At 49.8% G+C, this 144,179-nt stretch overlaps 2 protein-coding genes across 3 annotated transcripts in view; both read left to right on the forward strand.

The window, feature by feature from the left end:
- podxl2 (podocalyxin-like 2) overlaps positions 1 to 9,714 on the forward strand; it is a 77,384-nt gene extending 67,670 nt beyond the window's left edge. The window contains exon 9 of the mRNA XM_072473043.1: positions 1,272 to 9,714. Within this exon, the coding sequence (XP_072329144.1) occupies positions 1,272 to 1,478 (207 nt within the window). The 3' untranslated portion in view covers positions 1,479 to 9,714. The remainder of the gene's footprint in view (positions 1 to 1,271) is intronic.
- Positions 9,715 to 30,924: 21,210 nt separating this feature from the next.
- abtb1 (ankyrin repeat and BTB (POZ) domain containing 1) lies at positions 30,925 to 119,283 on the forward strand. Of its 2 annotated transcripts, XM_072473045.1 has the most exons (11): positions 30,925 to 31,397; positions 53,896 to 53,958; positions 59,496 to 59,551; positions 92,632 to 92,791; positions 96,115 to 96,160; positions 97,745 to 97,861; positions 98,804 to 98,919; positions 100,421 to 100,519; positions 108,782 to 108,949; positions 113,401 to 113,601; positions 118,479 to 119,283. In XM_072473045.1, the coding sequence occupies exons 4-11, from the start codon at positions 92,738 to 92,740 to the stop codon at positions 118,683 to 118,685; spliced, it is 1,008 nt and encodes a 335-aa protein (XP_072329146.1). In that variant the 5' UTR covers positions 30,925 to 31,397; positions 53,896 to 53,958; positions 59,496 to 59,551; positions 92,632 to 92,737; the 3' UTR covers positions 118,686 to 119,283. The 2 variants fall into 2 exon arrangements, with proteins under 2 accessions (XP_072329146.1, XP_072329145.1); XM_072473044.1 differs by lacking the exons at positions 30,925 to 31,397; positions 53,896 to 53,958 and adding an exon at positions 63,301 to 63,445 and having other exon boundaries at positions 59,502 to 59,551.
- Positions 119,284 to 144,179: the final 24,896 nt, after the last annotated feature.

A 144,179-nucleotide genomic window follows, 5' to 3' on the forward strand; every position in this document is an offset into this window, starting at 1 on the left:
GACATTGTGAGATGGTGAAAGACACTAGATAAGCACCAGGGGCAGGAGCAGGGTGGTGGTGGGGGCATAATATATGTCAGGTGGCTTGATCAACCCCATCCCCCCCCAAGATGCTCGCCTGCCTTAAGGCCCGTTGTGACCTTTAAGTGCCCAATTATTGCCCACTCAAAGTCCCCACTCCACTGCCACTGTCCCAGTGTGCTGGGCAGTTGTAGGCGGACGACGGTGGGGAGGCCGTTTTTTTCCCCAACTGATTTGGTGAAAAGGTGGATCAGATTCCAGGCAATGACTGGCCTGCTCCCTGGTCCTATTTTGTATGTATGTTAAGGTGGGAAGGAAGGGGGTACACCTTTGTGTGGGGTGCCTGTGTGCATTGGGGGCACCCCTCCTTAAAATGTTACCCTCCCTTTGTGTCTCCCCACCTGGCCTCCAAACCACATCTCCCCCCCCCCCCCCCCCCACACACACACACACACACACACACAACCCCCCTGTCCCGAAGGTGACCGATCCCTCCCCACCCCAAGGGCGGGATTTTGCGGCTTTCCCATTGGCAGGGAACCCCGCCCCCACGACAGCTTCCCCGATGGCAGGATGGGTGAGCTATGCTGAAAATCCCGAATTGGGCTCCGGGATCCGTTGACGTTCATGTACTTCAGAAATTTCACCAGGAGGAGCCGGGAGTGCAGGAGGCGAAAGAGGCCGGAATTCTGGCCTTTGCGTCCCTGGTAGCCCGGCGAAGGATTCTCCTTCAGTGGAAAGATGCGAAGCCCCCAAGCGTGGAATCCTGGATCAGCGATTTGGCAGGGTTCATTAAATTGGAGAGGGCGAAATTCGCCTTGAGAGGGTCGGTACAAGGGTTCTTTAGGCGGTGGCAACCGTTCTTAGACTTTCTGTCAGAACGATAGACATTGGTCAATGGCAGCAGCAGCTCGGGGCGGGGGGGGGGTTTACTTTATTTTTGTTTATGTTATTTACACTGGAGGGTCTGAGGGGGTGTATACACCTGTTGTGTTAAGTCGGGGTGTTAATGTTAATTGATTATTTATGTATGGGGGGGGAGGGGGAGGGGTTTGGGGGGTTGCTTTTTTAGATTGTATTTTGTACTTAACCCTGTTGGGTTCTTTTTTCTTTCTCATCTTGTTATTGATATTTTATGAAAACCTTAAATAAAAATTATTCTTTCAAAAAAAAAAGAAACTTTCACCATTAATTTTGAATGCTTCGAATTTCATTCTCACCATGTCGATTGTTTAATTTCTTCCCACCAGTCCCGTGGCGAGGAACTCCATTTTGTCGAGAATGGTTGCCACGACAACCCAACCTTGGACATAACTATAGACAGCACGTCGGAGATGCAGGAGAAGAAGCCCAGCGTGAACGGTGACGCAATGGAATGTTCCGGAGGCTGGAATGCACTCATCACCAAAGGATCAAAGGATGAGCCTGACAGCTTTGAGGAAGACACCCATCTTTAAGAGCCTTCACCACTTCGGATTTAGTATAGAGGATACATTTTTTTGATGGACCCCTGTACTTTGCACAGAGGCATCATTGCTGAATGATCTAATGCTACAATATCCCTTTGCTTTGTGGCACCATCAGTCCGTGGTTCAACAAAACAAAACACAAAAAGCACCACATATGCACTGAGAGTGGGCCAGTGGAATTTGTACATCTCGAGTAGAACCATCTGAAAATAAAGGTCGGTGGCTCACCTAGTAACTGCTCACCTTCCATGTGGGAATGAGCCGGCAAAGTAATTCACAGACATTATTCCTTCATTTTTGCAGACCAGGTTTGATTCTATTCCATTGCTGAGATCTAAGGCTCCTCGGCATAACATTATGGGCAATTCTTTGCGGGGTGCAGGGTACAGAATTGCTGGTTGTACGTCACTATCCTGAACAAAGGCTGCAAGGAGGTCTGGAACTCGCTACAATCGATGAAGCGTCAGTGGGTGGTGGGACGACTTTACTATTGTTGACGTTAAGAGATGTTGGGCTGGGTTTTCCCATTGTAACCCGTCAAGGCGGATGAGTTTTCAGTGGCTTGACAAATTGGTGGACTTGAGTCATTGTTGGACAGTGTTCAAAGCGGTTTAGTCTGCTTCTTGATGAAGTGCCCAACCATGGGAGCGTTTGCAGCTGACAGTGCATTCTTACAATGGGAATTCATCCCATTCTCCATTTCTCGCTTTGGCAAACCGCAATGCTCGCCACATAAGAACGAAAAAGAAACTACAAAGTCACAGTAGCAGTTTCCCCAGGAGCATTGTGTGATTATTAAGTGCATACTTACTTGAGTTGGGTTTAAGGTCCCTCTTTGTCTTTTTAACAGAGTTAGCGTAACTGAGAGACTTGCAACACTGGTGGGAGAGGATCTGTACAAAAGCCAGTGAACATCACTTAGTGGCTTGAAATAACAATGCACCATAGCTCATTAAAGTTCAGCTTTTATGGAGGAAGTGACTACCATGTGTGGTCTGAAATACGAATGTGGCTGACAGAGTGGGATGGATGGATGGCATTGCGTGGAGCAACAGACTGGACATGGATTTATGGACAACTGCTCACCCTCATTCCACTCTTAGCTGAACCACTGTGAGGGAGGAAAATCCAGAGCAGAAACTAGATATTCGACCCCAGGTTGGGGCTGGGGCTGGTTTAGCACACTGGGCTAAATCGCTGGCTTTTAAAGCAGACCAAGGCAGGCCAGCAGCACGGTTCAAGTCCCGTACCAGCCTCCCCGAACAGGCGCCGGAATGTGGCAACTAGGGGCTTTTCACCATAAGCGATTTTCATTCATTCATTTCATTCATTAGAGAAAGAATCATCGCGTATCTGCTCCAGTAAATCTTTTTTTAAAAACGTATTAATTCACTGGGTGGGCAGCACGGTAGCATTGTGGATAGCACAATTGCTTCGCAGCTCCAGGGTCCCAGGTTCGATTCCGGCTTGGGTCACTGTCTGTGCGGAGTCTGCACATCCTCCCCGTGTGTGCGTGGGTTTCCTCCGGGTGCTCCGGCTTCCTCCCACAGTCCAAAGATGTGCAGGTTAGGTGGATTGGCCATGATAAATTGCCCTTAGTGTCCAAAATTGCCCTTAGTGTTGGGTGGGGTTACTGGGTTATGGGGATAGGAGGGAGGTGTTGACCTTGGGTAGGGTGCTCTTTCAAAGAGCCGGTGCAGACTCGATGGGCCGAATGGCCTCCTTCTGCACTGTAAATTCGATGAAATCTATGAAAGTGTCACTGGCTAGGCCAGCATTTCTTGGCCATCCCCGATCGCCCTCGTGAAGGTGATGGGGGAGTCGCTGCAGTCCATATGGTGTAGGTACACCCAGTGTGCTGTTAGGGAGGTGGGTGGTGCCAGGGTCTTGACCCAGCGACAGTGAAGGAACGCTAATATATTCCCAAGTCATGGTGATGTGTGGCTTGGAGGGGGACCTACAGGTGTCTGCTGCCCTTGTCCTTCTAGGTGGTAGAGGTGACGGGTTTGGAAGGTGCTGCCAAAGCAGATTTGGTGAGTTGCTGCAGTCCATCTTGTAGATAGTACACACGGCTGCCACTGTGCGTCGGTGGTTGAGGGAGTGAATATTTAAGGGGGCGGATGGGGTGCCAAGCAAACGGAGCTGCTTTGTCCTGGATGGTGTTGAGCTTCTTGAGTGTTATTGGAATTGCACTCGCCCAGGCAAGTGGAGAGTATTCCATCACACTCCTGACTTGTGCCTTGTAGGTGGTGGTCACGTTTTGAGGGGTTTCACCCTGCAGGATTCGTATTCCTGATTTCACACTAGCAAAGAGAGATGAATGGGAGAAGGTTGGGCCTAACCCTCTTGGCTACAGACTGTGTGTCAGGTGGGGCGAGGTGTGATCCTATTTGGTACAGTGGTAGAACATGGCAATAAAAAATAGCAGTATTACCCTTTCCAAAAAAACAAATCTTGCAAAATTGCATATCACAGTCAATCCATTGTCTACTATGCACAGTCCTGCTGCTTGCTAAATGGGGTTTGACTTATAAAACTGTGCATGTTTGCTCCATCTATTAATAGTAGTGATTTGTAGTCAAGGTATTGCATTGAGAACAGAGACCAATTTTCTTTATTGAGTTGAAACTTGGAGGTCTGCATCACTGGGCTTCTTAAGCTGGTCATCAGTCATTCAATTGGACTGTTTTCCAGTAACTTTGCCATGTCTGTGTAATTCGCATGAACTGGATTCTTCCAGATCTGCTTAACCGAGGATGAATGGTCAATGGAAGCTCTTGGGTACTGTTGAATTTGGCTGGTTGCCAATTTGGAGCAATGATGGTCAAACTGAGATGGTCAAAAGTTCTCCAAAGCTCCCCACCACCCTTGCCCCATATCTGGGCCCAGTTTTAACCCATTCAAAACCCACCCATTTGTCCAGAGGTTTTTTTTAAATTTTAGAGTACCCAATTTACATTTTCCAATTAAGGGGCAATTTAGCGTGGCCAATCCACCTACCCTGCACATCTTTGGGTTGTGGGGGCGAAACCCACGCAAACACGGGGAGAATGTGCAAACTCCACACGGACAGTGACCCAGAGCCGGGATCGAACCTGGGACCTCAGCGCCGTGAGGCACAGGGCTAACCCACTGCGCCACCGTGCTGCCCCTTCATTTGTCCAGAGTTAAAATCAGATCCATTGAGATAGGTTGATTGCTATATCAAATCCATTCAACATTGTATCATGTGATTGCAAGGATGTTAGAGGGCGAACTTGATGTGCCTTGGTCTTTTTTCTTGTCGAGCGATGGTCATTTCAGTTGAAATTAACTTACCCGTTAAAAATATGGGCACAGGATCTTTAACAGAAGTGTAAACGTACGACAACAACTTTCATTTGTATAGAACCTTCGGCAATATCAAACCATCCCAAAGTGCTTCACAGGGGACAGATTCAAACAGAATTTGACACTGAGCTATATAAAGATATAACTGGGACCTTCTTCACAGGGTGAGGTTTCAAGGGTTTCTTTAAGGGAAGAGGGAGAGCAGTGTAAGGGACTAGGCTGGGACTTCCAGAGGTCAGGGCCCACTGAGTGGATCACATGATCAGCAGTGGTGGAGCGCTGGAAATTGGGTATGTCCAAGAAGCCAGAATTGGAGGAACCCAGGGATCTCGGAGAGGGTCGAGGAGCTGAAGGACATTATGGGGGGGAAGGGGGAGGCTATGGAGGCATTTGAAAACGAGAGGTGAAGTGCTTCACACACACAAACACTGTGGGCGGGATTCTCCACTCCCGCGCCGAAGTGGCCGCGCCGTCGTGAACGCCGTCGAGGTTCACGACGGCGCGGAACAGCCCCGATCCCGGCCGATTCAGGCCGTGACAATGGACTAGGATCGGGGCCGCGTCATCTACACGCGCCAGGCCTTGTCGCCCGTGTAAAGGCGGTGCCACATAGATGACGCGGCCAGCGCCGTATAACTGGTGTAATCCGCGCATGCGTGGTTGCCGTCCGCCCCGCAAGAAGATGGCGGACGGACCTTGCGGGGCCGCGGAAGGAAGGAGGTCCTCCTTCAGAGAGGCGGCCCGACGATCGGTGGGCACCGATCGCGGGCCACCCCACATTTGAGGTACCCCCCGGTGCAGGATCCCCCCTCGCCCCCCCACAGGCCGCCCCCCCAGCGTTCACGCACCGCTCACCACGGCAGCGACCAGGTGTGGACGGCGCCGGGGGGAATCCGCCGTTTTGGCCTGGCCGCTCGGCCCACCTGGGCCTCAGAATAACGGGGGTGCCGGAGAATCGCCATTTTGTGTGTCTCCGGCGATTCTCCGGCCTGCGGCCCGCAGAATTCGACTGGGCCGTTCCCGCCGCTTGGGAGAATCGCGGGATGGCGTCGGACCGGTGTCCCGGGAAATTCTGGTGGCCCAGGCGATTCTCCCAACCGGCGCGGGAGCGGAGAATCTCGCCCATCGTGTGCCGTTTACTCTCTGTGTGTAATTTGAATTTTTGGTGATGCTTTAAAATGCAATGTCTATTGGTCGAATGTTGTAGACCTTTCCCAATATTTTCTTCTCATTGACTGCAAAGGAGTACTTTGGATTGGATTGGATTTGTTTATTGTCACATGTACCGAGGTACAGTGAAAAGTATTTTTCTGCGAGCTGCTCAACAAATCATTAAGTACATGAGAAGAAAAGGGAATAAAAGAAAATACATAATAGGGCAACACAACATATACAATGTAACTACATAAGCACTGGATGCATACAGGGTGTAGTGTTAATGAGGTCAGTCCATAAGAGGCTCAATTTAGGAGTCTGGTGATAGCAGGGAAGAAGCTGTTTTTGAGTCTGTTCGTGCGTGTTCCCAGACTTCTGTATCTCCTGCCCGATGGAAGAAGTTGGAAGAGTGAGTAAGCCGGGTGGGAGGGATCTTTGATTATGCTGCCCGCTTTCCCCAGGCAGCGGGAGGTGTAGATGGAGTCAATGGATGGGAGGCAGGTTCGTGTGATTGACTGGGCGGTGTTCACGACTCTCTGAAGTTTCTTGCGGTCCTGGGCCGAGCAGTTGCCATACCAGGCTGTGATGCAGCCTGATAGGATGCTTTCTATGGTGCATCTGTGAAAGTTGGTAAGAGTCAATGTGGACATGCTGGAATTTCCTTAGTTTCCTCAGGAAGTATAGGCGCTGTTGTGCCTTCTTGGTGGTAGCGTTGACGTGGGTGGACCAGGACAGATTTTTGGAGATGTGCACCCCTAGGAATTTGAAACTGCTAACCATCTCCACCTCGGCCCCGTTGATGCTGACAGGGGTGTGTACAGTACTTTGCTTCCTGAAGTCAATTACCAGCTCTTTAGTTTTGCTGGCATTGAGGGAGAGATTGTTGTCACTACACCACTCCACTAGGTTCTCTATCTCCCTCCTGTATTCGGACTCATCGTTATTCGAGATCCGGCCCACTATGGTCGTATCGTCAGCAAACTTGTAGATGGAGTTGGGACCAAGTTTTGTACGCAGTTGTGTGTGTACAGGGAGTAGAGTAGGGGACTAAGTACGCAGCCTTGCGGGGCCCCGGTGTTGAGGACTATTGTGGAGGAGGTATTGTTGTTCATTCTTACTGATTGTGGTCTGTTGGTCAGAAAATCGAGGATCCAGTTGCAGAGTGGGGAGCCAAGTCCTAGGTTTTGGAGCTTTGATATGAGCTTGGCTGGGATTATGGTGTTGAAGGCTTTTGAAGTGTAGTCACTGTTCGAATGAGATACTTCATATTGTGAAAAACAAGGAAAGGCAACATAAAATAAAGGGTCCGATTCTGAAGTGGGCGCAAGGACAGAGAGAGGGTCCTGGGGGTATATGTGCACAAATTGTTCAAGGTGGCAGGACCGATTGACAAAGTAGCCAAAAGATGTTCTGATCTCCGTGGAGACCAACAGACCAAAATAACCAAATTTACCAAACAACCTCAACAAGAAAGCCAACTGACAAGACTTCACTCTTTATAGTTTTTACTTCAATCAAACAAAACTCAACATAAAGTGAACATGAATTAACAGGCGCAATAAATTACACATTAATTAGCAGATGCGAGAAAGATAGACCTCATAGATTTACCAGCAGTCCACTCAGCATTTGTGGCACCAATTTCAGCCGCAAAGTCCTTCAAAGCTCTGTTCATCCTCAGGTAGAATTCCAATTCCTCGTCTTCAAGGATTTCTCATCTGACATCAACCAAAGTTCCAATAAATTGGTGCACCTCTCTCGAAGCACCTCAGCTCTGCTCACTATGGTCGTGATGCCATGGATCCACCAGAATTCCCTTGATCTGACCCCTCAGTGACTGCCCTGTGCTCTGTACGGCTGGTTCTGATCAATTAGTTCCTTTCAAATAACAGAAACATCAATCTTGGCCTGAATTCTCTGGCCATTGGGCTTCCCCTTTACCCGCAGTGCACCACCACCCGCCGGTTTCCCCATGGCATGGGGTGGCATCAATGGGAAATTCCATTGACAAGCGGCAGGAAGAGAGAATCCCGCTGCCAGGTAACAGCGCGTTGCCGAGAAAAACACGGCTGGGGGAGCGGGAAATCCCACCCATTTCCCCTCCCCCCCCCCTTTATTTCTGCCCTCAGGCCCAGCCTACATTTTCACCTTTTTTGAACTGCCCCCACCCCCTCCCCCTCTCTTCAATCTGGTCACATGAGTCGTTTTCGTTTTCCAATTAAGGGTCAATTTAGCGCGGCCAATCCACCTACCCTGCACATCTTTGGGTTGTGGGGGCGGGACCCACGCAGACACGGGGAGAATGGGCACACGGACAGTGACCCGGGGCCGGGATCGAACCCGAGTCCTCGGCGGCGTGAGGCAGCAGTGCTAACCACTGCGCCACCGTGCTGCCCTCCACGTGAGTCAGTTTCCACTCCTCACCCTGGCTCACTGGGCCATTTTCTGCACCCTTTCTTGCAGGTGAACACGTGGGTGTCTATGAAGACCCCGACAGGGTCAGCCTCGCTGGCCTCCAGGACGGCTGGGTTCTAGAAACACAGGTTGGTCTCAAAGTCCCGGGCTACACCCCCCCCCCCCCCCCCCACCCTCATTGCCACGGTGCGGGGCCAGCAGCACTGCAACTTTTTCACTGTTCATGGTCTGGGGATCTCTTGATGACTCCCCATCAAAGAGGGTGTCCTATACGGGGGCACAGAGAATAAAAGCGAGGACCTTTACAAAATACTGGTTTGACCTCCATTTGGCCAATTCGGGGCACCGCATTTTGGGAAGGATGTAAAGACTTTAGAGCAGGTGCAGAAAAGATTGACAGGAACGGTTCCAGATTTAAGGGACTTCAGTTGAGTGGAAAGATTAACAAAGGAGCGGTTGTTTATCGCAAAGAAGATTCAGAAGAGATTTGATAGAGGTGTTCAAAATCATGAGGCCTCTAGACTGCGTATCATAGAATCAACAGTGCAAATGGAGGCTATTTGGCCCATCGAGTCTGCACCAGCCCTTGGAAAGAGCACCCTAGCTACGCCCCCACCCCCACCCCCACCCTATCCGAGTAACCTAACCCAACGTTTTTGGACACTAAGGGCAATTTATCATGGCCAATCCACCTAATCTGCACATCTTTGGACTGTGGGAGGAAACCGGAGCACCCGGAGGAAACCCACGCAGATACGGGGAGAACGTGCAGACTCCGCACAGACAGTGACCCAAGCCGGGAATCGAACCTGGGACCCTGGAGCTGTGAAGTAACTGTGCTAACCATTATGCTACCGTGCCCCCCCCCCCTAGACAAAGAGAATTAGAGAGGACGCTGATTTCAGGTGAATGGTATTGGAGCTAAAGGCTACATGTGGGAAAACATTTTTACTTAGCGAGTGGTTAGGACCTGGAATGCGCTGCCTGGGAGTGATCCAATTGTGTCTTTCATACGCGAAAAGGATTAAAGGCTATAGGGAAAGGGCAGGGGGTGTGGGAGCGGGTAAATTGCTTTCGCAAGGAGCCAGCATGAAATCGACGGGCTGAATGGCCTCTGTGCTGCGACCATTCTATGATTCAAGATAACCCAAATGCAGCAGCCAATTTCTGCTCTGCAAACTCCCACAAACAGCAGCCAGGTAATATTCAGATCATCTGTTTGTGTTGGTTTACAATATCGGCAAAAGTTATAATGGCCCTCACTGTGAATAACATTGTAAACATGGAAGGTAAAATAAAATGTTAAAGATTTGCTGCTCAGAAACTACGACTTGGACATTTTATTCTAAATAATAATTAGAGTATATTTTACTTCATGGATTCCATTTGTTTAGAAATTGTAATATTAGGTTCAGGAGGAAGCCATTCAGCCCATCCAACCTGTCCCGCCATTCAGTACTATCATGGCTGATTGGACACTTCAGTGCCTTTTACTGCCCCATAACTCTTTACGTTATTGTTAATCAGAAATCTACCAATCTCTGCTTTAAACATACTCAATGACTGAGCTTCCACTGCCCCCTGGGGAAGTGGATTCCAAAGATTCACAACTCTCTGTGTGAAGAAATTTCTCCTCACCTCGGTCCTTAATCCCATCTCCCTTATTTTGAAATTGTGCCCCTTGGCCTAGACTCCCCCACCAAGGGAAACAGCTTGCCTGCATCCACCCTGTCGATTCCTTTAAGTATTTTTTTAGGTTTCAACGAGATCACCTCTCATTCTTCGAAATTCCAGAGAATATTGGCCCAGTTTGCCCAATCTCTCTTCGTTAGGTAGTCCCGCCATCCCCGGAACAAGTCTGGTGAACCTTTGTCGCACTCTCTCTATGGCAATAATATCCTTTCTGAGGTAAAGGGACCAGAATTGCACACAGTGCTCCAGGTGCGGTCTAACCGAGCTCCTTTACAATTGAAACAAGACCTCACTGCTCCTGGACTCAGATCCTCTTGTGATAAAGGCTAACATTCCATTAGCCTTCCCAATAACTTGCTGCACCTGTATGTTAGCCTTCAGTGACTTATGGACAAGGACAGTCTTTGTGCATCTACACTTTCTTTTTTTTTTTTAAATAATATTTTATTGAAAATTTTTGGTCAACCAACACAGTACATTGTGCATCCTTTACACAACATTGTAACAATACAGATAATAATGACCTTTTTAAATTTAAACAAAAACAACAACAAATAAATAAATATTAAATAACAAAAAATAAATAAAAGCTAGCCCTAATTGGCAACTGCCTTGTCTCAGGCCACCCCCCCCACCCCACCCCCATCCCTCCGCCCCCCCCCCCCCCCAAGTCCTGGGCCGCTGCTGCTGCCTTCTTTGTTCTCCCCTATCTATCTTTCCGCAAGATATTCGACGAACGGTTGCCACCGCCTAGTAAACCCTTGAGCCGACCCCCTTAGGACGAACTTAATCCGCTCCAACTTTATGAACCCCGCCATATCATTTATCCAGGTCTCCACCCCCGGGGGCTTGGCTTCTTTCCACATTAGCAATATTCTGCGCCGGGCTACTAGGGACGCAAAGGCCAAAACATCGGCCTCTCTCGCTTCCTGCACTCCCGGCTCTTGTGCAACCCCAAATATAGCCAACCCCCAGCTTGGTTCGACCCGGACTCCTACTACTTTCGAAAGCACCTTTGTCACCCCCATCCAAAACCCCTGTAGTGCCGGGCATGACCAAAACATATGGGTATGATTCGCTGGGCTTCTCGAGCACCTCGCACACCTATCCTCCACCCCAAAAAATTTACTGAGCCGTGTTCCAGTCATATGTGCCCTGTGTAATACCTTAACCTGAATCAGGCTTAGCCTGGCGCACGAGGACGACGAGTTTACCCTGTTTAGGGCATCTGCCCACATCCCCTCCTCAATCTCCTCCCCTAGCTCTTCTTCCCATTTCCCTTTTAGTTCGTCCATCATAGTCTCCCCTTCGTCTCTCATTTCCCTATATATATCCGACACCTTACCGTCCCCCACCCATTTCTTTGAGATGACTCTGTCCTGCACCTCTTGTGTCGGGAGCTGCGGGAATTCCCTCACCTGTTGCCTCGCAAAAGCCCTCAATTGCATGTACCTGAATGCATTCCCTTGGGGCAACCCATATTTCTCGGTCAGCGCTCCCAGACTCGCAAACTTCCCATCCACAAATAGATCTTTCAATTGCGTTATACCTGCTCTTTGCCACATTCCATATCCCCCATCCATTCCCCCCGGGGCAAACCTATGGTTGTTTCTTATCGGGGACCCCCCCAGTGCTCCGGTCTTTCCCCTATGTCGTCTCCACTGTCCCCAAATCTTCAGTGTAGCTACCACCACCGGACTCGTGGTATAGTTCCTTGGTGAGAACGGCAATGGGGCTGTCACCATAGCCTGCAGGCTGGTCCCCCTACAGGATGCCCTCTCTAATCTCTTCCACGCCGCTCCTTCCTCCTCTCCCATCCACTTACTCACCATTGAAATATTAGCGGCCCAATAATACTCACTTAGGCTCGGTAGTGCCAGCCCCCCCCTATCCCTACTACGCTGTAAAAATCCCTTCCTCACTCTCGGAGTCTTCCCGGCCCAAACAAAACCCATGATACTCTTTTCTATCCTTTTGAAAAAAGCCTTCGTGATCACCACCGGGAGACACTGAAACACAAAGAGGAATCTCGGGAGGACCACCATCTTAACCGCCTGCACCCTCCCTGCCATTGACAATGCTACCATATCCCATCTCTTGAAATCTTCCTCCATCTGTTCCACCAACCGCGTCAAATTTAGCCTGTGCAATGTGCCCCAGTTCTTAGCTATCTGGATCCCCAGGTAACAAAAGTCTCTTGTTACCTTCCTCAACGGTAGGTCTTCTATTTCCCTACTCTGCTCCCCTGGATGCGCCACAAACAGCTCACTCTTCCCCATGTTCAATTTATACCCTGAAAAATCCCCAAACTCCCCAAGTATCCGCATTATTTCTGGCATCCCCTCCGCTGGATCCGCCACATATAGTAGCAGATCATCCGCATATAAAGATACCTGGTGTTCTTCTCCTCCCCTAAGTATTCCCCTCCATCCCTTGGAACCTCTCAGCGCTATCGCCAGGGGCTCAATCGCCAGTGCAAACAGTAATGGGGACAGAGGACATCCCTGCCTTGTCCCTCTATGGAGCCGAAAATATGCCGATCCCCGTCCATTTGTGACCACACTCGCCACTGGGGCCCTATACAACAGCTGCACCCATCTAACATACCCCTCTCCGAACCCAAATCTCCTCAACACCTCCCACAGATAATCCCACTCCACTCTATCAAATGCTTTCTCGGCATCCATCGCCACTACTATCTCCGTTTCACCCTCTGGTGGGGCCATCATCATTACCCCTAACAACCTCCGTATGTTCGTGTTCAGCTGTCTCCCCTTCACAAACCCAGTTTGGTCCTCATGAACCACCCCCGGGACACATTCCTCTATTCTCATTGCCATTACCTTGGCCAAGACCTTGGCATCTACATTGAGGAGGGAGATTGGTCTGTAGGACCCGCATTGTAGCGGATCCTTTTCCTTCTTTAAAAGAAGCGATATCGTTGCTTCTGACATAGTCGGGGGCAGTTGTCCCCTTTCCTTTGCCTCGTTAAAGGTCCTCGTCAGTAGCGGGGCGAGCAAGTCCAAATATTTTCTGTAAAATTCAACTGGGAATCTGTCCGGTCCCGGAGCCTTTCCCGTCTGCATGTTCCTAATTCCTTTCACCACTTCTTCTACCGTGATCTGTGCTCCCAATCCCATCCTTTCCTGCTCTTTCACCTTGGGAATTTCCAGCCGATCCAAAAACTCCATCATTCTCTCCCTCCCATCCGGGGGTTGAGCTTCATACAATTTTTTATAAAATGTCTTAAACACTTCATTCACTCTCTCCGCTCCCCGCTCCGTCTCTCCATCTTCGTCTCTCACCCCCCCTATTTCCCTCGCTGCTCCCCTTTTCCTCAATTGGTGTGCCAGCAATCTGCTCGCCTTCTCTCCATATTCATACTGTACACCCTGCGCCTTCCTCCATTGTGCCTCTGCAGTGCCTGTGGTCAGCAAGTCAAATTCCACATGCAGCCTTTGCCTTTCCCTGTACAGTCCCTCCTCCGGTGCTTCCGCATACTGTCTGTCCACCCTCAAAAGTTCTTGCAACAACCGCTCCCGTTCCTTACTCTCCTGCTTCCCTTTATGTGTCCTTATTGATATCAGCTCCCCCCTAACCACCGCCTTCAATGCCTCCCAGACCACTCCCACCTGAACCTCCCCATTGTCATTGAGTTCCAAGTACTTTTCAATGCATCCCCTCACCCTTAAGCACACCCCCTCATCCGCCATTAGTCCCATGTCCATTCTCCAGGGTGGACGCCCTCTTGTTTCCTCCCCTATCTCCAAGTCTACCCAGTGTGGGGCATGATCCGAAATGGCTATAGCCGTATATTCCGTTCCCCTCACCCTCGGGATCAATGCCCTACCCAACGCAAAAAAGTCTATGCGTGAATAGACTTTATGGACATAGGAGAAAAACGAGAACTCCTTACTCCTAGGTCTACTGAATCTCCACGGGTCCACCCCTCCCATCTGCTCCATAAAATCCTTAAGCACCTTGGCTGCTGCCGGCCTCCTACCAGTCCTGGACTTCGACCTATCCAGCCTTGGTTCCAACACCGTGTTAAAGTCTCCCCCCATTATCAGCTTTCCGGTCTCTAGGTCTGGGATGCGTCCTAGCATTCGCCTCATAAAATTGGCATCGTCCCAATTCGGGGCATACACGTTTACCAACACCACCATCTCTCCCTGTAATTTGCCACTCACCATCACGTATCTGCCCCCGTTATCCGCCACTATAGTCTTTGCCTCGAACATTACCCGCTTCCCCACTAATATAGCCACCCCCCTGTTTTTCGCATCCAGCCCCGAATGGAACACCTGCCCTACCCATCCTTTGCGCAACCTAACCTGATCTATCAGTTTCAGGTGCGTTTCCTGTAACATGACCACATCTGCTTTAAGTTTCTTAAGGTGTGCGAGTACTCGTGCCCTCTTTATCGGCCCGTTAAGCCCCCTCACGTTCCACGTGATCAGCCGAGTTGGGGGGCTTCCCACCCCCCCTTGCCGGTTAGCCATCATCTTTTTCCAACTTCTCGCCCAGTTCCCACGCAGCTGTATTTCTCCCAGACGGTGCCCCCCCGCCCATCCTTTCCCGTACCCACTCCCCCCTTTCCCCAGCAGCAGCAACCCAGTAATTCCCCCCTCCCCCCCCCCCCCCGCTAGACCCCCCGCTAGCGTAATTACTCCCCCCATGTTGCTCCCAGAAGTCAGCAAACTCTGGCTGACCTCGGCTTCCCCCCGTGATCACGGCTCGCCCCGTGCGGCGCCCCCTCCTTCCTGCTTCTCTATTCCCGCCATAATTATCATAGCGCGGGAACCAAGCCTCTCCCTCGGCCCCGCCTCCCATGGCCAACGCCCCATCTCCTCTCCCTCCCCACCTCCGCCCATCACCACCTGTGGGAGAAAGAAAAGTTCCCATACCACAGGATTAATCATACAATCCCTCTTCGCCCCCCCCCACTCGTCCCACCACTTTGTCCAAACGTTCATTTTCGTAGTCCAATCATTCCAATTTTTCTTCTACAATAAAAGTCCACGCTTCATCCGCCGTCTCAAAGTAGTGGTGCCTCCCTTGATATGTGACCCACAGTCTTGCCGGTTGCAGCATTCCAAACTTTATCTTTTTTTTGTGAAGTACCGCTTTGGCCCGATTAAAGCTCGCCCTCCTTCTCGCCACCTCCGCACTCCAATCTTGATAGACGCGGATCACCGCGTTCTCCCATTTACTACACCGAGTTTTCTTCGCCCATCTAAGGACCATTTCTCTATCCTTAAAACGGAGAAATCTCACCACTATGGCTCTGGGAGCTTCTCCTGCTCTCGATCCTCGCACCATAACTCGGTATGCTCCCTCCACCTCCAACGGACCCGTCGGGGCCTCCACTCCCATTAACGAGTGCAGCATCGTGCTCACATATGCCCCGACGTCCGCCCCCTCCACACCTTCAGGAAGGCCAAGAATCCTCAAGTTGTTCCTCCTTGCGTTATTTTCCAGTGCCTCCAACCTCTCCACAGATCGTTTCTGGTGTGCCTCCTGTATCTCCGACTTCACCACCAGGCCCTGTATATCGTTTTCATTCTCTGCTGCTTTCGCCTTCACGACCCGAAGCTCCTGCTCCTGGGTCTTTTGTTCCTCTTTCAGCCCTTCAATCGCCTGTAATATCGGGGCCAACAACTCTTTCTTCATTTCCTTTTTTATCTCCTCCACGCAGCGTTTCAAAAACTCTTGTTGTTCAGGGCCCCATATGAAACTGCCACCTTCCGACGCCATCTTGGTTTCTGCTTGCCTTCCTTGCCGTTGTTCCAAAGGATCCGCTGCAATCCGGCCACTTTCCTCTCCTTTTTCCATCCGTGTCCAGGGGGAACACCCTTCTGGTTTACCGCACGGTGTTTTCAGCCGTTAAAATTGCCGTTGGGGCTCCTATCAAGAGCCCAAAAGTCCGTTTCACAGGGAGCTGCCGAAACGTGCGACTCAGCTGGTCATCGCCGCACCCGGAAGTCTGCATCTACACTTTCTAATCTCGCACCATTTAGGAAATGCTCTGTACATCTCTTCCTTCCACCAAAGTGGATTACCTCACATTTTCCCACATTATATTCCATCTGCCATGTTCTTGCCCACTCACTAAGTCTGCCCAAATCCTCCTGTAGCCTTTTTACATCTTCCTCACAACACACATTCCTGCCGAGCTTTGTATCATCCGCAAACTTGTAAATATTACATTTGGTCCCCCATCCAAATCATTGATATATATTGTAAACAGCTAGGGCCCAAGTACTGATCCTTGCCATACCCCACTAGCCACAGTCTGTCACACGGGATCAGGGGTGAGCTGGCAAGATGGATACAGAACTGGCTAGGTTATAGAAGGCAGAGAGTAGCAATGGAAGGGTGCTTTCCTGGTTGGAGGGCTGTGACTAGTGGTGTTCCACAAGGATCAGTGCTGGGACCTTTGCTGTTCGTAGTATATATGAATGATTTGGAGGAAAATGTAACTGGTCTGATTAGTAAGTTAGCGGACGACACAAAGGTTGGTGGAATTGCGGATAGCCATGAAGACTGTCAGAGGATACAGCAGGATTTAGATCGTTTGGAGTCTTGGGCGGCGAGATGGCAGATGGAGTTTAATCCAGACAAATGTGAGGTAATGCATTTTCGAAGGTCTAATACAGGTAGGGAATATACAGTGAATGGTAGAACCCTCAAGAGTATTGACAGTCAGAAATAAATATGTGTACAGGTCCACAGGTCACTGAAAGGGGCAACACAGGTAGTCAGGAAGGCATATGGCATGCTTGCCTTCAATGGCCGAGGCATTCAGTATAAATATTGGCAAGTCATGTTGCAGCTGTATAGAACCTTAGTTAGGCCACACTTGGAGTATAGTGTTCAATTCTGGTCGCCACACTACCAGAAGGAAGTGGTTCTTCCAGCTCCGCTCCTCCCTCTCTGAGGATCACCGGGAAGATCTCCCACTTTAAGGGGCATCTTGACATATACATGAATAGGATGGGATTAGAGGGATAGGGACCCCGGAAGTGCAGAAGATTTTTGTTTAGACGGGCAGCATGTTCGGCACAGGCTTGGAGGGCCGAAGGGCCTGTTCCTGTGCTGTACTTTTCTTTGTTCTTTGTTCTTGTCAACGTGAGAATGACCCGTTTAGTCCTACTCTCTGTTTCCTACCTGTTGGCCAATCCTCAATCCAGGACAGTATGTTGCCTCCTGTCCCATGTGTTGTTACTTTGCTAATTAACCTCCTGTGGGGAACTTTATCAAAAAGTCGGTCTTGCCTTTCTGTACCATTCTGTTGGGCATGCAGTAGTTTCTCTGACACTATGACAGTTTGGCTTCACGCATTAAATATAAATCCCACTGTTACTCCTTACTGAACATGCAATACACAAACAGGAACCTGCTCCCTGGCTTTGTCCGTCCCTGAAATTCCCACCAGCGGCAAGAAAGGATAACATTAGACCAAAAACCAGGAAAAGCAAATCATTCTCTGTATTGCCAGCTGCGAAACTGTGGGTGGTACTCCTGCCTTTGAGCTTCAGGTCCTGCTCCAGAGAATCAAATACAAACTCCAGGCTGCCGCTCCCAGCTGTAGTGGTGAGGGAATGCTGCATTGCTAGAGGTTTCTGTCTTTCAAATAAGATGTTAAATTGATGGCCTGTCTGCCCACTCACGGATGGGTGTACAAGATTACATTGCAGGCTGAAGAATAGCGAAGGAGTTCTTTCTGGAGTCATTTTTCTTTTCTATTATAAATTTAGATTTTATTTTATTTCCAATTAAGGGGCAATTTAGCATGGCCAATTCCCCTATCTGGCACATCCTTTTGGGTTGTGGGGGTGAGACCCACGCAGACACTGGGAGAATAAGCACCTGGAGTCAATTTTTAATAATTATTTCATGGGATGTGGGCATTGCTGGAAATATGGGCGGCAAGGTAGCTCAGTGGCGAGCACTGTTGCTCCACAGTGCCAGGTTCGATTCCCGGCTTGGGTCACTGTCTGTGCGGAGTCTGCACGTTCTCCCCGTGTCTGTGTGGGTTTCCTCCGGGCGCTCCGGTTTCCTCCCACAAGTCCCGAAAGACGTGCTGTTAGGTGAATTGGACATTCTGAAATCTCCCTGTGTACCCGAACAGGCGCCGGTATATGGCGACTAGGGGATTTTCACAGTAACCTTGTTGCAGTGTTAATGTGAGCCTGCCTACTTCTGACAATAATAAAGACGATTATTATTATTTGTGACCCGTCCCCAATTGCCCTCGAGAAAGTAATAATGAGCCACCTTCTTGAAGTCCATGTGGTGCATTCGGCGAAGTTAGGGCCATTATTAACCTTCTGGTCAACATTATTAAAACAGATTGTAGGGTCATTTTTCTAAATGATCTTCTGTGTGCCAATTGGCAGTCGTGTTATTGATTACAACAATGACTTATTTTTCTGTGATAAGCCTCACGAGTGCCATGGGCGCTCACTAATAAATCTCCCTGTGGAGCTTGTCGAGTATGGGTTTCCTTGGTAGTAGGTGGAGGCCCGCCCAGCTGGGACCTGTTAACTGAGCCCTTTGAATGCCGGCCCTAACCTGGACTGGCACTGTTGGTCATCCCAGGTTGGGACCCTATCCCTGTAGCCCCACTAGCAGCTTTACTTTTGTATTGAAAATAAACAACGCTGGCCTTCCTGCTCGCGTCTCCTGGATTATCACAGCTTCAAAAATATTTCATTACTTGGGAGGTACCTTGGGTCAGTTTGTCGTGCCAGGCGCTATAGAAATGCTAACTTTCATTCACTTGGGTCCCTGCACTGGATTTCTATGCACAGAGTCCAGCTGGAACATGCACATTGGGTGACAGTGCAATCAGTGTCTTAGCAACAGCCATTGCCTAACCCATGATGAATTGACTCTCGGACACGATACTGGAAGTACCCAGCACCTGGATAATCATTCTCCGTCATGACTGAATGCGTTCCACTTTATCTATCTCAAAATGTTAAGGTGCTACTAACTGATAACGCGCCGCAACCTTCATTTGTACACAGGGTTTGATAGCCTCTTGTATCATCCTGAGGAATAAATACTGATGTTCCATCTCATTAATATTGCCTCGTGTTCAATCTTGTGATTTGATCACAGGAGCTCACTCTCCGTTGGCACCCGACATGACACCGGGGGAAGAAATACTCCCCTCCCTCTGCACCCTTGATAAAATCAGGTGGACTGCGTTTCGAGCTAGCCCTCAACCTTTGGGACGTGACGACATTGATAAACTGTTCAAGCTTCGCCCTCACAACCTTTAGCTATCTTCCTTCGTCAGAAAAGCGCGGCTGCCTTGGAACTGATTCCAGCCAATCCACGCGTTGCTCGGTGAGACTGGATGATAATGAATGCCAGTGATGTCACATCCAGCCACTCAATAAGCAGCCAACTGATGCGATATAAATCCAAGGATCTGACAGCAAACCCAGCAGTTTCACACTGAACAGGTCCAAAGGGTTTAACACAAAATTAATCCAAGAACTTCATACTAATTAAATCCAAGGCTTTTACATTATGTACATCTGGAAGCTTTACACTATTTAAACCCAAGGCTTTTATATGTAAGGTTTTACATCAGAAGAACTCACAGTGTACAAAATTAAGAGTTCTATTTAAATCCAAAGGCTTGGGCAATCATCTGCAGCTGGAGCGTCAGGAGGTTAAGGTGAAGGTGCAAATAACATTTTGGTATATTTCCTCTGCATACTCAAATCCACATTGAGGCTAGTTAGCAAACTGGTTTCTCAGGAATTCTCTCCAGTACTGTTCAAGGTGGAATGGAATCAGAGATGTTCTGCTCACAGTTTAACTGTTCGTTTTCTTCACTCCATCTGTGTCTCACATTTCAACCAATGTCTTCATTTGTGGTGACAGCAACTGTACTTCGAAGTAATTTGTTGCCGATGAAACATTTGAGAACATTTTCAGAGATAGCTGCGTAGACTGATGGAATTGGTCCAGAAGGAGGCCTTTCAGCCCATCGAGTCCATGCCCGCTCTCTGTAGAGCAATCCAGTCAGCTCCATTTTCCCGCTCTCTCCTCGTAGCCCCCCCCCCCCCCCACAAGTTTATTTCCCTCAAATACCCATCCGATTTCCTTTTCAAATCGTTCACCGTCTCTGCTTCCATCACTGATGTCGGGGGTCGGTTGGCTCAGTTAGCTGAACAGCTGGGTTGTGATGCGGAGCGACGGCAATGGCGCGGGTTCAATTCCTGTGCTGGCTGAGGTTATCCATGAGGGCCCCCCCCCCGTCTCGATGGTGAACTTGCCCCTCGTCTGAGGTGTGGTGACCCTCAGGTTAAATCGCCACCAGTCAGCGCTCTCTCTCTAAAAGGGGAGAGCAGCCGATGGTCCTCGGGAGCTGTGGTGATTTTCATTTCAGGTATCGAGTTCCCACAGGCTGTGTAAAGAAGGTTTTCCTCACATCCCCGAGGATAAAATGCTGTAAATTCCTCTCTTAACCATTGCAGCTGGAAAAAGAAAGAAAAGGTTGTTATGGAGAGAAAAAAAAGAGAACGGACGTTCATTTCTTTTTTAATATAAATTTAGAGTACCCAATTCATTTTTTTCATTAAGGGGCAATTTAGCGTGGCCAATCCACCTACCCTGCACATTTTTGGGTTGTGGGGGAGAATGTGCAAACTCCACATGGACAGTGACCCAGAGCTGGGTTTGAACCTGGGACCTCGGCGCCATGAGGTGGCAGTGCTACTAACCACTGCGCCACCGTGCTGCCCCTCCGTTCAATTCTGTAGCACCTTTCACAACCTCAGAAGCCCCAAAGAAGGTGATGAAGTACTTTTGGACCGTTGTGATGTAGGGAATGCATCAGCCAATTTGTGCACAGAAAGCTCCCACAACTGCAATCACAATGACCGGAACTTTTTTTTAGTGATGTAACGACCACCTTTATAATTGTCACAATTAGGCTTACATTAACACTGCAATGAAGTTACTGTGAAAATCCCCTCGTCACCACACTCCGGCTCCTGTTCGGGGACACGGAGGGAGAATTCAGAATGTCCAATTCACCTAACAGCACGTCTTTCGGGACTTGTGGGAGGAAACCGGAGCACCCGGAGGAAACCCACGCAGACACTGGGAGAACATGCAGACTCCGCACAAACAGTGACCCAAACCGGGAATCGAACCTGGGACCCTGGCACTGTGAAGCAACAGTGCTAACCACCGTGATGGATAAATATTGACCAGGAGATTATGGAAATAGTGCCGTGTGACCCGCCTAAGAGGGCAGACATTTGGGTGGGATTCTCTGACCCCCCCCCGCCGGGTCAGCGTGAATCCCGCCCCGCCGCTCCGACGCCGGCTGACGTATTCTCCGGCGCCAGTTTTCAGACGGGGGCGCGGTTCACACCATGCCGGTCGGGGGCCATTGGCAGCGGCCGCCCCGGCAATTCTCTGGGCCCTGATGGGCCAAGCGGCCATCGGTTTCTGGCGTGAAATGGACATGGTCCCACATGGCAGTACCTGGCTGGCACGGTCCTTTGGGGGTGGGGGGGGGGGGCGCAGGGGACCCGGCCCAGGGGGGGGGGGCACAGTGGCCTGGCCCACGATCAGGGCCCACAGATCTGTGGGCGGGCCTGTGCCGTGGGGGCACTGCTTCCTTCCATGTCGGCCTTTGTAGGGCTCCACCATGGCCGGCGTAGAGAAGACACCCCCCTGCGCATGCGCCAGAATATGCCGGCGGTTCTGCGCATGTGCTAACTCGTGCCGGCCCTTCGGTGCTGGTTGGAGCGGCGCCAGTCCCTCCTCTGGAAAAATAGGTCTGTCAGAAGAGTTCTGATGAAAAGTCATTCAACTTGGAACATTTAAAAAAATATATTTATTAAGAAATTTTCATAATAATCAAAATAACCCGAAACAATGAGACAGAAATCTCACGGTGCCAAGACCCATGTTCGATCCTGGCCCCGGGTCACTGTCCGTGTGGAGTTTGCACATTCTCCCCGTGTCTGTGTGGGTTTCACGCCCACATCCCAAAGATGTGCAGGGTAGGTGGATTGGCCTCGCTAAATTGCCCTTGATTGGAAAATATAATTTGGTAAACTAAATTTAATAAAAATAAAATAAATTTAACGAAACAATCAATCATAAAAATACGATAGCAGAGAAAATACATTCAATAAAAGCCCAAAACACAGACAACACCTCACAGTACAGAAGGAGGCCATTTGGCCCATCGAGTCTGCACCGGCCCTTGGAAAGAGCACCCCACTCTAGCCCATCCCCGTAACCCAGTAACCCCACCGAACCTTTTGGACTGCAGGGTAATTTATCATGACCAATCCATCTAACCCACACATCTTTGCTTTGTGGGAGGGAACCGGAAACCCGGAAGAAACCCACACAGACACGGGGAGAACGTGCAGACTCCACACAGACAGTCACCTGAGGCCAGAATTGAACCCGGGACCCTGGAGCTGTGAGGCAGCAGTGCTAACCACTCTGCCACCTAATTAACTTAAATACGGAAACTAACCTAAACCCCCTGACAGCTGACGGTGACTAATTCCTCAAAAAACGAATTGCCACCTTAGACAGGATCCCTCCACCCGCCCCCTGATGGTGAACCTGACTTTCACCAAATGCAGCAATGACATTAGGTCACCCAGCCAAGCAGAGGCACGTGGCAGAGTGCGAGACCTCCACATAAGCCATATTCACCTCTGAGGTATCAACAAGGCAAAGGCGAGGCTATCCGTCTTCACCCCAGACTGAGCCACCAGCCAATCCGACATCCCGATTATGGCCACCAGTGGACACAGATCCAAATGGACGCGGAATATCTCCAACGTGGTGTTAAAGAAAGAGGCCGAGAAGCCTATCAACTTGAGACAGGACCAGAACAGATGTAAATGATTAGCCGGCCCACGAGAACAGCGCTCACACTTATCCTCCAGCCCAGGGAAGAACACACTCGTCCTAACTCTGGTCAGGTGCATCCTGTGCAAAACCTTCAACTGAATCAGGCTCAGCCGAGCACATGAAGATGTGGAGTTGACCCTGTGAAGGGCCTCACTCCACACATACCAGTAAGAATGGGACCCAATTCACCCTCCCATTTCTCCCCCCTGCACAACTGAAAGGATATGAATGAAATAGACCCCCCCCCCCCCCCCCCCCCCGGTCAGGCCTAGCCTGAGACAGAATCATTTTCCTCAGGGAAGAAGGTGGCACCAAAGGAAAGAAAGGAAAAGTTTTATCTGAAAAATAGGGTACTTGGAAATACCTAAAAAGACTGGAATTGGACATTGGAATTCCTCAGCCAACTCTCCTCCTTGAACAGGTCCCCCAAACCCTCCGGACCCGTCACCTCCCAAGATTTAAATGCCGAGTCCAAACCAGAAGTTAGGAAAAGATGATTATTACCTATGGGGCTAGCGAAGACAGGGAAAGGAGCACGGAATGCTGTCTAAACTGACAAATATAAATTTCTTTACCCGCCAGTCTGGCCTCAATAAAAGTCGAGATGGATTTGCAGGTACAGCATTAGTTATTTTATTTGATTTGCAAGTCTGATTCATTTCACACAGGCACAGGACACAGAACTAGTCTCCTATACCCCTGGAAAATGAATGAAGAAGGAGACAAAGGGATTTCTGCAAATACATTCAAATGGCATCAAGTTTCACATACACGATTCCCATAGGTCATCCTATACCCCTCCTGACCTGGCCATACATCCTGATTGGCTCACTTCTCATCCCTTCCTCTGGCTCCCTATTACCCAGCATCCTTTTCTCCTCCTTAACTGGACACCCCTGCCCCTTGCTTTGCCATGCATTCTAAAATCCTTTTGTCTGTGAACTAACAGAATCAGACCGGCCTATGTTTACATTACAGTAACTAATAACTCTAAAGTAACTATTTTATATCACATTCGTCAAAACCATTTCCACATTCTCAGGAAGGAGACCAGCACTGGATTTGAGGAAAATCTAATGGGGGGGGGGGGGCAACGGTGCAGTAATTATTGCATGAAGACTAAGGAGCGCACTTCCATTTGTCCCCCTAGGGATCCAGGATCGCTAAGCCATAACAATATTTTCGGAATATTAATTACAAAACAAAAAATCGGGAAGGGCCAGATCTCACGATTGTCTGTCCTTGTGGAGCAGCACGCCACGCATCCTGGGGGTCCTATCCCCCCCCTCAAATAAAAGAAGATATCAATTTGTGGACCTTAATAAAAAAAAAAAAGATTTGAAGAGAAAACCCCCTGATAGCGAAAGCTTGCCTTGGCGAGACGAAAAGGTAACATCCCCAGGTGGGCTCTACTCCACGGGTGGATGGGGGTTGACTGGGAAGCATTCATTCACCCTTGCTTAAGTTTAACTTGTAGCCAGAGAAGGAGCCAAAAATGCGAAGCAACTTCATTATGTCCGTAATATAGAATAGTAAATTTTCCGGGTAACGGGACACCTGATGCTCCACCCCTCCCCGATTAATTGGCGACGCGGTAGCACAGTGGCTAGCACGGCTGCCTCGCAGTGCCAGCGACCGGGGTTTGACTCCGATCTTGGGTGACTGTCTGCGTGACGTTTGCACATTCTTCCAGTGTCTGAGTGCGTTTCCCCGCAGTCCAAAGATGTGCAGGTTAGGTGGATTGGCTATACTAAATTCCCCCTAGGTGGGCGAATGGGGATAGGGTGGGGGATTGGGCCTAGGTAGGGAGCTCTTTCAGAGAGTTGGTATGTGCTTGATGGATTCTATGATTCTAATGCCACTCCACTTAACATGGTACCTCAGCACAATAGCTCTATTGCCATAGCAACAGGAGTGGGGACGGTGGACTGTCCCTATTCAAAGGAAACTAATCAGAGTTCACGGCTTTCGTACGAACACTGGCAATAGACGGATCCAAGAAATAATTTGTGGCCAAATACAAACCTCCCAAGAAACGCAAATATATAGTCCCACTCCACTCTATCAAATGTCTTTTCAGCATACAATCACCTCCGGTGCGGACACCGACGAGGGGGAAAGGACAACATTTAACAGTCGACGGTATATTGGCCGACAATTGTCGACCTTCACGAAGTCTGTTAGATCCTCCGAGATTACATTTGGGAGGCAAGGCTCCAGGCAAAAGGCCAGTACCTTAGCGAGTAGCTAGACGTCGGCATTGAACAGTGAAATAAGATGGTCCAAACCACACTCTGTCGGGTCTTTGTCCCTCTTAAGAAGCAGGGAAATAGAGGCTTGAGTGAGGGTCGGGAGCAACAATCCCTGGGATAGGGAATTATTGAACACGTCCAGAATTAAAGACACAAGCTGCCCCGAGAACGACTTGTAGAATTCAGTCGGAATGCCATCTGGACCAGGGGTTTTGCCAGATTGCATCAACCCAAAACATTTTAAACTCTCGTTGGGGTGTAACGGGGATTCCAACTCACTGCTCCCATCCGCCTCAACTGTTGGGATCATCAAGAAAGTCGGGACATGACCGACTCATCCGCAGGAGGCTCCGATCTATAGAGATTGCAATAGAACCTGTCTCCCATCCATTGACTCCATCTACACCTCCCTCTGCCTGGGGAAAGCGGGCAGCATAATCAAAGACCCCCTCCCACCCGGTTTATACACTCTTCCAACTTCTTCCATCGAATAGGAGATACAAAAGTCTGAGAACACACACACTCAGAAACAGCTGTTACCAGACTCCTAAATGACCCTCTTATTAACTGACCTCATTAACACTACACCCCTGTATGCTACACCCGATGCCGGTGTTTATGTAGTTACATTGTATACCTCGTGTTGCCCTATTCTGTATCTTCTTTTATTTCCTTTTCTTTTCATGTACTTAATGATCTGTTGAGCTGCTCGCAGAAAAATACTTTTCACTGTACCTCGGTACACGTGACAATAAACAAAATGCAATCCAAGATTCAAAAGCCATATTAACCTGAGGAAGGTGGAAACCAGGTTACCGTGTGAATTGCGTGTATCTGTGTGGTCTCCCAGGAGGCTGCCTACCACTTCATCTGGTGAGCCAAAAGATGACTGGCCTTCGCCATCGGAGGTCCATGCAACTTGGAACATTAACTCTATTCTTTCTCTCCCCAGGCACTGACTGACCTGTTGAATATTGGCAACTTTGTTCTTACTTTGGATTTCCAATATCCACAGAATTTTTCTATCCGTAAAGTGTTTTTGAACGTAGATAAAAAAGCAGACAATATACTGTATTCCTGTTGATTGTCTTATTTCCTATTTATTTTATTTTGCCATTATCATTTTTGGTCTATGGAGCTTTAATGGACATTTACCTTTAAGTCGAGGGGAGGACGGAAGGAAATCAAAAGTTTCAAACTGTGCTGATATGACCCCCTGAGCTGGGGTGCAGTCAATTCCAGCCCTCCATCGACCCAGAGACGCAACACAATTGAATTTACCAATAATTCCTTGAAAAATACTATTTAAATCTACCATGCGGTTTAAGTATAGTCTCGTATACACTTTGAACTCAGTAGAAATTTAAGTTACACTTATCGGGTGCAAAATTAAATCTTTTATTGTGTCTATTGATTATAATTGAGAGTTTGAAATCTTCTTGTGGTTACAAATCAAATGTTCTCAGTAAGCCCCTGCCAGCAGAAGACTTTATGAGATATAATCGTCTTAGTAGTTTACAAACAGATTTAACTTTCAAAATACAGTAATGGTTTCTTGCTCAAAGCAAAACAGCTTGCGCAGACTTTAAGAGTTAGAGTGGAAATATGAAAATACGAAATAAGGATTGCGAGTAGTTAGGTAAATGGTATAGAGTGGTCCTGGATGAAAAATGGCTGCCCGGACCTCTATTTTTAAGGAAAATTTTATCAGTTTGACTCCATCTGCCCCTACCCCTGTAATGTGCTGATTGGCTTGGATGAGTGTCAAATGCATTTGGTTGGATGGTTAGTTGTCAATCATTAATATGCAACATCGCTATGGATATGTTGCATTTTTAGATGTTTGTTGTGTATTGGAATGTGATCCACACTTTTAATCAGCTCTGGTTTTTCTGCTGACTGCTATACTATTCATATTCTGAACTATAGTGGATTCATGTTGCCATGGTGCTTATTTTGACCTTGATCAGATTGTGGTACTGTTTAATACTTTTAATGAAACTAATTTGAACTTCTGCAATTCTGTTCATTAGAACAATGGACAGTTTATAATGTCAATTTAACTTTTCAGTAGAAATGTTGCTTTTGTTTCTAGCTAGCCTGTGGATGTTTCAAATTCTGTGCTTCTGTTACTGCAAGCTGTGTGTTTTGGTAATCTAAGGTTACGCTTGAAGTCTTATGATGAAATCCATTTTAAAATGGATTTCAAACTGGGCTTTAGTATTTACATCAAAATGGCTAAAACAATGAGCCTTTTACCTATCAGAAATAGCTGGTTCCCTTCAAATACCCAATGTCTTTGGTCTTTGGCTGCCCAATAGTTACAGTCACCAGGTTTGTAAGTTTAAGCACAAATACTTTTTATATATAACAAGAACTATAATGAGATATGCAGCAAATACAACTGGTTAACTATTATCTAATCCCCCACTTTCAATTGCCCCCACCCTCTACACACACACACACACACACACACAAGACAGACGAACACAGAGGGGAAGGGAGGGTGCAGAAAAATAAGTAAAAGGAAAAAGAGTCTTTGTTCCAGATGGTTGTTTTAAGCAGATCGTCCTTCACACTGAGCTTTCAGATCCGGGTCTCTGTTTGCAACCTGTGATGGTTTCACTGTAGATTCATTCATTCAGCTTCTCTGTAGGTTCAGAAATACATCAACTCACAGCCTTTCTGGAGAAAGAGAGAGAGGGAGTTACAGGCTTGGAGGGCTGAAGGGCCTGTTCCTGTGCTGTATTGTTCTTTGCTTTTAGAAGGAGCAGGTCCTTGTCCCTATGTGTCCAGGTCTCAACTCTGCTTTCCTTGGCCTCTGAAAATCATTCCACTCGGGTAGGATCCAATTACCACCTGTTGCCGGGCAGAGTACAGCCTTTTGGCCAATTCATTGGCCACCAGTCAACCAATCGAACCGAGTCCCACCCCAGCTCTCGGGAGCCACAAATTCTGGGTTCTGCTGTCCAAAGCTGGCAGCACCACATGCTGTGCCGCAACTTCTTGTATCCCTAATTCTCTCTGCTGCTTGACTTAAAGGTACACGTCCATTAAGCATCCATGGATCAAAAATGCTAACGGCAAAAATAAAGAAAGGGCAACAAGGGGATCAACAGGGTGCTGTGAAATTTTAGCTTTTGAACAGAGGAACTCAGACTTTCAGACACCCAAGAGATCGGATGGCATTGGTTTAATTCGTTGGCTGGTGGCCATTGAATTGGCCAAGGATTGTTTTCTGCCTGGCAACAGACAGTAATGGGTCCTGCCAGGTGGGGGTTTTCAGAGAACCCAGCAGGGAAAGCTCCTGGTTGCAGAGAGGAGAGGTTGCGTTTGTTTTTCTCTCTCTTTTTCTCCCAGATGTTTCTTGCCTTCTGTTTCTGAGTCGACAGAGAAGTCTCGAGACCATGATGAATCTACACTGAAAATCATTACAGGCTGAAAGCAAAGTCCAACTAGAGGCCTAGGCTGGTTTAGCACATGGCTAAAGAGCTGGCTTTGAAAGCAAACCAAGGCAGGCCAGCAGTACGGTTCAATTCCCGTACCAGCCTCCCCGAACAGGCGCCGGAATGTGGTGACTAGGGGCTTTTCACAGTAACTTCATTGAAGCCTACTTGTGACAATAAGCGATTTTCATTTCATTTTTCATCGAACTGGAAGATGTCAACCTGAAACAGAGACTTTTATTCTTTTACTTTTAGTATTATTTTTACACCGCTCTTTCCCCTCTGTGTTTATCTCCCTTGTGTGTGTGTGTGTGTAGAGAGACGGGACGAGTTAACGAAGGGGTTAGAAATTAGATAACAGTTAATGAGTTGTATTGGCTGCATATTTAATTACAGTTATTGTTATTAATATAAGTTAATTGTGTTTAAATTTACAAACCTGGTGACTGTAATTGTTGGGCAGCTAAGGGCCAAAGACTTTGGGCATTAAAATAATTATTAGTTAATTTTAATTGTTTTGTGACTCCGGGTCACGTGGGGCTGGAATTGACCAAGCGCAACCCCAGGGTGTCTTAAAATACACACAGCAAGCTCCCACAAACAATGTTGATTGAGGAACAAATATCGGCCAGGATAGGGAAGAGAAATCCCCTATCTTTTTTCAGATAGTGTAATGGAATCTTTTAGGTCCCACTTGTGAGGTCAGATAAAGCCCCTGTTGTGTATGTGAAAGAAAACTTATTCAAAAGTACAGCACTCCCTCAGCACTGTACTGGAGTGTCAGCCATGTCCCTAGAATGAGACTTGAACTCAATGTGCTATCCTTTGAGCCTCAGTTCAGGATATGAGGGCAGAGACTGAGCTGACTGTTGGCTAAGTGTACAAGGAGTCAACGCAAAAGCAAAATACTTTGAATGCTGGAAGCCTGAAATAACAACAGTAAACATTCTAGGAATATTCAGTTGGCCCACAGAAACAGAGTCAACTATTCAGGTGAATGATCTTTTATCACCCAGAGGACCAACTATTGTCAATCAAACAACCACCGTCAAAGATCAAGCAGTGGTGATCTCAGGATAGCAAGAATGCAATTCAGTTCCAGCCTCAGGTCACTGCCTGTGTGGAGTCTGTACGTTCTCCGTGTCTGGGATTCCTCTGGTTTCCTCCCACAGTCCAAAGATGCGCACCCTTCAACAGCCTGCCTACCTCCCCCCCCATACTCTCCCTCACCCCCCATACTCTCCCTCACCCCCCATACCCTCCCTCACCTCCCCCTACCCCCCACCCCCTCCCTCACCTCCCCTCCCCCCCTTTACCCCACCCCCATACCCTCCCTCACCCCCCCATTCCCTCACACCCCACCCCCTCCCCTCCCTCACCCCCATCCCCTCCCTCACCCCCATCCCCTCCCTCCCCCACCCCTCCCTCACCCCCATCCCCTCCCTCACCCCCATACCCTCCCGCACCCCCATCCCCTCCCTCACCCCCCCATACTCTCCCTCACCTCCTCCTTTACCCCACCCCCCCTCCCAACTCTCTCCCTCACCCCTCCCAACTCTCTCCATCACCCCCACTCTCTCCCTCCCTCAGGATCCCTCACAGGATCAACCTGGAAGATCAGAAAAATCCTCCAGCTCAATTTAAACCAAACTGTGTGACAGGAGGAGTTGGTGCTCCTCCCGGGCTGCGGGCGGCGCTGTGACGGGCAGACTGCGCGATGCTGTGTGATGGGAAGAGCATGTGGTCCTCCCGGGCTGCTGGTGGCGCTGTGACGGGCAGACTGAGCGGTGCTCCTCCTGGGCTGCGGGTGGCGCTGTGACGGGCAGACTGCGCCGTGCTGTGAGATGGGTGCCTGTGCTCCTCCCGGGCTGCTGGCGGCGCTGTGACAGGCAGACTGCGCGGTGCTCCTTCTGGACTGCGGATGGCGCTGTTACGGGCAGACTGCGCGGTGCTCCTCCCCGGCCGCGGGTGGCACTGTGACGGGCATACTGGGAGCGGATGCGTCTCCTGGGCAGCGGGCGGCGCTGCGACGGGCAGACTGCGCGTGTTGCATGATGGGTGGAGCTGGTGCTCCTCCTGGGCTGCAGGCGTCGCTGTGGCGGGCAGACTGCGCGGTGCTGTGTGATGGGTGGAGCTGGTGCTGCTATCGGGCTGCGGGTGGTGCTGTGACGGGCAGACTGCGCGTTGTTTCTCCCGTGCTGCGGGCGGCGCTGTGTGATGGGTGGAGCCAGTGCGCCTCCTGGGCTGCGGGCGGCGCTGTGACTGGCAGACTGCACGGTGCTGTGTGATGGGCGGAGCCGGTGCTGCTCCTGGGCTTCAGGTGGCGTTGTGACGGGCAGACTGCGCGTTGTACCTCCTGAGCTGCGGGTGGCGCTGTGACGGGCAGACTGCGCGTTTTTCCTCCCGTGGTGCGGGCGGCGCTGTGTGATTGGTGGAGCCAGTGCTCCTCCTGGCCTGCGGACGGCGCTGTGATGGGAGGGCTGCGCAGGCGCACTGCCCTCAGCCGGGTCTGTTTACATTCGAGGTCGCTGCGGGCACCGCCTCCTGAGGGCAGGTCGCTGGTTGAAGTATAAATAATAACAACAGGGACTCCGCAATATCGGGGTCCATGCATCGAATCCGAGCTTCAGCGGGGGACAGAGATGGACACGAGCGAACTCTTCACCAGTTGCAGGAGGGGGGGAACTTTACAGAGTGCGGTGAGTGAGGCCCAGGGGAGATAGTGAGGCAGATTGAGGGGATGGGGAGTGAGGGTGAGGGGATGAGGTGGGGGGATGAGGTGAGGGGATGAGGTGGGAGGGTGAGGGGATGGGGAGGGAGAATGGGAGGGGGTGGGAGGGTGAGGGGATGAGGTGGGAGGGTGAGGGGATGAGGAGGGAGGGTGAAGGGATGGGGAGGGAGAATGGGAGGGTGAGGGGATGGGGAGGGAGGGTGAGGGGATGGGGAGGGAGGGTGAGGGGATGGGGAGGGAGAATGGGAGGGGGGATGAGGAGGGAGGGTGAGGGGATGGGGAGGGAGAATGGGAGGGGGGATGAGGAGGGAGGGTGAGGGGATGGGGAGGGAGAATGGGAGGGGGGATGAGGTGGGAGGGTGAGGGGATGAGGTGGGAGGGTGAGGGGATGGGGAGGGAGAATGGGAGGGGGTGGGAGGGTGAGGGGATGAGGTGGGAGGCTGAGGGGATGAGGTGGGAGGGTGAGGGGATGAGGTGGGAGGGTGAGGGGATGAGGTGGGAGGGTGAGGGGATGAGGTGGGAGGGTGAGGGGATGAGGAGGGAGGGTGAAGGGATGGGGAGGGAGGGTGAGGGGATGGGGAGGGAGAATGGGAGGGAGGGTGAGGGGATGGGGAGGGAGAATGGGAGGGGGGATGAGGAGGGAGGGTGAGGGAATGAGGTGGGAGGGTGAGGGGATGAGGTGGGAGGGTGAGGGGATGGGGAGGGAGTATGGGAGGGGGTGGGAGGGTGAGGGGATGAGGTGGGAGGGTGAGGGGATGAGGTGGGAGGGTGAGGGGATGAGGTGGGAGGGTGAGGGGATGAGGTGGGAGGGTGAGGGGATGAGGTGGGAGGGTAGGGTGGGAGGGTGAGGGGATGAGGTGGGAGGGTGGGAGGGTGAGGGGATGAGGTGGGAGGGTGAGGGGATGGGGAGGGAGAATGGGAGGGGGTGGGAGGGTGAGGGGATGAGGTGGGAGGGTGAGGGGATGAGGTGGGAGGGTGAGGGGATGAGGTGGGAAGGTGAGGGGATGAGGTGGGAGGGTGAGGGGATGAGGTGGGAGGGTGAGGGGATGAGGTGGGAGGGTGAGGGGATGAGGTGGGAGGGTGAGGGGATGAGGTGGGAGGGTGAGGGGATGAGGTGAGGGGATGAGGTGAGGGGATGAGGTGAGGGGATGAGGTGAGGGGATGAGGTGAGGGGATGAGGTGAGGGGATGAGGTGAGGGGATGAGGTGAGGGGATGAGGTGAGGGGATGAGGTGAGGGGATGAGGTGAGGGGATGAGGTGAGGGGATGAGGTGAGGGGATGAGGTGAGGGGATGAGGTGAGGGGATGAGGTGAGGGGATGAGGTGAGGGGATGAGGTGAGGGGATGAGGTGAGGGGATGAGGTGAGGGGATGAGGTGAGGGGATGAGGTGAGGGGATGAGGTGAGGGGATGAGGTGAGGGGATGAGGTGAGGGGATGAGGTGAGGGGATGAGGTGAGGGGATGAGGTGAGGGGATGAGGTGAGGGGATGAGGTGAGGGGATGAGGTGGGAGGGTGAGGGGATGAGGTGGGAGGGTGAGGGGATGAGGTGGGAGGGTGAGGGGATGAGGTGGGAGGGTGAGGGGATGAGGTGGGAGGGTGAGGGGATGAGGTGGGAGGGTGAGGGGATGAGGTGGGAGGGTGAGGGGATGAGGTGGGAGGGTGAGGGGATGAGGTGGGAGGGTGAGGGGATGAGGTGGGAGGGTGAGGGGATGAGGTGGGAGGGTGAGGGGATGAGGTGGGAGGGTGAGGGGATGAGGTGGGAGGGTGAGGGGATGAGGTGGGAGGGTGAGGGGATGAGGTGGGAGGGTGAGGGATGAGGTGGGAGGGTGAGGGGTGAGGTGGGAGGGTGAGGGGATGAGGTGGGAGGGTGAGGGGATGAGGAGGGAGGGTGAGGGGATGAGGTGGGAGGGTGAGGGGATGAGGTGGGAGGTGAGGGGATGAGGTGGGGTGGAGGGTGAGGGGATGAGGTGGGAGGGTGAGGGGATGAGGTGGGAGGGTGAGGGGATGAGGTGGGAGGGGTGAGGGGATGAGGTGGTGAGGGGATGGGTGGGAGGGTGGGGGATGAGGAGGGAGGGTGAGGGGATGAGGAGGGAGGGTGAGGGGATGGAGGAGGTGAGGGGGAGGGGAGGGATGAGGGGAGGGTGAGGGGATGAAGAGGGAGGGGTGAGGGAGGGTGAGGGGGATGGGGAGGGAGGGTGAGGGGATGGGGAGGGAGGGTGAGGGGATGGGGAGGGAGGGTGAGGGGATGGGGAGGGAGAATGGGAGGGAGGGTGAGGGGATGGAGAATGGGAGGGAGTGTGAGGGGGGATGAGGAGGGAGGGGGATGGGGAGGGAGGGGATGGGGATGGAGACTGGGAGGGAGGGTGAGGGGGGATGAGGGGTGAGGGGATGAAGAGGGAGGGGGATGGGGAGGGAGAATGGGAGGGAGGGTGAGGGGATGGGGAGGGAGAATGGGAGGGGAGGGTGAGTGGATGGGGAGTATGGGAAACTCCAAAGTCAGGAGTTCAGATCTTAATATGTTGGATGTAAAACACTTCTCTGTCTCTAAAATTCTCGTGGATTTCAGTGTTCTCAGTCGACCACTGCTGACTAAGAACAGTTGTCGTTTCTACTGTTGGTGCCACATGGAATGCTACGATGTAGGTTTTCTCAGCTTTGACAAAGAACCATCCAGACTTGAATGTTAGCTCCCTTCTCCCTCCATCAGACATGCTGCGATTGTCCAGTATTTTCTGTTTTCGTTTCAGAATTTTCTGTTTTTATCGCGGATTCCAGCATCCGCAGTAACTTGCTTTTATTTTGTTTTCTTTTATTCTTTGGTCAAAAATTAGGAACTATCATTTTTAACCTTGGTGGCCTAAAAACAAATTTGTGAATCTTGCTCCTGCTCAACTGGGCCGACAGTCTTGATGTTTCTGCCGTTTTACTTGCTGGGATTTCTTGCAGCTGTGAATCTAGGGAAGGCATCCTGACTGGAGAATGCTTGCATGCTGCTGAGACCCTTAGTGACGTGCTCACGGGCGCATAAAACCTGGTGGGGTTCCCCAAAGCTTATCCGATCAAGAACCAGATGTAAGGCCAGTCCACTGGCCCTTTCTTTTTAAAAAAAAATGTATTTATTAAAGTTTTTTAACACAATTTTTCACCCTTACAAACAATAACCCCCCCCCCTGTAACAAAATTAAAAGAAATCGCACAGAGCAAGATATATACATGGTAAAATGATATGTTACATAGCTTTGTACAATGGCTCTCTCCCACACGTGCCAGTTTCCCCAATCCTTCATGTTATCTCTTGCTCATCCACCCTCCCAGGCAAGCCCCCCCCCCCCCCCCCCCCCCCCCCAAGGTTGCTGCTGACCGACCTTCCTCTAACGCTCTGCGAGATAGTCCAGGAACGGTTGCCACCGCCTGTAGAACCCCTGCGCAGACCCTCTCAAGGCAAACTTAATCCACTCCAGCTTTATGAACCCAGCCATGTCGTTTATCCAGGCCGCCACGCTGGGGGGGCTTCGCCTCCTTCCACATTAGCAAGATCCGTCGCCGGGCTACTAGGGACGCAAAGGCCAGAATTGCCTGCCTCTTTCGCCTCCTGCACTCCCGGCTTGTCCACTACTCCAAATATTGCTAGCCCCCAGCTTGGCTTGACCAGGACTTTCACCACCTGAGATATTGCTCCCGCCACTCCTCTCCAGAACCCCTCCAGTGCCGGGCATGACCAAAACATATGGACATGGTTTGTCGGGCTCCCTGAGCACCTTCCACATCTGTCCTCTACCCCAAAGAGCCTACTCAACCTCGCCCCCGTCAAGTGCGCTCTGTGAACCACCTTAAATTGTATCAGGCTGAGCCTGGCACACGAGGAGGAGGAATTAACCCTACCTAGGGCATCAGCCCATAACCCCTCCTCAATCTCCTCCTCCCATTTACCCTTCAGCTCCTCTACCAATGCTTCCCCCTCTTTCATCTCCTGGTATATTGCCGACACCTTGCCCTCCCCGACCCATACACCCGAGATTACCCTGTCTTGAATTTCTTGTGCCGGGAGCAACGGGAATTCCCTCACCTGTTGCCTCACAAACGCCCTCACCTACATATATCTAAAGGCATTTCCCGGGGGTATCTCAAACTTCTCCTGTGCCCCTAGGCTCGCAAACGTCCCGTCAATGAACAGGTCCCCCATTCTTCTAATCCCCGCCCGGTGCCAGCTCTGAAACCCTCCCGTCCATCCTCCCCGGGACAAACCGGTGGTTACCCCTGATCGGGGACCACACCGAGGCTCCCATTGCACCCTTGTGCCGTCTCCACTGGCCCCAGATCCTTAGCGTTGCTGCCACCACCGGGCTCGTGGTGTACCTGGTCGGCGAGAGCGGCAGCGGTGCCATCACCAACGCCCCCCAGGCTCGTTCCTTACAGGACGCCATCTCCGTCCTCTTCCATGCCGCCCCATCTCCCTCCATCACCCACTTGCGGATCATCGCCACATTTGCTGCCCAGTAGTAGCTCCCTAGGTTTGGCAGCGCCAACCCTCCTCGGTCCCTACTGCGTTCCAGGAACCCTCTCCTTACCCTCGGGGTATTATTCGCCCACACAAACCCCATAAGTTCTTGAAAGTGTGGATGAGCAGAGGGATCTAGGTGTCCATGTACATAGATCCCTGAAAGTTGCCACCCAGGTTGATAGGGTGGTGAAGAAGGCCTATGGAGTGTTGGCCTTTATTGGTAGAGGGATTGAGTTCCGGAGTCAGGAGGTCATGTTGCAGCTGTACAGAACTCTGGTACGGCCGCATTTGGAGTATTGCGTACAGTTCTGGTCACCGCATTATAGGAAGGACGTGGAGGCTTTGGAGCGAGTGCAGAGGAGATTTACCAGGATGTTGCCTGGTATGGAGGGAAAATCTTATGAGGAAAGGCTGATGGGCTTGAGGTTGTTTTCGTTGGAGAGAAGAAGGTTAAGAGGAGACTTAATAGAGGCATACAAAATGATTAGGGGGTTGGATAGGGTGGACAGTGAGAGCCTTCTCCCGCGGATGGAAATGGCTGGCACGAGGGGACATAACTTTAAACTGAGGGGTAATAGATATAGGACAGAGGTCAGAGGTAGGTTCTTTACGCAAAGAGTAGTGAGGCCGTGGAATGCCCTACCTGCTACAGTAGTGAACTCGCCAACATTGGGGGCATTTAAAAGTTTATTGGATAAACATATGGATGATAATGGTATAGTGTAGGTTAGATGGCTTTTGTTTCGGTGCAACATCGTGGGCCGAAGGGCCTGTACTGCGCTGTATTCTATGTTCTAATACTCCTACCTACTCTTGGTAGGTCTTGGTGATCTTGGTGATCATGATGGGAAGGTACTGAAACACAAACAGAAACCTCGGCAGGGCGGTTAAGATGGTGGTCCGCCCGAGATTCCTCTTTGTGTTTCAGTGCCTCCCGGTGGTGATCACGAAGGCTTTTTTTAAAAGGATTAAAAAGAGCATCATGGGTTTTGTGTGGGCCAGGAAGACCCCAAGAGTGAGGAAGGGATTCTTACAGCGTAGCAGGGATAGGGGGGGGGGGGGGGGGGCTGGCACTACCGAGCCTAAGTGAGTATTATTGGGCCGCTAATATTTCAATGGTGAGTAAGTGGATGGGAGAGGAGGAGGGAGCGGCGTGGAAGAGATTAGAGAGGGCGTCCTGTAGGGGGACTAGCCTACAGGCTATGGTGACAGCCCCATTGCCGTTCTCACCGAGGAACTACACCACAAGCCCGGTGGTGGTGGCTACACTGAAGATTTGGGGACAGTGGAGACGGCATAGGGGAAAGACTGGAGCCTTGGGGGGGTCCCCGATAAGAAACAACCATAGGTTTGCCCCGGGGGGAATGGATGGGGGATATGGAATGTGGCAAAGAGCAGGAATAACGCAACTGAAAGATCTGTTTGTGGATGGGAAGTTCGCGAGTCTGGGAGCGCTGACCGAGAAATATGGGTTGCCCCAAGGGAATGCATTCAGGTATATGCAACTGAGGGCTTTTGCGAGGCAACAGGTGAGGGAATTCCCGCAGCTCCCGACACAAGAGGTGCAGGACAGAGTGATCTCAAAGACATGGGTGGGGGATGGTAAGGTGTCAGATATATATAGGGAAATGAGGGACGAAGGGGAGACTATGGTAGATGAACTAAAAGGGAAATGGGGAGAAGAGCTGGGGGAGGAGATCGAGGAGGGGCTGTGGGCAGATGCCCTAAGCAGGGTAAACTCGTCGTCCTCGTGTGCCAGGCTAAGCCTGATTCAGTTTAAGGTATTACACAGGGCACATATGACTGGAGCACGGCTCAGTAAATTTTTTGGGGTGGAGGATAGGTGTGCGAGGTGCTCGAGACGCCCAGCGAATCATACCCATATGTTTTGGTCATGCCCGGCACTACAGGGGTTTTGGATGGGGGTGACAAAGGTGCTTTCAAAAGTAGTCGGAGTCCGGGTCGAACCAAGCTGGGGGTTGGCTATATTTGGGGTTGCACAAGAGCCGGGAGTGCAGGAGGCGAGAGAGGCCGATGTTTTGGCCTTTGCGTCCCTAGTAGCCCGGCGCAGGATATTGCTAATGTGGAAAGAAGCCAAGCCCCCGGGGGTGGAGACCTGGATAAATGACATGGCGGGGTTTATAAAGCTAGAGCGGATTAAGTTCGTCCTAAGGGGGTCGGCTCAAGGGTTCACCAGGCGGTGGCAACCGTTCGTCGAATACCTCGCAGAAAGATAGATGGAATGGGAAAAAGAAGGCAGCAGCAGCAGCCCAGGATCGGGGTGGGGGGGGTGGGGGGGGGAGGAGGAACCAGAAGGACTCTCAGGGTTGTTAATATATACTGTATAGTATGTATAGGTCGTTGCTACAGATAATTATATATTGGACTGTTAAATTATATTTTTGGAGAGTGTTACTTGTGACAAGGCAGTTGCCAATTAGGGCTAGTTTTCATTTTTGTTATTTATTATTTATTCATTTTTTTGTTTTTTTTTGTTTATAAAATAGGTCACTGTTATTTGTGTTGTTATAATATTGTGTAAAGGATGCACAATGTACTGTGTTGGTTGACCAAAAATTTTCAATTAAATATTTAATAAAAAAAAAAGAAACCTCGGCAGGACCACCATTTTGACCGACTGCACTCTACCCGCTAGCGAGAGCGGTAACATGTCCCATCTTTTGAAGTCCTCCTCCATTTGCTCCACCAACCTCGTCAGATTCAGTTTATGTAGGGCTATCTGGATCCCCAGGTACCGAAAGCTCCCCTCCGCCCTCCTCAGCGGTATATCGCCTATCCCCCTTTCTTGGTCCCCTGCCTGTAGTACAAAAAGCTCACTCTTCCCTACATTGAGCTTATAGCCCGAAAACGCCCCAAATTCCCTTAAAGTCTGCATGACCTCCACCATCCCCTCCATTGGATCCGCCACATACAGCAACAGGTCATCCACATAAAGCGACACCCGATGCTCTTCTCCCCCTCGAACCACCCCCCTCCATTTCCTAGACTCCCTCAATGACATGGCCAAGGGTTCGATCGCCAATGCAAACAACAGGGGGGACAGGGGGCACCCCTGCCTCGTCCCCCAGTACAGCCGAAAGTACTCCGATCTCCGCCGGTTCGTCACTACACTCGCCACCGGGGCTCTGTAAAGGAGCTTAACCCTTCTGATAAACCCTCCCCCGAACCCAAACCTACGCAGCACCTCCCAGAGGGACTCCCACTCTACTCGGTCAAAGGCCTTCTCCACGTCCATAGCTGCCACTATCTCCGCCTCTCCCTCCTCCGATGGCATCATTATCACGTTTAAGAGCTGCCGCACATTGGTGTTTAATTGCTTGCCCTTTACAAATCCCGTCTGGTCCTCGTGGATCACCCCCAGGACTCAGTCCTCGATCCTCGTGGCCAGCACTTTTGCCAGCAACTTTGCATCCACATTGAGGAGCGAGATCGGCCTGTACGATCCACATTGCAGTGGGTCCTTGTCCCGCTTTAGGATCAAAGAAATCGTCGCTTCCGACATTGTCGGGGGCAGGGTCCCCTCCTCTCTTGCCTCATTAAAGGTCCTCACTAGTAGCGGGGCCAACAGGTCTACGTACTTCCTGTAGAACTCCATCGGGAACCCGTCCGGAACCGGGGCCTTCCCCGCCTGCATGCTCCCCAAACCCTTGCTCAGCTCCTCCAACCCAATTGGTGCCCCCAAACCAGCCACCTCCTGCTTCTCCACCCTCGGGAATCTCAATTGGTCTAGGAATCGTCTCATCCCCTCTTCCCCCGCTGGGGGCTGGGATCTGTACAGCTCTTCATAGAAGGCCTTGAATACCTCGTTTATTTTCGTCGCACTCCGCACCGTAGCTCCCCTTCCATCCTTGACTCCCCCTATTTCCCTCGCTGTCATCCTGTTACGGAGCTGGTGTGCCAGCATCCAACTAGCCTTTTCCCCATACTCGTAGGTCGCCCCCTGCGCCTTCCTCCACTGTGCCTCTGCCTTCCCTGTGGTCAACAGATCAAACTCCGTCTGGAGCCGTCGTCTTTCCCCAAGTAATCTCTCCTCAGGGGCCTCTGCGTATCTCCTGTCCACTCTTTAAAATCTCCCCCACTAACCTCTCCCTTTCCATGCCCTCTGTCTTCTCCCTATGCGCCCTGATGGAGATTAGCTCTCCCCTGATCACCGCCTTCAACGCCTCCCATACCACCCCCACCCGCACCTCCCCGTTGTCGTTGGCCTCCAAGTACCTTTCGATGCACCCCCTCACCTTCCCACACACCACCTCATCTGCCAGCAGTCCCACATCCAGCCACCACAGTGGGCGTTGGTCCCTCTCCTCTCCCAGCTCCAGTTCCACCCAGTACGGGGCGTGATCCGAAACGGCTATGGCCGAATACTCTATTCCCTCCACCCTCGGGATGAGTGCCCTGCCCAGAACAAAGAAATCTATCCGGGAGTAGGCTTTGTGCACGTGGGCGAAAAAAGAAAATTCCCTGGCCTGCGGCCTAGCAAACCTCCATGGGTTCCCCCCCCCCCCACCTGATCCATAAACCCCCTAAGCACCTTGACCGCCGCCGGCCTCTTTCCAGTCCTTAATCTGGAGCGGTCCAGTGCTGGGTCCAACACTGTATTGAAGTCCCCACCCATTATCCGGCCTCCTACCTCCAGCTCCAGAATGCGCCCCAACATGCGCTTCATGAATCCAGCATCATCCCAGTTCGGGGCGTATACATTTACCAACACCACCGACGTCCCCTGCAACCTACCGTTCACCATCACATATCGCCCTCCATTATCCACTACGATAGTCTTGGCCTCAAATGACACCCTCTTCCCCACCAATATTGCCATTCCTCTATTCTTCGCGTCCAATCCCGAATGGAATACCTGTCCTATCCTTAACCTGACGTGGTCCCCCCCCCCCAGCCGACTAGCCATCTCCTTTTCTAGGCCAGTCCCGTGTCCGCCTCACCCTCCAGTCCCCCAGCCGGGGGACCCCCGCCCCGACCACCTCTTCTGTGTCCCATTCCCTTTCGGCCAGTGCAGCTGCAAACCCCCCCCCCCCCGCTAGACCCCGTCTAGCTTTTTTGCTCCCCCCATATCACTCCCGTAAGTCAGCTGACCCCGGCTTCCCCCGCCGTCCCATTGACCTCCCCGTGTGGGAGTGTCCCATTCAGTATGCGTTCCTCCATTCCCCTTCCCGCCTTTCTTCCCTAGCGTGGGAAAAACCCCACGCTTTCCAAAGCCTGCCCCGCCCCCTCTGGCGCAGCTCCTGTCGCGGCCTTGTCTCTCTCCCCCAGCCCATGTAACATTTCCTGCGCGTGTCTGACCCCCTATATACAACAACCATCACACATCAAACCTCAAACATCCCCCCACCCTCACAAACCCTCAGTTTGAGTCCAACTTTTCGGTTTGTATGAAGGTCCACGCCTCTTCAGGCGTTTCGAAATAATAGTGTTGATCCTTGTGTGTGACCCACAATCACGCTGGCTGCAGCATTCCAAATCGCACTCCTTTCCGATGCAACACCGCCTTGGCCCGGTTGAAACCCGCTCTCCGCTTTGCAACCTCCGTGCTCCAGTCCGGGTATATTCGGATCTCTGCATTGTCCCACTTGCTGCTCCGCTCGTTCTTGGCCCATTTCAGGACCCTCTCTCTGTCCGTGAACCGGTGAAATCTCACCACCATCGTCCTTGGCGGCTCATTTGCCTTGGGCCTCCTCGCCAGCACCTGGTGTGCCCCATCCAGCTCCAGCGGCCTCGAAGGGGCCTCCGTGCCCATCATCGCCCCGAGCATCGTGCTCGTGTATGCCCCGGCATCGGCCCCCTCCACTCCTTCAGGGAGACCCAGGATCCGCAGGTTCTTTCTCCTCGACCTGTGCTTCAGGTTTTCGAGTCTTCCCGCCCACCTCTTGTGCAGCGCCTCGTGCTCCTCCACTCTCACCGCCAGGCCCAAGATAGAACATAGAAAATACAGCACAGAACAGGCCTTTCGGCCCACGATGTTGTGCCGAACCTTTGTCCTAGATTAATCATAGATTATCATTGAATTTACAGTGCAGAAGGAGGCCATTCGGCCCTTTGAGTCTGCACCGGCTCTTGGAAAGATCTCGTCCTCATTCTCACTGACTCTTTTCTGTACCTCCTGGATCTTTACCTCGTGGGCCTTCTGGGTCATCCCTAGCCCTTCAATTGCTGACAACATAGGCGCCAGCATCTCCTTCCGCAGCTCCTCGAAGCAGCGCGTGATGAACTCCTGCAGCTCCGGCCCACACTCCGCTTTGTCCCCGGCTGCCGCCATTTTGCTTTTCTTCCCTCGCTTCTCCCGCTGCTCCAATGCCGCTTTTTTGGCCGTTTCACTTCTGGTCCGGTCCATAAAAATTGAAGGGGGACCTCTCTCTTCCCTTCCCCACGGGTTGTCTTCAGAAAAAATTCCGTTGGGTCTCCTCTAACGAGCCCGAAAGTCCGTGATAGCGGGAGTTGCCGAATCGTGCGGTTTAGCTCCGCATAGCCGCAACCGGAAGTCCCGCTGGCCCTTTCTTGTAGGGTCCACCAGTACGGGGGGGTTTCTCTGGGTTACGGAAACGACCCAGAGAGCAGGCAAGTCTGTTATAGACATGCAGATATAAACACCAGCTGTAGAGAGCTGCGATCAGCTGGATGTAAGACAGGATGATCCTCTGGTCAGAGTCAATTACCTCATAGTGGAAAGACTGTGGGGGAGGGGTGCGGGGACAGGACAGGTTACTTCATTTCATGTCTCTTGGAGCAGGAGAATCAAACTAATGGGAATCTTTTGGGTTGTGGGGGAGAAACCCACGCAAACACGGGGAGAATGTGCAAGCTCCACACAGACAGTGACCCAGAGCCGGGATCGGACCTGGGACCTCGGTGCCATGAGGCAGCAATGCTAACCACTGCACCACCGTGCTGCCCGATTCTATTCTATAATAGCACTAAAGACATGAGAGCAACTGACACGAACACCGTTGATTAGAAATGAACGGTTAAGGAAAGCTGTTTCCTTTTGGGGAGGGGGGGGGGGGGATGTGGTGAAAGGTGTGTTCTAAAATAATGAAGCAAATTGATATTGGGATAATAAAACAAGCAGGTATTTTTCACTGAACAGGTTTTTAATGAAATTAATTGTGCCATAACCTCAGGATAAGTGCTTTGTGGCCAGTAAAATACTTTGAGCGTTGTCACTGTGTTACGATCCTAGCTGGTAACATTGGGCAAGTTAGATCCCAAAGTGAAACCATAGCTTTACCTTTGCAGCCACATACAAATTAGGAATTATAAAACATATTAGCATATCTATCTTGTACTGTAATATTCAGGGTAAGTATGGGTACATTGCAGAATGGTTACAGCACAGAAGGAAGCCATTTGATCATAAAGTACATTTTTTTCAATGGATTAGTACAAACGTGTGTCAAAACAGGTTACAGCAAATAAACACCCGGGAAAGATACTCCCCAGCAATCAGGTTAAGACTGCAAACACTCTTTCCCCCCCAAAACCCCCCCCCCCCCAAAACATGCGGCCATGATTCGCTGGCCCCTGCCCACACTGTGCCACCCAAATTTTGCAATTGTGCCTTGTACACACATCCATGTCGAGGACAGTCTCTATCAAGAATAGTTATGTTCCTGGTAATGTCCTCTGGGGAACGCGACTGTAAATCTTTGTTCATTTGCAAAAATGGTGCAAAAACAATAAACTGTTTTTCCTACTGTAATATAGTTCTAGTTCACAAACACTGATATAATATCAATGCTTGACAACTAGACTTTATTTAATGAAACCCTGAAGGAAAATCTAAAAATAGTTGTAGCTGACTGCTCTATCTATTCCTTACTTTTAAACAATATCCTTGAGTTTTAAAGCCCTAATTGAGGTGAACATTCTTTGCAAATTTTGTGAATCTGCTTTATAATTGTGAAAATGTTGCAAAAGTAGCTCCAAACACATTTTCAAATGAAATAGTCCAACTTAATCATCCTTAATTTGGAATTGATATCTGTATTATGCCGTACTGAAGTTGCAAAATAAAAATATTTCTCCCTATAGGATGAGTGCTATTTGTGGCAGCAATCTATCTAGCATATCTATCATATATGAAATTGCCATTCTTGAATGTGTCATCTAAGTAGATGTTTTGAGTTACAGTGTACCCAAGTCATTGAAGGTGGCAAGACAGGTTGAGGGAGCAATTAATAAAACATACGGGTTCCTGGCTTCTATATATAGCGACAGAGTAAACAAGCAAGGAAGTTATGATAAACCTGTATTAAAACGACTGGTTCAGTAGGGCGGCATGTGGTGCAGTGGTTAGCACTGGGACTGCGGCACTGAGGACCCGGGTACGAATCCCAGCCCAGGGTCACTGTCCATGTGGTGTTTGTACATTCTCCCCATGTCTGTGTGGTGTTATGGGCCAGGGTTTAGAGAACCCCAAGGTGTATCATGGAGTTCACCTGACCCACAACCTTTAATAGATGGTGGTATGGGGAGCACACGTCCCACTCTACAGGTGTGGTACAGCAGAAATCAAAAAGTATTTGTTAAAGCAAAACAATGTTTATTCTATGTACTCAAGTTAACCTTTTTAAAACATACAGTGAACATCTTAGCAACCATCAATTCAGATACAACCCCCAAAGAATACAACACTAAGTAATCCTTAATAACTTCCCAAACAACATCCAGAAGACAAAAAAACGACACCTTTTAACAGAAGCACATCAGGTTTGCATTCACTACTGAGAACATTTATAATTCCGAATTCACCAAATGATCAAGGGATAGTCTTTTCATGGCAGAGAGATCAACAGTACACCCGCTCTGTCTGGCTTCAGCTCCAACACTGAAAACGAAACTAAAACGCACCCTGCAGCAAACAGCCTAAAACAAAAGTAAAAAGCTGACAGACTGCCCAGCTCCACCCACACACTGACATCACTGATAAACACCCATTTCTTAAAGGTGCATTTCTTAAACACCCATTTCTTAAAGGTACTCTCACATGGCAGTGGGTTTCACCCCCACAACCCAAAGATGTGCAGGTTAGGTGGATTGGCCATGCCAAATTGCCCCTTAATTGGGAAAAAAATAGTTGGGTACTCTAAATTTAAAAAAAAAGACTGGTTCAGCCGTGACTTTTTTTAAGCAGACCTCCACATACTTTCCCCACCCCCACCCCCCGTTTGGAATAGTGGGGAAGTGGTGGAAGATTCCCAAGCTGATTCTCAGCCCGTTGTAATGTGTTACGAGTGCTGCTTCCCTAGCCAAGTCCAGGTTTGACCTGAACCCGGAGCTTCTGGTCCAGAGCGAGGCATGCTACCACCGTGCCACATGGCCTCCTCATGAAAGTGTTAGAGAGAGTGCAGAAACGATCCACGCGAATGATCTCAGGGATGGAGAACTTTAGTTATGTAGAAAGAATGGAGAAGTTGGGACTGTTCTCCTTGGAGAAGAGGAGTTTTGATGGAAGTGTTCAAAATCAAGAGGGATCTGGACAGAGTCGATGGGGAAGGACTGTTCTCATTGGTGGAAGTGTTGACAACCAAAGGATTTAAGATGAATGGCAAAAGAGGCAACAGTGACATAAGCAACATTTTTATGCAGCAAGTGTTAGAATCTGGGATGCACTCCTTGAGACAGTGATAGTGACAGATTCAATGGTGCGTTTCAAAAGGGATTTGGATCGTTATTTGAAGAGAAGATATCTGCAGGACTACAGGGAAAAGGCAGGACTGTGGCATGAGCTGAATCGCTCATGCAGAGTGCCGACGCAGACATGATGGGTCAACTGGTCTCCTGTGCTGTAACCAATCTATTCAATGATTACACCGGTCCTTAAAACAACTGTGCAGCGCAACTAGTTGTTTCCTCTCATTCAGCCAGTTCGGTATCCATGCTGACACTGGGCGGGATTCTCCCTTCTGGGGACTAAGTCCCCATGCCTGCCGGAAAACGGGCGAGAATCACTCCGGACTTTTTCATCGATGGTCCGGGGTGATTCTCCGTTTTCCAGGAGGTTAGCAGAGCCCCGGTGTGCGTCCTGCAGCTCTGGCTGCTGGCGGGGCACTGCTAGCCAGACCGCACGGCCGCGCATGTGCACGGCGGCCGCAAGTGGGTCCGCGCATACGTGCGGCGGCCCATCTCGGTGTGGGAGCCGCTGACATGGCGGGGTCACACAGCGAGCCCACACAGCGAACCCACGCAGAGGAAGGTAGGTCCCTCCCAGATCGCGGGCCTGGCCACTGTAGAGACCCCTCCCCAGAGTCAGATCCCCCCACCCTCCACCGGGCTGCGGGTCCCACCTCCCGCCGGGTGATCCCATATGTCAACCACGCTGTTGGGAGGTCGACCGCGGAGAATCGCCGTAGCGGCCTGTTCCAATGGCCCCCGACCGGCGCCGCATCGACTGCGCGCGCAGGACTGGTGCGTCTGCAGAAGCGCTGTTGCGCCGAATTTCCGGCGTGAACGGCTATACTCCGCCCCGCTCCGGGTGTGATTCCGGCGCGGAGGGTCGGAGAATCCCGCCCAGTGTCTTTCATCCCATGGGCTTCAACTTTGCTGGCAAGTCTATTGTGTAGCACTTCATCAAATACTTTTTGGAAGTCCATGCACCACATCAATTGCATTAATCTCATCAAAAACCTCCCATCAAATCAGCAAGCGTGATTTGTCCTCAAAAGTCCCCTTGCTGACTCTTAACTGCTCCACACTTGTCCCAGTGACTGTCAATTTTGTTCTGGATGGTTGTCACTAAACTGTTTCTCACGGATGAAGTCAACTGACTGGCCTGTTGTTGAGGTTAGCCTTCCGCCCTTGTAAAATATGGTGTAATATTTGCAATTCTCCTCCCTGGCACTGCCCCCACATCTGGGACGGTTTGGAAGATTATGGCCAGTGCCCCTGCACTCTTCGCCTTTACTTTCCTCCGTATCCTCGGATGTATCCCAGCCATTCCCGGTGACTTATCTGCTTTAAGTGCAAACCAGCCTGTCCAGCAGTTCCTCTTTATCATTTTTTGATTCATTCAGCATCTCTACTAACCTCTCTTTCACAATTACTTTGGCAGCAGCAGTGATGACACATCCAAGGCACAGCTGAGACATTAGTGCAGAGAGAGGTTTATCATTCGGAGCAATGAAGAGCAACATCCAAAATGTTAACTTGGCTTTTTCCTTTCATCTGACCTGTTTCCGTTTGATTTGGTGGGCAGCATCGCCCTCTGACTCAGAATGTTTTAGAATTTTGTATCCATTAGTACTTGGAACGGAGGACGCCAATGACATTCTAGTGCAGCACTGAAGGATATTGCATTGTAGGAGGTGATATATATTAAATGAAGCATGCAACAGTGTATTTGTTCTAAGGGTTCAGATGTAGGTTAAAAGCTGAGTGACACAACTCAATGAAGAATATTCGGTTTTCCTAGTTTCCTGCCCAGTAGTCACAATCAAAATACATTAACTCATTATTTATGTCATTGCCACATTTAGAAAACTTGATTTGCGATAGACAGTATTTCAAAAAACATATTGTGATGTTACTAAGATTAATTAGGCTTCAATTGTAGCATCTGTGCAAAATATTCTAATTTTGCAATGATGTTCAGTAAATATGGCATCGGCTGCTGACCCGACTCTGGAGCAAAGTGGAGATTCATTCTGCATTCAGATCAACACTGGCTCTGGATTTATAATACAGATTTAGCGTTGGTGAGAAGTGCTGCCTCGCATCTGTAGGATAAATAATGACGCTATTTATAAAGGCAATTTTATTTTTTCTCTGCTTTAATTTCAAATTTCTTGTAATTTGCTGTGTCTTTGCAAAACGCAGCCCAAAGTGTTAGCAAGAAGCAATTCCTAATTTTACAGATAGTGGGATGGGTGAATGGAGTAATTGTGTGCAGGAAACATGGAAAATAATTAACCTCGGTCAAAATCCAGATGAAGGCTCAATTTATAAGTAATTGGCTTTTTCTTATTTTTATGTTTAGTCACTGGAGTTTTAGTGAAGTGCAATCAATGGCTATGTGAGATTTGGTCTAAATCGCTGTTTTTCAACGTTTTTTTCCCCATGACCCACTTTTACCAACCGGCCTGCCTCCACGACCCATGCTGGCCGGCCTTCGCGACCCACTATTATTTCCTACCTTAATGCAACAGGTGAGCCTGCTTGGTCCTCACAAGCTCACTTGCATTGCCATTCAATGCTACATTTCTGCTAATGACTTGAACTGACGATTAAAAAAAAAAATTGTTTTTATTAAAGCTTTTTTTCAACCAGAATTTTTACATAACAGAAAAATAATTACATTGAATAGACAATTCCCCCCCCCCCCCCCACCCCACCCCCCCCGATTGCTGCTGCTGCTGACATTTTACGCTCCCCTAGAAAGTCGAGGAAAGGCTGCCACCCGCTGGGAGAACCCCAGCAAGGACCCTCTCAAGGCAAACCTTATTCGCTCCAGGCTGAGGAACCCAGCCATGTCAGTCACCCAGGTCTCCACACTCTGGGGTTTCAAGTCTCTCCACATTAACAAGATCCGTCTCCAGGCTACCACGGAGGCAAAGGCCAACACCTCGGCCTCTTTTGCTTCCTGCACTCCTGGATCCTCGGACACCCCAAAGATCGCTATTGTTGCACTAGGCTTCACCTGCGTGTCCAAAATCTTGGACATAGCCCTCGCGAAGCCCTGCCAGAATTCTTTAAGTGCCGGGCATGCCCAAAACATATGGACATGGTTCGTCGGACTCCCTGAACACCTCGCGCACCTGTCCTCCACCCCAAAGTTGAACTGGCAATTTAAGTTCTTGCTGCATTCTTTGAAAAAAATCGAGAGGTTTGTCCCTCGAACTCGCCATGCACCTTTGAAGTTTTGAGTGTTTCAAACTTTCATTTGCCAGTACTTCCCTGCATATAACACACATGGGCTTTGCATCGGCGCTATTAAAGCCATAACTCAAGAAATCATCATTCTCCTGCCTTGTTCTGGATTTCAATTTCTTCTTAATTGTTTGTTCACCAGAGGCTTGTTCACCTGGAGCTCTGTATGTATACAGCTCACACCAGCACTCTTTTTTTCCTGCCGTGGACTCTCCTGAGGAGCTCTCCAGCAGATTCAGTTGTGAGATCCTGCCCTGTTTGTGTTTCTGGCCCGCTATTCCTTATTACAAAATGATCCATCATCAATTCTTCTCACAGTCCTGTTGCTTGTTTGCTGGCGGCTACAAAATAGAGGAATCTCTCCTCCGTGATTTCGCGACCAATGCACAGATGTTAAAGGGTGAGTGATGTCTGTGTACGTGCCGGGTGTGCGACTTCTCTGCCGCATTCTCTGATGGAAAGACTCCATCGTTCATATTTTAAGGCCGGTTGTGGCAGGCATTCTTTATTTTTTACTTTGAAACTTTATTTCCAATACCTGATTTTTCCAAGTTTATGACTTTTACTACTGAAAATTAAAGCAATTTCAGTCGAACATGTGCATCCTTACATTTACACAAACTTTATTTTAAATATTTTTCCATTTCTTTAGAAATTTGTTTTTACTTTACAAAGAACTTGTCAAACTGTCAAACACACACTATGTCAAAATATTTCTTGCTGGTTCCACTGCATTGCACTATCCAAACATCCAAGTCATCTCCTTTTCCATTCACACCTAAAGCACTTACTTCCTGGTTGCCAAAGAGTGGTGAGACAAAGTGATGACTGTGTAGGTTTCTTCCAGTGTTGACATGTGTCAGCCGTATTGACTGGCCTCATTTGATCGGTTTTCCTCGCTGACCAACCTGGTCTGGCTCCACTCTCACTGTCCAGTAGCAGTTACTGTCGTCAGATGCATCAACCCCAGTCACGGACTGCTGACCACTTCCTGACCCGTACTTCATGTCGTGGGAGTGCAAGCGGACGTTGTGCCGGCCATTGAGCTGCTTGAAGACTGAGCCGCAGGTCATGTATTGTCAGTCGGTGGTTGGGGACGAGCTGAGCATCGCACAGAGGATGAGCACCAGAGTGGAGCTCCAAGCTGGGGCCACCGTTGGCATCGCGTGCCCATCGACGTCGAACATCGACAGGGTTACATATGTAACTTTGGCGTTCTGTCCATATCGCCAGCAGGGTGGGGAGCAGATTCATAAGAGACTAGGACATTTTTTGGGGGTGCTGTTGGTCCCGTTGTTTGGAACGGGGCCGTGTGTCCCCACTCATTATCGGGGTCAGCATAGTCACAAGTTTCCTCCTCTATATTCTCCCATTCTGCCCCCGGCCATTATCCATGGATTCTGCGGTGAATGCACATATTATCCCTCTTTTTATGGATAGTTGCGATTTCAATTTTTCAGTCTTCCACAGGCACTTTAACTGGTCGGTTGTGCGAGCTCTATTCTCTTTTCCTGTTTTGTGCAGAACTTTTACTGCAGCCTGCAGGTTGTTGCATTTCCTTTTAAATTCTTCGACATTTTCTAGCACCGCATTCTGATCTTGGATCGTGCGCTGTTCCTTTTGATCAGCCTTCTCGCACCTGAGCCTGAAACTGGCTCATCTGCACTTGGCTGGCTTGGTTCCTTCCCCCTCTCATTCCTACATTTCTGGGGGCTTAGCAAAGCCCTCCTCCCCGACTAGTTTCCTGAGAATCTTTGAGATGAATTCCGTCAGGTCCTTACCCTCTGCGCCCTCCGGTAGTCCAATGGCCGGCAGGTTCTGTCGGCGGACCTCTTGGTCGCCATCTTCCCCTCTTTCTGGGTCGGCCCCGAACTAGCCGCCTTTGCTTCGGGCGAGGGGATCTGCTCCTCCTGGTTGGCGGCTGCCTTCTCCAGGTCATGCACTGATGCCTCTTGGGCCGCTCTGCTCTGTCCATTGCTCTCTTTATGGGAGCCAGCGTGGTCTCTATTGCTGAGTTCATTACCGACTTCTTTCACTGCTTCTGTATGCTTTAGTAGCTCAGCGGAGATGAACTCCATCAGCTTCTCTGTTGACGATTATGGGTCGGAGTTGGCAATTCTGTTGGGGATCCTGTCTTCTCAACCTTGCCCCTCACCTGATGTGTGGTGACCCTCTGTTAAATCCCCATCAGTCAGCTCTCCCCCTCAAAGAGGAAAGCAGCCTGTGGTCATCTGGGGCTATGGCGACTTTAACTTTTACCTTGAATGGCGGCTGATGATTAGCTATTGCATAAGGAATCAAGCAATGGATGATGGTGTCAGACATTTCAGACATATCAAACATGTCATAGACCTGAAATATTTCCATTTGAACTATTTACCCAATTCCCTTGTAAAATTGTTATTGAATTTGCTTTGCCACCCTTTTAGGCGGTGCAATTTAAAAAATGTTTGCTTCTCATCTCCCACCTTTGCCATCTCTCGGCCTCTTAAATCTGCATCCACTTGTGACGGATCCTCCCGTCAGTGGAAACAGCTTTTCCTTATTCACTCTAGCAAAAATCTGGAACTACAAGTCTAATGATGACCATGAAACCATTGTCGATTGCCATAAAAACCCATCTGGTTCACTAATGTCCTTTTTAGGGAAGGAAATCTGCCATCCTTACCCAGTCTGATCTACATGTGATTCCAGACCCACAGCAGTGTGTTGACTCTTAACTGCCCCTTCCAGGGCAATTAAGGATGGGCAATAAATGCTGGCACAGCCTGCGATGCCCAAGTCCCATGGACAAATACAATAAAAAACCCTGGCAAGTGAGAAGCAGCGGATCATTTGTAAGAGATGGTAGGTAATTTCAAAGTAACCTGGATAGTAATCCTGCAGCTTTCAATCCAAAATCCATCAACCTGGGGATTACTGATGGTAATATTGACAGACAGACAGACATTTAAAGCTTCCGCAGACTTCCTCTATCTCATATTTTAGTGAAAACTTAACTTGTTTCCAATGCTCTGTTCTAAAAATTGGACAGAGTAATGTGATAGGAACACATTAATGTACTTTTCTTAGGAATATTATCAATAGTAATTGCAGTTCATGGTGTTTTGAATAAGACAAGACAGTTGGCCTGTCAAACATATTTAATGCTTTGTAATAAGCGTATAATGTATTTCTCAATTTCCTCAGGACTCGTAATTTATTATAATATTTATTGTCACAAGTAGGTTTACATTAACACTGCAATGAAGTTACTGTGAAAATCCCCTAGTCGGCACATTCCGGTACAGGGAAGGAGAATTCAGAATGTCCAAATTACCTAATAGCACGTCTTTCGGGACTTGTGGGAGGAAACCGGAGCACCCGGAGGAAACCCACGCAGACATTGGGAGAAAGCGCAGACACCGCACAGACAGTGACCCAAACCGGGAATCGAACCTGGGGCCCTGGTGCTGGGAAGCAATAGTGTTAACCAGTGTGTTACCATGCCGCCCACTGTTTACAGCTTACAGTAAAGTATGATTACAGAAAGGGTTCAAATACAATTGAGCTCATGTTTACTATAGTACAACACTTCCAAGCCATGAAACCCAGTTTCAGCTGCGGTTCAAAGGAAACATAGACATAGAAACGTACAAAATACGTCAGGAGGAGACCCTTCGAGCCTGTTCCGCCATTCATTATGATCACGGCTGATCATCGAACTCAATAGCCTATTCCCGCTGTCCCCCCATATCCTTTGATCCCCTTTGCCCTAAGTGTTACTTAGGGTGACTTAGCAACACTCTTGTATCTTAACATGCTGATTGTCCAACATGCTGGTAGTCTGAAAGCTTCAAACAGTGGTAGCCTGAACATATCTCTGTCTGTTTTCTCTTCTTGTTACAAATAACAGGCTTTTAAAACCTTGACTTCACTGGAATTTGCACTTGTATATCACCCAAATGACCACAGGATACGAGAGCTGCTCTCCACAGCTGACACTGGCTTCACAGCTAGGAAGAGTTGTACTGTAGTAAGCATGAGCCCAATTGTATTCCAACCCTGCTTTCTGTAATCATGTTTAACTATAAGCTGAGAGGTTCCATATTGTAGGCCTTCTGAATCTAGGGTGACAATTCCAATTACAGGTCCTGAGGAAATTGCAACAGCACTATATAAGCTAATGACAAAACATTAAATTATTTTTGGCAACTATGAACTAGTTTTATTCAAAATACTGTGACCTGGAATTACAATTGGTGATGTTCCAAGAAAAACCCTTGATGTGTACATATCACATTTCCCAAGTGTTTTACAGTTAATGGAATATCCATTAGAGTATGTAGTTACTGTTGCAATATAGTCGTTATGCGCAAGCAAGTTCCCACAATCAGAAATAAATAAATAATCAGATACTCTGTGTTTTGATTAATGGTTGAATATTGGCCAAGACACTAAGCAGAGCTCCCCTGCTCGTCTCAGAAATATTGTCAATGGATCTTCTACATCGGCCTGACGGGGCTTCAATTTAACACCTCGTCTGAAAGACTGCACTCCAGACAATGTAACAGTAATGTGCTGGAGTGTCAGCAAGATTATGTGCTTTGGACTCTGAAGTGGGACTTGAACCCACGACTTGGAAGGAAGAATGCTGCCCACGAAGCCACGACTGACACAAGTAACTGCTGGCACTTGTTAATGAGATACAATTTAAAAATCTTGCAGCTGTTGCAGTTGGAGGTTGATCTGTTGACTGTGTTTTGAACCATTGTCTCAATACCATTACCTCTGATGTGGGTTCTCCATTCGTTGGAGGAGGCGAGAATGGAGAGCTGCTGGAGACCCCTTGCTTTTTTTTGTCACAACATCTACATATTGAAAACGGAAAATTCACAGATTCTCAGCTCTGATGGTGAAGTGCAATCAAAATGTAGGTTTCAGATTAACTGACCTGCTTTTATTTCAGGAGTCTAGTGTTTGGGTCCTGTTTATCTTTGTGCAGGATGCAGTGCGCTGGGCTGGTGATACAAAAGAACTAATGTAATTTTAGATAAGATTTTAATAGAGTTGCATTTTATTTTTTCAGTTATCTGGTTGAACAGAGGGATGTGGAATTAAACGTAAAAGATAAATGGGACAGTACTCCATTGTAAGTACAGTTTATCTATAATTTATTAGAAATCTTTTTTATGCGCATTTTTCCCAACTGCAAAAGCTTTATGTCACGCTTTCGCCTACTTTTCCATTATAGATACGTACATAGACAGATTCCATTATAAATTCCTATGTAAACTTGTTGTGCAGTAATTACACCTTCCCAGCCTTGAAGACACAGTAATGTCTGTTGTGTGTGATACTCCAAAGTCCTAAGCTCCTCTGTTTCCCAAATTGCTGTACTTTATTCAATGTTATCCATAGCTAGATTGAACAATATTTTATATCATTAAAAATAGGATGTACACCTTCAAAATGGGGATTCAGGATTATGTCTGCATATGTTTGTTCAATTAAACCACTCGCTCGCGTTCATGAGAAATCTAGTGCCCCCTTTAAAAACATCTCTTCGATCAAGATATTGGACATCTCCGAAACACTCCACCAGCTTGTCATCCCTTATTTCTGATCATGCCCTTTCAACTGCCTTTGAATGCTTTTCTATCTAAAGGTGTTGCGTAAATGCAAGTTCTTGCTGTAGAAGGCAATACTTGATCCTGACTTCCCAAATAGATCACCCAGTGCAGATTGAATTGGACGTGTACTTATGTAAAAAATCCACTGCCCCCAGATCCTCGAGTAACGAATGCTTTCTGTACCTCTGAGAGAATTTTCCCGCTGTTGTGTAACTGAGGTACCCAAACAATGATGCGGGAGGGTATTAAAGCTCTTGCCTCCCTCTGCTGTGATTTCATGCAGTGCAAATGACGTTCATATGAAGCTGCATGCTGTAATAATTTACTTTTCCAAACTTGCTCTTATGGCACGGTTCCATGGACAAATGCCGCCCTTCAGTATCGCAATCGTGCGTGAGCCCAGCTGTGGTTGGCTCTGAAATGCATTCAACAGGAGTTCATTGTTCCTGTAGCTGTCCCACCCAGCCTCAACCAGCGCTTTGTCCTGAACTTTTACCATCTGTTACCAGACTGCCACTTTGGGACAGTCTCTCTCAATAACAGGATAATGACAGATGTGTTTAGTATCAGGCCACCGTGTCAGATTTTTCCTTTAAATGTTTCCTTTTTTCAAACTTTATAAAATAACTAGCTTTTAATTAGAATGCAGAGCAATCGTTCAATTTGTTTGGAAAATCCTTAAACTGAAGAATCCAGCTCTTTTTAAGTATTTAATTCCGCAACATTTGGGCTATTGAATTCTGAGCTTAGAAACGTGGAAAACATGAATTTATAGCATATAAAGAGGCCATTTGGTCTAGTATACTTGTGTCCACTGGAAAATTGCTATCCAGCCTAATCCCACTTCCATGTTCTTGGTCTGTACCCCTCCAGGTCGCAGCACTTGAAGTGCATATCCAAACTTTTTTTTTAATGCAGTGAGAGTTTCTGCCCAAAATTTACATCCTGCGAATTTCAGACTTCCAATAATCTTCTGGGTGCAAAAACTTCAATCTCCTCTGGTACTTCTGCCAATTACTTTAATTCTGGAAAACACAAGAAATGTGGACCCATCTAGGTGAAATGGGCTCCAGGTCCTGAATGTGCTACTCAATTATTTTTTATTCTTTGGTGCGGGCATCACTGACGGGGCCGGCATTTGTTGTCCATCCCTAATTGCCCTTGAACTGAGTGGCTGACTAGACCATTTCAAAGGGCAGTTAAGAGTCAACCATGTTGCTGTGGGTCTGGAGTTTTATATTGGTCGGACCAGGTAAGCACAACAGATTTCCTTCCCTGAAGGACATCGGTGAACCAGATGTGTTTTTACAGCAATCGATGATAGTTTCATGGTCACCGCTGCTAAGTCTAGCTTTATACTTCAAATCCAACCAGCTGCTTTGGTGGGATTTGAACCTGTTTGTTACATTAAGAGTAAATTCCAAGGGCATGAGGACAAATTCTGAAATTCAAAGGAAAGTGGGACATTGAAAATTGCAAAAGAAATAGAAATTAAGCTAGATACTGATCAGGGACTGGGGAAAATAGTGAAATCAACGGAGGTCAATTCTGATTCATGCCCGAAAGAAGCACCAGCGATCATGTTTTTCTTTTACTGATGTCAACTCCCGTTGCAGACAAATGCTGAATTAAGGCAGGTTTTACTATCAGTTTTAGATATAAAAATACAACTAAACATTTTTTTAAAAGTAAAGCAAAAATTCACTGGCTGTGTTGCAGCCAACAGCACCACTGTCAACTCACCAGGCAGCCATACCTTCCTTGAGATAGTCTTATCGCTTAAACCACTGCTCTCCATTTGATGCAGAAAGCCTTTCAGCCACCTCTTTTCCGAATGCGGCTGTTCTTTTCTCCACTCTGCACAGAGAATCAAAATCAATAGTCCTCTTGACAGTGTTTGCACAGACGAAGGCATGATGTGAGAGCCAGGCAGCAGAGTCCATTTATATGGAGACCCCACCATATACCATCTCCTCGGCCTGTGTCTGTCCCCCCAGCTGATGTTGCTGCTTCTCTTCTCCTCCAGCAACACCGGCCCTGACTCTTGCACCGCAGCAGCTGATCCAGGTTTAAAAAATATAAATTTAGAGTACCCGATTCTGTTTCTTCCAATTAAGGGTCAATTTAGCGTTGCCAATTCACCCACCCTGCACATGGGCAGCACGGTAGCATAGTGGTTAGCACTATGGCTTCACAGCACCAGGGTCCCAGGTTCGATTCCCGGTTTGGGTCACTGTCTGTGGGGAGTCTGCACGTTCTCCCCGGGTTTGCGTGGGTTTCCTCCGGGTGCTCGGGTTTCCTCCCACAAGTCCCGAAAGACGTGCTATTAGATAATTTGCACATTCTGAATTCTCCCTCTGTGTACCCGAACAGGCGTTGGAATGTGGCGACTCGGGGCTTTTCACAGTAACTTCATTGTGATGTTAATGTAAGTCTACTTGTGACAATAAAGATTATTATCTGTGGGTTGTGGGGGTGAGACCCATGCAGACATGGGGAGAATGTTCAATCTCCACACGGACAGTAATCCGAGGTCTTCGGCGCCGCGAGGCAGCAGTGCTAACCACTGCGCCACTGTGCCGCCTTCAGCTGGTCCAGGTTGTGTATTGCTGAGTGCGTCATTTGCTTTTTGTTCTCCCGTGTCTCTCGTTCAGGCCCTGTGCTGCGCTGTCAATGGGAGATTTCAACCGGGCACAACTACTGGCCAAGCCAAGCTGCCTTTGATGCTGCTATCTCCATCATCATTGCAAGAGAATTGATAGAGAAATATTGGGAAGACCAGTGCAACATGAAGACACTGTCCGTCACTCTAATGAAGGCTTATGACCTGGCACTTGGGGACAGAGTCTGGAGATGGGCTAGAATTTGTGAAGACCTTGAGAAGGAACTGTAGCAGGACAGTCAGACAAGAGTAAGAATTAAGTGTGGGGGAGAGTGAGAGTTTTAAATCAAAGTTGCATAGTACCAAGGACTGGCACCTCACCCCTTCCTTTTCCTGATTGTCATGGAGGTCCTAACTCCGCAAGTGAGACCGGAAGTGCCATGGTCAATAATGTTTACAAATGACATTGAGACAAATGACATTGAGCTATGTGGTGGGAATGATGAGAACGTGACTGAGAAAAAAAACTGGAAGATATGTGTGAAGATCAGTAGGCAAAACACTCAATACATGGACTGTCAGTTTGAGCCTAAGGAAGATGATCTGAGTGAAGATGAAGAGATTATTGGTGAACACTTGGGGAAAGTGAGTAGCTTCAAGTGCCTTGGCCAGTGGTGATGGAAATATGGAATAGAAGTTAAGCAATAGATTAGCTCTGGTTGGAGTAATTGGAAGAAGTGCATTGAAGTGAAATGGAAAAATGGCACTGAAAGGAAGAACCTGCAAGACCAGCCTAGTTTATAGTGCAAAATCCTGGGTCGCGTGAAGTAGCGAGGAATGACTGGATATTGAGATGGATGTGTGGAGTAACAGAGAATGGACAAGATGAGCCAGCCTGTCGGGCTCAGTGAAGATTGTGGGAGTATTGAAGAAAGTAGAAGAGATTGAAATGGTAAGGTCATCTTGGAGAGGAAGAGAGGACATGCGAGGCGAGTGATGTAGTTAGGACTGCCAGGAAGAAAGAGAAAAGGAAGGCCGAAGGTCAGATGGAAGAATGCAGTGGCAAGAGACGTTTTAACATAGTGGGGCGGTAGAAGAATGGGTGATCAACCAGACCATCACTGGAGATCCAAAGTAAAATGGGAGAAGCTGAAAGAAGAAATTGCAGTCTGTGGCAAATGCTAGATGGGTTCATTATTTCATTGGCACTAGGTGGATCCATATTGCAAGGAACATGATTGGGCAGTTTAACACCTGTTACAAGGAATGAAGAAGGAAAGATTTGACCCACTAAGATTAATCAGGCTGCCTCAAATGGTGCAAGCTGCTGTTATTGCACGCAGTCAGGAGATGAATTTGCTTTTTTGTTGGCGCAAGATTTTATAAGATGCAATCACACTGCAGTCGTAGAATTTACATGAAGTGGTTTTGAATTCTTACCAGCAGTAAAGTTGGAGCGCAGATTGAAGTCGAGGGTCCAGATGAAAAAAAAATCGCTTATTGTCACAAGTAGACTTCAAATGAAGTTACTGTGAAAAGCCCCTAGTCGCCACATTCCGGCGCCTGTTCGGGGAGGCTGTTACGGAAATTGACTCCAGAGAGAAGCTGGGTGAGCCCATGGAGCAATTCGCCTTGCACTGTTTCAGTTTGATGACATTTGAAGCATTCAAGAGCGTGGCACCAAACCATATAAGGAAAGGGGATGAAGTAAACATGATGCTAGGTGGCCGAATACCAACCTGCAGCAGCAACAGTTCATTGTTGTCTTTAGTACCCATTTTATGAAGGTGGGCTCTCTTCAATAACTTTACGAAGTCTTACAACACCAGGTTAAAGTCCAACAGGATTGTTTTGATGTCACTAGCTTTCGGAGCGCTGCTCCTTCCTCAGGTGAATCTGAGGTTCACCTGAGGAAGGAGCAGCGCTCCGAAAGCTAGTGACATCGAAACAATCCTGTTGGACTTTAACCTGGTGTTGTAAGACTTTGTACTGTGCTCACCCCAGTCCAACGCCGGCATCTCCACATCAATAATGTGAATGAAGCCGCATTGCCTTTTGTGCAGGATTACAAGAATGTTAAAGTCACAAATAAATTGGGCTCTATAAAAACATGTTACTTCTGGGACACTGTCCGTATAGAGTTTGCACATTCTCCCTATGTCTGCGTGGGTTTCACCCCCACAACCCAAAGATGTGCAGGGTAAGTGGATTGGCTACGCTAAATTTCCCCTTAAGTGGAAAAAAATAATTTGGTACTGTAAATTTTTTTTTTTTTTTTTTTTTTGAAACATGTTGCTTACCGAAATTTCACTCAACTGTTCAAAATAATGTAATTGTTTCACTCCGTTTTATTTACTTGGAAATCAACTTGTTGAATGATCATGTTATTGCCTTAAAGGAATATGGTCAATCAGAATATTTACAGCATATCACTAACATTTACTTTGTTAACAGGTATTATGCGTGTCTATGTGGGCATGAGGAGCTTGTTCAATATCTACTTGCCAATGGTATGGATGTTTCTAAAACTATTCAGCTTGATTTTTTAATAATGGTTTGGCAGTATTCTGTGCCTTTCTATTGTATCTTCTCTTCCTCCCCCCGGTTGGACAAGGGTTCACACCCAACTGACCTAATGTGATGCTGGTCTTCATCATTTGGCTGTGAAAGTTCTATGTAAAGTCATATTTTGGAGTTTCTATCAACATTGTGTATGTCTGTCTGGCTCACAGTGCAGAACTGCTGTTAATTATGGCGTTAAATTGGCAATCCTGTTGAAAGAGACCAGCAGATGACTGGTGTGGCATCTGCTGGCATTTCACACTGATGCAGGAGAATGTTGCTGTTCTGAAGCTGGGACTGAGCGACATTGTCAGTGGTGAGTAGGGTGAGCTTTGATTCTGCATCAAATCCTACTCTAAGAGGCAATTTAGCATGGCCAATCAACCTAACCTGCATATGTTTGGACTGTGGGAGGAAACCGGAGCATCCGGAGGAAACCCACGCAGACACGGGGAGAATGTGTAAACTCCACAGAGTCACCCAACACTGGAATCGAACCCGGGTGTCTGATACTGTGAGGCACCACTGTGCCATAACTAGCTTGTAAGTTTAGTGTGTAATAGAATCTGCAATATTATGCCTTGACATCTTTCACAAACTTAAATGCTTTACAGCCCAAAGCGTACTTATGATCATTGCTGGAAAGTAGATAAAGCAGCATCTAATTTAAGCACAGCAAAATCCCACGAACAGAACTGTGAAAATGACCATGAGATTGTTTTTTGGATGTTGGTTGAGGACGTAATATTATCCAGGTCACCGGTGTGAACCTCCTTGCTCTTCAAAGCTATGCTGTGGGATCTTTTGCATCCATCTGAGAGAGCAAATGGACTGTCATGTTAAAATACCAGAAATTAAACGTAACAGAAACCTGCCAGAATCTGTCTGGGCAGGGGGTGCTGACTCACTGGTATTTCCTTGTATTATTTCCTCACATAAGTGGAGCGGGAAATATTATTAAAAATACTGTTGAGTCACTTCATCACTAATATCAGAATGTGATTACAGGATCTTACCACAACAAAGTTGCTCATTGACATACAGAGATAATTTCCTCCCTTGGTTAAATGCCTATGGTCTGAGAGGCAGTGCCTCTGAAAGTTCAACACTCCCTCGGTGCTGTACTGTGAATGTCAGCCTGGATTTTGTGCTCAAGCCCCCTAGGTTGCGCAGCCTGCCACCCGAGTCAAGGCCAGTATCTGGCTGACATACCCAACCTTTTATATTAGGTTATGTATTATAAAAGGTGCTGAAACATATGGAGTTTGAATTGTTAGATGTGTCGGCCTTCATGTGATTGCGAAACTGCCCATGCAGTCCGTGCTAAAATCCCATGGAACTATTCTAAGAGAAACTTGGGAGTTCTCAAATGCAGCATGGAATCTTTACCCATAAAACACTTGCAACTGAACATCTTAAGTAATTTGTGGGGTGCCTTTTCCATCAAATTTGTTGATTGCAAAGAAAAAAAACATTATTTTGCTCGTGGAACAAGTTTGCTCAGAGGATCTGAGCATCTCTGACAAGACTAGCGTTTATTGGCCATCCATAATTGCCCCGAGAAGCAGTGGTGGTGAGCCAAGGACAAAAGTAGTTCATATGATCCCTCTACCTTGGTCCACCATTGTGAAGGCATTTAGCACAGTGCACTGCTCTTTGTTTTACGTCCTCTGTTTTGTCTGTTCCTGTTCTGTGGCTCAACCATGAAATAAACTGCTGTCCCACTGTACAGGAAAACAAATATTGAAATGTCTGTGCAAGCATGGAGTTTGAGCCAGGTGCTGTTCATTTGTATATGGAAAGCTGGTGTTTCATGTAAGATGCGGTGCTCAAGTTATGGAAAAGGGATTTCCAAGCACTGTGCAACAACTATGTAAAGGCTGGGCGTAAGTTTCTATTTAAGTTGCTGGGGTGGGATTTGTGGTGATCACTCAGATTATGCATCGGGTAAAGAGTCATGAGTCAGATGGACCGGGGGTTCCAGGGCTGGCATCGGGCGGGGATTAGAAGAATGGGGGACCTGTTCATTGACGAGACATTTGCGAGCCTAGGGGCACTGGAGGAGAAGTTTGAGTTACTCCCGGCATTAGATATATGCAGGTGAGGGCTTTTGTGAGGCGACAGGTGAGGGAATTCCCGTTGCTCCCGGCACAAGAAATTCAAGACAGGGTGATCTCGGGTGTATGGGTCGGGGAGGGCAAGGTTTCGGCAATACACTAAGAGATGAAAGAAGAGGGGGAAGCGCGAGCAGAAGAGTTGAAGGGTAAATGGGAGGAGGAGCTGGGGGAGGGGATCGAGGAAGGTTTGTGGGCTGATGCCCTGGGTAGGGTTAATTCCTCCTCCTCATGTGCCAGGCTCAGCCAGATACAATTTAAGGTGGTTCACAGAGCGCACTTGACGGGGCGAGGTTGAGTAGGTTCTTTGGGGTAGAGGACAGATATGGAAGGTGTTCAGGGAGTCCGGCGAACTATGTCCATATGTTTTGGTCATGCCCGGCACTGGAGGGGTTCTGGAGAGGAGTGGCGGGAGCAATATCTCAGGTGGTGAAAGTCCGGGTCAAGCCAAGCTGGGGGCTAGCAATATTTGGAATAGTGGACGAGCCGGGAGTGCAGGAGGCGAAAGAGGCCGGCATTCTGGCCTTTGTGTCCCTAGTAGCCCGGCGAAGGATCTTGTTAATGTGGAAGTAGGCGAAGCCCCCCAGCGTGGAGGCCTGGATAAACGACATGGCTGGGTTCATAAAGCTGGAGAGGATTACGTTTGCCTTGAGAGGGTCTGCGCAGGGGTTCTACAGGTGGTGGCAACCGTTCCTAGACTATCTCGCGGAACGTTAGAAGAAGATCGGTCAGCAGCAGCAGCAACCCTGAGGGGTGGAGGGGGGGGAATGGGGGATTGCTTGGGGAGGGGAGGGATGAGCAGGAGATAACATGAAGGGCGGGGGAAACTGGCACGTGCGGGAGAGAGCCAGTGTATAAAGCTATGTAAATATACCATTTTGCCATGTATATATCTTGCTCAATGCGTTTTCGTGTTATTTTGTTACGGCGGGGGGTTTATTGTTTGTAAGGGGAAAAAATTGTGTTGGTAAAAAACTTTAATCAATATATTTTTTAAAAAAAGAGTCATGAGTCACAAGCCGCAGGCGGCACAGTGGTTAGCACTGCTGCCTCACAGACTCTGGGACCCGAGTTCAATTCCGACCTTGGGTGATTGTGTGGAGCCTGCACTTTCTCCCTGTGTCTGCGTGGGTTGCCTCCGGGTGCTCCAGTATCCTCCCACAGTCCAAAAAAATGCAGGTTAAATGATTTGGCCATGCTAAATTGCCCCTTGTGTCCAAAAAAGGTGTGCAGGTTAGGTGGGGTTATGGGGATAGGGCAGGGGAGTGGGCCTGGGTGGGGTGCTCTTTGAGAGGGTCAGTGCAGATGCGATGGGCTGAATGGACTCCTGCACTGTAGGAATTCTATTCTGTGAGCTCCAAGGAAGAAGAGAAAACAAACTAACATTTTTTAAAAAGGTTAGACTGTAAAGCTTTCTATGTTGATGCACACTTTAATAAAAGCCCTGCAGTGGTGAGGTTGTATTGCAAAAGCAGCATTTGATGTACAACATTGAATTGTTTGTTTTGCCGCAATGGTCAATGACTCGGAGACAATTATTCCTGAAGCTTGGTCTTCTCCACCTGAAATCTATTGTTTTACAGGTGCAAAATGTGAAGCCAACACATTTGATGGGGAGCGGTGCTTGTATGGTGCTCTAAATGATTCTATTCGGAGGCTGCTGAAGGACTATAAACAGATCACTGCCAAGTCAATGCAGAGAGATTATTACGACGACTTTCTGCAAAGGTAGGAAATCGGGAAACAAAAGTGTTGCACTTGTTCAGCCTAAACTCAGCTGCTTATCAGGATGGCCTTGGAGGGAAAGCAAAAACTTAATAGAAGAAGGACAAAGGGGTTTTGTGCATCATAATACTCAAACATATGAACAAGGTGCAGGAGTACTCCATCCAGTCGCTCGAGCTTGCTCAGCCATTTAATAATATTATGGCTATTGTAATGGTAACCTCAAATCTGCATCCAGCTACCCTTGATAACCCACCTCTGCCTTAATAAATATTCAAAGACTCTCCACCACCTTCTCAGGAAGTGTGTTTCAAAGACTCATGATCCTGAGAGAAGATTTTGCCTCATCTCCATTTTAAATTGGTCACCCCTTATTTTTAAACACCGACCCACAAGAAGAAACATTCTTTCCACATCCGCCCTGTCAAGACCCCTCAAGCTCTTGTGTGTTTCAATCTAGCCGCCTCTTACTTTTCTAAACTCAGCAGATATAAACCTAACCTGCCCAAACTTTCCTCCGAAGACAACCTACCTATTCCAGGTATTCGTCTGGTAAACCTTCTTTGAACTTCTTCCAGCGCATTTACATCCTTCCTTAAATGAGGTAACCAATACCGTACACAGCACTCCAAATGTTGTCTTACTGGTGCATTGTACAACTGAAGTATAATGTCCCTACTTTTTTATTCAAATCCTTTGCAATAAATGATATTCTATTAGCTTTCCTACTGACTTGCTGTCACTACATTCTAACCTTTTGTGATTCATGCACTAGGACACTCGGATCCCTCTACACCTCAGGGCTCTACAGTCTCTCACCATTTAGATAATATGCTTTTTAAAAATAAATTTAGAGTACCCAATTAATTTTTCCAATTAAGGGGCAATTTAGCGTGTTCAATCCACCCTGCACATCTTTGGGTTGTGGGGGCGAAACCCACGCAAACACGGGGAGAATGTGCAAACTCCACACCGACAGTGACCCAGAGCCGGGTTTGAACCTGGGACCTCGGTGCCGTGAGACTGCAGTGCTACCACTGCGCCACCGTGCTGCCCTGCTTTTTTATTCTTTGTTCCAACATGGACAATTTCACATTTTCCCACATTATAGTCCATTTGCCAGATCTTTGGTCACGCGCCTAACTTATCTATATCTTTTAGGAGCCTCCTTCTGTCCTCCCCTCATCTTACTTTCCAACCTATCTTTGTGTCATCAACATATTTGGCAACCATCCCTTCTTCCAAGTCATCTAATGTAAGTTGTAAACAGTTGAGGTTCTAGAACTGATCCCTGTGGCATATCACATGTTACATCTTGCCAACCTGAAAAACACCCGTTTATGCCTACTCTCTGTTTCCTGTTAGCCAGCCAAGCTTCCATCCATGCTGATATGTTACCTCCTATCTCATGAGCTTTTATTTTCCGCAATAACCTTTGATGTGTCACTTTATCAAAAGTCTTCTGGAAATCTAAGTACAGTACATCCACCAGTTCCCCTTCATCCACAGCACATGTTACTTTCTCAAAGAACTCCAAAGTTGGTTAAACATGGTTTCCCTTTCAGAAAACCATGTTGACTCAGCCTGAATACTCGTTGTCTTGCCCCCCCCTCTCCCCCCCCCCAACTCCACACCCAGAGCTCACTGCTCCCTGAACTCTGACCTCTCGGGTATTCTCCACCCACTTCACCCCACCCCATGCATTTAGTCATCGTGACTGCTCCTTGATTTTTCATGTTCATCTCCTGTTGCAGGGAGAGAAACATGGCATAATATGCCCATTTATTCATGCCTGACTGACTGCAGCAAGATGTATTTTTGAGGAGTATTTTAATCCCTTTGAGTGCTTTGATTTTCAAGAACATTTGAAACAGGCTTTCTTGTACGTTTGAATCAAAAGAAGGATAAGCATTTATTTCTTGCAACACCTGCGATGTAAATGCAACAAACACGCACCTCACTCTCATACCCCACACAGAAAAAGATGATTTCTAAAGACATAGCATGCACTTTGTTACCTTAGAGTAAATAAAAAGTCACTTCTAATTAGTCCTCAAGTTCGTTGAAGCTTTGCAGTCTTGAAGAAAGTCTGCTTTGATACACTGAAGGAAAATGAAAGTTGGAGGTTTCTAGTGACTAACCTTTACTGCTTTACCCAAAACAACAGCAAGCTTTCTGGTTTTCTAGTCAAAGTTGGTTGAGCCCCTGCAGAGAAGAACTGCAGCAGAAATGAATATTTCCTACTTCTTTGCCTAAGGTGTCTTTTGAGGCAGGGTGTCTTGTGCTAAGCAGGAGATGGCATCGTTCTAGCCTTTGTGTACCAGACTGACTCATAGGGCTGTCCTTTTGGATTTGTTTGATATTGGCTATCTCCAGACAGTTTCAGTCATGTGAGAATTGTACCAATGTATTCAAATGTCCAAAATGCAGCCATGAGTACAGATGCTCAAACCTTAAGGACCCCAGTTCTTGCCATTGTCTACTGGACTGTACAGTACTGTGTAACTCGTCCCATACCAATCTTGTAGATTCGCTGCTCAACACCAAAATGCATATCATCTCAGGCACCCTCCGATCAACTCAACCCTCCTGGTTTCCATGCCTGAGCAACATCCCACCCCCTTCCATAAGGAAGATGATTGCAATGAGAAAGACCCTGGAGAAGGTTTACATCAACCCCAGCCTGCTGCTACAGAAGGGTGTTGCCAATCCACCTGCTGCTTGCTCCCATCACACCAGCCTATATGGCTGAGACCACCTTCCCAAGGAATAACAGCAGAGGTCCTTTGGCAGCAGGAATGGAACCAACACATCATTAAAAACCACTTCCTGGGACTTCCGGGTGCGGCGATGACCAGCTGAGTCGCACGTTTCGGCAGCTCCCTGTGAAACGGACTTTTGGGCTCTTGATAGGAGCCCCAACGGCAATTTTGACGGCTAAAAACACTGTGCGGTAAACCAGAAGGGAATCCCCCCTGGATACGGATGGAAAAAGAAGAGGGAAGTGGCCAGATTGCAGTGGATCCTTTAGAACAGCGGCAAGGAAGGCAAGCAAAAACCAAGATGGCGTCGGAAGGTGGCAGTTTAACATGGGGCCCTGAACAACAAGAGTTCTTGAAATGCTGTGTGGAAGAGATCAAAAAGGAAATGAAGAAAGAGCTGTTGGCCCCGATACTACAGGCGATCGAAGGGCTAAAGGAGGAACAAAAGACCCAGGAGCGGGAGCTTCGGGTCGTGAAGGCAAAGGCAGCCGAGAATGAGGACGATATACAGGGCCTGGTGGTGAAGACGGAGACGCAGGAGGCACATCAGAAACGATGTGTGGAAAGGTTGGAGGCACTGGAAAACAACGCAAGGAGGAACAACCTGAGGATTCTTGGTCTTCCTGAAGGTGTGGAGGGAGCGGACGTCGGGGCATATGTGAGCACGATGCTGCACTCGTTAATGGGAGCGGAGGCCCCGGTGGGTCCGTTGGAGGTGGAGGGAGCATACCGAGTGATGGCGCGAGGACCGAGAGCAGGAGAAATTCCCAGAGCCATAGTGGTGAGATTCCTCCGTTTTAAGGATAGAGAAATGGTCCTTAGATGGGCGAAGAAAACTCGGAGCAGTAAATGGGAGAACGCGGTGATCCGCGTTTATCAAGACTGGAGTGCGGAGGTGGCGAGAAGGAGGGCGAGCTTTAATCGGGCCAAGGCGGTGCTTCATAAAAAAAGATAAAATTTGGAATGCTGCAACCGGCAAGACTGTGGGTCACATATCGAGAGAGGCACCACTACTTTGAGACGGCGGATGAAGCGTGGACTTTTATTGTGGAAGAAAAACTGGAATGAGCGGGTTATTAAAAAGAACGTTCGAACAAAGTGGTGGGGCGAATGTGGGGGGCAAAGAGGGGTTTTATGTACTAATCCTGCGATGTGGTAACTTTTCTCTCTCCCACAGGTGGTGATGGGGGGAGGAGGGGAGGAGATGGGGCGTTGGCCATTGGGGGCGGGGCCAAGGGAGAAGCGCGGGCTTGGTTCCCGCGCTATGATAATCATGGCGGGAATAGAGAAGCAGGAAGGAGGGGGCGTCGCACGGTGCGAGCCGAGGTCACGGGGGGAAGCCGAGGTCAGCCAGAGTTTGCTGACTTCTGGGAGCAACATGGGGGGAGTAATTACGCTAGCGGGGGATCTAGCGGGGGGGGGGTGGGAGGGGGGAATTACTGGGTTGCTGCTGCTGGGGAGAGGGGGGAGCTGGTATGGGAGAGGATGGGCGGGGGGGCACCGCCTGGGGGAGATACAGCTGCGTGGGAACCGGGTGAGGAGCTGGAAAAAGGTGATGGCTAATCGACAAGGGGGGGGGGGCGGGTAGGAAGCCCCCCAACTCGGCTGATCACGTGGAACGTGAGAGGGCTGAACGGGCCGATAAAGAGGGCACGGGTACTCGCACACCTTAAGAAACTTAAGGCAGATGTGGTTATGTTACAGGAAACGCACCTGAAACTGATAGACCAGGTTAGGCTACGCAAAGGATGGGTGGGGCAGGTGTTCCATTCGGGGCTAGATGCGAAAAACAGGGGTGGCTATATTAGTGGGGAAGTGGGTAATGTTCGAGGCAAAGACTATAGTGGCGGATAACGGGGGCAGATACGTGATGGTGAGTGGCAAACTACAGGGGGAGACGGTGGTTTTGGTAAACATATATGCCCCGAACTGGGATGATGCCAATTTTATGAGGCGGATGCTAGGACGCATTCCGGACCTAGAGATGGGAAAGCTGATAATGGGGGGGAGATTTTAATACGGTGTTGGAACCAGGGCTGGATAGGTCGAAGTCCAGGACTGGAAGGAGGCCGGCAGCAGCCAAGGTACTTAAAGATTTTATGGAGCAGATGGGAGGTGTAGACCCGTGGAGATTTAGCAGACCTAGGAGTAAGGAGTTCTCGTTTTTCTCCTATGTCCATAAAGTCTACTCGCGAATAGACTTTTTTGTGCTGGGCAGGGCATTGATCCCGAAGGTGAGGGGAACGGAGTATACGGCTATAGCCATTTCGGATCACGCTCCACACTGGGTGGACTTGGAGATAGGGGAGGAAACAGGAGGGCGCCCACCCTGGAGAATGGACATGGGACTAATGGCTGATGAGGGGGTGTGTCTAAGGGTGAGGGGGTGCATTGAAAAGTACTTGGAACTCAATGATAATGGGGAGGTCCAGGTGGGAGTGGTCTGGGAGGCGTTAAAGGCGGTGGTTAGAGGGGAGCTGATATCAATAAGGGCACATAAAGGGAAGCAGGAGAGTAAGGAACGGGAGCGGTTGCTGCAAGAACTTTTGAGGGTGGACAGACAATATGCGGAAGCACCGGAGGAGGGACTGTACAGGGAAAGGCAAAGGCTACATGTAGAATTTGACTTGCTGACTACAGGCACTGCAGAGGCACAATGGAGGAAGGCACAGGGTGTACAGTACGAATATGGGGAGAAGGCGAGCAGGTTGCTGGCACACCAATTGAGGAAAAGGGGAGCAGCGAGGGAAATAGGGGGAGTGAGGGATGAGGAAGGAGAGATGGAGCGGGGAGCGGAGAGAGTGAATGGAGTGTTCAAGACATTTTATAAAAAATTATATGAAGCTCAACCCCCGGGTGGGAGGGAGAGAATGATGGGCTTCTTGGATCGGCTGGAATTTCCCAAGGTGGAAGAGCAGGAAAGGGTGGGACTGGGAGCACAGATCGAGGTAGAAGAAGTGGTGAAAGGAATTAGGAGCATGCAGGCGGGAAAGGCCCCAAGACCGGATGGATTCCCAGTCGAATTCTATAGAAAATATGTGGACTTGCTCGCCCCGGTACTGACGGGGACCTTTAATGAGGCAAAGGAAAGGGGACAACTGCCCCCGATTATGTCTGAAGCAATGATATCGCTTCTCTTAAAGAAGGAAAAGGACCCGCTACAATGCGGGTCCTATAGACCTATTTCCCTCCTAAATGTAGATGCCAAGGTCCTGGCCAAGGTAATGGCAATGAGAATAGAGGAATGTGTCCCGGGGGTGGTCCACGAGGACCAAACTGGGTTTGTGAAGGGGAGACAGCTGAACACGAATATACGGAGGTTGTTAGGGGTAATGATGATGGCCCCACCAGAGGGAGAAACGGAGATAGTAGTGGCGATGGATGCCGAGAAAGCATTTGATAGAGTGGAGTGGGATTATTTGTGGGAGGTGTTGAGGAGATTTGGTTTTGGAGAGGGGTATGTTAGATGGGTGCAGCTGTTGTATAGGGCCCCAGTGGCGAGCGTGGTCACGAATGGACGGGGATCTGCATATTTTCGGCTCCATAGAGGGACAAGGCAGGGATGCCCTCTGTCCCCATTATTGTTTGCACTGGCGATTGAGCCCCTGGCGATAGCGTTGAGGGGTTCCAAGAAGTGGAGGGGAGTACTTAGGGGAGGAGAAGAGCACCGGGTATCTTTGTATGCAGACGATTTGCTACTATACGTGGCGGACCCGGCGGAGGGGATGCCAGAAATAATGCGGATACTTGGGGAGTTTGGGGATTTTTCAGGGTATAAATTGAACATGGGGAAAAGTGAGTTGTTTGTGGTGCATCCAGGGGAGCAGAGTAGAGAAATAGAGGACCTACCGTTGAGGAAGGTAACAAGGGACTTTCGTTACCTGGGGATCCAGATAGCTAAGAATTGGGGCACATTGCATAGGTTAAATTTAACGCGGTTGGTGGAACCGATGGAGGAGGATTTCAAGAGATGGGATATGGTATCCCTGTCAATGGCAGGGAGGGTGCAGGCAGTTAAGATGGTGGTCCTCCCGAGATTCCTCTTTGTGTTTCAGTGCCTCCTGGTGGTGATTACGAAGGCTTTTTAAAAAAGGATTGAAAAGAGCATCATGGGTTTTGTGTGGGCCGGGAAGACCCCGAGAGTGAGGAAGGGATTCTTACAGCGTAACAGGGATAGGGGGGGGCTGGCACTACCGAGCCTAAGTGAGTATTATTGGGCCGCTAATATTTCAATGGTGAGTAAGTGGATGGGAGAGGAGGAGGGAGCGGCGTGGAAGAGATTAGAGAGGGCGTCTTGTAGGGGGACTAGCCTACAGGCTATGGTGACAGCCCCATTGCCGTTCTCACCGAGGAACTACACAAGCCCGGTGGTGGTGGCTACACTGAAGATTTGGGGACAGTGGAGACGGCATAGGGGAAAGACTGGAGCCTTGGGGGGGGTCCCCGATAAGAAACAACCATAGGTTTGCCCCGGGGGGGAATGGATGGGGGATATGGAATGTGGCAAAGAGCAGGAATAACGCAACTGAAAGATCTGTTTGTGGATGGGAAGTTCGCGAGTCTGGGAGCGCTGACCGAGAAATATGGGTTGCCCCAAGGGAATGCATTCAGGTATATGCAACTGAGGGCTTTTGCGAGGCAACAGGTGAGGGAATTCCCGCAGCTTCCGACACACGAGGTGCAGGACAGAGTGATCTCAAAGACATGGGTGGGGGATGGTAAGGTGTCAGATATATATAGGGAAATGAGGGACGAAGGGGAGACTATGGTAGATGAACTAAAAGGGAAATGGGAAGAAGAGCTGGGGGAGGAGATCGAGGAGGGGCTGTGGGCAGATGCCCTAAGCAGGGTAAACTCGTCGTCCTCGTGTGCCAGGCTAAGCCTGATTCAGTTTAAGGTATTACACAGGGCACATATGACTGGAGCACGGCTCAGTAAATTTTTTGGGGTGGAGGATAGGTGTGCGAGGTGCTCGAGAAGCCCAGCGAATCATACCCATATGTTTTGGTCATGCCCGGCACTACAGGGGTTTTGGATGGGGGTGACAAAGGTGCTTTCAAAAGTAGTAGGAGTCCGGGTCGAACCAAGCTGGGGGTTGGCTATATTTGGGGTTGCACAAGAGCCGGGAGTGCAGGAGGCGAGAGAGGCCGATGTTTTGGCCTTTGCGTCCCTGGTAGCCCGGCGCAGGATATTGCTAATGTGGAAAGAAGCCAAGCCCCCGGGGGTGGAGACCTGGATAAATGACATGGCGGGGTTTATAAAGCTAGAGCGGATTAAGTTCGTCCTAAGGGGGTCGGCTCAAGGGTTCACCAGGCGGTGGCAACCGTTCGTCGAATACCTCTCAGAAAGATAGACGGAATGGGAAAAAGAAGGCGGCAGCAGCAGCAGCCCAGGATCGGGGGGGGGGGGGGGGAGGGGGCGGGGGGGAGGGGGGGGGGGAGGGGGGAGGGGTGGGGGGGTGGAGGGGGGGGTGGGGGCGGGGCGGTGGGGGGGGGAGGGGTGGCGGGGGGAGGGGTGGGGGGGGGAGGGGTGGCGGGGGGAGGGGTGGGGGGGGGAGGGGTGGGGGGGAGGGGTGGGGGGGGCGGGGTGGGGGGAGGGGCGGGGGGGGAGGGGTTGGGGGGCGGAGGGGTGGGGGGCGGCGAGGAGGAACCAGAAGGACTCTCAGGGTTGTTAATATATACTGTATAGTATGTATAGGTCGTTGCTACAGATAATTATTTATTGGACTGTTAAATTATATTTTTGGAGAGTGTTACTTGTGACAAGGCAGTTGCCAATTAGGGCTAGTTTTCATTTTTGTTATTTATTAGTTATTCATTTTTTTGTTTATAAAATAGGTCACTGTTATTTGTGTTGTATAGAAACCACAAAATAAGTCACCTGACTCTGAGTCTATTTTGTGAAGGTGATTGTCCATGTTTCAAGCTGTCTTTTAAAAAAATATATTTTTATTCCAGACTAAAGTACACAAATCATGGGTGGGATTCTCCGTTAGCCGATGCCGAAATCAGGCCCTGCGATCGGGTGGAGAATAGCTCCCGACGGCAAAATGGCGGCAGACGCCGGTTTGACGCCGAATCGCGATGCTCTGTCTCCTCAAACGGTGTCAATGTGATGCATGCCACGCTTACTCTAATCACCGCTTGCATATTATTAGTGGGCCCACCCACGATTCTCCACCTCAGGTGGGCCGAGTTCCTGACAGTGCGGTCCACGTGTGTTCTCATACATTGTGAACCTGGCGTGGTGGCTGCTGAGAGAGAGGGCGTACGGACAGTGTCCAGCACCGCCATATTTCACCGACAGTCGTGCCCCTGGCCTGGGGGCTTCTGCCGGGTCCAGGGGGGAGTAGTGGAGGTGACCAGGAGGTGGGGGTGTGGATGGGTACGCAACACCATTAACGCAGCCAGCAAGGCAGCCATGCAGCTGCGCATGCCGCTGACTGTCCGCTTTAAACCTTGTGCTCTGGGTCCTTCCCTGGGCAGCACGGTAGCAGAGTGGTACTAATAGGGCAACACAAGCTACACAATGTAACTACATAAACACTGGCATTGGGTGAAGCAGACAGGGGTGTAGTGTTAATCAGGTCAGTCCATAAGAGGGTCGTTTAGGAGTCTGGTGGGGAAGGAGCTGTTTTTGAGTCTGTTTGTGCGTGTTCTCCGACTTCATTAAACATCTCCAAAAGATGTGGGGCCAACTCCACCGAAACGTTTTACTGAGAAGCCATCCGGCCCCGGCACCTTTACCAACAACATCACCTAATCGACTGCATTACCTTCTGTAGTCCCAGTGGCAAGCTGCCTTTTCGGAGTGTCCATTTTCCCATTAAGGGCAGATGACTTGACTGCAGAACCCCTGTATCACTCTCTTTAATACCCATGCTAGGAATAGGTTTGTTTGTTACCCCCTCTTAATATCACCTACTTTGGATCGCATTCATTTAAAAAAAATTCTGATCACTCCTTCAAGAAGTTCCTTTGTAGTTTTTCTATGCTATATAGGCATATGCAATAGCTGTTTTGTGTACAGTAGGAGTGATGACAGTGACAATAATGGAATAACATGAGGATGGATTTACAGGAACTGATTCATCATAAACAACATAAGAACAGAAGAACTAGGAACAGGAGTAGGCCATCTGGCCCCTCGAGCCTGCTCCGCCATTCAATGAGATCATGGCTGATCTTTGTGGACTCAGCTCCACTCTCCGGCCCGTACACCATATCCCTGAATCCCTTTATTCTTTTGAAAGGTATCTATTTCTTAAAAACGTTTAAAGAAGGAGCCTCAACTGCTTCACTGGGCAAGGAATTCCAGAGATTCCCAACCCTTTGGGTGAAGAAGTTTCTCCTAAACTCGGTCCTAAATCTACTTCCCCTTATTTTGAGGCTATGCCCCCTAGTTCTGCTTTCCCCGACCAGTGGAAACAACCTGCCCGCATCTGTCCTATCTATTCCCTTCATAATTTTATATGTTTCAATAAGATCCTCCCCGCATCCTTCTAAACTCCAATGAGAACAGTCCCAGTCTACTCAACCTCTCGTCATAATCTAATCCCCTCAACTCTGGGATCAACCTAGTGAATCTCCTCTGCACTCCCTCCAGTGCCAATATGTCCTTTCTCAGGTAAGGAGACCAAAACTGAACACAATACTCCAGATGTGGCCTCACCAACACCTTATACAATTGCAGCATAACCTCCCTAATCTTGAACTCCATGCCTCTAGCAATGAAAGACAAAACTCGATTAGCCTTCTTAATCACCAAATTTTTGCGACTCGTGCACCAGCACACCCAGGTCCCTCTGCACAGCAGCATGTTTTAACATCTTACCGTTTAAATAATAAATAAATAATAATTAAATAAATAATAATCCATTCTGCTGTTATTCCTCCCAAAAACAAGTGCCTGCCCATTCATGTATAACACTAAAGAAACCATTGCTGCCAGTAGAATGGCTTGGTATTAATTTGTGACTAATCGTGCTTCTGTGAATGATTTACTATACAAGTGCTACATAAATGTAAATTATTATTAAACCTGGCTAACCCAAGTTCTTGGTTGTTGTGTTCCACAAGGGGAGAAATAAATGGCTCTCAACTTAAGGAAGCAAAATTTCCCAAACTACAGCTGGACCAAACCAGGGCAAGTGCAAGGGGAATCAACAATATATTGAGGGGTCAAATTCTATGTGTCCTGGTTCCTAGCACTTGCAACATAGGCCCCTTAGGCAGCGCCGTCCAAACTCACGACCACCTAGAAGGACAAGGGCAGCAGAAACATGGGAACACCACCACCTAGAAGTTCCCTTGCAAGTTACTCACCATCCTGACTTGGAAATATATCGCCGTTCCTTCACTATCGCTAGGTCAAACTAGCTCCCTAATAGCACTGTTGGCGGGCGTACCTACACCACATGAACTGCAGCTGTTCAATAGGCAGATCACCACCAGTTTCTCTGGGAGAATTATGGATGCGCAATGAATGCTGACTTGGCCAGCGACACCCAAATCCTGTCGGTGAATAAAAAGAGCACGTTATTTCCCCTAACTTTGAGGTTGCCAACCCACCTAGCAGTTATCTGGAATTGGTATCAATCCCAGTGTTATTGAATGTAATAGTTCATTGTAGAACGCTGATCTGATGACGTACTTGGCAGTACGATGACATAAGATAGAAACTGGTACTGATGTGGATTGCGCATGTGTACTGTGCTCCTAAATATCGTTGCTTTTTTCTCTTCTGCTCAGTTTTCATTTGTTCTGGTGCAAACTGAATCTCTCCATCATAGAATCATAGAATTTACAGTGCAGAAGGAGGCCGTTTGGCCCATCAAAGAGTCTGCACTGGCTCTTCGAAAGAGCACCCTACCCAAGTCCATACTCCCACCCTATCCCCATAACCCAGTAACCCCACCCAACACTAAGGGCAATTTAGCTTGGCCAATCCACCTAACCTGCACATGTTTGGACTGTGGGAGGAAACCGGAGCACCCGGAGGAAACCCACGCACACACGGGGAGGATGTGCAGACTCCGCACAGACAGTGACCCAAGCCGGGAATCGAACCTGGGACCCTGGAGCTGTGAAGCAATTGTGCTAACCACTGTGCTGCACATCTGAGAATCCCTTGGTTGGCAGAGTGAACGAGCTGCGGCAGGAGTAGCTGCAGAAGTGACTCCTGAGTAATACAATGGCGACCATTGTGTCTCTGGCTGCTGGTTTGCTAGGCCAGAGGCAAAGAGGGCTGCTCAGCAGCTACCCCTGGGACGAGTGAAGTACGAGCGGATGGAATAATCGACACTTTTGCAGGAAGCAAGAGCAATGTTATGTTCCTGGGAAAGGAGCAGGCGCAGTTGGCTTGCTCCCTCTCTGGCACAGGATTGAAGATGCTGGGAGGGAACCAGCGGCGCCTGTCCCTTGTCCAGTCAGCACAGACAGATTGCTGAGGCATGGGAAGAAAAGAAAGTTGGATCCATGATACTGCACGTTAGTGGCACCAGCTCAATTCCTCCTGGGCAGTAGCCAAGAGTGATCTCTGTCCACTTCCTTGGCTGGGAGCTGCTGATCCCAGTGAGGAGGCTGGAGCCTGTGCCTGAACCCTTTGGCTCCGGCTCAGAAACTAGTACTGAAAGGCAAAATATGGTGCCCACATTGATCGGCTAACTTTTTTTCAAAATTAATTCTTTTAAAATATTCTCAATTTCATTGAAAAATCCTTCAGTGAATCTCAAGCAAACAGCATTTTGCAGTTCTGTTTCTCCCTCTGCCCAATGGCTCCATTTGTTAGGAAAGAGGGTCACCATTGAGAGATAGGCCCTCTTTCCTAAAGCCAGTCTTTCTGTGACATCAGTTCTGTGAACATCTCCTGGAAAAGATAGCAGAGGCGATATCATAGAATCATAGCAACATAGGAATTAGGAGCAGCAGTCGGCAATTCAGCCCCTTGAGCCTGCTCCTCCACTCAATCAGATCATGGCTGACCTCCTCCTGGTTTCAAACCCACCTCCCCACCTGTTGCCCATATCCTTTAACCCTTTTTTAAAATCAGATATATCTTATCTCTTTCTTGAAACTATTTAATGACTAGATTCTCCCACACTATGGGGAAGCAAGTTCCACAAATTCATAAACCCCTGCGAGAAGTAGTTCCTCCTCATCTCAGTTTTAAATCTACAGCCTCTCAATCTATATCTGTGAACTCTCATTCTAAATTCCCCCACAAGGGGGAATATTTGATCTACATTTACTTTATCAATCCCATTTAGTATTTTATACACCTTTATCAGATCTCTTCTCATCCTTCTGAACTCCAGTAAGTATGAATTTTAGGGAATGAAGCCAGGCAAGTGGTAGAAGTGTCAATGGGAAAACATTTTGGTGATAGTGACCATAACTCAGTATGATTTAAGGTTGTTTTGGGAAAGGACAAAGATAGACTGGAAATAAAGGTTCTGAATTGGGTGAAGCCCAATTTTAATATGATGAGACTGGATCTGGATAAAGTGGACAGGGTACAGCAGTGTTCTTCAAACTTTTTTCCGGGGACCCATCTTTACCAACCGGCCAACCTTCGGGATCCAACCCGGCTGACCTTCACGACCCATGACGTCCGGCCTGCGCGACCCACCATTTACTCTTACCTTGTTTGCTGCTGACAAAAATGGAGGAAATGGTTTTGGGTCCCTTTGGCCCTTGTACACGCTCATCCAATGGAACCTATTGGATGAAAGTGAAGCCTTCCGGTGTCGGAAAGTATGGAGTCTCCATCTGTCCAAAGTTCTGGATTTTTCTCCTGTAAAATATTATCAAATAAAACCCCCCCGAAGTTGAAAATAAATAAATAAAATGAATAAAATAAATGAAAAAAATAAAAATTAAATGAGTGAAATAAATGAATAAACCCCCCCCCCTCCCCGAACTTGTAAACCAAAAGGCTGCGAACGTTTAAAAAAAAAAAGGCGGCTGCACTGCGCATGCCCGTGCCCGATCATCGGCGCACATGCGCATAGTTTTGCGCATGCGCGCCGATGATCTGGCACGCATGAGCAGCGCGGCCGCATTTTATTTACGTGTTCGCAGCCGTTATTAAAAGCCGGCTGCTGCGCGTTGCGCGCAGATTTGCGCAATCGGGAATGCTGCGACGGGCGGCTCTGCGACTCTCCCGACACCCGCCCGTAACCAGGGAAAGAGTAGGGCACATTCGGGACCAAAGTGGCAATCTGGGTATGGAGCCGAAAGAAATAGGTGCGGTTTTAAATAAGTATTTTGCATCTGTTTTCAGCATGGCTTAGGACAATGAAGGTATAGAAAGCATGGAGGGGACTGTGATTTAATTGCACAGATTAGCATTGAGAGGGAGGAGGTTTTAGTGGGCTTAAAAGTTGATAAACCCCCAGGCCCAGATGAGATGTATCCTAAACTTGTGTGAAGTAAGGGAGGAGATTACAGGGGCTCTGGCACTAATTTTCAAATCCTCTCTGGCCACAGGACTGGAGGTCATCTAATGTGGTACCATTATTCAAGAAGGGAAGTATGGTCAAACAAGGTAATTACAGGCCGGTGAGTCTAACATCAGTGGAAGGGAAATTATTGGAAAAGTTCTGAGGGACAGAATTGATCTCCACTTGGAGAGGCAAGGATTATTTGAAGATGGGCAGCATGGCTTTGTCAGGGGTGACCATGTCTAACATTTGATTACATTTTTCGAGGTGAGCAGGTGTGTAGGTGAGGGCAGTGAGGTTGGTGTAGTCTCCATGGACTTCAATAAGGCTTTTGACAAGGTCCCGATGGGAGACTGATCGAGATGGTAAGAGACAATGGGATCCAGGGCAATTTGGCAAATTGGATCCAAAAATTTACTTAGTGGCAGGAGGCAGAGATTGTTTTTGTGACTGGAAACCTGTGTCCAGTGGTGTGCTGCAGGCATAGGTGCTGGGTTCCTTGCTGTTTGCAGTGTACATTAATGATCTAGATGTGAATGTGAAGGATATGGTCAGTAAGGTCACAGATGACATAAAAATTGGTGGTGTGGTAAATAGCCTTAGATTACAGGAAAATATAGACCGACTGGTCAGATGGGCAGAACAGTGGCAAATGGAATTTAACCCTGAAAAGTATGTTTTGGGAAAGCTAACAAGACAAGGGGGTACACAATGAATGGTAGAATGCTAGGAAGCACAGGGGACCAGAGGGACCTTGGGGTGCATGTCCAAAGATCCCTGAAGGCAGGAGGACAGATTGATAAGGTGGTTAAGAACACATATGGAATGCTTGCCTTTATTAGCTGACGCATAGAATATAAGAGCAGAGAGGTTATGATGAAGTTGTGCAAAACATCCTCAGACCACAACTAGAGTACTGTGTGCAATCCTGGTCGTCACATTATAGGAAGGACGTGATTGCACGAGAAAGGGTGCAGAGGAAATACACTCGGATGTTGCCTGGCCTAGAGTGTTTCAGATATGAAGAGGTTGGCTAGGCTGGGTTGGTTTCCTTGGAATAGAGGAGGCTGATGGGGAGACCTGAATGAGGTGTACAAAATTATGAAGGACATAGATAGGGTAGACAGGCAGAAACTTTTCCCCTTAGCAGTGAGGTCAATGTGGTAGTCACCACTGTTGTATTGTATATACTGCATACGAGGGTATTACGGTAAGGCCCCTGTACTACAGGTACGGGAGGTAGATCCCTGCCTGCTGGCTCCGCCCAGTAGGCGGAGTATAAATGTATGGGCTCTCCAAGCTGCAGCCATTTCGGCAGTAGCTGCGGGAGGCTCCACATCTCTGCGTAATAAAGCCTCGATTACTTTCTTCTCTCGTCTCGTCGTAATTGATAGTGCATCAATTTATTACGCAGAGATTTTACAACGATGGATCTCCGCATCAAACCCGATCGCCTGCAGCTGCACCCTCAAGCAGGCAACGCCAAGTCGGCCTTCGCATATTGGCTAGCTTGCTTTGAAGCCGACATCGGATCTGCGACAGACCCACCCTCAGAGGCACAGAAGCTCCAGATCCTTTACACGCGGCTGAGCTCTGATATCTTCCCCTCATCCAGGACGCACTGACCTACGCTGAGGCCATGGCGCTACTGAAGGAGAACTACACTCAGCAGACTAACAAAATCTACATCAGGCACCTCCTGTCCACGCGGCATCAACTCCCCAGTGAGTCTGTGGAAGATTTCTGGTGTGCCCTGCACGTCGTGGTGAGAGTCTGTGATTGCCAGGCCGTTTCGGCCGCTGAACATTCTGACCTGCTAGTTAGAGACGCGTTCGTTACGGGCATAGGGTCGGCCTACATCCGCCAGCGCCTCTTAGAAGGGGCTACCCTCGACATTGCGGCGACCAAGAAACTAGCGCTCTCGCTCACAGTCGCCTCACGCAATATACAGGCGTATGCCCCCGATCGCACGGCCCATCCCTCCTGGGCATCGTGGACCCCGCCAGCGAACACCCCACCGTGGAACCCATCAGCGACCTCCCCAGCCAACCCCAGGCCTGCGCCGCACGGCAGCCAACCAAGCCCGGGGGACCCAAGTGCTCCTTCTGCGGACACTCCAAACACCCCCGACAGCGCTGCCCGGCACGGAGCGCGCTCTGCAAGGCCTGCGGGAAGAAAGGACATTTCACTGCTGTGTGCCAGGCCCGCTCGGTCGCCGCTATTGTCCCGGCACCCCCCCATGTGTGACCCGCAGCCGCCGCCATCTTCCTCGCCTCAGACCACGTGCGGCCCGTGGGCGCCGCCATCTTGCTCCCCTCACGGCCCGTGGGCGCCGCCATCTTGCTCGCCTCCCAACACGTGCGGCCAGTGGGCGCCGCCATCTGCCCGCCTCAGGACCCCTGCTCGTCAGGCACCTCATCGGGCCGCTCATCGCCTGCAACCGCCGCCGACCAGCCACGTCTGGCCTCCATCACGATCGACCAGTCCCGACCGCACAACCTCGCGACCACGTCGACGACAGTGAAGGTCAACGGGCACAAGATATCCTGCCTGCTGGACTCCGGGAGCACTGAGAGCTACATCCACCCCGATACGGTAAGGCGCTGCTCCCTGAGAGGGTTGTTAAGAAGGCGTACGGTGTGTTAGCTTTTATTGATCGAGGGATTGAGTTTCGGAGCCACGAGGTCATGTTGCAGCTGTACAAAACTCTGGTGCGGCCGCATTTGGAGTATTGCGTGCAATTCTGGTCGCCGCATTATAGGAAGGATGTGGAAGCATTGGAAGGGGTACAGAGGAGATTTACCAGAATGTTGCCTGGTATGGAGGGAAGATCTTATGAAGAAGGGCTGAGGGACTTGAGGCTGTTTTCGTTAGAGAGAAGAAGGTTAAGAGCTGACTTAATTGAGGCATACAAGATGATCAGAGGATTGGATAGGGTGGACAGTGAGAGCCCTTTTTCCTCAGATGGTGATGTCTAGCATGAGGGGACATAGCTTTAAATTGAGGGGAGATAGATATAGGACAGATGTCAGAGGTAGGTTCTTTACTCAGAGAGTAGTAAGGGTGTGGAATGCCCTGCCTGCAACAGTAGTGGACTCGCCAACACTAAGGGCATTCAAACGGTCATTGGATAGACATATGGACGATAAGAGAATAGTGTAGATGGGCTTTAGAGTGGTTTCACAGGTCGGCGCAACATCGAGGGCTGAAGGGCCTGTACTGCGCTGTAATGTTCCATGTTCTATGTTCTCACGGTACACCCTTTGAACCAGAGAATCTCCCTGGCCTCCGGATCCCACTCCGTGGCGATCCGGGGGTATTGCACCGCCACCCTCGTCATCCAGGGCGTAGAGTTCAGCGGCTTCCGGCTCTCTGTCCTCCCCAACCTCTGCGCTGCCTTGCGACTCGGTCTGGACTTCCAGTGCAACCTCCAGAGCCTAACCCTGAAATTTGGCGGGCCCCTACCACTCCTTACTGTATGCGGCCTCACAACCCTTAACGTTGACCCACCTTCCCTGTTTGCGAACCTCACCCCGGATTGCAAACTTGTCGCCACCAGGAGCAGACGGTACAGCGCCCAGGGCAGGAACTTCATCAGGTCTGAGGTCCAGCGGCTGCTGCGGGAAGGTATTATCGAGGCCAGCAACAGGCTCTGGAGAGCCCAAGTGGTAGTGATGAAAACTGGGGAGAAAAACAGGATGGTCGTTGATTACAGTCAGACCATCAATCGGTACACGCAGCTCGACGCGTACCCCCTCCCACGCATATCTGATATGGTCAAATCAGATTGCACAGTACCGGGTCTTCTCGACAGTGGACCTGAAATCTGCCTACCACCATTCGTAAGGCGGACCGCCAGTACACCGCGTTTGAAGCGGACGGCCCCTGTTACCACTTCCTTAGGGTTCCCTTCGGCGTCACTAACAGGGTCTCGGTCTTCGGAGATGGACCGAATGGTTGACCGGTACGGACTGCGGGCCACTTTCCCATACCTGGATAACGTCACCATCTGCGGCCATGACCAGCAGCACCACGACGCTAACCTTTCCACATTCCTCCACACCGCCAAACTCCTCAACCTAACCTGCAACAAGGAGACGTGCGTGTTCAGCACAAACCGATTAGCCATCCTCTGCTATGTGGTTTAGAACGGAGTTCTAGGGCACGACCCCGCTTGCATGCACCCCCGCATGGAACTCCCCCTTCCCCACTGCCCCAAGGCCCTCAAACGATGCCTGGGGTTCTTCTCGTACTACGCCCAGTGGGTCCCTAACTATGCGGACAAGGCCCGCCCACTCATCCACTCCACAGTTTTTCCCCTGACGGCCGAGGCTCACCAGGCCTTCAACCGTATCAAGGCCGACATCGCCAAGGCCGCGATGCACGCGGTCGACGAGACGCTCCCCTTCCAAGTCGAGAGCGATGCATCAGACGTCGCTCTGGCCGCCACCCTCAACCAGGCAGGCAGGCCCGCGGCATTCTTTTCCCGCACCCTCCATGCCTCCAAAATTCGGCACTCTTCTGTCGAAAAGGAGGCCCAAGCTATCGTTGAAGCTGTGGGGCATTGGAGGCATTACCTGGCTGGCAGGAGATTCACTCTCCTCACTGACCAACGGTCAGTTGCCTTCATGTTTAACAACACACAGCGGGGTAAGATCAAAAATGAAAGATAATGAGGTGGAGGATCGAGCTCTCCACCTACAATTACGAGATTTTGTATCACCCTGGTAAGCTCAACGAGCCCCCCGATGCCCTATTCCGAGGTACATGTGCCAGCGCACAAGTGAACCGACTCCGGACCCTGCATGACGATCTCTGTCACCAAGGAAGTCAGGGAGATTACCAGAGACTGCCAGGTCTGTGCAGAGTGTAAACAGCACTTCTACCGGTGCCAGACCGTGTGCGCCTGGTGAAGGGCTCCCGCCCCTTTGAACGCCTCAGCGTGGGCTTCAAAGGGACCCTCCCCCCCACCGACCACAACACGTACTTTCTTTTTTTTTTTAAATAATATTTTATTGAAAATTTTTGGTCAACCAACACAGTACATTGTGCATCCTTTACACAACATTATAACAATACAGATAATAATGACCTTTTTTATTTAAACAAGAACAAAAGAAAACAACAACAAATAAATAAATATTAAATAACAAAAATAAAAAAAAACTAGCCCTAATTGGCAACTGCCTTGTCTCAGGCCACCCCCCCCCCCCCCCCCCCCCCCCACCCCCCACCCCCCAAGTTCTGGGCTGCTGCTGCTGCCTTCTTTGTTCTCCCCTATCTATCTTTCCGCAAGATATTCGACGAACGGTTGCCACCGCCTTGTAAACCCTTGAGCCGACCCCCTTAGGACGAACTTAATCCGCTCTAACTTTATGAACCCCGCCATATCATTTATCCAGGTCTCCACCCCCGGGGGCTTGGCTTCTTTCCACATTAGCAATATTCTGCGCCGGGCTACTAGGGACGCAAAGGCCAAAACATCGGCCTCTTTCGCCTCCTGCACTCCCGGCTCTTGTGCAACCCCAAATATAGCCAACCCCCAGCTTGGTTCGACCCGGACTCCTACTACTTTCGAAAGCACCTTTGTCACCCCCATCCAAAACCCCTGTAGTGCCGGACATGACCAAAACATATGGGTATGATTCGCTGGGCTTCTCGAGCACCTCGCACACCTATCCTCCACCCCAAAAAATTTACTGAGCCGTGTTCCAGTCATATGTGCCCTGTGTAATACCTTAAACTGAATCAGGCTTAGCCTGGCGCACGAGGACGACGAGTTTACCCTGTTTAGGGCATCTGCCCACATCCCCTCCTCAATCTCCTCCCCTAGCTCTTCTTCCCATTTCCCTTTTAGTTCGTCCATCATAGTCTCCCCTTCGTCTCTCATTTCCCTATATATATCCGACACCTTACCGTCCCCCACCCATTTCTTTGAGATGACTCTGTCCTGCACCTCTTGTGTCGGGAGCTGCGGGAATTCCCTCACCTGCTGCCTCGCAAAAGCCCTCAATTGCATGTACCTGAATGCATTCCCTTGGGGCAACCCATATTTCTCGGTCAGCGCTCCCAGACTCGCAAACTTCCCATCCACAAATAGATCTTTCAATTGCGTTATACCTGCTCTTTGCCACATTCCATATCCCCCATCCATTCCCCCCGGGGCAAACCTATGGTTATTTCTTATCGGGGACCCCCCCAGTGCTCCGGTCTTTCCCCTATGTCGTCTCCACTGTCCCCAAATCTTCAGTGTAGCTACCACCACCGGACTCGTGGTATAGTTCCTTGGTGAGAACGGCAATGGGGCTGTCACCATAGCCTGCAGGCTGGTCCCCCTACAGGACGCCCTCTCTAATCTCTTCCACGCCGCTCCTTCCTCCTCTCCCATCCACTTACTCACCATTGAAATATTAGCGGCCCAATAATACTCACTTAGGCTCGGTAGTGCCAGCCCCCCCCTATCCCTACTACGCTGTAAGAATCCCTTCCTCACTCTCGGAGTCTTCCCGGCCCAAACAAAACCCATAATACTCTTTTCTATCCTTTTGAAAAAAGCCTTCGTGATCACCACCGGGAGACACTGAAACACAAAAAGGAATCTCGGGAGGACCACCATCTTAACTGCCTGCACCCTCCCTGCCATTGACAATGCTACCATGTCCCATCTCTTGAAATCTTCCTCCATCTGTTCCACCAACCGCGTCAAATTTAGCCTGTGCAATGTGCCCCAATTCTTAGCTATCTGGATCCCCAGGTAACGAAAGTCTCTTGTTACCTTCCTCAACGGTAGGTCTTCTATTTCTCTACTCTGCTCCCCTGGATGCACCACAAACAGCTCACTCTTTCCCATGTTCAATTTATACCCTGAAAAATCCCCAAACTCCCCAAGTATCCGCATTATTTCTGGCATCCCCTCCGCTGGATCCGCCACATATAGTAGCAGATCATCCGCATATAAAGATACCCGGTGTTCTTCTCCTCCCCTAAGTATTCCCCTCCATCCCTTGGAACCTCTCAGCGCTATCGCCAGGGGCTCAATCGCCAGTGCAAACAGTAATGGGGACAGAGGACATCCCTGCCTTGTCCCTCTGTGGAGCCGAAAATATGCCGATCCCCGTCCATTCGTGACCACACTCGCCACTGGGGCCCTATACAACAGCTGCACCCATCTAACATACCCCTCTCCGAACCCAAATCTCCTCAACACCTCCCACAGATAATCCCACTCCACTCTATCAAATGCTTTCTCGGCATCCATCGCCACTACTATCTCCGTTTCACCCTCTGGTGGGGCCATCATCATTACGCCTAACAACCTCCGTATGTTCGTGTTCAGCTGTCTCCCCTTCACAAACCCAGTTTGGTCCTCATGAACCACCCCCGGGACACATTCCTCTATTCTCATTGCCATTACCTTGGCCAAGACCTTGGCATCTACATTGAGGAGGGAGATTGGTCTGTAGGACCCGCATTGTAGCGGATCCTTTTCCTTCTTTAAAAGAAGCGATATCGTTGCTTCTGACATAGTCGGGGGCAGTTGTCCCCTTTCCTTTGCCTCGTTGAAGGTCCTCGTCAGTAGCGGGGCGAGCAAGTCCAAATATTTTCTGTAAAATTCAACTGGGAATCCGTCCGGTCCCGGGGCCTTTCCCGTCTGCATGTTCCTAATTCCTTTCACCACTTCTTCTACCGTGATCTGTGCTCCCAATCCCATCCTTTCCTGCTCTTCCACCTTGGGAATTTCCAGCCGATCCAAAAGCTCCATCATTCTCTCCCTCCCATCCGGGGGTTGAGCTTCATACAATTTTTTATAAAATGTCTTGAACACTTCATTCACTCTCTCCGCTCCCCGCTCCGTCTCTCCATCTTCGTCTCTCACCCCCCCTATTTCCCTCGCTGCTCCCCTTTTCCTCAATTGGTGTGCCAGCAATCTGCTCGCCTTCTCTCCATATTCATACTGTACACCCTGCGCCTTCCTCCATTGTGCCTCTGCTGTGCCTGTGGTCAGCAAGTCAAATTCCACATGCAGCCTTTGCCTTTCCCTATACAGTCCCTCCTCCGGTGCTTCCGCATACTGTCTGTCCACCCTCAAAAGTTCTTGCAACAACCGCTCCCGTTCCTTACTCTCCTGCTTCCCTTTATGTGTCCTTATTGATATCAGCTCCCCCCTAACCACCGCCTTCAACGCCTCCCAGACCACTCCCACCTGAACCTCCCCATTGTCATTGAGTTCCAAGTACTTTTCAATGCATCCCCTCACCCTTAAGCACACCCCCTCATCCGCCATTAGTCCCATATCCATTCTCCAGGGTGGACGCCCTCTTGTTTCCTCCCCTATCTCCAAGTCTACCCAGTGTGGGGCATGATCCGAAATGGCTATAGCCGTATATTCCGTTCCCCTCACCCTCGGGATCAATGCCCTACCCAACACAAAAAAGTCTATGCGTGAATAGACTTTATGGACATAGGAGAAAAACGAGAACTCCTTACTCCTAGGTCTACTGAATCTCCACGGGTCCACCCCTCCCATCTGCTCCATAAAATCCTTAAGCACCTTGGCTGCTGCCGGCCTCCTACCAGTCCTGGACTTCGACCTATCCAGCCTTGGTTCCAACACCGTGTTAAAGTCTCCCCCCATTATCAGCTTTCCGGTCTCTAGGTCTGGGATGCGTCCTAGCATTCGCCTCATAAAATTGGCATCGTCCCAATTCGGGGCATACACGTTTACCAACACCACCATCTCTCCCTGTAATTTGCCACTCACCATCACGTATCTGCCCCCGTTATCCGCCACTATAGTCTTTGCCTCGAACATTACCCGCTTCCCCACTAATATAGCCACCCCCCTGTTTTTCGCATCCAGCCCCGAATGGAACACCTGCCCTACCCATCCTTTGCGCAACCTAACCTGATCTATCAGTTTCAGGTGCGTTTCCTGTAACATGACCACATCTGCTTTAAGTTTCTTAAGGTGTGCGAGTACTCGTGCCCTCTTTATCGGCCCGTTAAGCCCCCTCACGTTCCACGTGATCAGCCGAGTTGGGGGGCTTCCCACCCCCCCCCCTTGCCGGTTAGCCATCATCTTTTTCCAGCTTCTCGCCCAGTTCCCACGCGGCTGTATTTCTCCCAGACGGTGCCCCCCCGCCCATCCTTTCCCGCACCCACTCCCCCCTTTCCCCAGCAGCAGCAACCCAGTAATTCCCCCCCCCCTCCCCCCCCCCCCGCTAGACCCCCCGCTAGCGTAATTACTCCCCCCATGTTGCTCCCAGAAGTCAGCAAACTCTGGCTGACCTCGGCTTCCCCCCGTGATCACGGCTCGCCCCGTGCGGTGCCCCCTCCTTCCTGCTTCTCTATTCCCGCCATAATTATCATAGCGCGGGAACCAAGCCCGCGCCTCTCCCTCGGCCCCGCCTCCCATGGCCAACGCCCCATCTCCTCTCCCCACCTCCCCCATCACCACCTGTGGGAGAAAGAAAAGTTACCATACCGCAGGATTAATCATACAATCCCTCTTCGCCCCCCCCCCCCCCCCACTCGTCCCACCACTTTGTCCAAACGTTCATTTTCGTAGTCCAATCATTCCAATTTTTCTTCTACAATAAAAGTCCACGCTTCATCCGCCGTCTCAAAGTAGTGGTGCCTCCCTTGATATGTGACCCACAGTCTTGCCGGTTGCAGCATTCCAAACTTTATCTTTTTTTTGTGAAGTACCGCTTTGGCCCGATTAAAGCTCGCCCTCCTTCTCGCCACCTCCGCACTCCAATCTTGATAGACGCGGATCACCGCGTTCTCCCATTTACTACACCGAGTTTTCTTCGCCCATCTAAGGACCATTTCTCTATCCTTAAAACGGAGAAATCTCGCCACTATGGCTCTGGGAGCTTCTCCTGCTCTCGGTCCTCGCACCATAACTCGGTATGCTCCCTCCACCTCCAACGGACCCGTCGGGGCCTCCACTCCCATTAACGAGTGCAGCATCGTGCTCACATATGCCCCGACGTCCGCCCCCTCCACACCTTCAGGAAGGCCAAGAATCCTCAAGTTGTTCCTCCTTGCGTTATTTTCCAGTGCCTCCAACCTCTCCACAGATCGTTTCTGGTGTGCCTCCTGTATCTCCGACTTCACCACCAGGCCCTGTATGTCGTTTTCATTCTCTGCTGCTTTCGCCTTCACGACCCGAAGCTCCTGCTCCTGGGTCTTTTGTTCCTCTTTCAGCCCTTCAATCGCCTGTAATATCGGGGCCAACAACTCTTTCTTCATTTCCTTTTTTATCTCCTCCACGCAGCGTTTCAAAAACTCTTGTTGTTCAGGGCCCCATATGAAACTGCCACCTTCCGACGCCATCTTGGTTTCTGCTTGCCTTCCTTGCCGTTGTTCCAAAGGATCCGCTGCAATCCGGCCACTTTCCTCTCCTTTTTCCATCCGTGTCCAGGGGGAACACCCTTCTGGTTTACCGCACGGTGTTTTCAGCCGTTAAAATTGCCGTTGGGGCTCCTATCAAGAGCCCAAAAGTCCGTTTCACAGGGAGCTGCCGAAACGTGCGACTCAGCTGGTCATCGCCGCACCCGGAAGTCCACAACACGTACTTTCTTAATGTGGTCGATGAATATTCAAGATTCCCCTTCGCCATCCCATGCCCCGATATGACGTCTGCCACCGTCATCAAAGCCCTCAACACCATCTTCGCTCTGTTCGGTTTCCCCGCCTACATCCACAGCGACCGGGGATCCTCATTTATGAGTGATGAGCTGCACCAGTACCTGCTCAACAGGGGCATTGCCTCGAGCAGGACGACCAGCTACATCCCCCGGGGAAACGGGCAGGTGGAGCGGGAGAATGGGACGGTCTGGAAGGCCGTCCAGCTGGCCCTACGGTCCAGAAATCTCTTGGCCTCCCGCTGGCAGGAGGTCTTCCCCGATGCCCTTCACTCCATTCGGTCACTCCTGTGCACTGTGACTAACAAAACTCCCCATGAATGTCTCTTTGCCTTCCCCAGGAAGTCCACCTCCGGAGTTTCGCTCCCAACATGGCTAGCAGCTCCAGGAACCGTCCTCCTCCGCAAGCACGTGCGGCTCCACAAGGCGGACCCGTTGGTTGAGAGGGTATGGCTACTCCACGCGAACCCCCAGTACGCCTACGTAGTGTACCCTGACGGCCGCCAAGACACCATCTCCCTGTGGGACCTGGCGCCAGCTGGGTCCCCCCTCCCCCTGCCCCGGCGCACCCCACCACAGCCACCGCTCCAGGACGATACGTCCTCCCCTTGGTCCCACCCGGGGATGAAGATGAGGTCGACATGCTCCCGGAGTCACCGACGACCGAACCGACGCCTGAATCACCACCAGAACTGCGGCGCTCGCAACGACGGATCAAGGCGCCCGATCGTCTAAATTTGTAACCTCTTAAATTTTAAACAACCTGTATGTAAATAGTTTTCCATCACCCACGCTCGACTTTTTTTTTAACAGGGTGTGAATGTGGTAGTCGCCTCTGTTGTATATACTGCATACGAGGGTATTACGGTAAGGCCCCTGTACTACAGGTACGGGGGTAGATTCCTGCCTGCTGCCTCCGCCCAGTAGGCGGAGTATAAATGGGTGGGCTCTCCGAGCTGCAGCCATTTCGGCAACAGCTGCGGGAGGCTCCACATCTCTGCGTAATAAAGCCTCGATTACTCTACTCTTGTCTCGTCATAATTGATAGTGCATCAGTCAATAACCAAGGGGCATGGATTTAAGGTAATGGGCAGGACATTTAGAGGAGATTTGAGGAAAAAATGTTTCTACCAGAGGGTGATGGGAATCTGGAACTCATTGCCTGAAAGGGTGGTAGCGGCAGGAACCCTCACAACATTTAAGAAGTATTTAGATGAGCGATTGAAATGCCGCAGCGTACAAGGCTACGGACCAAGTGCTGGGAAATGGGTTGAGAATCGCTTGATGGCTGCACAGACACGATGGGCCAACTTCTTTCTGTGATGTAAAACTCTTACAACTATGAATATGACCAGTCAGAGTAGCACTTAGTAGGAGGCCATTCAGCCCTTCAAACCTGTTCTACCATTCAATACTATCATGGCTGATCTGCTTGTGCATGGTAGCACAGTGGTTAGTACTGTTGCTTAACAGTGCCAGGGACCCGGGTTTGATTCCCGGCTTGGATCACTGTCTGTGCGGTGTCTGCACGTTCTCCCCGTGTCTGTGTGGGTTTCCTCCGGGTGCTCCGGTTTCCTCCCACGAGTCCCGAAAGACGTGCTGTTAGGTGAATTGGACATTCTGAATTCACCCTCTGTGTACCCGAACAAGTGCCGGAGTGTGGCGACTAGGGGCTTTTCACAGTAACTTCATTGCAGTGTTAATGTAAGCCTACTTGTGACAATAATAAAGATTATTATAATTATAAACTCCAATGCGTACACACCCAACCTGTTCAACCTTCCCTCATAGGCTAAGCCACTCATTCCAGGAATGAGTCGACATTGGCAATCCTACCGTACCGTTGATGTTTACCTTTTCTATAAATAGGAGTCAGAACACATCATACCCACCGTAGTCTCATATCGCAAGTTTCAGCTGTAACTCAGTGGCTGGGGCTATTGCTTCTGAGTCAGAAAGTTGTGGATTCAAATTCCACAAGTCTAGAGTTGAGTGCATAATTTAAAAAAACATTTTAATGTAAAAGTTGATAGGGTGTAATTATGCTGTTTAGAATATTAAACGCGTTATTGGGCAGCACACATTTCTAACTCTTGGAGCTATTAAGTTCACCCCGTTTTGCATAGCTACAGAGCGGTTCGCTCGGCCGAGTACAACTGGATTGAAATACAGTTCCAGTGTGGTGTTGGACCAGGTTTGGAAAGTGCTCTTGGAATTTTTTGAACCTGTGGGTGCTTGATGAGCTGAAGCAGGATATATTTGAGTGTATACAGCCCCATCTCGCTCCCCAAACCATTTGAAATTTACCACTTGTTCCTTGGACTAGCTGTGCTTCCATTGCTCCATACGGTGTAAGCGTGCACACTCAGCTCCCCCCTCTGGCCTGTGGAAAGAAATTCTTTGGCAATATAAACAGTGTAATGTGAACCCAACTTTCATACATCAACCTCCAGAAAGAAAACTGATGCATGATGGGGTGTGATCGATTACAGTAACAAAAATCTATTTTGTTATATAGTTGTAGCATTGCTAATTCCTCTGATCTAACCAATGGTAATACTGGCACAAACCAGTTGGGGCCAGAGAATCATGCCGGACAGATGACCAGGTCAGTTAACCTTGCTCACAACTTCCCAGCCTTGCCATGTTCTGCATGCTTGTGCTGCACATGCCATTCAGTCAGTCTGGCTTATACATGAGTAGTGCCATGTTTATGGGCGGCTAGGACAGTGGTTAGCATTGTTGCCTCACAGCGCCAGGGACCCGGGTTCGATTTCCAGCTTGGGTCACTGTCTGTGCGCAGCCTGCACGTTCTCCCCGTGTCTTCGTGGGTTTCCTCCGGGTGCTCCAGTTTCCTCCCACAAGTCCCGAATGACATGCTGTCAGGTGAATTGGACATTCTGAATTCTCCCTCAGCGTACCCGAACAAGCGCCGGAGTGTGGAGACCAGGGAATTTTCACAGTAACTTCATTGCAGTGTTAATGTAAGTCTTCCTGTGACAATAATAAAGATTATTTATTATTATTATTAATAATGTGTGCTGCCCATGAGTGTGGAATGGGTGATAAAATGGGTTAATCACCAACCTTTTACTCCAAGATTCATGTTTAAATTCAGCCCAGATTGATGGTTGGAAGTTTCTTTTAAATGCCTAAATTACGCATTTGGTGTGAAGTGCTTGGGGTGGGGGGGGGATGTTGAAGATGTGCGAGGCACCAGAAATATGCACGTTGTTCGTTATCCTCCTTCCTGCTGCCTGCCTTTAGACGTTTGAGATGTTTCTATCCGTTTCTTTCCCTGGGGCAGTTAATGGCCCATAATGTGGCAGCAATAGGCATGACATTGAATCTACCGCACAGAAACAGGCCATTCAATCCAACTAGTGTGAGCCATTATTTACATTCCACACATTCCTCCTACTCTAAATTACCTTTCCCACTCTGCCCGATGTTGAAGATGTGCGAGGCACCAGAAATATGCACGTTGTTCGTTATCCTCATTCCTGCTGCCTGCCTCTAGAAGTTTGAGATGTTTCTATCCGTTTCTTTCCCTGGGGCAGTTAATGGCCCATAATTTGGCAGCAATAGGCATGACATTGAATCTACCGCACAGAAACAGGCCATTCAATCCAACTAGTGTGAGCCATTATTTACATTCCACACATTCCTCCTACTCTAAATTACCTTTCCCACTCTGCCCCATACCACTGCTCCTTTCTCACTCGTGTCCAGTCCAAGCCTCCTCTTAAATATACCAATGCTATCTGCTCCAGTCTCTCCAAATGGCAGCAACGTGTCCGTGATCGCCACTCTTAAGTAAATTCTTCCCAAAGTCTTTACTTGGTTTTTGAAGTAGCTATTGAGCTATATCAATCTGCTTTCTATCAATGAGCAATTATACTTGAATGCAGCAACCTGTTTAATAGTTAGTGTATTTTGAAGGTTATTCATGGACTAATTTCCCTGTTGGCTCTTTTCATAGATCCAGGGCAGAAGGAGGCCATTCAGCCCATTGTGGCTGTGCCGGCCCTTTTAAATGCTAGGCATTGCCCCTGATAGGTGCAAGAATGGGTCAATGTTCATTAGAAAAAATACCATAGTATTACAATAGAAATGTGCTTGGGAGCGAAGCACACATTTGGCGCAGATCAGTATTATGTTCTTTCTAACTGAGCTTCACTAATTTGGGAACGATTAGTGATACTGAGGTTTCTCAAAATAGTTTTATTTACCAACACCGACATCCCTCACACCTGGTGAGCACAAGGAAAACCGAGATGAATTTGGTTTCTGGCAGATGTTGTAACTTATCTTTTTCATTTTCTTGAGCAGATTATTGGAACAAGGATATTATAGTGACGTTGCCTTCCTGGTTCACGGGCAGACGTTCCGAGCTCATCGCTGTGTGTTGAACGCACGTTCGACATACTTCGCAGAAATGTTTCAGACGAAGTGGAAGGGAAAAAAGGCGATAGCTCTCAAGCACCCACTGGTAAGATGCACATTAGCACCGTGGCATTTTTACAGCACCAGAGGCAACTATCTGACCAGCACATACCTTGTGGTGGCTCCCTGAAAGAACCAGATATACCGCAGCATTTCCAGATAGTGGCTCATCGCCACCTTCTCAAGGGCAATTGGCGAGGAGCAATAAATGCTGGCTTTGCCAGCCATGATCACATCCCAAACTTTTAAAAGTCCTCGGTCCCATTCCCCAACAGTTTTTTGTTTCTTTTTCAAAATATTGTTACGACACCTTGGGCAAATGCGCGGTCAATTCCAGCCCACAGAGTCCGGAACCCCAACGTAAGTGATGTAACCAATAATTTGTGTATTTTCCTGAGATCTTTGACCTTTGAATGCTCCAATGAGTTACAGGCACCAGATTTGTGAGTAAAATATTAACAAAACTCTTTATTTGTAACGAGAAACAGATGACCATATAATGGTAAGAATGGAACAATGATCTAAACTAATTATTCCCCAAACCTTGTCCCACCCTCCACTCAGACACGCACAAGACAAACACACGGTAGGGGTAGGGAAAGGATTGAAAATTACAGAGATTAAAAGGCGTGCGGTGAATCTTTGCTGCTGAGGTTGTGGTCATTGTCATCAGCGATCTTCTAAGGATGCTAAGTGTTGAAAACATTGGGTGGTTTGGATCTTCTAATGGTTGTCTTCAACTAGAACATGCAGGCTGTAGAATTCTCTCTGGGGAGACACTTTCAGGGGAATGACCGCCACCAGACTGGCCCACAGACTCACCGAGGAAATATTAGAATCCTTCACCTGCGGATTTCAAACAGCAGCTCCCACTTCCTGCAGGTCGCGCTGGATTGGAACTTCCTGCAGGCTGAACTGACTGCAGAGAGAACGGTCTTTAAACCCAGGCCATCAGTTGAGATAAATTAGATTCAGCTCCCCAGCCTTTTAATCAGAAGTGAAACTTTCACAGACCTGGCTGCATAGGGAGGGTGTTTTAAACCAACTCCTTCAGACAGAGACCCTTCAGACAGAGACCCATCAGACCAGAGAGATCAGGGCTTGCACTCTCCTGCTTCTTGAGCCAACTGAAACCTAACTTGGAGAAACAGTCTCACAGAGAATGCCTACCAGCTCAACTAAGGAGAAAACATAGCCCCCAGCTCGGGGTTTTGAGAGAGATCCACCCCCTTCAGGGAGAGAGAACTTAAAGTCTTCTCCAGCTCTGTCCCAAAAAACGAAACTGAAACCCGAGAGCCAGCCTGTCTGCATTTCTAAAAGCTGAAGGGTTCCACCAACCGCAATCGACAACAGCTGTTGTCCTGCAATTATAAGACTCATTGGTTGTTGACCAAGACTGTCAAAATGGGTCATCACTGATGTCAACACATCCTGCTATTTTTTTTTAAATTAAAGGAGTAGGCCCCAGTAATGCCCATTTGCAGAAGAAGTATAAGAGCCAAAGGAACAGGAATTAAAAGGGAAACAAGAGTCCAACGAGGATTCACGCGAGTTCCTTATCATATTTATTAACTATCCTTTTCAGAAGTCTGTGTGTTCTGCTCCCACTGCTGTTGCTAGTAGTTGCTCATTCCATTAACAACCCTCTGCCTAAAATAAATTCACTGAATTTTGAATTTCTACCTTTATTCTTTTGGTGTTGACCTTAAAGATATGCACTTAGAATTTCTGCTGGGCTGATGTGATTTCCTGCAGTAAGTTGGGTGGATTCCTCTGCTAAGTGGTCATTTCTGCCACATCTCCAGGATTTCTGTTAAGTTATGGCAGGAGAAAACTCCTTGAATTTCTGTGGTGTGTTCTTTTGCTACCGACTTGCCAATGGTGGAAATAGATTCCCTTGACCGTGCCTTTATCAAAGTATTTTAGAATTTTGAATACCTCTTCTCATCATGTTGCACCTCCTAAATTAATCCTCTCAGCTCTAATATCATTCCAGTGACTCTCCCTCCTCACATTCTTTACAAGATCCTGACATTCTTCCTGGGGTAAGGAGCCTAAAACTGGACACACTGGGTTGGATTTTACTTCACTAGTAACAGTGGGGCTGTGATCCCTCGGTTTTTATTATTGGGTAAAACTGACCTCAGCTTCTGGCATCTGCATATGCGCAGTTCAACTTGGAAGCGTGGAAGTTGCTGTCAATGATGCCCTGCTCCTGCACAAGGCTGTGCTGTTGCGTGTCTCACTGATGGACAGATCACTGGCCTGGCATGAACTTAAGACTAATATCCACTTTTCTCTCTCCTAAATCAGCTGAGAAAACTGGAGCTTGTTCAGTCAGGCCTAACTGGATTTCTAACGATATAAACAGCAGCAATTATAGCTGAGCAATCTCTCTGGCCCTGAAAAATGAAATTGGCAACCATGGAGTTTCATTCCCTCAAAATAAAATTAATGTTGCTTTTTTTATTCCTGTTTTGTTCTTTTATGCATTTTCCTTTCCCATTTATTTGTCCTAATCTTCATTTTGCTTCTGTACAATGATTTAAATATTGTTTATATTTCCTGTGTTTTACTTCCTGCTTTGCTGTCTGGTGAGGGTTCTTCAATCCGATTGGTTGAGATCCCTTTGTGCTGCTTATCCTGCTCATAGACGCCACAGATTCCCCGTTGTGGGGGCTGCATTCACATTCATGCCAAATCACTGGGAATCTCTGCTGACAAACCCGCTAAAAACTCAGCGAGTCACTCACACGCCAAATGGCGAAAGCTATTCCTTCACTGCTCGCTGCAAAATCAGGGTTGGTATTCTAACTGCAGTCCAACCATTGATGTACGTGGGCTTAGCCTGATCCCTCTGCATTCCTGTTTATAGAACCTAGGATCCCAAATGCATTTTATTTTCAGTCTCTCAGCTTGCTCTCACTTGTGTATCCGCACACCTCGGTCTTTCTGCTTGTCTGCTCTAATTGCAGCTTTCCAATTAACAAATGCTTGGAGTGGGCCTCTGATTCCTCGGTGCCCCTTCTCCCTGCTGTCTGACTTTTCCTTTTTATCATTGTATTCTAATTACCCAGTAGAAACTCCTATTCTGTTCCTCCGGTTCCCCCACTTGCTCACCCCAAGGTGTTGGCTTGTACTGAGGCATGATTAAAGGTGCTGGCTGCCCTCAGGTGCCGCTTTTTCATATTTTGAGTGTTGTTAAGCTGTATGCCCTTGAGTGCAGCCATGAGGGGAAAAAACATTCTAATGTTTAAGAGAGACCTATTTCAGTCCCATGTTATGGTATCAGTGTAATGTATTTATGATTGACAGAATAATTCTGAGTACAAGTTTGTTTCACGTTTACCTTTTCGCCCTGTTTGACAGATTAACCCGATGGCTTTCAGGGCAATTTTGCAGTATTTCTATACAGGTATGTAATGTGCTGCCTCATCCGTTATGCATTGGAGAAATTGGAATGTAGGTGATGGGCTTTGTTGGTAGCATTCTCGTCTCAAAGTCACAAAGTTAGATTCAACTCCTGCTCCAGGGAACACAACATTTAGACTGACAATTTCAGAGCAGTACTGAGGGAGTGCTGCACAGTTGGAGCTGCCATTTTACAGATGATGCACCCTGCCGAAACCTCATCTGCCCTCCCAGGTGGTTGTAAAAGATCCCTCTTCAAAGGAGAGGAGGAGAGTTCTCCCCAGAGTCTGAGCCAATATTAATCTCTCACCACTAAGAGCAGGATATCTGGTCATTACCACATAGCTGTTTATGGGACCTTGCTGTATGCAAAAGTCACTGGCTGCTGTAAAACCTACAGAAATCCTAGAATGCAGAAGGAGGCCATTCGACCCATCGAGTCTTCCTCGATCCCCTTAAAGTGTACCCTAACTAGCCCCTTTCCCACACTATCCCCATAACCCCACCTAACCTGCACATCTTTGTACACTTAAGGTGCAATTTATCAGGGGCAATCCACCTAATGTGCACATCTTTGGACTGTGGGAGGAAACCGGAATACTCCGAGGAAACCAACGCAGACATGGGGAGAAAGTGCAAACTCTACACGGGGTCACCCAAGGCTGCAATCGAACCTGTGCCTCTGGCACTGTGAGGCAGCAGCACTAACCACCGTGCCGTCCGTGTTTCCTACATTACAACAGCGACTACAGTTTAAAAGTGATTCATTGCCCTGAAAGACCTGATATGAATCCATGTCTTTCTTCGTTTCAGAAAGTGGCAAGGAAATGTTGAAATAATTAGAGGAATTTGGTGAAAAAGAGGGCCAATATTTCGATATGCAATATGTCTGCTCATTTTATCAGTCCTCCTGAAATCTGCCTCTGACCTCCTTGCTGTTTACTAGATTTCCAAGCTTTGTGACATTTGCAAACCTTTGAATTATGCCCTCCATTCACAAGTTCAGTTCATTAACTATGCTTTGGCAACCCTGGAGGAACACCACTGTTTGGTTGTATCTGGTCTGAAAAACAGTAGTTAACCGCTACTCTCAGCTTTTTATAACTCAATCTGCCAATTTCTTAACTCTGCTCTCACACTTTCTCATCCTATAGGGTTGGATTTTGCAAACAAGTGTATTGTATGAGTCCCTGTGAAAAACATCTGAATGAAATGAAATGAAAATCGCTTATTGTCACAAGTAGGCTTCAAATGAAGTTACTGTGAAAAGCCCCTAGTCGCCACATTCCGGCGCCTGTTCGGGGAGGCTGGTACGGGAATTGAACCGTGCTGCTGGCCTGCCTTGGTCTGCTTTAAAAGCCAGCTATTTAGCCCTGGGCTAAACCAGCCCCTTTTATTAAAGCCCATTTATGTGATGTTACCTAATTGCCCTCTCTGCCGCTTCATTAAAGAACTCAATCAAGTGTGTCGGAAATGATTTACCTTTAGCAAGACTGTGTTGACTGTCACCTCTCTCCAGGTGACCGTTACCTTTGTCCCTCATAAGGAGAGAGGTTACCAATTTCCATGGTTATTTTTGACTCCGCAGGCCGACTGGATATTGAAGTGGAAAATGTTGAAGATTTTAAAATCTTAGCAAAGCAGTGCAAGTTGGAGGAACTCATCAGTGAATTGGAAAGCAAATGCAAAAAAGTGTACGAGTTTGGTAAGTTTCTACAGCACTCACCTTCTATGCATTCTTTTAAAAAGTAACATTTGACATTTTCCTTGAATATCCCATTGCAGCCTCCTGGACGATCAAACCTGAAAAGAAAGGTGTATTTATGGAGCACCTTTTACAACCTCAGGATGTCCCAAAGTGCTTTAGAGCCATTTATGTATTCTGGTAATTGTAATATAAGAAAATGCAGTGTCCATTTTGCATGCAGCAGAATCCTATTAAATGCAGTGACCAGATTGTAGTGATGGAGGTTGGGAAATGCAGGTTGCTTGATTAAATATTGAGGGATACCACTGAGACATTCCCTGTTCTTCTAGCTTGCTGACACTCGCTGTCTAAGGGGAAGGGAAAAAGGCAAATAATATTCCTTCAAGTCTTGTTATTGGAAGATTTAATTAATGAAGTTCAAACCGTGATTTGTTGGCTGGTTTAGAACCACATTCCTAGCCTGTGAAGCACACATGAGAATAACTTGAGAATGCTGAGGCCACAGCAGCCCATGGTGATCGGACCTCGCACTGCCTGTGGGATTGTCCCACGCTGGACTCTCCTATACTGCTGTGGTCAATGGCCAAGTGGAGTCATTTTTCCCATAGGAGAGGGAAAGAAGAGAAATAAATGTTGGTTTTATTACTAAAATTTTCTGTTGTCATGGTTCCTGTCACCCGCTGAAACCGCCTTGCCTCCTGATAACCTTTTATGTTGCTGAAGAGCCAGTAAAAGGAGATGCGAAAGCACGGAAACCAGCTCCATAACAGCCACAGCAAGCCTGTGAATAGATTCTGACAGGCTCTTGGATTTCTGGTCTGGCGCAGGTTGAAGGAGATGAGAGCAGATTGTAATCTTTTGGGCGGTCTTCCAAGTTTGTTTTAAATTTAGAAGTGGATGGTGAAGTGTGTTACATTTCCTGTTTTATTTTTAATGTAGTTTCCTCAAAGCCTGGAACGTGGGTGAAAGTTCTGTCGTTGGAACCTGATGAAAACTGCAGGCTGCAGGATGATCTGGCCATACTTGCAGACTGTGCACTGCCTGCAGAGTTGCGGGTAGGTTCTGATTTTTAATAATTTACCAAAACAAAATTTGCAAAAGCCTTTCCAGGTTTTTGGATTGATTTCCCCTTGGGAGAAAGGTTAAGGGGAAGGGTCATCGAGATGTTCAAAGAGCAAATGGGGAGAAACTGTTTCCGGTGCAGGAGGGTGGGGTAACCAGACAGCTCAGATGTAAGGTATTTAGTTGAAGAACCGCCGATTGGGTGTGGGGGTGGGGGGGGGGGCAGGTCTTACGAAGAGACATGTTCAATTGAGTGGCCTCTTTCAGTGCTGTATCACTCTGTGATTGGTGAATCAATGATCAAGAGTGTATGAGTAAATATTAAAATATACACTGCAAACTTGGCTATGTTTCAGTAAAGTTGATGATGAAGCAGCCCGCTTGATTGGCACCTCATTACCACCTTCAGTGTTTGCCAGCTTCAGTATTCGCTCCCTTCACTCCTGGCACACACTGTCAGCACTGTGCACCATCTACAAGATGCACGGTAGCAACTCACCAAAGCTCTTTCAATAGCACCGTCCAAACTTAGACCTCCATCACCTGGAAGGACAAGGGCATGAGATACATGGTTCCCCTTCAAGTCTTTATTGTCACAAGTAGGCTTACGTTAACACTGCAATGAAGTTACTGTGAAAAGCCCCTTGTTGCCACATTCCGGCGCGTGTCTGCCTGGGTTTCCTCCGGGTGCTCCGGTTTCCAAAGATGTGCAAGTTAGATGGATTGGCTATGCTAAATTGCCTCTTAGTGTCCAAGATGTGCAGGTTAGGTGGGCTACGGGTATAGGGCGGAGAGTGGGTGTGGGTAAGGGGTGCTCTTTCAGAGGGTTGGTGTAGAAAAATGGCCTCCTGCACTAGGAATTCTGTGGTTTTATTATGACAATCTCTTCTCTCCCTGCACATGTACTGAAATAGTGTATAAGATCAGTAATCTTGTGAAAAGGCTGTTTCTGAATGGATCCAAGCAGGTAACTTGTACCAACCTCATGCGATAGATCTGGGGTTCTCCAAACTTTCTCCAGATTTCAGTCTGTGGCTTATTTTGCTTATTAAAAAAAAAAAGCTAGGTTTAAAAACCCAGCTGGTTCACTCATGTCCCTTTAGGGATGGAAGCCAGCTGCCCTTACCCAGTCTGGTGTGGTTGACTCTTTGTCCTCTGATGTTGTCTCGTAAGTAACTCCTACTGAGCACAGGTATTGCCGCAGTTTAACAAGGAGGCTCACTGTTGCCACCTTGCAATGGGCAGTAGCGCCTGCATCCCAGAATTGAATTTTAAACAATAAATTCAGGCTTCTAGTTAGGCTAAAGCGGAGAGAGGTGAACAAGGAGTGGCGATGAGGCGAAGAGGGGGAAACGTTTTGTGGTCTGAGAAGCCGCCCCTGCAGAATGTATTGTGCCTTTTTAATATTGTATTTGCCTGAATTGAATGTAATGTCAGTCTCATTGCTTTTTTTGTAATACAATTGGATCTTTTCATTTGCTCTTTCTGTCCTAGGTGGGATTTGGTGAGCTACCTTTTGACAGTACTGATAACTTTAGCAGTTACCCTGATCTGAGCTTCAGAGTAGAAGGCTACATCTTCCTGTGCCACAAGGTCTGTAAGCTAGTGCTGAAACTGCCTGCCATTAACCGTTTAAAAATATATATATTCTGGCTGGAACATAATTCATTTGTTTTTTGTCCTGCCTATTTTGCCATTTGGTGTGTCACAAAGATAATCACATATACATTTCTGTAACACACTTTGAGAAGAAAAGTATAAAGAAAGTTGAGTTGATGTCATTGACATGGGTTCGCTGATCCTAGACAGCCTTATATTTCCTGGTCACCAGGAGCATACCTTGTAATGTGCTGTCTTTGTGATACTGTGGCCTTGCGTCTGGTGTTCTAAAAATTCCGCAGATCTCCCCCAATAACAGAAGTGTTTTTTTCCTGGTAAGAATTAGTTCTGCAAAGAACACAACAAAGAAAAGTACAGCACAGAAACAGGCCCCTCGGCCCTACAAACCTGAGCCGACCATGCTGCCCGTCTAACCTAAAACCGTTTACGCTTCTGGGGCCTGTATCCCTCTAATCCCATCCTATTCATGTATTTGTCAAGATGCCCCTTAAACGTCACGATCGTACCTGCTTCCACCACCTCCCCTGGCAGCAGGTTCCAGGTACACACTAACCTCCGTGTAAAAAAAAAAAACTTCCCTTGCACATCTCCTCTAAACTTTGCCTGTCGCATCTTAATTAATTAATTAATTTAAGTAAGTAAAACAAAAACAACAATCGGAAACTAACTGCGCCCAATGCTAGTAGTGTTTTAAAATACAATACCCCCATTCACAACTAGCCCAACATAAACCTGCGAGATCGGTCTGTTCTTAAAAATGCATTCCTTCATTGGATGTCTGCGTCGCTGGCCAGGCCAGCATTTGTTGTCCATCCTGAATGGCCCTTGAACTGAGTGGCTTGCTAGGCCACCTGAGAGGCAGTTAAGAGTCAACCACGTTGCTGTGGCTCCAGTCACATGACCAGACCAGATGAGGACGGCAAATTTCCTTCCCTCAGAGACATAGTGAACCAGATGTGTTCTTACAACATTGATAGTTTCATGGCCACCCATAATGAGATGAGCTTTTGCTTGTGGATTTTATTAGTTGAATCTAAAGTCCAACAGCTGCCGTGGTGGGTTTTGAACCTGTGCCCCTGGAAGATTACCCTGAGTCCCTTTTGTTATTAGTCCAGTGATATTGCCACTTTATCACCGTCTTCTTTCTGGTTCATTGGAAATAGACCCTCTTCTATGCGCAACTTGAGTGCAAAAGTTCTGATTGTTTTGGACTGCCTAAGGCATTGCTGGCTTTCCCTTGTGACAGAACACAGAGGGATGCTGAGAGCTCTGGTGTGGCCAGTGTTTAGCATATCCTAGATATCCGTGCGAGTGGCCAGTGTTTAACATATCCCAGACTTCTGCGTGAGAACAGTACCTGCCAGGTGCTCGATTGCTGCCAGCAAACCTCTGCGCCACGTCGCAAATCGATGTGCATTCTAAAATATCGGCGGCGGCGGCCAGATTGCGAAGAATCCTCGAGGACAGGGGCAGAAGAAAAAAGGAGCAAGATGGCGGCGGAGAGAGCCCAGGCGACATGGGGGCTGAACCAAGACGAATTTTTGAGAAGGTGTGTGGAGCTGCTTAAGAAGGAGGTGCTGGCCCCGATGCTACAGGCAATTGAGGGGCTTAAGGAGGCACAAAAGACCCAGGAGATGGAGCTCCGCGTGGTGGAGCAGAAGGTGACGGACAACGAGGACGAGATCCTGGGCCTGGCGGTCAAAACGCAGACGCACGAGGCGCTCCACAAAAAGTGAATTGAAAGGATTGAAGTCCTAGAAAACAGATCACGGAGAAAGAACCTTTGGATCCTGGGTCTCCCCGAGGGAGTGGAAGGAGCGGACGGCGGGGCTTACGTGAGCATGATGCTACGCTCGCTAATGGGAGCTGAGGCCCCCTCGGGCCCCTTGGAAGTGGAAGGGGCTCATCGGGTCCCTGCGAGGAGACCAAAGGCGGGAGAACCACCTAGGGCGACGATCGTGCAATTTCATCGCTTCAATGACAGAGAGGTGGTTCTGAGATGGGCCAAAAAGGTACGGAGTAGTAGATGGGAGAATGCGGTGGTACGGGTGTACCAGGATTGGAGTGCGGAGGTGGCGAGAAGGAGGGCGAGTTTTAATCGAACCAAGGAGGTGCTACACAAGAAGAAGGTGAAGTTTCGGGATGCTGCAGCCGGCGCGACTGTGGGTCACGCACCAGGAGAGGCATCACTACTTCGAAACGGCGGAAGAAGCATGGACCTTCATTAAAAACGAGAAACTGGATCAGAACTGAGGGACTGATGTTAGAGGGGAAATGACAATGCCGATGTATATAGAGATGTAAATTGGGGAGGGGGGGACACTAAGAAATGTGGGCGCCGGTGGGGGGGAAGAAGAGGGGGGGAAGAAGAGACATAGGCGGGGGATGGGGAATGGGAGTGGGGCGGCAGAGGGAGCTGCGCCACAAGGGGCGGGACAACTATTGAGAACACGGGGCTTACTGTTCTTGTTCCCGCGCCAGAAAGATGATGGCGGGAAGATAGGCGCAAGGTAGATGGGAGTTCCCCACACGGGGGGGGTCAAGGAGAGAGCGGGAGAAGCCGGGGTCAGTTGAAGTCAGCTGACTTTCGGAAGCAATATGGGGGGAGCAATCATGCTAGATGGGGATCTAGCGGGGGGGGGGGGCGGGGAATAACTGGGTTGCTGCTGCAGAAATCAAAGAGGAACTGGTAAAAGAAAGGGTGGTCTGGGCTGGAATGCGGCGCCTGGGGAACGGGTGGGTGCGCGGAACCGGGACGTGGGACTGGCCTAGAGAGGGTGATGGCTAGTCGACACGGGAAGGGGGCAGGTAGCCCCCCAGTTCGGCTGATCACGTGGAACGTGAGAGGCCTAAATGGGCCGATTAAAAGGGCCCGAGTGTTCGCGCACTTGAAAGGACTGAGGGCAGACGTGGCTATGCTTCAGGAGACGCACCTGAAGGTGGCGGACCAAGTTAGGTTAAGGAAAGGATGGGTGGGACAGGTGTTCCACTCAGGGCTGGATGCAAAGAACAGAGGGGTGGCCATACTGGTGGGGAAACGGGTGTCATTCGAAGCTAGGAACATTGTAGCAGACAGCAGAGGCAGATATGTGATGGGGAGTGGCAGACTGGAGGGAATGGAGGTCGTGTTGGTTAACGTATATGCCCCGAATTGGGATGATGCGGGATTTATGAAGTGGATGCTGGGATGTATCCCGGACCTGGAGGTAGGAAACCTGATAATGGGGGGGGGGACTTCAACACCGTGTTGGACCCAGGGTTAGATAGATTTAGATCTAGGACCGGAAGAAGGCCGGCAGCGGCCAAGGTGCTTAGGGAGTTTATGGACCAAATGGGGGGAGTGGATCCGTGGCGATTTGTTAGGCCGATGGCCAAAGAGTTCTCCTCCTTCTCCCATGTTCACAAGGTGTACTCCCGGATAGATTTCTTTGTTTTGGGAAGGTCACTGATCTCGAGGGTGGAAGGAACTGAGTATTCAGCCATAGCTGTTTCAGATCATGCCCCACACTGGGTGGACCTGGAACTAGGAGAGGAGAGGGAGCAGCGTTCACTCTGGCGACTGGATGTGGGATTACTGGCGGATGAGGGAGTCTGCGGAAGGGTGCGGGGATGTATCGAAAGGTACCTGGAGGCCAATGACGACGGGGAGGTCCGAGTGGGAGTAGTATGGGAAGCACTAAAGGCGGTGGTCAGAGGAGAGCTGATCTCCATCAGGGCCCACAAGGGGAAAATCGAGGCCAAGGAAAGGGAAAGACTACTGGGGGAAATTGAGGGTAGATAAAAAATACGCGGAGGCCCCGGAGGAAGGACTATACAGGGAGAGGCGACGACTCCAGACGGAGTTCGACCTGTTGACCACAAGGAGGGCGGAGGCACAGTGGAGGAAGGCACAGGGGATGAGATATGAATATGGGGAAAAGGCGAGTCGCCTGTTGGCCCATCAGCTGCGAAAGAGGACAGCGGCGAGGGAGATGGGGGGAATTGGGGATGAAAAGGGAGCCACGGTGCGGAGAGCAGGGAAGATAAACGAGGTGTTTAAGACCTTTTACGAGAGACTGTATAGGTCCCACCCCCGGAGGGAAAAAAGGAGATGCGGCAGTTTTTGGACCAATTAAGGTTCCCGAGGGTGGAGGAGCAGGAGGTGGAAGGCCTGGGGGCGCCGATTGGGGTGGACGAGGTTACCAAGGGGCTGGGGAACATGCAGGCAGGGAAGGCCCCGGGACCAGATGGATTCCCCGTGGAATTTTATAGAAAATATGTGGACTTGTTGGCCCCGCTGCTGGTAAGGACCTTTAACGAGGCCAGAGAATGGGGGACCCTACCCCCGACAATGTCGGAGGCGACGATATCGCTAATCTTGAAGCGGGATAAAGATACGCTGCAGTGCGGGTCCTATAGGCCTATCTCACTGCTAAATGTGGACGCCAAGTTGCTAGCAAAGGTGCTGGCAACGAGGATAGAGGATTGTGTCCCGGGGTGGTGCACGAAGACCAGACAGGGTTCGTAAAGGGGAGACAACTAAATGTCAACGTGCGACGGCTACTGGGGTGATAATGATGCCCCCAGTAGAGGGGGAGGCAGAGATAGTGGCGGCAATGGATGCAGAGAAGGCATTTGATAGGGTGGAGTGGGAGTATCTATGGGAGGTGCTGAGGACGTTCGGGTTCGGGGACGGGTTTGTCAGCTGGGTTAAACTCCTCTATCGGGCCCCAACGGCAAGTGTGGTCACAGGTCGGCAAAGGTCGGAGTATTTTCGACTATACAGGGGAACAAGACAGGGATGCCCGTTGTCCCCATTACTGTTCGCGTTGGCAATTGAACCACTGGCCATAGCGCTGAGAGACTCCAGAAAATGGAGAGGGGTGATTAGAGGGGGAGAGGAAACTCCGAGTGTCACTCTACGCGGATGACTTACTGCTGTATGTGACGGACCCAGTGGGGGGGATGACAGAGGTCATGCAGATATTGAGGGAGTTTGGAGATTTCTCGGGATATAGGCTTAACATGGGAAAGAGTGAGCTTTTTGTGATACACCCTGGGGACCAGAGTAGAGGGATAGATGGCCTACCGCTAAGGAGAGTGGAAAGAAACTTCCGATACCTGGGGATTCAGATAGCCAGGAGCTGGGGAACCTTACACAGACTTAATCTGACACGGCTGGTGGAACAAATGGAAGAGGATTTCAAAAGGTGGGACATGCAGCCGCTGTCACTGGTGGGCAGAGTGCAGGCAATTAAGATGATGGTCCTCCCGAGGTTCCTATTTGTGTTCCAATTTCTCCCTATACTGATCACTAAGGCCTTTTTAAAAAAAAAAAAAAAAAATAGATATGAGCATCACGAGCTTCGTGTGGGCAGGGAAGGTCCCGAGGGTAAGGAGGGGGTTCCTACAACGTAGTAGAGACAGAGGGGGACTGGCGTTGCCGAATTTGGGCGACTAGTACTGGGCCGCCAATGTGGCGATGATTCGTAAATGGATGATAGAGGGAGAGGGAGCGGCGTGGAAAAGATTGTAGATGAAGTCCTGTAAAGGGACGAGTTTAAAAGCGCTGGTGACGGCGCCACTACCGCTCTCACCAAAACAATTTACCACAAACCCAGTGGTGGCGGCAACATTAAGTATCTGGGGGCAATGGAGGCGACAGAGGGGTGTGCTGGGAGCCTCGGTGTGGTCCCCTATCAGGAACAACCATAGGTTTGCCCCAGGGAGGCTGGACGGAGGATTCCAGAGCTGGCACCGGGTAGGAATCAGTAGAGTGGGAGATTTATTTATAGACGGGACGTTTGCGAGCTTGGGAGCGCTTGAGGAAACGTATAAGCTGCCCCGGGGAAATTTCTTTAAATATATGCAGGTGAGAGTGTTCACGAAACAACTGGTGAGGGAATTTCCGCTGCTCCCGACACAAGGGATCCAGTACAGGGTGCTTTTGGGGGTGTGGGTCGGGGAGGGCAAAGTGTCAGAGATATACCGGGAGATGAGAGAAGGAGGAGTTGGTGGGCGAACTGAAGGGAAAATGGGAAGAAGAGCTCGGGGAGGAGATTGAGGAGGGTTTGTGGGCTGATGCCCCAAGTAGGGTAAATTCCTCTTCCTCGTGTGCCAGGCTTAGCCTGATCCAATTTAAGGTGCTGCATAGAGCACATATAACGGGAGCAAGGTTGAGCAGGTTCTTCGGGGTGGAGGACAAATGTGGGAGGTGCGGGGGAAGCCCGGCGAACCACACACATGTTTTGGTTGTGTCCGGCACTGGAGGGGTATTGGAGGGGAGTGACGGGAGTGATCTCGAAGGTGGTGAAGGTCCGGGTCAAACCAGGCTGGGGGTTAGCTTTATTTGGAGTTGCGGATGAGCCGGGAGTGCAGGAGGCGAAAGAGGCCGATGTCGTGGCCTTTGTGTCCCTAGTAGCCCGGCGTAGGATTTTACTCATGTGGAAGGAAGCAAAACCCCCCGGACTGGAGGCCTGGATAAACGATATGGCGGGATTCATAAAACTGGAGCAGATGATGTTTGCGCTGAGAGGATTGGCTCAAGGGTTCACCAGGCAGTGGCAACCGTTCATCGACTACCTAGCGGAACGTTAGAGGGAAGATAGATGACCAGCAGCAGCAACCCAGGGGGACGGGGGGCGGGGAGAGGGGGGGTAAATTGTTTGGGTTTTTGGAGGGGGCGGGGGGGAGTATTACTTCGTGTTATTTAGTTAGTTTACCATGTTAGTTACACAATGTTATATTGCAGTTATCATGTTACTTGTATTTTTATTTCTTTGATTTGTAAGGGAAAAAATTGTGTTTGAAAACTTTAATAAAATGTATTTTTAAAAATTAAAAAAAAAAATCGATGTGCATTCTGATTGGACAGTCAGCCTCCGTCCTTCCCCATTTGGGCTTGGCTTGTCTTTCGCCCCCTTTTTAAATTTAAAGCTGCTTTAGTGTCATTTTAATTTCAAAATAAACCTGGGGCGAAATTCTCTGGAAACGTGTCCGCCGACTGGCGCCCAAAACGGCGCAAATCAGTCGGGCATCGCGCCGCCCCAAAGGTCCGGAATGCTCCGCATCTTTGGGGGCCAAGCCCCAACTTTAAGGGGCTAGGTCGGCGCCGGACGAATTTCCGCCCCGCCAGCTGGCGGGAAAGGCCTTTGGTGCCCCGCCAGCTGGCGCGGAAATGACATCTCCGGGCGGCGCATGCGCGGGAGCGTTAGCGGCCGCTGACGGCATTCCCGCGCATGCGCATTGGAGGGAGTCTCTTCGGCCTCCGCCATTGTGGAGACCGTGGCGAAGGCGGAAGGAAAATAATGCCCCCACGGCACAGGCCCGCCCGTGGATCGGTGGGCCCTGATCGCGGGCCAGACCACCGTGGGGGCACCTCCTGGGGCCAGATCGCCCCGCGCCCCCCACCCCCCAGGACCCCGGAGCGCGCCCGCGCCGCCTTGTCCCGCCGGTAAGGTAGGTGGTTTAATCTACTCCGGCGGGACAGGCATTTTAGCGGCAGGACTTCGGCCCATCCGGGCCGGAGAATCGCGCAGGGGAGCCAGCCAACCGGCGCGGCGCGATTCCCGCCCCCGCCGAATATCCGGTGCCGGAGACTTCGGCAACCGGCGGGATTAACGCCAGCCCCCGGCGATTCTCCGACCCGACGGGGGGTCGGAGAATCTCGCCCCTGATTTCACTCGAAGGTAATATTGGGTATGTTATTCCCAGTGTTCTCCATCGCCAGTCACGCCGCTGGAGCCCCCACTCTTGTTTTAGTTTTTGGTGTTGCCTTGGCGACACTGCTTCCTCTACCCACATCTGACACAACAGCCAGAGAGGGAAGCGAGGGAGAGGTGCACAGAGCAGGATTGGCCTCCTGCTGTATTGGCTCAGCTTTAGCAACGCATCATAGAGACCCAAGCTAAAGCGACATAGTCACTGGATAGAAGGCAGCCTGGATCCGAGTGCAGCCGTTGCAACCAGTGCATTGACAGAGAGACTGCTCCTTCTGTTCCTCCTGCACATGCATCCCTCTTTCAGACCGCTTCTTGCAGACCATCAATTGAGGACTCCTGTATTAGGCTGTTCAACAGTGCGTGGTTTTCCGCAGTAACCTGCAATGCTATGGAGAGAGAGAGAGCAAGGCTGTGGGAATAGTTTTGGGTTGCTAAAGTGCTGGCACAGACATGATGGGATGAATCACCACCTCCTGTGTTGTAAACACTGCGGCTGTACAAAGTTGATGTTGGTATCTCGGTTTTGTGCTTGCAGGCATTTTTTTGCAGTCGCAGTGATTATTTCAGGGCATTACTGCAGGATCATTTCTCCGAAAGTGAGGAACTTCAGAGCCAGCCCAGTATCCCCATGGTGACACTCCACAACATGACGGAGGATATCTTCATCAGAGTCCTTTACTACATCTACAGTGATAATACTGAGGTATGACTCGGGACAGTAATCAGCAGAAATGTTTTCTGGAGTTGAGGGGCAAGGACCAAGGCCAAAGCCTCTTAAAATTGCTGGCGAACAGCTGAAGAAGAGGTAAACCATGAATGCTTTTGCTTTGGATCATCTCCTTAAATCATAAAATAATTTGCTCAGCAGTTTGAGAGGTTTCTCAGAGATGGCAGAGTAAATATTTTTTGAGAGCTGAATTATCTTCACTTTCCCTTAACCTGTCCAGTTGGATAGTAAATAATTTGGTTCTCCTGATGTTTAGCACATGATGTTCAGATGATTAGGGGCTGGGATAGCACAATGAGTTAATCAGCTGGCTTGTAATGCGAAACACTCACAGCAGCGTGGGTTCAATTCCCGTTCCAGCCTCCCCGAACAGCCGCCGGAATGTGGCGACTAGGGGCTTTTCACAGTAACTTGTGACAATAAGCAATTATTATTATAGAACATAGAACATTACAGCGCAGTACAGGCCCTTCGGCCCTCGATGTTGCGCCAACCTGTGAAACCACTTTAAAGCCCATCTACACTATTCCCTTATCGTCCATATGTTTATCCAATGACCATTTGAATACCCTTAGTGTTGGCGAGTCCACTACTGTTGCAGGCAGGGCATTCCACGCCTTGCTACTCTCTGAGTAAAGAACCTACCTCTGACATCTGTCCTATATCTATCACCCCTCAATTTAAAGGTATGTCCTTTATGTACCACACTTAAATAAATCTGTGTTTTGTGAGGTTGGGGGACACCCGTGTTACTATTTATTTAGAATTTGGGGTTTTCATTGTGAAAATTAAGATTTGTACAAAAAGAATAGAACCAGCTAAATTGCATCTTTCTTTCTCTGCAGTCACTTTATGTTACCAAACGTTTTTTTAAAATAAATTTGCAGTGCAAAATTCTGGGTTTTTTTCCAATTAAGGGGCAATTTAGCGTGGCCAATCCACCTGCCCTGCACATCTTTGGGTTGTGGGGGTGAGACCCATGCAGACATGGGGAGAATGTGCAAACTCCATTCGGACAGTGACCCAGGGCCGTGATCGAACCCGGGCCCTCGGCGCCGTGAGGCAGCAGTGTGCCACCATGCTGCCCTTATGTTACCAAATGTTCCTGCTTAATTGTTCAAACTCATCCTGCACATTTGGAAGAATGGTTTTGAATGATGGCAGTGATTCCGGAGCTTGTCCTTGCAGACCAACGATGATTTTTGTTTTGAATTCTAACTTGGTAAACAGCGTTGGATAGCTCCTCACAAACGTGATGGATCGAGTAACCTCCTTCAGCACTGTAAGATCAAATGAAAGCAGCGTATCTGAATACATTGCAAAACAGCACGTTGAGGCAAGGTAGAGAGGGCAAGCATTTATAATCTTTCTTAGTGTCACAAGTATGCTTACATTAACACTGCAATGAAGTTACTGTGAAAATCCCCTAGTCGCCACACTCCGGCGACTGTTCGGGTACACTATGAATGTTCAATTCACCTAACAAGCCCGTCTTTCGGGACTTGTGGGAGGAAACCGGAGCACCCGGAGGAAACCTAGGCAGACACGGGGAGAACGTGCAGACTCCGCACAGACAGCGACCCAGGCCCCTGGCGCTGTTAAGAAACAGTGCTACCCTGCTGCCCTCACTAGCATTTACTAGTGGTGATAGTGAGGGTAGAACAAAATGAGCATATGAATATAGAACATAGAACATAGAATTTACAGTGCAGAAGGAGGCCATTCGGCCCATCGAGTCTGCACCGGCTCTTGGAAAGAGCACCTACCGAAGCCCACCCCCCCACCCTTTCCCCATAACCCAGTAACCTCACCTAACACTAAGGACAATTTTGGACACTAAGGGCAATTTATCATGGCCAATCCACCTAACCTGCACATCTTTGGACTGTGGGAGGAAACCGGAGCACCCGGAGGAAACCCACGCACACACGGGAGAATGTGCAGACTCCGCACAGACAGTGACCCAAGCCGGGAATCGAACCTGGAACCCTGGAGCTGTGAAGCAATTGTGCTATCCACAATGCTACCGTCGGCCCTACTCTTTGAAAAAATATTAAAATGGATCTGTGATACTGGAACTACTATAGAGAAATATTCTAAAAGCATTTTTAATTCAGGAAATGCTATTGTAAAGGTGTTGAGCATTTATATAGTCGAACACCATTATTGAAAGTGATGCAGGAAGAGAACTAGATGTGGAGTGAAATTTGCCCATAAATCAGATCAAAACTCAGTGGCATAGTCACTGGTGGGAAGCAAATTGTTGAAATGGATTTGCAAATGGGAAGCAGTCTTGACAGTTCAGTGTGGCACAGTTGCTGTTGAATCAGAAGGTTTTCTGAAGTCCAGCTCCAGGATTTCAACACAATCCAGGCCGAGCTGGAGTCATCCAGACTCGAAAAGTTAGCCCCTTCTCTTTCTCCACAGATGCCGTCAGACCTGCTGGGATTGTCCTGCGTTTTGCTTTTGTTTCAGATTTCAGCATCCACAGTAATTAGTTTTTTATCTTAGTATAATTAAACGCTTTCCCCTCAATTTGAACCTGACTTGGGAACGCTGTAGTGACAGCATTGTAGAGTGGAGCAGAACGGCAGTGGGAAGGAAGAAAAAAGACGGGACCGATGTTCCCCTTGTAAACAGATACAACCAACTTTACTTTTCCAAAAAGGAATTATAGTGGTTCAAAAGGTGTAGGATTTGAATTCACCACTAGGTAGCAGTAATGATTTGTGAACTTTGAATACAGGCTGCAAAATCTCCCAAGTCAGCTGTCAAGCTGAGTAACTAGAATGTATTGCCGGCTATAAATATTGTCTTGACTCAGGAGACCCAGTTCTCATTTGTTATGGCCGCGTCAGCTATACAAAGGAAACCGTTAGCACGAGAAATTGCTTCAAATTAGTTTACAACAGCAGAATGTTCTAGGGGATCGATAAAAGCAGGAATTAAGTGTAGACTACAGAATGTCCAACCTCGGAAACACAGATCGTGGTTTGAATGCCTACACTGCAATGTGACATCGGAAAATAGGGACAGGACGAGCCCATTCAATCCCTTGAAGTTTGTTCCACTGTTTAATTGGATTGTGGCTCATTTGTACCTCCACTCCATTTCCCACTGTTGCTCCATACCCCTTGATTCCCTTATCTAATATCTATCTTATTGGTCTCCAATTCACCTCGAATGGACCTCTCCATATTCTTTTGGGGGAAGAGAGAATTCTCTTGCCCTCTTGTGTGAGGGAAAATGCGCGCTTCCTGATTTTAGACCTTTGTTCACAGGATCTGGGTGTGGTTGGCTGCGCCCAGCGTTTATTGCCCTCCAAAAGGGAGTGGTGAGCTATATTGCATCTGTTTAGTTACCCTGAGAAGCTGTGTCAGAGATTGATTTTACAATTGAAGACTATTTAGTCAATCAGTTGGGGCTGGTTTAGCACAGGGCTAAATCGCTGGCTTTGAAAGCAGACCAAGGCAGGCCAGCAGCGCGGTTCGATTCCCGTACCAGCCTCTCCGAACAGGCGCCGGAATGTGGTGACTCGGGGCTTTTCACAGTAACTTCATTTGAAGCCTACTTGTGACAATAAGCGATTTTCATTTCATCTCACTTTCATTTTCAGTTGTTTTTGTTTTTGGCTATCTTGCAGCTTTCGTGCTTCTCTTTCCTGGCCAGCTCACAAATTCCTGGGATTTACTAAGTTCGGTTTTACAATGCTCGGTTAGTGGAATATTAACTAGCGACCTCTGGTCTGCTAATCTTGAGTCATAACTTCTACACTACCGTATGCCTACTAATTCAGAAGATGCATTCCCTTCCCTGTAGTGATGTAATGCCCTCCCTGGCACCAAATGCCAGTACTATTGCAGTGAGATGTGTTATCAGTAGGTAATATAAGGATGTTTCTTGGACTGAGAGGTAGTGGGCCGTCTGGAGACCCCTTCCTTGGATCATGAGCTACTCAAAAGACTTGTAAACATTCCTAGGCCATCACCCAGGGTAGACTGGACCTGTAAAGTAGAAAGCTCTTGCTATCAACGAATGACCATTTGGGCAATGTACCATTCAAATAACATCAGCTGTAGAGCAGTTTCAGTTGGTAGTTGAAGCCTTGATGATGGGAGGAGAGGGGAGGAAAGAGGAAACTAAAAGCAATTAAGATGTGGAGATGCTGGCATTGGACTGGGGTGGGCACAGTAAGAAGTCTTCCAACACCAGGTTTGGAATCACTAGCTTTCGGAGCGTAACTCCTTCATCAGGACTCTCTTGATGAAAGAGCTACGCTCCGAAAGCTAGTAATTCCAAATAAACCTTTTGGACTTTAACCTGGTGTTGGAAGACTTCTTACTAAAAGCAATTTAAAAAAAGGAATTCCATTACAGACCCTTGACTAGACTGAAACAGCACTTTAAAAAATTTTCTCCTGCTTACAGTTATCTCCGGAAAATGTATACGAGGTGCTGTGTGTGGCTGACATGTATCTACTGCCAGGCTTGAAGAGGCTTTGCGGGAAGACCCTTGCCACGATGCTGATCGAGGACAATGTGGTCAACATTTGGAAGACAGCAAAGCTTTTCAGGCTTTCCCGACTTGAGGACCAGTGCACTGAATATATGGCTAAAATGATAGAAAAGGTGATTATTTTTTTTTAATATAAATGTTTTTTATTGGGTTTGTTGAATAAAGTATGTTTACCGTTATGTACATATATATTATATATGAAGAGAAGGGAACACGCACAAAAAACAAAATAAACAACAAAAACAAAAAAGTTAGAATAAAATAATTGGTAGGGTATTATGTGCTAGCTCAACAACAGCAGCTCTGTACAATTGGCAGTATTGTTTTTAGCACATAAGTAGGCATCTGTTTGTGGGGGGGGAAACTGGGGGGTATACATATACATTTGGGCGCAGGGGAAACAAATACAGAACAATTACAGAGGGCAATACGTGAATGGATCTGGTGTTGGTGTTGTCGCTTGCTTCTCCCGGACGGTTTTCGCTGCCGTTGTCGTCTCGCGATCACCTCCGCTTCAGCCGTTCGTCCCGTCTTTCAAAGAACAAAGAACAAAGAAAAGTACAGCACAGGAACGGGCCCTTCGGCCCTCCAAGCCTTCGCCGACCATGCTGCCCGTCTAAACTAAAATCTTCTACACTTCCTGGGTCCGTATCCCTCTATTCCCATCCTATTCATGTATTTGTCAAGATGCCCCTTAAACGTCACTATCGTCCCTGCTTCCACCACCTCCTCCGGCAGCGAGTTCCAGGCACCTACTACACTCTGTGTATATAAAAAAAAAACTTGCCTCGTACATCTCCTCTAAGCCTCGCCCCTTGAACCTATGCCCCCTAGTAATTGACCCCTCTACCCTGGTAAAAAGTCTCTGACTATCCACTCTGACTATGCCCCTCATAATTTTGTAGACCTCGATCAGGTCACCCCTCAACCTCCGTTGTTCCAGTGAGAACAAACCGAGTTTATTCAACCGCTCCTCATGGCTAATGCCCTCCATACCAGGCAATATTCTGGTAAATCTCTTCTGCGCCCTCTCTAAAGCCTCCACATTCTAAACCCCCCCCCCCCGCCTTTCTTTTCTCCTAGGTTTAGGAAAGGTGATTATTTTTGTTCTGAAGTTGGAGCAGATGTGACTTTTAACTTTAGCCAGTCCCAGGAGCGACCAGCACCTGACCCATCAATACAAGCTAATCAGAGTGACTTCCACAATGAGGTCCACTGGAAACAAGCATAGGAATTGAAGGGGCACACGGGCTGACATTGTAAGAGTTTATAATGTTTTGCAGCTCAAAGCTCAACAATACACGATCAGAAAAAATAAAACTGGTTCTAAATATAACTTCAGTTAAACACCAAACCAAATTTTTTCTTGATGTATAAGGTGGTGGGCAGACTCTAACTTGACTGGGTGACCAGTGTTCAACTCTGATTACCTAGTCACGTGAAGCATTTTGTTCCTCTAGTGTCACAATCCTTCAGCTGGTTCTGAGTGTTGGGGAGATTTAATCATTATTGAATCATAGAATCTACAGTGCAGAAGGAGGCCATTCGGTCCATCGAGTCTGCACTGGCCCTTGGAAAGAGCACCCTGTCTAAGCCCAGACCTCCGCCCTATACATGTAACCCCACCTAATCTTTTTGGACACAGAGGGCAATTTAGCGTGGTCAATCCACCTAACCTGCATATCTTTGGACTGTGGGAGGAAACCAGAGCACCCGGAGGAAACCCACGCAGACAGTGGGACGAAGTGCAAACTCCACACAGACAGTGACCCAAGTCGGGGATCGAACCTGGGACCCTGGAGCTGTGAAGCAATTGCGCTAACACTGTGCTACTGTGCCTCCCATGAGAACAGGTTAAGTAAATCATAAATTGTTTTTCAGGAAATAACTTCAAGGTGACCTTAGTTAAAAATTGTTAAAGCAATTAATCAAACTGCTCCGTGAAAACTGTTCACTGTGGTGAAGGATGGTGTGCTCAGGGATACAAGTAAAACATTGAGATATTAAGAGTGAGAAAATGGAGTCAGGCAGAACATTTTCACCCAGAGGATAATTTTGTAGAAAGGTTACCAAGCAAAGGGCGAAGAAAATCATTCTGTACTTTTGGTCTCATTCATCCGAAATCCCCACCTTCCTCATGGAAGAATCTGTGTCCTGGTCTCGACTCCCCTTCCGGCCCCATTGCCAATTGTTGTTTTTGCCTGTTAAAAATGTGTCCATCCGAGCCCCTGAACCTCTGCTGATTTGGTCTGCCATTCTGGTATATTCAAATATGCATTTGCATACTTTCTCTGCCCCACCTTACTTTGATCTCTTTTCGAGGCGGAAGCCAGTTTAACTAATTAGTAATAATCTTTATTATTGTCACAATAATAAAGGCTTACATTAACACTGCAATGAAGTTACTGTGAAAATCCCCTAGTCGCCACACGCCGGCGCTTGTTCGGGTACATAGAGGGAGAATTCAGAATGTCCAATTCACCGAACAGCACGTCTTTCGGTACTTGTGGGAGGAAACTGGAGCACCCCGGAAGAAACCCACGTCGACACGGGGAGAAGGTGCAGACTCCGCACAGACAGTTACCCAAGCAGGAATTGAACCTGGGACCCTGGTGCTGTGAAGCAACAGTGCTAACTACCGTGCCACCCTATTTGACTGCTACCCATATTGATATGAAGAAGGAGCTTGTTTGCTGTCTCAAAGTAATCCTCAACCAAACAAAATGCCTTTTGGATCATAAAACCCCACGCCTTCCGCAATCCATGCACAATCACATGATTCATGCCCCACCACATAAGAACTCGACAGGTATTGATTCAATTCCATTGCAAAGTTTCTAGCTGACTCGTTAAGAGCTTCTTTGTCTTTTAGTCTGTCCCATCCATGCATTTCTGGCCCTGTGCTATTGTTTATTGATTGCAACTTTATTGCTGTAATATGTGGTGATATACATCACTGTGTACACAAAGGTGTTAATGTACATACACTACACCTAGCTAGACACTGGAGGGAGCACCAGAGACATGACACACAGACAGTCAACCAATAGGTCAGTAAGATAGGACACGACCAATGGGCATTCACGATACACATAGAGGTGACACCACCACAGGAGGGCATTACACCAACCTATATAAAAGGACACATCACACATGCTCAGTCTCTTTCCAGTGGAGGCTCTCAGTGAGTACAGACACAGGGTTGATTGAACATCACTCCCACCACATGGATTGTAGCAGACTGGTTCGTCAGTCTGAGTAGCTATAGAAGGATTAACAGTAGAGACAAATCCAAGTAGGAGAATTGTTAACAGTAATAAATGTGTTAAAGCTATCTCCAAGCCTGAACCTTCCTTTGTCAGAGTGCACATCAAGGAAGCAGCTTATGCTACGACAAGAGCATAACACAACATAATATTTATTGCCGAATCAAACTTTAACCTGGCACTGCCACAAGGCATAAGATATTACTGTCCATTTATGCAGCAAAAGAACAGATATTCTACCAATCTCAACTTTTCTTGAGAGGTTTATGAACTTTGCAGCTGTCTTTTCATATTTTGTGCTCACCATCCTACCTAAAATAGCCTGTTTATTATGCTCCTCATTACAAGACCTAGGGAAGCTGAGGCTAGTACAATGACTGGGTTGTTATATATTCAGACCTCATTATGATCTGGCACAGCTCAAGGCAGTTAGTTAACTGAGCGAGTATATTATACTGGGCACCATGTTGCATTTGGAATGTATTCCAATTATTAAGAGCTCACACGTTAAAGTGCAAGGCAGTGTAGGAATGCTGAAAAATTATTTACTGACAGGACATGCCAAGCAAATACAATTAGTGTTATAATTGGAAAAAAAACAACTTAATTTGGAGGTTACTTAGTTCTGGAGCGGACCCCCCCCCCCTTTCACACTGTGCAGTTACTTGCGCAACCCCGTATGACCTTTCAATCCGATTACCTGTCCAAAAGGTTTATGGTAAAATCTCCAGCTGTGCCTCACACAACTGGAACTATTAACCATTTGGGTTTAAAATGTAGCTTCACACTTTATACTTAAAGATCTACGTTTATATAGCACTAATTGCATCCCCATGAAAGGATCATATGAATTACCCAGCATTGCATTTATATCGCACATTCGTGACCTCAAAGTCCCCAAGTGCCATCCCGTCAATTAGAGCTCAACCATTCAGGAGTGAAATAGAGAACACTTTATCTCAAAGTGTAGAGAATATCTGGAACTCCTTCCGCTAAAAGGCACAATTGGAATTTTAAAGACCGGCAAGATTTTTATCAGGCCATAGATCCACCAGAATCACCCACCTCTTGTTTTGAATAGTGCTCCAGATATTTCTCACCACCCTAGAGAGCATACGGGGTCTTGGTTTAATGCCTCATCTGAAAGACAGCACCACGCATGGTGCAGCACTTACTCCTCACCGCACTGAAGTGTCAACCTGGATCATGTACTCCGGTCTCTGGAGTGGTCCTTGACCTTGGAGACGAGGGTACACTGAGCCAAGGCGGAAGGACAGAATTGAGCTCAACTGTGAAGAAAAGGGGAAGGAAATTTTCAAACGTACCAAATCAATAATGTTGGTAGTCTTTTTTGCTTTCGGGTGGCAGTTCATTATTCTGCCATTCACACCTCCTCTAGACTCATCTTTCGATTCTTTACTTTCCCCATTATTGCTCTCTTTGGCTCTGCCCCCACCAACACTTTTGTCATTTAATATCTCCTGTCTCCCCCTCAATCACAGACTGTCCCTTTATTCTTTATCCGCTCTCCTACATTAACTTAAAAGCTATTGCATTTTTTAATTTTCCCAGTTCTGATGAAAGGTCATCGATCTGAAAACGTAAGCTTCTTTCTCTCTCCACAGATGCTGCCAGACCAGCTGAGCATTTCCAGCATTTCTGTTTTTCATTAAGAAAATTTACGTTTGTTTCAATCGCATTTTGTTTTGTTCATATTGCTCTAGCTTGTGGAGTCAGAAGAGTTCGCTGAAGTGGTAAAGGAGGATGCTGCAGAGGTCGAGGCCCGACAGGAGACCGACTCCATCCCCCTTGTGGACGATATACGTTTCCATGTCACCAGCAACGTGCAGACTTACAGTGCCATCGAGGAGGCTAACCAGAAACTCCAAGCCCTGGAAGAACTCTTGGCTAGATTGGAACTCGAGTGTTAAGAGCTTCATTGCTTTTCCATTGTGACTAGCTACATCGATCATGTTGGAGAGCAGCACTGAGAAGAGTGAGCCTTTGCTCAGGCAATATGGTTCGTCTCTTGTGAACTTGACTACACCTTAATGCAATAAGAATCAAAGACATTTATTCGAGAGACAGTGTCCCATTTTGTTGGCCTGCGTTAAATGGAAGTTTAAAGCAATAAGATGGGGTTCATGCAAATATCCCCCATTCTTTTGACACAGTACTTACTCCTTTTATGGCTCTCATTCTGCCCACCTCCTTTTGGGCAACTTTTGATATCCAGTTTTCAATTAGCCACAGACGTGTGAAAAACCACAATGAATTGAAAGAAACCCTCAGAAACACTGCAAAACTGTCACCAAACGTTGGAATCCCAACTCCTGGCATTGTGAAACAAGAATATTAACTATAGTTTCAAAGGGGAATGCTGGGTATTCATATCTGTTGACATTTGTAAGAGAAAAGTCAGAGTGCGTATCTTATCGTGGGTCCTCAGCTTAAATGTATTTTTTTCCCGTTTTCTTCAGTCAATGACTGTGTGAACTTGCAACATTTTAAAAAATAATTCTGATTCTAGTCCTCTGCAGTTTTTGTTTTAACTCCTGTGAAAGTGCTGTATCGACCTGGCCTGGTATATTTATTTGAGCCAAGGAGGTTCCAAACTGCTGGCAAATGGAGAGACCCTGGAAAAACTGTTCTGTTGGGATTTATACCGAACAGCTAATTTTTGGTGGCGGCATGTGTCGAGTCAGTGACGTTCCTCCAGGTTACAAATTGCTAAAGAAGCAGCTAGCCTTGAAGGTCTCTTATGCTCTAACTAATCGGGGAGAGGGTAAATTGTCACTACTTTTTCTCGAAGCACAATGCTGTGTCCTCTCTCTGAATTACCTTTTGCACTGATATCCATTTAGTACAATTGCTTGATAAATGACGAGGACGTCTTGATCATGCCCGTCGCCCCAGATTCTTTGTTGCCGCTTATATTGGGCCGCAAATGGGCCATTGGCCCATTGTGCCTGCTCTGCCAGTTTTATTAGTCATGTCACTTTTTAATCCTAACTCTTGCCCCTCCTGCTATACTTCCTAATATTCTAGATTCCCACGTAAGTGTCTGCCTCCCTTTTGAATGCAGCATTGACTTTCCAGGCTGTGGGTGATGGAGCTTCTCACATTCTCGTGCCCCCCCCCCCCCCCCCCCCAGCCCGACCCTAATGGTGCTGACCCCTTCTAGGTCCAGCTCACATGCACCTGCAATCTTCCAACTTTCCAGCCCTTTTACGTGTAAGACCTTGCTGCTCTGGAGAGATCAATACCCAACTCCACTCTATTTCCTTCCTCATGACATCGCCAAGGGAGTCAGTTACCGTGCATCCAGTTTTGGTCTGTTTGGATTCCAGTCTAAGCAGGCTTACAAAATGTGAGACTGTTTCTTCTAGAAGAAAATAGCACTTTTGAACTTATTGCAGTGCAGTTTAGTGTTTAGTCTTTCCTTCACAAAATGTGAATTCATACTTAAAACCAGAATTTGAATGATTTACGATTGTTATTTGTTATCTCAGAACAGCTACAGAGAATATCACTATTTTATCTAATTTAATATGTGTATATATGTATGCATATATATGTTTTATATAGTATGCAAATGAAATTCAGTATTTGGCCCATCTTGTAGCAGCAGATGCAGTTGGAGCTGCTGAAGATATTAGAATAGCTCCTTTGATATAGATGACAGATTACATATCAGGGCCATTTGTTGCACTTTTCTCTTATTTAATTATTCAGCACTTCCTTCAGGTTCACTTAAGTGCAGACTTGTCGCATTCATGGCAGAATTCAAGCAATGAAATTCAGATAAGCCAGGGTGGCTTCACATTTAAAATGTAGTGCGATCTGCTTTCCATGCAGATGAATGTTATAAGCTCAGTTATTTATAAATCGCAATATGTTGTTACCAGCACAAATTGTGAAGTATGAGTTCCTTGGTGGAGAATGTTTTCCTCATTGGGAGGTCATTGGTGACCATTTGATGGAATGGAAAGGAACTGAGTAATATAATGGGGTGCACTTCACTCCAGACCGTGGGGTCTGCCGGTGGTTAAGGGCCTTGTGTGAAATGTTTTGAGGCCATTTTGGGGAGTCTAATCCATGTGTTTCCTAGTTGGGACTAAATTGGCAGTGTCTGTCTAATCGCTCAAATGTCACAAGTAGGTTGATCGTTGAAATTTCCCTTAGAAGCCCCATGGTTTTGGGTGGACTGTGGCTTTGGAAATCTTTGCAAGAAAAAAAATGATTTCTTGACATACTTGGTACACCGGTGTCAATACACTAGGAAAGTCACATTTATGCAAACACACTTCTGTGCTAATGCAAAATATGGCTTGTGCGATGCTTTTAATTCATCACCTCGTATTGAACCCACCTGTCACCACCAGTAATTGTCAGTATTTTATGCCAGTGTTCTGCAGCTCCAAACAGACGTGAGACACAACCCAGAGCCAGAATCTATAATGGTCTTGCAGGGTTATTTTGCACACAGTATGAACGTTGTGATCATTCTTTGCACTGAAAAAATATTTCTGCTATCGGTCTTGAATTTGCCATTCTTGTTTAACCTGTTCTTCCGTCTTCCTACTCTTGAAGTTGCATGTGTGTGCATGGAATAACAACATGCCAGCAGAAAGCTTCGCTGTGATGGTCAAGTACCAATTAAAGTCCACTATCTAGGCTACCAAGCAGCAGCAGCAACAACAACTTGCATTTATATAGCACTCTTCATATTGTACAAGGTCCCTGGGTGCTTCTCAAGATGTTATATTTGACACCGAGCCACATTTGTGCCTCTTCTAACCATTGGATATGGCAAATCACTTTATAACTGACAATGTATTTTTTGACGTGTAGCCATTGTTGTAATGTAGGAAACTTGGCAGTAAATTGTGTACTACAAGCTCCCACAAACAGCAATGTGATAATGACTAGATAATTATCTTCTGTGATGTTGGTTAAAGGATAAATATTGGCCAACACACCGAGGATAACTCTCCTTGGAAAATAGTGCCACGGGATATTTTTGCATCTACCTGAGAAGGTAGATGGAACCTCTTTTCAACAATCTCGTCCAAAAGACACCACTGCCAACACTTAGCCAGTTCTGCATTGTTGCGCTCGAATCCTGGAGTGAGACTTTAACCCACAACCATCTGACTGTAAACTGAGAATGCTATGGACTGAACCACCATTTACTCCCCAAAGCTGTGTAAAGAAATATTGCGGGCAGGTGACCAAAAAGTAGGTTTTAAGGAGCATCCTAAGGAGAGGTAAGATTTAGTGGAGGAATTGCAGCACTCCGGGCCGGTGCCACGGAAGGCTGTGTACTTCGATGAACAACCAAAGTCAGAAGATCTAACTATGGAGCCTTCAGGTGTAGAGTGGAAATAAACATTTTCTGTGCAGAGAGTGGTTAAGGTTTGGAATGGACTGCCTGAGAATGGAGGCTGTTTCAATCATGGGTTTTGAAAGGGAAATGATTATTATCAAAATAGAAAACCATGTTCAGTGCTACAGGGGCAGTGCAGATGAATGGGATATGTGAGTAACTCTTGCAGAGTCAGCATCGTCACAACATGCTCAATGGTGTCCTGTGCTGTAACTGTCCTTCATTCCTTGTGTGCATGTGTTTGGATTCCCTGCATGTGAATATGTAGACTGTGTGTGCACATGTTTCTAAGACTTGCAGTTTAAAAACTGTCTATGCATCCACCCCATTTCCTTTCTATGTATTATAGTTCCACCCAAGCTACTGCTGGATAATTTAGTTGTTTGCTCCCAGTGGTCAGTGGGGGGTATAATACATTGGGCAGGATGAACAGCGTTTGTCACTTTCGACTCGTTTAGCTGAACCTGGGAAATTCAATTTGCCAGAACAACTAGAAATAATTGGAAACTGTCAGCAAATAAAATGAATTGGATCTGAAAGCTCCCTTCCAATTCCCCATTGACATACACTAGGCTAAGTAGCTGGCTTTTAAAGCAGACCAAGGCAGGCCAGAAGCACAGTTAAATTCCCGTACCAGCCTCCCCGAACAGGCGCCGGAATGTGGCGACTAGGGGCTTTTCACAGTAACTTCATTGAAGCCTACTTGTGACAATAAGCGATTTTCATTTCATTTCATTTCTTGAAGCTGTCTTCTTGAATCACTGCAGTTGCTGAGGTGTAGGTACCCACAGTTCTGTGGGGGAAGAGTTCCAGGATTTTGACCCAGTGACTGAAGAAACGGCAATATATTTGCAAGACAGGATGGACTATAGATTCGGGGGGAATCTCCAGGTAGTGGTGTATCTGCTGCCCTTGCCCTTCTATGATGTGGAGATGCAGGCGTTGGACTGGGGTGGGCTCAGTAAGAAATCTTACAACACCAGGTTAAAGTCTAACCGGTTTGTTTCAAACACTAGCTTTCGGAGCACTGCTCCTTCCTCAGGTAAATGAAGAGTTAGGTTCCAAAAGTAATATATATATATATATATATATATATATATATAGACAAAGTCAAAGATGCAAGACGATACTTTGAAGGTCTTTGCAGGTAATTAAGTCTTTACAGGTCCAGACTGAGCAACTGGAAAAAGGGATAATAGATTAAAGAGGTGTGAATTGTCTCAAGCCAGGCCAGTTGGTAGGATTTTGCAAGTCCAGGCCAGATGGTGGGGGGTGAATGTAATGCGATATGAATTCAAGGTCCCAGTTGAGGCCGTACACGTGTGCGTACATACTCGTGCGACTCAGCCAACGTTGCCTACCTCATATGCTGCAGGAAAGGATGTCCTGCATTGGCGAGACAATGCAGACGCTGCGACAATGGGCGAACGGACATCGCGCGACAGTCGCCAGGCAGGAATGCTCCCTTCCAGTCGGGGAACACTTCAGCAGTCAAGGGCATTCAGCCTCTGATCTCCGGGTAAGCGTTCTCCAAGGCGGCTTCCAGGACGCGCAACAACGCAGAAACTTATAGCCAAGTTCCGCACACATGAGTACGGCCTCAACTGGGACTTTGGATTCATGCCGCATTACATTCACCCCCCACTATCTGGCCTGGGCTTGTGAAATCCTACCAACTGTCCTGGCTTGAGACAATTCACACCTCCTTAACCTGTGATTATCCCTTTCTCCAATTGCTCCGTCTGGATCTGTAAAGACTTAATTACCTGCAAAGACTCACATTCAAAGTATCGTCTTGCATCTTTGACTTTATATATATATATATATATATATATATACACATATGTTTCTGTAACCTACCTCTTCATTCACCTGAGGAAGGAGCAGTGCTCCGAAAGCCTGTGATTTGAAACAAACCTGTTGGACTTGAACCTGGTGTAGTAAGACTCCTTACTGTGCTTGTCCTTCTAGGTAGTAGAGGTTGTGGGTTTAGAAGATGCTGTCGAACGAACCTTGTTGAGTTTTTTTATTACTTGTTATTCAGCAAATCTTCAACAATTTTACAATACAACCCCCACCCCCACCGCCACCACCTCAGCAGTCAACGGTAACCGACTCCCGAAAGTGCATGATGAACAAACCCCAACAATTGTAGAACCCCTCACTGGTCCCTCTCAGCACAAACCTCACCTCCAGGGTGAAAAACCCCAGCAGGTGCCCTGCCATGCTGAGGCACAGGATGAAGAAGCTGACCTCCACCCCAACAAGATCCACATTCGGGCAATTAGTGAGGCGAAGGTACCTGCTCCCGCACCCACCTGCAGCTCCGGTCAGCCTGAAACCCTGAATATGGCTTCTAGGGGACCGGGCTCCACATCTATGTGTAAGATGCCCGAGATTGTACTGAACACCGTCCTCCAAAACGTTGGAAAGATCCAAAACATGCACATGATTCGCAGCCCCCCCCCCCCCCCCCACATCACTCACAGACATCCTCCACGCCCTTGAACAGCCGCTCATCCTAGACTTTGTAAGGTGCACCCTGTACATTACCTTCAGCTGTATCAGGCCCAACCTTGTGCACAAAGTCGAGGTATTCACCCTCCGCAGCACCTCACACCACAATCCCTCTTCCAGCGCCGCCCTCAGCTCAGCTTTTCCTCCCACTTCGCTTTAACCCCCTCCATGGACACCCATCCTCCTCCAGAATCTGCCCATAAATTGCCGAGATGACCTCCCTCTCCAACCCCCTGACTGGCAGCACTACCTCCAACCACGAGGAGGCAGGTGCTTTCGGGAAGGTTGGGAAAACCTTGCCCGCAATGTCCTACACCTGCATATACCTCAAAACCCCCCCCCCCCCCCCCCCCACCCCCCCACCGCACTAGACCAAACGTCTCGGCCAACTCCTCCAAACCTGCAAATTGCCCTCCCAGGAACAGATCCTTTATTTCCTTAATCACCCTCTCTTCCCATCCCTGAAATCTTGCATCCATCCTCCCAGGCTCGAACCCCTACTCGGCATCCCCCCTGACCCAGCCCCTAGCCTAAAGTGCTGTCTAAACTGCCTCCAAATCTTCAACATGGCCACCACCATCGGACTCGCCAAATACTTCCCAGGGGCCATCGGGAGTGGCACCATTGCCAGCGCTGCAATTCCGACCCCCTACAAGAGCCAGCCTCCATCTTTACCCTCAGTGCCCCCGCCGTGCACCAGCCTGCACCTTCTCTGCATTTTCAGCCCAATAATAATGGAACAAATTTGAGAGGCCTAACCCCTGCTCGCCACCCCCCCCCCCCTAAAGACTTCGGCAAAAAGACCGGCAGACATTGAAACAAAAACAGGCATCGCGGTAAAACATTCATTTTAACTGCCCCCTGACCCGCCAATGACCGAGGGAGATTGTCCCACCTCAGCAAATCCGCCTTTACCCTCCCCACCAAGATAGTGAAATTAAACTTCCGATGCCCTGCCAAATCCTGGGCCACCTGCACCCCCACATGCCTAAAATGAGATGCCGCCAGGTGAAATGGCAGCCCCACCCCCACCCCCACCCCCACTCTCGCTCCCGGCGTGGAGACCACTGAATATTCACTTTTCCCTCAATTCAGTTTATACCCCGAAAACGTCCCGACTCTCTGGAGGATCCCCATTATACTCCCCACTGACGTGCTTTGCTCATCTCTCTCATGAGCCCAGGCAATGCCGCCCCCCCCCCCCCCCCCCCCCCGACTGGGTCAGCGAGCGTGGATGGGACCTGTGCACCTACGCTTTAAACACTACGTTCCAGTCCCCTCATGCTATCAGCTCATGGGTAACCAAGACTCCATCTGAAACCTCACCCTCTTGCCCACCAACACCGCTGCCCCGCCGAGCCCTGCTCTCGAATCCCAATTGGAAAACCTGACTGACCCAATCCTTCCTCAGCCTCACCTGGCCCTTCACCTTCTAATGGGTCTCCTGCAGAATGACCACATCAGCCATTAAACTCAAGTGTGTGAAAATTCTCAATCTCTTCACCTGTCCCCCTAACCCCTCATGTTCCACGTCACGATTCTGAACTCCCCCCCCCCCCCCCCCCCACCCCTACTATCTGCCATCATCATAACCCGGGCCTTACCCTTCTGGTCTAGTCCACCCCATCCGTTTGTTACGGTCGAACCCTTCCCCCCCTTGCCGCCCCCCCCCCCCCCACCAGAATACTCCCCATACACTTCCTCTTGCAAACCCCTCCCCCAGTATCGATCCCCTCCCCTCACCTTTCACACCTTCCAGGCCCATCGACACCTGTTCGACCAGGCTCCAACGACCACGGCCTCCATGCCCCCCCCCATAACACACACCCGTTCACTAGCCAACCTTCGCTGGCTAGTGTGACCCCTGCCAACGCTCCCCTCCCATCCCACTCCTCAGTAACCCGGCCTCACATACCCAAACAATCCTCCACCTCGCTCATGTTAAAGATCAATCCAAAATCATGGCCACAGCAAAAAGGAATAAAACCAAAGCCCAATACATATGTGAACAAAGGTAAACTACACCCCCGCATGAATTGGGTACTCTTAAGTTTATAAAGAAAAACAAACCTTGCAGGGGAGACCACTCCAAACCTCATGCCGTTGCTCTCCAGTTCCGCCTTCATCTGTCCGAAGGCCGCCCACCTTCTCGCCAGCTCCACCATCAGGTCTTGGTATAATCGTGTACCAACGCCTTCCCACTTCTCTTCTCTGCTCTGCCAAACTCAACACCCTTCACCTTCACGTGGAACCTATGAAAGCAGATTATGACCTCCCTTGGTGGCTCATTTGCTTTAGGCTTCTGTCTAAGCGACCGATGGGCCCTGTCCAACTCGCAGCGGGAAGGTTCTTCCCCTTCCACATCAACTCTGCTAGCATCTTTGCGAAGTACGTGGTTGGCCTTGGGCTCTCCACCCCCTCAGGCAGGCCCACCGTTTGCAGACTTTGCCTCCTTGACCTGCTCTCCAGGTCGTCCACCGTGGCCCTGAGCCCTTTGTTGGCTTCCGCCATCCTCCGCATCTCCTCACCCATCGAGGTGAACTGATCGCTGTGCTGCAACCGTGTCTCCTTCACCCACTTCAACTTCACTCCTTGCTCCCGCACCTTGACCAACGTCTTCATCGCTGCCGCCTTTACCGGGGCAATCGCCTCCTGCACCCACTCTTTCACCGCAGTCATCATCTTCCTCCGCAGCAACACCATGTGCTTGGCGAACAGCCTCTCAAATTCCCACTGCATCACCTCAGTCAGAGTTTCCACAGTGAGGGGAGCGGCCATCTTTCTTTCCTGCCGGACTCACCAACTCACTTGATGCGCTTGCTTCCTTCTTTCCAGTGCCCTCCTTCTGGGTCTTTGACACCTCACACCTTCCTTATACCTTCCCACATCAACTCGTTCACAAACTACCGCTGGAACTGGGCAAAGAAGTCCAAAAACCAGATACTCTAGCAGGAGCCACCTCCACCTACCAGGTGCGACCTCCACATACCTTCCGCCACCAGAAGTCGGAACCTTGATGAGTTCCTGCAGTGTGTCTTGCAGATGGCGCACACGGCTGCCACTGTGCATTGGCGGTGGAGTAAACGTTGGAGATCGTGACAGTGATGCCAATTAAGCAGCTGCTTTTTTTTCCCTGGATCGAGCTTCTTGAATGTTTTTGGGCTGCACACATCCAGGCAAGTGGAGATTCCATTACACTCCGAATTTGTGCCTTGTGGACAGGCTTCGGGGAGTCAGCAGGTGGGTTACTTTCTACGGATTCCCAGCCTCTGATTTTTTTTTTTTAGCCACAGCATTTAACAAGAAGGGTCATCCCAAACGTAATGACAAGTAGGGATGGTAACTAATGCTGGCCTTGCCAAGAATACTTGGGCACTGAAAATCAGTTATTTAAAAATACACTATCCAGTGATCCCTGCGTGCAATTATATTTTTGCAAAGAGACAAAATTGCAACATTTGACCGCTGATTATGTACTGTATAAGAGGAGATGGAGCAGAGTCGGAGGTCAGTGATTGGTGGGAGCTAAGGTCAGATTGTGACCAAGATTGTAGGTCACGAGACCGAGGAAGCATTAATAGCACAGTGGCTGGCACTGCTGCCTCACAGCGCCAGGGTCCCGGGTTCGACTACCAGCTTGGGTCACTGTCTGTGCGGAGTCTGCACGTTCTCCCCGTGTCTGCGTGGGCTTCCTCCGGTTTACTCCCACAAGTCCCGCAAGACGCGCTGTTAGGTGAATTGGACATTCTGAATTCTCCCTCAGTGTACCCAAACAGGCGTCGGAGTGTGGGGACTAGGGGATTTTCACAGAAACCTCATTGCAGTGTTAATGTAAGCCCACTTGTGACAATAAAGATTATTTAAAAAAGGGCTAGAAAAGGAGCTAGTAGTGGCATAAAGATAAGATAGCAGAATGTGTTAATGAGGGAGCAGTGGTCAGTGAAAGCAGAACTAAAGAGAACAAGTAACAGATGGCCCGGTGGGGGAAATGAAATGAAAATGAAAATCGCTTATTGTCACAAGTAGGCTTCAAATGAAGTTACTGTGAAAAGCCCCTAGTCGCCACATTCCGACGCCTGTTCTGGGAGGCTGGTACGGGAATTGAACCGTGCTGCTGGCCTGCATGGGTCTGCTTTAAAAGCCAGCTCTTTAGCCCAGTGCTAAACCAGCCCCATAAGGGGGAGGGGAGGGGGGGGGCGGATTTTGCATTGGGACAAAGAAATGTTTTGATGGTGGGGTCCTGGGGGCTGTAACGTGCCTAATGGGAAGGTTTGCGTTGGGCTTCACTGGAGTATTGCAGCAGGCTAAGGATAGACATGTGGTCAAGAGAGCAGGAGGGTGAGTTGAAATGGCAACGGACCAGAAGGTTGGGGCCATGCTTGCTGATTGAGCAAAGGTGTTCCGCAAAGCGGTCACCAAGTCTGCGTTTAGTCTCCAAATGTGGAGGCGACTACATTGGGAGAAGTGAATACAGTAGATCAAATTGAAGGAGGTGCAAGTGTTATGCTGCTTCACCTGAGCAATGGGCTGGATTCTCCACTGGCGGGAATCTCCGTGCTCCAGCAGCCCGGGGATTTCCCGACGGCGTAGGGCTGCCCACAATGGGAAACCCCATTGGCCGGCTGGCGAGACGGTGAATCCCGCCCAGAGTGTTTGGGGCCTTGGCCGGCGAGGAGGAAGTAAAAGGGCAGGTGTTGCACCTCTGTAATTACAAGGAAAGATCTGTGGGAAGGGGATGTGGAGTTGGACAGAGACGTGGACCAGGGTGTCACGGATGGTTCCTGTGGAATGCTGACAGGGTGGGTGAAGAAAAGATGTCTTTTGAGGTGGCATCATGCTGGAAGTGGCAGAGGATGATTGTTTCAATGTGGAGGCTTGTGGCGTGGAAAGTGAGAACAAGGGGGACCCTATCATGGCCTTGGGAGCAAGGGGAAGGTGCGAGTGATGGGTCGGACATGAGTGCCCTGTTAACCATTGTTGGAGGGGAGACCTCAGCTCAGGAAAAAGGTAGACATGCCAGAAGCGCCATCTTCAAAGCCCCACCATCAGAACAAATGACAGAGACGGAGAAAATGGTTGTGGTAGTTGCGGTACCTGAGAGGCTGATGACTATTGGTTAGACCCAGGAGTCTACCATTGGTTGTATTACATAGCTCCACCCTGAAGGCAGGGTATAAGAGATGTGCCTTCCCAGCAGCCTTCACTTTCTGTATCGAAGCTGCTGGGGAAAAGGTTCTAGTAGAATAAAGCCTTCAGTTATGAAATCACTTCGTCTTGAGTGTAATTGATTGCGCATCAATTTAATCTACTACAACTTAAGTTGGAAGGATGGATCTCCGAATCAAACCGGAGTGCCTCCAGCTCAGCCCCCACGCGGATAACTCTGCTGCTATTTTTAAACACTGGCTGGCGTGCTTTAAGGGCTACCTCGACATGGCCGTAGGCACCCCTACGGAAGGACAGAAGATGCATCTCCTGCGCTCCCGGGTCAGCCATGAGATCTACCCCCTTATCGAGGAGGTGGAGAACTATGCTGCCGCTATTGAACTGCTAGAAGGACATTATATCTGCCCTGTAAACCAGGTCTACGCTCGTCACCTGCTTGCGACTAGGCGGCAAAGCCCCGAGGAAACGTTGGAAGATTTCTACCGGGCGCTACTGGTGCTGGGCCGAAACTGTGGCTGCCCGCAAGTTTCGGGGAGCGAGCACACGGAACTTTTAATCAGGGATGCTTTCGTTGCAGGTATGAGCTCCCCCGATATCCACCGAAGACTCCTAGAAAGGGACACTCAGGGACTTAGAGAGGCACGGGCCCTGGCAGGGTCCATGGGCGTTGCCTACAAAAACGCGCTGTCCTTTGCACCTGATCGCGCGGCGGCCCCCTGGGCTGCATGGCACCCCTCAGACCTTCCCCCTGACCCCGCAGGCCTGCGCGGCGAGACGGCCCGTTAACGCCGCCGGGGCCCGCTGTTTCTTCTGCGGGCAGGTGAACCAACCCCGCCCATGCAGCCCGGCGCGCACCGCAGCCTGCAAAGGGTGCGGCAAGAAGGGCCACTTTGTGGGGGTCTGCCAGGCTCGCGCCGTGGCCGCGGTCTCCAGCGACTATGGACCGCCGCCGCGACCCCCCCTTCAGGCCTCGACTGGCCAGCGCTCACCGCCACCCCCCCTATCCTAGGGCCACGGCGACCCACGGGCGCGGCCATCTTGCCCCCCGGACTCCACGCTGGACGGGTGGGCGCCGCCATTTTGTCCATCGCAGCCACCATCTTGTTCATCCCCGGACACCATGTGCGACCCATGGGTGACACCATCTTGGATGGGGCCCCAGGCCCCCAGCACGGCCGACTACAAGCTGCCCGACCAGAACTCGCAATTGCTTCATCTGGCCTTGGTGACACTGGACCAAAGTCGACCCCGGACACTCGCAACGGCTACGGCAGTCCTCATCAACGGCCACGAGACGTCGTGCCTAATCAACTCTGGGAGCACGGAAAGCTTTGTTCACCCCAACACGGTAAGGCGCTGTTCACTTGTAACCCACCCTGTAAACCAAAGGATCTCCCTGGCCTCCGGGTCACACTCGGTGGAGATAAAGGGGTTCTCCTAGTGAACCTCACTGTCCAAGGCAGGAAATTCAACAATTTCCGCCTGTACGTCCTGCTGCACCTCTGTGCAGCCACCCTCCTGGGCCTGGACTTTCAATGCCATTTGCAAAGCCTGACTTTTAAATTCGGCGGCCCTATACCCACCCTTACTGTCTGCGGCCTTGCGACCCTTAAGGTCGACCCGCCTTCCCTGTTTGCGAACCTCACCCCGGATTGCTAACCTGTCGCCACCAGGAGCAGACGGTACAGTGCCCAGGACCGGACCTTCATCAGGTCAGAGGTCCAAAGGCTGCTGGGGGAAGGGGTCATCAAAGCGAGCAACAGTCCCTGGAGAGCTCAAGTAGTGGTGGTAAAGACCGGGGCGAAGCATAGGATGGTCATAGGCTACAGCTAGACCATCAACAGGTTTACGCAGCTGGATGCGTACCCTCTCCCCCGTATAGCCGACTTGGTAAACAGGATCACACAATACAAGGTCTTCTCCACGGTGGACCTCAAGTCTGCCTAGCACCAGCTACCCCTCCGCGCTGGTGACCGCAAGTACACTGCCTTCGAAGCAGATGGGCGGCTCTATCAATTTTTAAGAGTTCCCTTTGGTGTCACTAATGGGGTCTCGGTCTTCCAGCAAGAGATGGACCGAATGGTTGACCGGTACGGCTTACGCGCAACGTTCCCATATCTGGATAACGTCACCATCTGCGGCCATGACCAGCAGGACTACGACACCAACCTCCGCAAATTCCTCCATACCACGAAAATCCTTAATCTGACATACAATAAGGATAAATGCGTGTTTAGCACCGACCACCTAGCCATTCTAGGCTACGTAGTGCGAAGTGGCGTCATAGGCCCCGACCCTGAGCTCATGCACCCCCTTATGGAGTTCCCCCTCCCTCACTGCCCCAAGGCCCTGAAGCGCTGCCTCGGGTTCTTCAGCTATTATGCACAGTGGGTCCCCAATTACGCAGACAAAGCCCGACCCCTGATCCAGTCCTCAACCTTCCCCCTGTCGACGGAGGCCCGCCAGGCCTTCAGCCGCATCAAGGCAGACATTGCGAAGGCCACGATGCGCGCCATCGACGAGTCCCTCCCCTTCCAGGTCGAGAGCGATGCGTCAGACGTTGCTCTGGCGGCCACCCTCAACCAAGCGGGCAGACCCGTGGCCGCCTTCTCCATGCTTCCGAAATTCGCCATTCCTCAGTCGAAAAAGAGGCACAAGACATAGTAGAAGCTGTGCGACATTGGAGGCATTACCTGGCCGGCAGGAGATTCGCTCTCCTCACGGACCAACGGTCGGTTGCCTTCATGTTCAATAACGCACAGCGGGGCAAGATTAAAAACGACAAGATCTTGCGGTGGAGGATAGAACTCTCCACCTTCAACTACGAGATCTTGTACCGTCCGGGGAAGCTAAACGAGCCTCCTGATGCCCTGTCCCGCGGCACTTGTGCCACTGCACAAGTGGACCGCCTCCGATCCCTCCACGAGGACCTCTGCCACCCGGGGTCACTCGTGTTTTCCATTTTGTCTAGACCCGCAACCTGCCCTACTCTATCGAGGAGGTCAGGACAGTCACCAGGGACTGCCAAATCTGCGCGGAGTGCAAACCACACTTCTTCCGGCCAGAGAGGGCGCACCTGATAAAGGCTTCCCGTCCCTTTGAACGCCTCAGCATGGACTTCAAAGACCCCCTCCCCTCCACCGACCGCAACACGTATTTCCTGAACGTGATTGATGAGTACTCCCGGTTCCCATTCGCCATCCGCTGCCCAGACGTGACCACAACCACCGTCATCAAGGCCCTCCAGGGTATCTTTACACTGTTCGGTTTCCCCGCATACATACACAGCGATAGGGGGTCCTCCTTTATGAGCGACGAACTGCCTCAATTCCTGCTCAGCAGGGGCATCGCCTCGAGCAGGAAGACCAGTTACAACCCCCGGGGAAACGGGCAGGTGGAGAGGGAGAACGGAACAGTCTGGAAGACCGTTCTACTGGCCCTACGGTCCAGGAATCTCCCGGTCTCCCGCTGGCAAGAGGTCCTCCCGGTGGCCCTCCACGCCACCCGGTCGCTGCTCTGTACAACCACAAATCAGACGCCTCATGAACGTCTCCTTGTTTTCCCCAGGAAGTCCTCCTCCGGGACCTCGCTCCCAACCTGGCTAGCGACACCCGGACCCATCCTGCTTCGGAAGCACGTGCGGACGCACAAGTCGGACCCGTTGGTCGAGAGGGTCCACCTGCTGCACGCTAACCCCCAGTACACCTACGTGGCGTTCCCTGACGGCCGGCAAGACACAGTCTCCCTTCGGGACCTGGTGCCCGCTGGAACCGCACGCGCACCTGAACCATTGCCCCCCACCCCCACCCACCCCCCACAGCACCTCACTGGAGGGTCAGTACTCCCGCCGCTCCTGCCTAGGCCCGACCACCCACCGACGCCCCCTGCAGGCGCCCCCCCCTCCCTGTCAACCTTTTGCCCCTACAGCGCCGCCTAGGGGTGACGAAGCTGCCAGGAAGGACGACACCACGCTCCCGGAGTCGCAACCGCCGGGACCCTCATCAGAATCACTGCCGAAGCCCAGGCGCACCAGAAGGACGACCAGGCCACCCGATCGACTGATTGCTGCACTATGAACACTTTGTAAATATCCTCGACATCACGGTACCTTCATACCTGATCACACCATGCTAAAGGCGACTATTAATGCTGGCCACCACCCGTCGCCGGGCTCTTTTTTAACAGGGGGTGAATGTGGTAGTACCAGGTATTGCGGTACCTCAGAGGCTGATGACCATTGGTTAGACCCAGGAGCCTACCATTGGCTGTATTACGTAGCTCCGCCCTGAAGGCGGGGTATAAGAGATGGTGCCGTCCCAGCAACCTTCACTTTCTGTACCGAAGCTGCTGGGGAAAAGGCTCTAGTAGATTAAAGCCTTCAGTTATGAAATCACTTTGTCTTGAGTGTAATTGATTGCGCATCAATGGTATAATGGGATGGAGTCCTGGTAGGAAGCAGGGTGTGAGGAGCTGCAGTTGAGATAGCCATGGGAGTCGGTGGGTTTGTAATGAATATTGGTGGTAGGTCTACCACCAAAAATGAGACAGGGGAGGTCAAGGAATGGAAGTGTCAGAGATGGATCATGTGAAGGTGAGAGAGGGAGAGGGATGGAAATTTAAAGCAATATTTTGAAACGGATTTGTAACTTTAACTCTATTTCTCTCTTCACAGATGCTGCCAAACCTGTTGAGTCTTTCCAGCATTTCCTGTTGTTGATTCCAATTTCCAACATCCACAATGTTTTGCTTTTATTTCACATTTGAAGGAAGGCTTGGCTTTGGATAGCACTTTACTATGTCTCTTAGAAATTACTTTGAACTGCGATAATTGTAATGTTTGCACAGCATAAGTCATTTTTGACAAAAGCAGCAAGCGATATTCATGTCCACAACAGTGCCAGGTAATGATCATCTCCAGTGAGACAGAATGCAACCATCTCCCCTTGACATTCGACGGCATTACCATCGCTGAATCTTCCCCTTTGTCAACATCCTGGGGGATTACCATTGATCAGAACTGAACTGGACCCAGCCACATAAATACTGTGGCTACAAGTGAGGGTCAGTGGCTGGGAATTCTGTCGGGAGTAACTCTGCTCCTGACTCCCCAAAGCCTGGGGTCCACCATCTCCAAGGCACCAGTCAGGAATGTGTCGGAATATTCTCCATGTGCCTGGATGAGTGCAGCTCCAAATATGCAAGAACCGACAGAGTTCCATGTCCAAGACGCACTGCAGAAACCCCCCAAGCCTCCTTCGACAGCACCTTCCAAACATGTGACCTCTATCTCCTAGAAATGAAAGGGCAGCAGATGTATGGGAGCATCACCACCTGCAATTTATCTCCAAGCTACACATTATCCTGACTTGGAACTATACTGTGTTCCTTACTGACCCTGGGTCAAATCCTGGAACTCCCCAACAGCACTGTGGGTATACCTACACCACATGGACTGCGGCGGTTCAAGGAGTTGACTCACCACAAATTGTGTCCAGGGCGATTAGGAATGGGCAATAAATATTGGCATTGCCAATGGTACCCATATCCTGTGGACTAATATAAAATCTTTTAAAAAATATTCCACGAGGGACAGAGGTAAATGAGCCGTTCATCAGTTTTTGGTGGTACTGGTTTAAGGAGGCCCCGTTTCGGTCAGGCCACAAGGATAATAATTCGATTCTCTTCACGTGTTTGCAAGAGACTTTCAGTATTCACCTGACTGAAAGGCAAAGGGCAGAACTGGTTTTCTCGGTCTGGATGTTGCTTCAATCCTGGAGCATGGTTGGAGCTGATAGCTCTGGATCTCTTGATAAGAACCCTGCAAACCGAATCAAGCTGGCACTTTGAAAGCTGAAGAAATGAAGCGATCACCGCCTCCACCTACCTGTCACCATTCTGTGTTATGATCGTGGTAAATATCAACATAGAACATCTAGTTCTTTGACAAGGAAGATAATTTATTAACTAGATGACCACGTTGACAGATAATAATGAACTATAATACAAATGGGACTTCCGGGTGTGGCTATGCAGAGCTAGGTCGCATGTTCGGTAGCTCCCGCATGGAACGGACTTTTGGACTCTTTACAGGGCCCCCACGGCATTTGTTTGACATTTCCCGGTGTGGGAAGAAGACTGCAACATTCCCCCGACAGTGTCCCCCAGGAATGGTATGTCTCTTGGTTACCAGACCTGGCAGAAACAGTAAAAGATTTGGCTTTAACTGCTGGATAAACAAAGGCTCTTCCAGCATGCAGGCGGGGGAAGGGCAAGCTTAGAGGCTGCAAGCTGACTTGAGGGCCTTTATTAAAGGTGAATTCTAGCAGCAGAGGGAACAACTGTGAAAAGATCTCACCAAGGCCATTGAAGAAGCGGGGACGAGGCTTTCGGTGGCGGCCATGGAGGAGTAGGTCGCGCATTCGGCAGCTCCCGTCTGGAACGGACTCTCAGACCTTTTTCAGGAGTTTCCACCGACTTTTTGGGGCAGATTGGTGAAGCGAACACTGCCAAAAGGATTCCCTCTCGAGACTTCCGGTTGCGGCTATGCGGAGCTAAGTCACACATTCGGCGGCTCCCGCAAAAATTGACTTTTGGGCTCTTTTCAGGGCCCCCAAGGGCACTTTTTCGACGTTTCCCGGTGGGGGAAGGAGTTAATAACAGATCCCCGTCAGTATATGGCTTTAACTAGGAGCGGGGCGACAAAAAAGGTGGTGGTGGACCAGAAGAAGGGAGGGAAGAAGGACAAAATGGCGGCGGGCGGAGACCAGGCAGCGTGGAGGCAGTGGGCGGAGGAGCAACAGGAGGGTATCCAGCGCTGCCTCAGAGAGATTAAAACGGACCTGCTAGAGCCGATGAAGGCTTCTATTGATAAGCTGCTGGAGACACAGACGGCCCAGGGGGTGGCGATCCGAGAGGCTTGGCAAAAGATCTCTGACAATGAGGACGAGATCTTAGGCCTGGCGGTAAAGGTGGAGGCGCACGAGGCGCTTCACAAGAAATGGCAGGAGCGGTTCGAGGAGATGGAGAATCGGTCGAGGCGGAAGAACTTGCGGATTCTGGGCCTCCCGGAGGGGCTGGAGGGGTCGGACGTGGGGGCCTATGTGGTCACCATGTTGAACTCGCTGATGGGAGCGGGGTCCTTCCAGGGGCCCCTGGAGCTGGAAGGGGCCCATAGAGTGTTGGCGAGGAGGCCCAAGGCTAACGAGCCTCTGCGGGCGGTGCTGGTGCGGTTCCATCGGTTCGTCGATCGGGAGTGTTTGCTCAGGTGGGCCAGGAAGGAGAGGAGCAGCAGATGGGAGAACGCAGAGGTTCGGATATACCAGGACTGGAGTGCGGAGGTGGCGAAGAGGAGGGCCGGGTACAATCGAGCGAAGGCGGTGCTGCGCAGGAAGGGGGTGAAGTTTGGCATGTTGCAGCCGGCGCGACTGTGGGTCACCTACAAGGACCGGCACCATTATTTTGAGTCTCCGGAGGAGGCGTGGACCTTTGTTCAGGCCGAGAAGCTGGACACAGACTGAGGGTCGGGATGGGCGATTGGGGAGTACGGTGGATATGTTATGCCTATTTTCGGTATTGGGGGGGGGGGGGGGGCGTCATTTGCATTGTTTTGGGTTTCTTTTTCTCTGTGTTTTTCTCTTTCGGGTTGGGGAGGGTGGATGGGGCGGGTTGGGCACTGTTTTGGTTGGTGGCGGGGCCTGGTAGGTGGAGAGCGCGGGCTTTTTTCCCACGCCGAAAACTGGGGGGGGCAGGGCCGGGGCGGGAAGCGAGGATTGTTTCCCACGCTTAGAACGGAGGGGGGAGGGGGAGAGCCTGTGAATGGGGAGCGGAAGAGGAGGGTGTGCCACACAATGGGAGGCGTTGAAGGGGAGGCGGGAGCGGCCGGGGTCAGCAGGAGTCAGCTGACTTGCGGAAGTGCAATGGGGGGAGTAAACCAGCTAGGATGGGTCCCAGCCGGGGGTGGGTGGGGGGGGGGGGGGGTTGAGTGGGGGGGGGGGGGGGGGTGGAGGGGTGAGGGGGGAATCGAGTTGCTGCTGCTAAGGTCAAGGAGGAGCTGGAGCGAGTGGGGGGGGTGTCGAGACGGGGGTATGCCGCTGTGGGGAACGGGCCGGGTGTGGGGTGCGGGCGCGTGGCTGGCCGAGGAGGGGTCATGGCTAGTCGGTGGGGGAGGGGGGCGGGTAGCCCCCTGATCCGGCTGATAACCTGGAATGTAAGGGGACTGAATGGGCCGGTTAAGCGGGCCCGCGTGTTCACGCACCTGAAGGGGCTCAAGGCGGATGTGGTTATGCTCCAGGAGACACACCTGAAGTTGGCAGACCAGGTAAGACTGAGGAAAGGGTGGGTAGGTCAGGTGTTTCACTCGGGGCTAGATGCCAAAAATCGAGGGGTGGCGATTTTGGTGGGAAAGAAGGTGTCGTTCGAGGCGTTGAGCATTGTGGCAGACAACGGCGGTAGGTACATAATGGTAAGTGGTAAGTTGCAGGGAGAGAGGGTGGTACTGGTCACGGTGTATGCTCCGAACTGGGACGATGCGGGTTTTATGCGGCGTATGTTGGGTCGGATCCCAGACTTAGAAGTGGGGGGCCTGATAATGGGGGGAGACTTTAACACGGAGTTGGATCCGGCACTGGATGACTCCAGGTCTAGGACGGGTAGGAAGCCGGCGGCGGCTAGAGTGTTGAGGGGATTTATGGACCAAATGGGAGGGGTGGCCCCTTGGAGATTTGCAAGGCCGGGGCGAGGGAATTTTCGTTCTTCTCACATGTCCATAAGGCTTATTCTCGAATCAACTTTTTCATTTTGAGTAGGGTGCTGATAGCGAGAGTAGAGGATACCGAGTATTTGGCAATTGCCATTTCGGACCACGCCCCGCATTGGGTGGACTTGGAAATGGGGGAGGAGAGGGACCAGCGCCCGCTGTGGCGCTTGGAGGTGGGGCTGTTGGCGGACGAGGAGGTGAGCGAGCGGGTCCGAGGAAGTATAGAGAGGTACTTGGAGACCAACGACAACGGGGAGGTCCGAGTGGGGATGGTATGGGAGGCACTGAAGGTGGTGGTGAGGGGAGAGCTGATCTCCATTAGGGCCCACATGGAGCGGAGGAGCGGGGGAGAGGGAGAGGCTGGTGGGGGAGATGGTGAGGGTAGACAGGAATGCCAGAGGTAATGAGGATCCTTAGGGAATTCGGGGACTTTTCGGGGTACAAGCTCAATATGAGGAAGAGCGAGCTGTTTGTAGTTTGTGGTAGTATGTATTGGGGGTCATGTGGGACTGGAAGCCCTAATGTCATTGGCTGACAGATCCCGGGTCCTGGTTGGCCGTTGACCTCAAGCTCCGCCCTGAAGGCGAAGTATAAGAAGCCGGTGTCTTCCCCCGCATGCCAGTTTACTATCGGGCTGCTGGGGAACAGACACGCTTAATAAAGCCTCATCGACTTCACTATATTCGTCTCATGGAGTCTTTGTGCGCTACAATTTATTAAGCGTGTCTAAAAAGGACTATGGAGCTCAGGATCATTCCAGAATGCCTGAGGATCAGCCCCCACGCAGTGAATGCGGCAGCAGCCTTCAAACACTGGCAGACTTGCTTCGAGGCCTACCTCACAACGACCACCGGCCGAGTCTCAGACGAACAAAAACTGCAGGTCCTGCACTCGAGGGTGAGCACGGAGATTTTCACCCTCATTGAAGACACCGACGATTTCCAGACGGCGTTCACAGCACTGAGAAGTCTCTACGTTCGCCCAGTTAACCAAATCTACGCTCGCTACCAGCTCGCGACGAGACGGCAAGCTCCCGGAGAATCGATGGACGAGTTCTACGCCGCGCTGCTGATTTTGGGACGAGCCTGCAGCTGTCCGTCGGTGAACGCAAACGAACATACGGACATGTTAATGCGCGACGCTTTTGTGGCAGGTATGCAATCCTCCCAAATCCGCCAAAGACTTCTAGAAAAAGAGTCGCTAGGACTCTCAGTGGCACGGGCCCTAGCAGCCTCCCTAGACGTGACCGCGAGTAAAACCCGCGCCTACGGCCCCGACCGCGCGGCAGCCCATTGGGCCCCGTACGTACCCGTCGCGGCAAACCCCCTACCCCCCTCCCGGACGCCCCGCAGGCGCAGCCGCTCTGGGTCCCGACCACCGCGGTCCCGGGAGAACTGGGAGCCCTGCACGCCGCCTACGCTCCCCAACCCCCCTTCCCGCAGCCCACGTATGACCCGCCGCCGGCGCTACCGCTTTGGGTCCCGGCCAACACTCCCCACGGAGAGGAGGGGGTTTTTCACGTCCCTAACGCCACCCTAACCCCCGTCCCGCGCCCCACGCCTGACCCGCCGGCGCCACCTACTTGGACCCTGACCACCGCTGTCCCCGGCGAGGGAGCTCCGCACGGTCCCAGCGCTCGCGGCCCCACGCCTGACCCGCCGGCGCCGCCGACCTGGGCCCCGACCACCGCTGTCCCCGGCGAGGGAGCTCCGCACGGTCCCAGCGCTCGCGGCCCCACGCCTGACCCGCCGGCGCCGCCGACCTGGGCCCCGACCACCGCTGTCCCCGGCAAGGGAGCTCTGCACGGTCCCAGCGCTCGCGGCCCCACGTCTGACCCGCCGGCGCCGCCGACCTGGGCCCCGACCACCGCTGTCCCCGGCAAGGGAGCTCTGCACGGTCCCAGCGCTCGCGGCCCCATGCCTGACCCGCCGGTGCCGCCGACTTGGGCCCCGACCACCGCTGTCCCCGGCAAGGGAGCTCTGCACGGTCCCAGCGCTCGCGGCCCCACGCCTGACCCGCCGGCGCCGCCGACTTGGGCCCCGACCACCGCTGTCCCTGGTGAGGGAGCTCCGCGCGGTCCTAGCGCTCGCGGTCCAAGAGCTCGCGGTGAGGGAGCTCCGCGCGGTCCTAGCGCTCGCGGTCCTAGCACTCGCAGTGAGGGAGCTCCGCGCGGTCCTAGCGCTCGCGGTCTTAGCGCTCCCAGACCCCCCAGCACACCATGTGCGACCCGCAGACGCCGCCATTTTGGGTCCCGGCCACCACGAGGGGAGGAAGGGCGCCGCCATCTTGGACCACCCCAGACCTGTACGACGCATGGGGGCGGCCATTTTGTCCACCCCCGCCGCCATCTTGTGACCCCCCAGCCACGTGCGATGTTGGGGGCGGCCATTTTGTCCATCCCCGACGCCATCTTGGACGGCAACAACGGACCCCACCCCACTACTACAACCACGGCTCGCTTCGGTTACGCTCGATCAGGCTCGGCCCCGGACACTCCAGACGACGACGACAACGGTCCTAATTAACGGCAACGAGATGCCATGCCTAGTCGACTCCGGGAGCACGGAAAGCTTTATACACCCCGACACGGTAAGACGCTGTTCCTTGACCACCTATCCCAGCGCACAAAAGATTTGCCTATCTGCAGGATCCCACTCCGTACAGATCCAGGGATTCTGCATAGTTACCCTAACGGTGCAGGGGAGGGAGTTCAAAAACTACAAACTTAACGTCCTTCCCCAACTCTGTGCCCCCACCTTGCTGGGATTAGATTTCCAATGTAATCTACAGAGCCTTACGTTTAAATTCGGCGGCCCCATACCCCCACTCACTATCTGCGGCCTCGCTACCCTCAAGGTGCAACCCCCGTCCTTGTTTGCGAACCTCACCCCGGATTGCAAACCCGTCGCCACTAGGAGCAGACGGTACAGCGCCCAGGACCGGACCTTCATTCGGTCCGAAGTCCAGCGGCTACTAAAGGAGGGCATAATCCAGGCCAGCAATAGTCCCTGGAGAGCGCAGGTGGTAGTAGTGAAGACAGGGGAGAAACAAAGGATGGTCATTGACTATAGCCAGACCATCAACAGGTACACACAACTAGACGCGTACCCTCTCCCCCGCATATCCGACATGGTCAATCGGATTGCCCAGTATAAAGTCTTCTCCACCGTGGACCTCAAGTCCGCCTACCATCAGCTCCCCATCCGCCCAAGTGACCGCAAGTACACAGCCTTCGAGGCAGACGGGCGATTATACCTTTTCCTACGGGTCCCTTTTGGCGTCACAAACGGGGTCTCGGTCTTCCAACGGGAGATGGACCGGATGGTTGGTCAACATGGGTTACGGGCCACGTTCCCGTATCTCGACAATGTAACCATCTGCGGCCACGATCAGCAGGACCACGACGCCAACCTCCAAAAATTCCTCCAGACCGCCAAAGCCTTGAACCTCACGTACAACGAGGACAAGTGCGTTTTTAGTACCGACCGGCTAGCCATTCTGGGCTACATAGTACGCAATGGGATAATAGGCCCCGACCCCGAACGTATGCGCGCACTCATGGAATTTCCCCTCCCGCACTGCCCAAAAACGCTGCCTGGGTTTTTTTTCGTACTACGCCCAGTGGGTCCCCCAGTACGCAGACAAGGCCCGCCCCCTAATACAGACCACGGCCTTCCCTCTGTCGACAGAGGCTTGCCAGGCCTTCAGCCGCATCAAAGCGGACATCGCAAAGGCCACGATGCGCGCCATCGACGAGTCCCTCCCCTTCCAGGTCGAGAGCGACGCCTCCGACGTAGCTCTAGCGGCCACCCTTAACCAAGCGGGCAGACCCGTGGCCTTTTTCTCCCGAACCCTCCACGCCTCAGAAATCCGCCACTCCTCAGTGGAAAAGGAAGCCCAAGCCATAGTGGAAGCTGTGCGACATTGGAGGCATTACCTGGCCGGCAGGAGATTCACTCTCCTCACTGACCAACGGTCGGTAGCTTTCATGTTCGATAATGCACAGCGGGGCAAAATTAAAAATGACAAGATCTTAAGGTGGAGGATCGAGCTCTCCACCTTCAACTATGAGATCTTGTACCGGCCCGGAAAGCTGAACGAGCCGTCCGATGCCCTATCCCGCGGCACATGTGCCAACGCACAAATTAACCGCCTCCAAACCCTCCACGAGGACCTCTGCCACCCGGGGGTCACTCGGTTTTACCACTTCATCAAGTCCCGCAATCTCCCATACTCTTTAGAAGAGGTCCGTACAGTCACAAGGGACTGCCACATCTGCGCGGAATGCAAGCCGCATTTTTTCAGGCCAGATGGAGCGCACCTGATTAAGGCTTCCCACCCCTTTGAACGCCTCAGTCTCGATTTCAAAGGGCCCCTCCCCTCCACCGACCGCAACGCATATTTTCTTAATGTAGTGGACGAATACTCCCGCTTCCCATTCGCCATTCCCTGCTCCGACATGACCGCGGCCACAGTCATTAAAGCCCTGAACAGCATCTTCACACTGTTCGGTTACCCCGCATACGTCCACAGCGACAGGGGGTCCTCTTTCATGAGTGACGAGCTGCGCCAGTTCCTGCTCAGCAAGGGCATAGCTTCAAGCAGGACGACCAGCTACAACCCCCGGGGGAACGGGCAAGTAGAAAGGGAGAACGGCACGGTCTGGAAGGCCGTCCTACTGGCCCTACGGTCCAGGGATCTCCCAGTTTCACGGTGGCAGGAGGTCCTCCCGGACGCTCTCCATTCCATCCGGTCGTTATTATGTACAAGCACTAATCAAACGCCGCACGAGCGTCTCCTTGTCTTCCCTAGGAGGTCCTTCTCTGGAACGTCGCTGCCGACCTGGCTGGCGGCCCCAGGACCCATCCTGCTCCGAAAGCATGTGCGGGCACATAAGGCGGACCCGTTGGTCGAAAGGGTTCACCTCCTCCACGCAAACCCCCAGTACGCCTACGTGGAGTACCCCGACGGCCGACAGGACACGGTCTCCCTGCGGGATCTGGCGCCCGCCGGCACCACGCACACCCCCCCGACACCATCAACCCAACAGCCCCCCTTCCTGCCACCGCCGCACCCCGCGACCGCCCCCTTCCCAGGAGGATCAGTCCCCCTCCCCTTTGCACCGACAGCTGAAACCGTGCGGCTCCCGGAGGCGACAACACTGGTACAAGCACCACCACCACCGCCGGGGCCGAGGCGATCGACACGGACGACCAGACCGCCCGACCGACTCGTGGCGTCGATGTAAAACAAAGATGGACTGTTCAATGAACATTTTGTTTTTCCTATACCCTCTGTAAATAGTTGTAACAGGACGAAACTGTCCAATACTGTACTACCATGTAACTGTTCTATCCTCCCAGGACCAGCCCTGTAAACCCTTACCACCATACGAAGCATCACCCCGCCGGGTTCATTTTTGACAAGGGGTGAATGTGGTAGTATGTATTGGGGGTCATGTGGGACTGGAAGCCCTAATTTCATTGGCTGACAGATCCCGGGTCCTGGTTGGCCGTTGACCTCAAGCTCCGCCCTGAAGGCGAAGTATAAGAAGCCGGTGTCTTCCCCCGCATGCCAGTTTACTATCGGGCTGCTGGG

The sequence above is a fragment of the Scyliorhinus torazame genome, chromosome 13, assembly GCF_047496885.1.
Source record: "Scyliorhinus torazame isolate Kashiwa2021f chromosome 13, sScyTor2.1, whole genome shotgun sequence".
NCBI classification, from domain to species: Eukaryota; Metazoa; Chordata; class Chondrichthyes; order Carcharhiniformes; family Scyliorhinidae; genus Scyliorhinus; species Scyliorhinus torazame.

Coding starts and splice junctions, on each gene's coding strand:
- abtb1 (XM_072473044.1), top strand. CDS start 63,411: ATGCAGAGAGATTATTACGACGACTTTCTGCAAAG. Junction 92,792..96,114: donor TAGCTCTCAAGCACCCACTG/GTAAGATGCACA, acceptor CCTGTTTGACAG/ATTAACCCGATGGCTTTCAG. Junction 100,520..108,781: donor ACATCTTCCTGTGCCACAAG/GTCTGTAAGCTA, acceptor TTGTGCTTGCAG/GCATTTTTTTGCAGTCGCAG.